This window comes from Pinus tabuliformis, chromosome J, assembly GCF_031772625.1.
Source record: "Pinus tabuliformis cultivar Carrire ecotype Pingquan chromosome J, CPIR1, whole genome shotgun sequence".
Taxonomy (NCBI): Eukaryota; Viridiplantae; Streptophyta; class Pinopsida; order Pinales; family Pinaceae; genus Pinus; species Pinus tabuliformis.
In genome coordinates this window covers 706,832,025-706,976,203 of record NC_142295.1, presented here as the reverse complement: position 1 = coordinate 706,976,203, position 144,179 = coordinate 706,832,025, and the positions used below count along the sequence as shown (strand labels likewise).

Below are 144,179 nucleotides of genomic sequence, written 5' to 3'. Positions count from 1 at the left end.
ATGTTGAGACTCAGAAAATTTACCCTTCACGGTGTCAATTTGGGCAGTCCGGTCCTCAAGGAAAAATAACCCCTTTGGGTACCGGATTACCGTCGTATGGGGGGAAATATACCCTTTCATTGTCTCCTTTAGGAGGACAACCATACGAGAGTTCACAAAAAAATTCAGGTTATGCTGGAATTACATCTAGCGGTTGGGTGCCAATACTGCCTCAATAACCAAGAGTTGTATACTCGATGCAACAATGTTTACCTATGTCTAATATACCAACTACGCTGGCTACTGTGACGGTGTTGCAAGTAAAAGCGTTGCCTGTTGTATGCCAACCTCAGGTTACTCAGGTTGTAATGCAACAGCCTCTTGTCCCTGCGACTCAACCACAATCGCCAACTAGTGGGATGACACAGGCCCAAACGGGTACAATTACCCCTCATCTTGGTCAAACAGCCAGTATTGGACAACAACACATGGCTGGTACAATATCAACAACCGCAATTCCAACAAGTTTACCAAGGATCTGAGCAACAAATATTTGCAAATAATGGGCAGCCGTATATTCAAAACGGTCAAAATCAACCATTCTACCCATCAACCTTACCAAAGTTACCAACATCAAATGCATTATGCTGGTATGCAAAGACCAACTGCTCAGCCAATTCCATCTTATCCTGGGTATGCTTCACCAAACCTGAATCAACAGTTACCCTTCGTGGCGACTTTAGAGTTACCGGATCTAAATCGGTTAACAAACGATCCAATTGCTTACGCCCCTTGGTGGCCAACGATTCCGCATAAACTTTCGTCGGATATTCCTAAATTTAATGGAAAGCCGGGTGAAGACCCGTCGAATCATGTGATGACCTTTCATCTGTGGTGTTCATCGAACACCCTAAACGATGATTCGATTAGGCTTCGCCTTTTTCAGAGAACGTTAACTGGTCCGGCAGCAAAATGGTATATCGAATTACCTAGAGCTTCATTTGATAACTTCAATACCATAGCCACAACCTTTTTAACCCATTTTAAGTTACCCATAAGGTACGAAATGGGAACAGAACTCACCAATTTCAAACAAACGACGGCCACTCACATATCCGATCATATTCATGAGTGGCGACGTCGTCGTAGAATGGTGAAAACATATGTTCCCGATCAGCTTTTAGCTGAATGGTTTATTAAGTCATTATTACCTTCCATTACAGAAGATGTGGCAAAGGGAGGAGTCGTCACTGAGGAGCAGGTTATTGCTCGTGCACAATATTTATACTTGATTTATAGTCAGTCTGGCACGCTCTACGATAAAATCCCTGACGCTCCCAGACCGGAATTTTCCATTCCTCCTCCTCCTAAATCGAACAATGACTCTCATGCCGGCGATGGCGTGATTGGTACGACATACACGAAATCAACAAAGGCTACATCTAAAAAGGCCCGTAAGATTTCTAGTCAAAATGAAAAATAAGAACTTCTCGCCTCGGAAGTAAATGCCGTCTCAACTGATAAAGGCAAAGAAACCAAGCAACCAGTAGGCAAGAAGAAAAACAAAGGGAAGAAGAAGAAACAGGAGGAATCATCACCTGAAAAATCTTCTGCAAACCCTTTTGGAGATAAGAAACCAAATCGTCCATGTCTTATATGTGATGAGGATCATTGGACAAGAGACTGTCCATATAAAGCTAAGCTTAGAAAATTCTTCAAGAATTCAAAAACCTCGGTGGTATTGACTGATCCGTTTCCAAATCCAGGAACAAATCTGGTTGCTAGTGACAATGCTTCCCCGTCCCAAGTGCTGATGTTGTCGGTTTCAAAACAACAAAATGGTACTTTGATAACGACATGGAATAAAGATTACGGGAATCCATAGCTGTCGAACAACAAGGATAAAGATCAACCTAGTAGTTCGACAACAACTTCAACAGAAGTTGTGCCGCCCATCATTCCAGAGCTAACAATAAAACTGCCAAAGGGAGTAGTACATAAGTCGACATTTAATCCTCGTGCCAGAGTAGCACGACATTATAATATAGTGGAAGATCTGGCCCAATCGCCATCCGCTATGTCAACACTTGAGGTACTGTAAAATTGCCCCTCCCAAAAGCAGTGTTTATTATCAGCAATTGGTGGGATAGACCCAAAGGATTCCAATCTTGTGTCCTTTAATCACAAAGGATATGATCCTCAGTTACCAGCTCAACTAGCTTTCCTCATTCAAGTGAAAGCCCTCAACAAAACTGTTCATCGAACAATTATTGATGAGGGGGAATCTACATGTATTATGTCAATGAGTTGCTGGAAAACTTTAGGATCTCCAACTTTGTCACGATCATTGACGACATTAAAAGCATTTGATGGACGAACATATACCCCATATGGTATTCTAAGTAACTTGCAAGTTGAACTGGGGGGAAAATAGTAGAAATAGATGTTGAAGTAATCGACGGAAACCTCGATTACAACATCCTACTGGGAAGGCCCTGGATATATGCTATGGCTGCGTTTGTGTCGACCTACTTTAGAAGATTGATTTTCCTTTCCAAGGAGGAATTACAATCGTCGACCAACAAACATTTCTCCCTAATAATTCCAAAGTTACGGGAAGCATTCTGATGATCCATGGAAGCCACCATTCGCTTCAAAATATCGGAGTAGGCCTACTAAAAGACCCTATATTAATGGGAACTTTTGCTCTCGTTGCGGAAGTGGCAATGATAGGAACCTGCAATATGATATCTTCAATACAAAAGATCTCAGAAAACGATATTAACATGGATCATCTGCAGGTATTGCCTCCAAGCCCAATAGAAATATTGTAGCAATCAATGTTTTTGGCATGGGAGGCAGACCCGAATCAGCGCTCATCAAGCGTTTGGATAGATAGGTCTAAGGAATATGGCACCCCTTGAGATCCTTGGTCACAAGTGCATTACACCGACGAAGGAATTGGTCAATCAATGACAATTGATGGGGTGCCATGGCAAAATTACCACCATCGTTCCCATTTTCCGGATTGTCAAGAAGATACTCCTGATGACCTTCATCATCCTTCAGTTTTTGATTTCCTATCAAATACTGTAAACACGGTGGATTCCGAGTGAAACTTATCCAATATTGAAGAGACTATCGCCATAAATATCTCAACCAGAACAGACGTTGTAGAGAATATTTATGTTGGCAAATGTTGTTCTCCTTCAGAACTGGAAATATATAACACTCTTTTTCACGAATTCAGAGATATCTTTGATTGGTCATGTTAGCCTCCTGCTACAGCAGGTTAATCATCTTTCATGATCGACATTTTTACATGCCAAATATGTCGTACAATGCATGCTGCAATGCTCCATATTTGCTACAGATGGCCAAAGAAGTGTCCATGAGAGTGTGCTAGTCTCACTGCCACTGCTGTGTTCCAATTTTGATAAGCAATCCATTTTTTGGTTTGAGGCAGTTTTTCAGTTGGAGGACTTCGAGCGAGGCATGTCTAATTCCTCCCTTCTTCCTCTTTCCCCAAATCACTCACTAACTTCCCCAAAAGAGGTCAAGATCTGCTTGATACCTCTTAGTTTCATCATTCTCCATATCATTTGCCTTGGTGAAGATCTGCTTCACTCAAGGAAGGTCCATACTGCTTCTATGAGTCATTTTCCCTCTTAATAGCCTAAGATTCACATACTTAGCGCTTTCTTATCACTTTTCATGTTAACTACTAACTTTACTATGTATCTCCCTATCTATTTCCCCTTCCCCTACTAAAACTATGTATATTACTCCCCTATATACTTATCCCCTCCCCCTGGTTGAAAGATAACCATATACATCCTCGGGAATTGCTAAATTTATCTGAAACTTAGCAAGAGCCCTCAATACCCCCTCTAACCATCTCCCAAATGCATAAGGACTCATTCCTTTGCATAGTTTCCCTTCATATGTATAAAAATCCATCTTTGGGCCTTGTTTTACCTTTCCCAAGGCATGAAACCCTTTTTATAGGCCTAAACCCTCCTCCAATCCGAATCCCCTCCCTCCGACGCGATATCGCTGTCGGAGGTGCTAACAGTGTTGGCCGCATATATATATATATATATATAACACCATTTCCCTCTCCTCCGATGCGATATCGCTATCGGAGGCCCCCCTTATCATATCTCCCCTTTATCACATTATACATATCGCGACCGTCCAATCAAGCCTCAGATCCAACGGCCCGTATTAAGTCGCAACCCCCATTTTGGTGATCGCAACAAAAATGAAGTCATGCCCCATGCTCTCCTCCGACGCGAAACGCCGATTTAATCTCAGCCACCCATTCAGGCCCAGAGATCAACGACCCATATTTAATCGTATCACTCCCGTATGGCTCCGACCAGCAGAGCCGAAAAGTAATATAGCGCGACATAAAGGCATTTCGGGTCTGATGGGTTTCGGCGTTTCTATGTGGCAACCCCATGACCCCGCCAATAGCGAAATGCCGACTTAATCTCCGCCGTCCATTTGGGCCCTCAGATCAACGGCCCATTTTTGATCGCATTGCCCCATATATTGCTCCGAGTGGCCGGAGCCGAAATAATAATAAGGCACGACATATATATTTTTCGGGTCTGTAAATGGCCCCTTGTACAGCGAAATGGAAAGGCTCCGACGGGCCGAAGCCGAAAAGTTATAAAGAGCAGTTTGAATGGGTTTCAGGTCCACTTATCATTTTTATTAAAATCCGCCGAGTTGGGTTCGCCGATGGGCCGGACCCGATCTCCATAAAGAAAGAGCCTATAAGCATTTCGGGTCCGCAAAGATTGGTACTGTGCGCCCCATATCTGGATGCGATAAATTATAAAGAGCAGTTGAAAGGGATTTCGGGTCCGATGACCCATTTTCATTCAAATCCACTGATAAGAGTTCGCCGATGGGCTGGACCCGATATAAATCAAAAGGGAGCCTATAATGCATTTCGGGTCCGCGGGGTTCATCGCTCATCGGAGGCATTATGGTTTGGGATCCGCCGATCCGCCGATCGCCGATTTAGCGCCAGTCGTTGGATCTGCCTTCTCGCGATCCAACGGCCATGATTTAATAGAATGCACAGTGTTGCGGCAGTGCCAATTTTCAATGAAAATTCATGTTTTTTAAGCATTCGCGCGTTATAAGGAAAGGGGCATTTGTTAAAGTTTTGTTTATACAGCGCTCCCGCCCGCCACAACTACAAAGGAACGATGCTTTCCTTGGCTATTTTGAAATCGCTTCATGCCCATAATACATCCAAACGCATGGTTTTGCCTCAACAATCTATTAGCGTGCATTTCTCCTCCGTTTCACAGCATTTTTTGAAGATTTAAGCATCATTTTTGATCGACCAAGCCCCGATAGCATCCCAAAGGCCACGAAAGCATTTGCAGCAGTTATTCTTGCATTAAATTCGCAGATAAAGGGGCGATTAGACAGTTAAAGAGTATCAGAGAGAGAAAGTGGCCTGATTCAGTGTCAAAGTGTATCAGAGGAAGCGACAAAGAGTATCATATCAAAATATCAGCAGCCCGAAGCAGTAGAACATTAAAGAGGCCCCCATCAAAGTCAATAAAGCAGCTCAGAGCCATCAAAGCCCACCAGATCACAGTTATGAGCATTAAATCCACTCTACAACAGCAGAACCGCCTAGAGGGGCAATTCAAGTGTTTAAAGCCCAGATTTTGCAGAGACAGTGTACAAAGACACATATGAGTAGCGCAGCAAGTCCCAAGGCACAATTATTGTAGAAGTGCCAGCGCATTGCTCAAAAGACCAATAATTTATTCATTCTTATGGCTGCAGTCCCTGCGCAGCTGGTAGATAGGCATTCTTTCATTTATTTGCAATAAATGTTAGGTTAGAAGCATTCATTTCTCCAGATCTGCTATCAGATCTGCTGTTGTAGATATTTTGTAGATATTTTCTCTATTTATACCACCCTCTGGATAGTGTAAAGGGTTGGTTGGTTGTATCTCTCATTCTAGACTTGTGTTGTAAGTTTAAGAACTTCTGTAATCAAAGATTGCTGGAATATTTGCATCTGAACTGGCTGGTTGTGCTTTCAATGGCTGAAGAGCTTGATATGGAATTCTCGTGCTTGCTCATGGTCCAATAAGTCTTTCCTCCCTCTGTTGTCAGCTTATATGTATTTGTATCATCTATATATCATAATCTAAGTTGCAGGAAGAAGGAATAGTTCAGAAATGGCTTTCATGCCCTCTGTGCTCAATTCTTGTAACTTTTCTATGTTTTCCTCTGAATTAGTGATGAATATGCATACTTAATTGATCATGTTTAAGCTATTTCCTTCACATATGAATGCTGTCTAGGAAACTCTTCATTGCTCCTATTTAGCCTTCATCCACTTTCCCTCTTTGGCTGGATGAGAGATCCTTAATTGCCTCTCATCCCCTGACCTCCATTTCATCCTTGTTCCAGCATTTAATCATTGTGCCATGCGTAGCTATCCTACTCCATATTCCCCTCTTCTGCCAAGGAAAACACACCCTTCAGTTCACATTCATTGACTCCATGCCCAATGGTTTGAACTTCTTACACTTTGTATACCAACTCTGCTTGAATAGATCAACCATCCCACCAAACTAAAACAAAACCCATGTGCATCATATCTAGCCTAAAATCATCCCTTAAACAAAGATAAATCCTAAAGAGAGAGCCCTCTCTGACTGCAGGTAGGCTAGGACCTGCAGTCCAAAGATTGGTTTGTGGTTACCTCGACCGTATTCCCTTAGGAGTCAAAGGGAACAACCTGAGTGATAACAGGTCATATGATGAAATGTCAGGCATTGACTCGAGTATAGTTGAACACGAAATAAATATGTATCCAGATGTCAAACCAGTATGACAACGGCTAGGGTAGGTGCACCCCAAGAAAGCCGCTGCCATCAAGGCAGAAGTTGAAAAACTTCTCCATGCTGGTTTTATTTACCCGGTTCCTCTAACCCATTGGGTATCGAACATTGTTCCTGTAATGAAAAAACAAGGAACGATTAGAGTGTGCGTCGATTATAGGGATGTAAATCAAGCTTGTCCAAAGGACAACTACCCTACACCCTTTATTGACCAGATAATTGATGAATGCGCCGGACGTGAAATCTTTTCATTTATGGATGGATTCTCGAGATATAATCAAATAAATATTCGCCCACAGGACCAGTCAAAGACTACATTTATTTATCCGTGGGGCACATTTGCATATCGCAAGTTACCCTTTGGTTTAAAGAACGCAGGGGCAACATTTCAGAGAGCAATGAATTATGCCTTCCATGACATCAAAAACATCGTTCAACCATATCTCGACGATCTTCCAGCTCATTCGCGAAAGTGGACCGATAATCCGTAGCATTTAAGAGCAATATTTCTACGTTGCCGACACTACAAGATACGACTCAATCCACACAAATGTGTGTTCTATGTCAGTTATGGTTGTTTGCTTGGCTTTGTAGTCTCAAAGGACAGAATTCGTCTCGACCCATGTAAGGTTCAGGCAATCATAAATTTGCCTCCACCTTCAAATTCGCTTGAAATTCAAAAACTCCAAGAGAAAGCAAACTTTCTGAGGAGGTTCATTCCGAATTATGCCGAACTTGCTAAAGGTTATACACGTCTATTGAAAAAAGAAGTACCCTTCGTCTGGGATCAGGTCGCGCAAGCTTCCTTTGATGCTTTAAAAGAATCCCTAATGAAAGCATCATTAATGTACGCTCCTGATTATCGAAAAGACTTTAACCTGTATTGCAATGGTTTTAGTTCAAGAAGACAACGAAATTGAACATCCTATATATTATTTGAGTAGAAACTTAAACGATACAGAAAGTAAGTATTCCTATGTTGAAAATTTGGCACTCGCAGCTGTTCAAGCGATACAAAGATTTCGACACTATGTCCTCTTTCGAAAAACTACCATTTTATCAGATTGCAACCCCATGACTTATATATTGTCGCGACAGTTTCTAGGGAGCAAATATTCAAAATGGATAGCAATTCTTCAAGAGTTTGATCTGGAATTTGTAAAATCCAAATCAAAGAAATCCTCGGTTTTCGCAGAATTACTATGCGATCTCCCATCGTCGTCCAACGATGAAACATCCGAAGAAACCATCGTGGATGAATCTTTGTTTCTGATATCTTCAAGCAATCCGTGGTATGGAGATATAATCATTTACCTCCAAACCCAAAAATATAGGTCTAATACCTCTCGCTCAGAACAAAAACGTATTCGATACCAAGCAAAAGACTACATGATCGTCGGTGATACACTTTACGGTCGTGGTGTCGATACAGTTCTGAGGAGGTGCCTCACCCATGAGGAGGCCGAAAAAGTCCTGAATGATTGCCATTCAAGCACGTGTGGGGGGCATCAATCTGGTTATGCTACAACGAAATTTTTTTTACGAGCAGGATACTTCTGGCCAACAATGTTCAAAGATTGCATAACCACAGTCAGAAGTTGCCATGCATGTCAAATTTTCGATAACAAAACCAGAAAACCACCCGCACCCCTGCAACCGATAGTTGAAGTTGGGCCGTTCGCCAAATGGGGCATTGATTTCATGACATGTAACCCCACCTCGACCAGAGGGCATGGGTATATCATAGTTGCATTAGACTATTTTACCAAATGGGCCGAGGCGATGCCTACATTAGATAACACCGGTGAAACAACTGCCCTTTTCTTTTTCAATCATGTAGTCGCCAAATTCGGCGTTCCACAGGCCATAGTCACAGATCATGGATCGCATTTTCGCAATCACATGATGGTTGAATTGGCTGCCAAATTAGGGTTGTCCCAAGACAACTCTACTCCATATTACCCGCAAGCCAACGGACAAGTTGAAGCAATCAACAAGGTAAATTCAAGTCTTTGTGGATGGGCCCCTATATCTTTAAATGTGTATTAGCAAAAGGAGCCTACCAGTTAATGGATTATGACGGGATTCCACTGGCGCAACCCCGTAACGGGTTGTACCTTAAACGTTACTACGCATGATTCAATGTAGTAACCCATTTGCTTTTGTTACATTTTTGTTTTTGCTAAGGGTAATTGTTTTGGTCAAGTAATCCACTTTTTTCATTTGTCGCAGATGTCGAACCTAATGGAATCATTTTTTGGATATGCCGACGGAGCGAGTCATAGTTCGCGGAACCTATCTTCTGCGGCCTGGGCCATTTTTGATCCAAGCGGCGAGTTAGTAAGTTTCAGAGGGGTATGTATTGGTCGGTCAACAAATAACATCACTGAATATAGCGCGTTGATAGAACTACTCTCTGATGCCATCACACATGGCATAAGCCGACTTGTCGTCAGGCTAGACTCATAGCTCATCATACTACAACTCACTGGTATCTACTCCGTCCGAAATCTAGCTATCTATCGCATGTTCCTAAGGGTCAAGATTTTGGAAAGGCAATTTGATTTTATTCAATATCAGCACATTTCCAGAAACTTAAACACATTAATAGATTCATTGGCAAATTTTGTGTTAGATAGACATTTGCAACATTTATAAAAATAAGCATTTCATCAGTATTTGCATCAGGATCATGTACCTTAACCAAAATAAAACTCCGAAAATAATATATATATATATATATATATATATATATATATATAGCTATTTATGGTTTACACATAATGTTCTGTAACCAAGACAAAATTGGTCAAATGACCCAAAACTCAAAATGCTAGGGGGCACCCTAGTCTAATGATGCTGGTGATAACAAGTCACCTCCTGTGCAATCATGCGTAAAAGCCTAGTCCATTGACTCGACACGCTAGTAGTATGTCGCTGCAACCTCAGGGGCAGCTCGTCAGTCCTCATGTCCGGAATACCAAGAGTGAGGCCTTCGACCTGATCCTACAATGCTAAAAGAGTCTCGGCCACATCAAGGTCACGAAGGATAGCCCTTCCCACGACCTCTCCTACTGGAGCAGCAGCTGGCACTCTCAGGCATACTACTGGCCGGACTGGTCCAACATCTACATGAGCACATGAGTTTTGATTAGTCCTGATAAAAGAAAGCATAAGAACATTGTAAAAGAAATGATAAACAGAGATATGGTCAGAGAATTTACCAATGACACCCCACTGTTCGCCAGCCGGCAGTACCAAATCCAGGTCACCGCAGAAATCCATACCAGCATATGGATACTCGGAAAAAACCATCTCCTAACGGTTGAACCACTCAAAAAAGGTATCAGAAAAGGAAACCTGGGACTGACCAGCATGTCTGGCCATAAGGTTGACCCATCTCTGCATCCGTGGCTCAGTCAGTGGAGGTAAACCAAGTGAAACATACTGCGGCTGCATTAGCGGAATATTTTCCAAGGCTAAAGCTGTCAAAATAGAACCGTATCCAAAGTTCTTCAATCTTTCATTTTTCACCTTGGTCAATTGTTCTTTCATCACAGAGAGTACTGCATCACACCAATTGAACACCTTTGGTTCAAGGCATTCCAAGGCGTACTGCATATAAGACCTGTTGGCCATGTGAAGAGCCGCACTACCAGCCAGTCTAGCAAAAGTAAACAGAATGGTCCTCAGGGACCTGTCAGTGACATCTCAGATAATGATCTTGCTGTCCTTACTCGGCTGAGATCCCTCTCTGCAATACCTGCTAATGTAATCTCTCACAGATTCACCCCCACTGGCCGAACCTGATAATGAGATAGGGGAACCCCACCTCGATAAGCTGGTCAAAAAATAGATGTCCACGATAGTTAAGGGGATGGACTTGCCCCTAATCTAGAACACCTGGGTGGTAGGATCCCATGCATTGAGAAAATATTGCAACAAGTTGATTTGTTGCCTCATGCAAGAGATGCAAAAAAACTTGAACAGGCCATAGTTCCGCAGTGCATTTACCGTAACCGGATCATGTAGAGAAAGCATGTCCTCTTCTTCATGCTCACGTTCTTGCCATGTAACAGGCATTTTTCTCCAAGGAATCTCTGAAAACAAACAAGAGGAGAGTCAGGATCCTGATTTAGTGAAAATAGACAAAAATTTCCATGAAAAACTATGCATAAATTTCCCTCTTTGCTCCCATTGCACCCCCAACAGTGTTTTGGGTGGGATGCATGCTGACTGGCCAATGGCCAAGCTAGCATGCATCACACCTTTCGATATAGAAGAGGTGCGATGGAGCAAGGGCGAGTTTTTAAAACCCCAGAGGCTCAGAAAAACCAGAAAACATGCTCAGAATTAAAAAAGGAAAGGATGAAACTGAAGAGCTCAGGTTTAGCTCCTACTTGGTCCAGACGACGCCGAGAATCATCCACAGAATCTCCCGAAATCAGCTAGTGAAAATCAAGTGGGAAAGCACCTCCAAAGCTCCAACAAACCAAAGTTCAAATGAAATGGTAAAATGAGAGGTAAAAAGCACTTTTAAATTACTTTTCACGTAATTCAAGTAAAATATTAGTGTTTTAACTCATTTTTCAAACATATATTGTTCGTTTCTAACTAGTTTGATGAAGCAATTGAGCAGGCAGTACAACCTTTGAAGGAACAAAGTTGTCAATGGTAAAATCAAGATAATCAATGACCATTATATAGAGCAGTTTTAACGCAGAATTCAAGCTCGTTAAAAAATAAACATAAGCAATGAGCAAATGTTTCCCCAGAGTTTAAGCTCATTAAAAAATGAACCAATTCCCGGTAAATAACCATCGTGAATGTATTATCATCAGCCTTTGAAGCCTTGGTCATGTTCTCATCATCACCTCCACTCTATTTTGGCCGATCATTCACCTCCATTTGATTGTTTACCCTTTTTGAGGAACAACTGCAAAGAGTGATCCTGTTAGCCATCCTTGTGACGCTGCCGTGATTGGAAAATTCCAAACCTTACCTGGAATTAGCTGCTACCTAAATTTATCACTCGTTCCTCAAAAAACGAGACTCCTTTAAGCTCTTTTCAACTGACTCGTAAAATATGAAAAGATTGCCGAGCGATTGGCCTCTCCAGCTCATTAAAGGGACCGGAAGTGCTATCCCTCATTTAGATTTTAATCTTTTTGGACCTGAGGGATTATTACACAAAAAGATCGAGTGCTTGTTTTGTTCGGTTCGTTAAAAATACCGAAAAATCATCCCTTTTGTATTGTTTTATATTTTTTCGGACTTAAGGGATTATATGACGAAAAAGGATTATTGGAGTTTTCTTTACGTCCCTTTTCAGACTCTCTAAAATTGAAAAGGACCGAGTTATCTTTGTCATTAAACTCGTTAAAACCGAATAGCGACAAACTTGTCCATAGAGACAAGAACGAGTTTCACTATCGCTAGGCTCGTTAAAACATAGCGATGGGTTTACCCGAAGGGTAGATTATAGAACAAGCATATGTTATCCTCCTCAAGCTTGACAAAAATAAAGAGGTACTGGTTAACAATGATTGGGAAAAAAATTGGGAAGAAAACCTGAAGAAACTTTATTGGTAGCAAGTCGCTCTTGAACATGACACTTTCACTCCACATCCGAGTCGGGTTGGGTTGTTCCGTTCACTGGTCATATCACCATTGGTCCATCACACCATCCATATTTTGGGTTAACGCTACCAATCCATCATGTCAATGTCGCCGATATGTTCAAGAGAAGTCGCTCAGAGAATTCACCTGTATCTCATCCACTGCAATATATTTATGCTCCATTCCTTCATGACCGCCACCCTGAATCTTATGTCGTCAGATCGTTTTCACCTCCATTAAAATCATTTGCTCCATTCCGTGTCATTGATGTGGGATTCACTAAGGCCCTCCTATGACGGATCGCTTCTTATCAACATCAGCTCATTATCCAAGAAGTCGATCTAGGAACAACCCTTTCAGTACTTTGAAGCTTGCATGCCTCAATGGCAAGTTTCTCACTTCCAGCGACAGGTTTACATCAGTGGCCTTCGACTGAAAGATTTTGCGTGGTGTTCGACGCCAAGTCCCTTATTCACACCACGTGAATTGTACTGTAGTACCTTGAGGGTCATCATCATTATCGGTGATTCCTCTCGCGCCTGTTAATAGCTTACATCATTGGCTGGTAATCAGGCGATGTCTTTCCATGTTCGACTCTAGAACATCTCTCACATGGATCAAATTGTACTTTGAGTGAAGATCGAACGAGATTGAAGACCCCGGATCTAGTTTCATCCATCCGGGCTGTGATATATATTCAGGAAAATAAGGACATCAAATGTACATCATTGCTGCACAGATAATCATCCAATCCAAGGGATGATGGCTCTACCAGAATCATCAGTCTGCACACAGACGATTGTCTGTCTTATGTACATGAAAATGAATTTATAAAGATGAGCATGGGAATGCCCGCCTCAGCTAGATCATGAAAATGTTATGAAGATAATGTGTTGTATTGTATCTTATTACAGGTCACCTTCCAGCTTGAAAAAACTTCAGATCCTCATGATAAAGCATTTCACCCGACATCAAAAAAGATTAACGACCTCATGCTTTAGGGGGCAACTGTTATAGAAATTTTTGGGCACTGCAACCCCAATCATAAATTTCCATAAACCAAGGGCTCTTAAGTCCCTAAAAGTGTTGTTCCAACCCCTAAAATAACAAGGTCAGCTGATTACAACATCTCCCAGAAGTTCTCCATGAAAAACTACTCAGAACTGTTCAAAATTGGACCATCTCACTTGCTCCATCATCAAAGTGCGCTACATCCCACCTAAATGCACATGGTAGGTGCGATGCATACTGAAAAGCCCTTATATGGGGTGCGATGGGTGAGAGTGGACAAATGGCAGGGTCAATCTGCAAGGTGGAGAATCATGGAATCTTCTAGAAACTTCTCCTGTGACACTTGCCTCTCTGCATTCGCCCAGGGATGAGTAAGAGATCATCAATATCCAAGTGGAATCAAGAACTATCAAAGAGAGGGCACTAATCAAATCTCAAAAGCTGACTCACCCCCTTGCAAACATCTATATATGGATCCCTCATCCCAGAGATCTGGAGGCTGAAATTTTGTATCTTGTAAGGAACTGTTGCTGGTTTCTTGGTGTGACATCATAGTGTTGGGTGATCTAAGATTTTCATGAGGTGAAAAAGGGCTTTCTTGCTAAGAGGATGACGCTGGGTCAGAACAATGGGTTGTAATCCTCTTTGCTATTCTTGATTATTAATAAAGCTATTCAAGTTTTCCTCCACATTCTTGTATGATTGATGATATATGCATTTGTGTGGTCAATATATATCTGGTCCTATATTGTTTATGATAGTAGATCTCTGTTCTCGGATAGTGTTATGCTGCTTTGATTCTACAGGTGCTCTTTGAAGCTGGGTAGACGAGGAAGCGAGTGGCAAAGATCTATCAGAAGGGAGAGGAATCAAGCAAGGAACCAAGCGCAAGATAGAGGTTGGTCTCCTTCTTTCCCCTCTCATCTATATCTCATAAAGGAAAACGAAAGTGGTTTTAGTTTGTTTGTTTCTAAGGTAGCTACCAGCCTTAGTGGGACTAGCAGCTCTGCATAGACACTAGATTTCCCGATAACATCCTTGGCACCCTTTGACAACACTTGATCTAGTTTCTCTCGCCTTCTAGGAGCACGATATTTAATCTAATGTATCTTTGTGATTTCAGATCCCCAATATGTGATCTACGGTCCTGTAGTATCGCTCCGAGTCTTCTTTCCAATGCCACATGCCTGACCCGATTTGGACTCTTCAAGACAAAGTTATGCCCAATCTCTCACAATGACCTAATTATGGACTAGTTCAGTAGAGAATAATTGTATGGTGTGCCACATGTCACTGTTTCCTCCTTCAACTCTGAAATTGATATACAAAAAACTACAGTCCATGCACTATCTGCCACTTCTTACAGAATTCCAATCCTCTTCTCAGAGAGAGAGTTATGACGATTTTCCCAAGGTCACTTCTTTGAGATGAAATTTGGGAGCCTGCAAAAACCCTAACTTCCACAGATCATATCTCCAAAAATATAGTGAACCAAGATCTGAAATTCCGTCACAACATTCATCAATATTTTGAATCAAATGGGTTTTCATTTTAGAATATAAGACTTCGCAGAAATGAATTTCTAGTGAAAATGACACGATCACTACATTTGGAGGATGTATGAGATTTCTTTTTATAGAGTTGAGAGGGACTTCTATAGAGAATGTTGAAGGGATTTTAGGAACTTAAAAAATGATTAATTATTGACTATTCAATGACCAAAACCAATTATGAGTGCCATGCCACAACCCCATAGAGTTTTAGCCCACTAATCGGGGTTACTAACTTCAAACATTAATATCTCTCGAACCATGAAGAATTACTTGGCGTGCCATATATCAACAGAAACATCTCAACGAGTAGAATCTATCTAGAAGATCCTTGAATCAAAATGTAGTAAGTTGTCAAGTCAAAATTCCTTGCAATATCACGGTAGCCCCTGGTGCTGCTTGGGTTGACATCAATGACAACCTCAGATCATCTTTAGATCAACAAATTCTCCTTTGATCATCTTGCTTTATTTGATTGACCTTGGTGTGGCCCTTCTTGCTTCACCTTAGCTTGCCTGCATATCATCCTTTTTCTTGATTCCCATGAATGGGATTCCCAATGAGACATCTGCCTTAGTCCATGAACCTTCTTTCAAAGATTCCATCATAGGATCTTAAAGATCCTTGCCTTGCAAACGTTTCCTTTATTTTGATGATGTAGGTCTTCTAAGATTCTTATCATTATCAATTTTCTTTCATCATGTATGAGGTACTATACTAGGTATTCTTTTTATACATGAATATCTTTGTAGGTGCCTTTATGTAAGGCTCTTCTTCTAGTTTTGTAGACCTCCTTGATGAATGATGGATTGTATACCCTTCTTGACATTGAAGAGATTGAGACTTTTAGGCTTGATGCTTCAACCTTATATATGCTTCTCCTTGATGAGTGTTCTTGAGTTGCCCTTTCCTTGATGTGTCACCTTAGCTTCGATACCATGTTGAGGAATCTAGGGCAAAGTAGTGTAAAGTGATTCTTCGCTACTTGATAAGAATTTGTGATGAACTTTGATAATTTATCTTCTCCTTCTTATTAGTGTGTGTGTTTCATCAAACTGCTACCAAAAAAGATAACAAGAACATAAAGTTTGGCTCTCTGTTAGGGATAAAACCTCTCCACTCTTGAGAGGAAAACCCTTGGTAAGTTTTCTCTTATTGAAGCTTCTTATTTGAACAACTGCCAAACCCTAGACCCTTGACTAGGATATCCTCCAAGCATAAGTCAAAGACTTCCTCTTTTTGCACTATAACTTTCGGCACATGGACCTCTTGCTTCCAACACTTTGATCCTTAGTACTATGTCCTTTTTCTACTTTTTGACTAAGTTAGATTTCTTTTCTTCTTAGGAGAAACCCTAGAACATTAGGGCTTCTTTACTTTGATATAGGGACAACCTTTTTCGATTTCCTTAGAGACCTTTCAGACCTAGTTATGCCTCCAAATGATGTGTCTCAATGTGTTGCCTTTATCTGCTATCAAATCTACAAAGGTTTACTTGCTATGCGTGTGGACAGAAACCCTAAAACAGTCTACTCCTTACTGTCCTTCTTCTTCACAGGTTGGGGAGGCCTTATAGTCCTTTTTTCTCAGCCCAAAATGAAGATACTTGTCACTATGATTTACTGTTGTAATGACCACATGAAGCTTCCTTTATCTTCGCACGTGTTGCCGCAGAAACCCTCGAAACTGTCTTCTCACCTTCACTGTTCTTTCTCCTTATCTCGCTACCCTTGTAGGCCTGTTCCTTGGCTTTTTGCGTCCTTCTAGTCTTCTTTCCTTTCTACGTATTTCAAAGCACAAGTGTTGTCAAATGAGGAGTGGACAACCTCTATAAATAGAGGTCTGTCCCTCCTCTTTAGGCTAACTTGATAATTCATCTTTTATTCATCATTTTGCTACTTGGAGACTTCGTTGAGGATAGGAGAGCATTTGAATATGCTTGGAGGTGTTCCCATGACCTTGTATGTTGACATATATGATGTAAAATGCCCTAAAAGGGTCTCATCATAATTACATTTTGACTTTGAATTTATAGAAGCACTTTAAAATATTCTTGACCTATTTTCAATGAGCAAGAAAGTCATTGACAAATAATATAAAAATAATTTCTCTTTTCTTGAATAAATACAAATATCAAGATTACATTTATGAAGACCGAACCTAGTTGCATTTCCTTCAAAACCTAGGAGGGGATCCTATAGAGAAACTACTAGGTCAAGGGGCAACAATGGAGTGATAGCCCACTATCATTTTAGCTAAGGCTCCCTGCTCTTTACAGACTTTCACTGATGGGCAAAAAGAAAGGGTAAATTTGGCAAGTTTATATGAGCTATAGATGAGATGCTTCTCTTCTATACTTAGTGATATCGTCCACTTATGTAGACACCTTCCTTCTTTCGACCAAACAATATCCTTCTATAGATGTAGACTTGGTGTTACTGTACAATAGCCCTAATTCTTTGCACGTGTGGAAGGCATCCTTGTGAATTAAGGTCCTTTCATCTTCGCTTGAGAGAGAGTTTTCTTTGCTTGAGTAGGAGGCCTTGTAGGCCTAAATTTCTAGGCCAAACAAAGATAAATATAGGACTGTTATGTGGCTACGGTTATGAATATAGGGATGCCTCCATTTCTCGCATGTGTGACTATTTTCCACCCTAGAATGATTCCTTTTGACTTCGGTCTAGACTCCTTTGCTGCACTAGAGGCTCCTTACACTTGTTATCTCTTCACCTTTTCTTAGCTTCCCTTCTTCACTGATTTCAGAGTTGAATGCTTGACTTTACGAGGGAATGGACAACCTCTATATATAGAGGACTGTCCCTCCTTTAGGCTGACTTGAAGGCTGACTTGCTCACTGTAGGCCGACTTGAGTTATCTGTTTTGGATGGCTTCTTTTGATGGTTCCATTGCTTGGAGGAGACTTGACTTTGCTTGGAGGAGACTTTACTTTGCTTGGAGGTGTCTTCTTTGACTCTAATACATAAGTATACCTAATGTAACATACCCTTAAAGTCTTCAACATAATTCTTTTGACTCTTTCACGCACCTATAACATTTTATCTTGTGCTAGACCTATTTCAATGAGCAAGAAACTCATTGAAATATATAATAAAAATAATATTTCTTTTCTTGAATAAATACAAATATGAAAAGTACATTTATGAAGACCGAACCTAGTTACATTTCCTTCAACATGGAGCTGTTTGGGCATGGTGAGCTAGGTGCATCATCCTCGTCTAAAAGGTGGGGAAACAAACAATCAATGAGCAGTGATAGGGATCCATGAAGTAATCTTTGCTATGGTGGAGACCCATGGCTCTCAAAGCTCACCCTATAAGTGCCAATGTGGCCCTTTGGAGGACTAGGACCTCGTATAGGGCGACCAATCCCCAAATGGACCGACTTGCAATCTTGCATAAGATCCAATGCATCCCCTTGCCTTCCAATATAAAAATTCATTACAATAATCAAGTAAAAGTGCTTACAAGTGATGGAATCAATGGGGTACTTCACGGTGGCATGCCCTTCCATAGTGGGCTTTGGCATGTACAAGTGTTTCCAAGCTCAATAAGGGGGTTAACCAAGGACCCTATTAGGTGGGTTCAACCTATAAATGGGGCGACATGTCCATGGTACATTCATTAGGTGGTAGGTGGTACGTGATATAGTGATGGAAAGAGTGGGAATCAGGGGAATGCTCCAGGCCACATGTCATGGTACAAGATTAGCTATGATGAGGGAAGCCCACACTTGGGTATATGAGTGTAGGAGGTGTTGAAGGAAATGTAACTAGGTTTTGTCTTCATAAATGTAATTTTGATATTTGTATTTATTCAAGAAAAGAGAAACTATTTTTATAGTATTTGTCAATGAGTTTATTGCTCATTGAAAATCGGTCAAGCACATTTTAAAGTGCTTCTAGAAAGTCAAAGTCAAAATGTAATTATGATAAGACCCTTTGAGGGCATGTTACATCATGTATGTCAATGTACAAGGTCATGGGAACACCTCTAAGCCCACAATGAAGTCTCAAGATGGCCTATTGGACAGTCAAATCAGTCTAAAGAGAAGGGACAAACCTCTATTTATAGAGGTTGTCCACTCCTCATTTGACATCACTTCACTCTGAAATCCATAAGCAATAAAGGGGACTAAGAAGGATGGAGTAAAGCCAAGGTAAAGGGTTACAAGGGCAACGAGATAATAAGGGTGAACAACGAAGGTAAAAAGGTCATTTCCAGATAGCAACAACCACATGTGCGAGGTTAAGGAAGGTCTGCCTGCGGTCATAGCAACAGAAAAGTAAAGGTCATCATATCTCAACGTTTTGGGTGCTAACAAGGTCTACAAGGCCTCCCTCCACAAGCAAAGGAGAAGCCCCCACAAATGAAGAAGAAGGAAAGAACAACGAGGAAAAAGGACACTGTTTTAGGGTTTCTGTCCACAAGTGCAACAAGTAAACCGTTGCAGATTTGACAATAGAAGAAGGAAGCAACATTCGATGTGTATCTAGCTCTACAAGGTATCCAAAGGAAAGTGAAGAAGACTCTTTCTATAATGAAGTAAATAAGGCCTAATGTTCTAGGGTTTCCTAACTTAGACAAGCAACGAAAGAAGGACAAAGTGTTGGGGAGAAAAGTGTCGGGAAAACAAAGGTCCATGTGCTGGAAGTTATAGCGTAGAAAGAGGAAGGAATTGACTTATGCTTGGAGGATATCCTAGTCAAGGATCGAGGGTTTGACAGCTGTTCAAATAAGAAGATTCAATAAGAGAAAACTTACCAAGGGTTTTCCTCTCAAGAGTGGAGAGGTCTTGTCCCTGGCAGAGAGCCAAACTTTGTGTTCTTGTTATTTTGTTTTGGTAGCAGTTTGATGAGGCACACACATATGCACTAATAAGAAGAAGAAGAAGAAGACGCATAAGCTAACAAGAAAAGTAAGAAGAATCCAAAAATTGTTATCAAGTAACGAAGAATCACACTACACTAGTTTGCCCTAGGTTCTTCAACATCGTATCAAAGCTAAGGTGACACATCAAAGAAAGGGCAGCTCAAGAAAACTCATCAAGAAGAAGCATCTACAAAGTTTAAGCATCAAGCCTAGAAGTCTCAACCACTTCAAGGACAAGAAGGGTCTACAAACCATCATCCATCAAGGAGGTCTACAAAGCTAGAAGAAGAGCCTTACATAAAGCACCTACAGAGAAGAGCAAATTGAAGCAGGACCTACATCAAGCTACAAGTCTTCAAGAAAACATCATCACCAAGCAAGTCCACTTGGAGAAGGAAACTTTAAGAACATCAAGATCCAGGGAAGACAAGCCATCAAGACTTCCAGGAGGAAGAAAAACCATTACATCTCAAAATCTATCAAGGACATGTCCTCTTCTGAATATGCATCAATGTCTTTTTGCAAGGAAAACAATAAATTGGTAGGTACCAATAACTTTCTTGCGTGGAAGAAGAGGACTGATCTACTAGTCAAGGAGAATGAACTCTTAGAGCATGTCAAAGGGAATATCACTATCCCTGCTAAGGAACAGACTCAAGCCTTAGCCAAGTACAATAAGGATAAGACAAGAGCTCAAAGCATTCTGATAGAATCAATCAAAGACTCTCGCATTCCCTATGTCTCCAAGTTTGAGACATTGAAAGAAATCTATGATAAGCTAGTAGAGCTATTCTTGATATCTACAACCAGAGAAGTAATATCTCTAAGGAATGAATTATACAAGATGAAGATAAGAAAGAAAGGAATAGCTCCCTACTTCATGAAAATCTCTGAAATGAGATATCAACTTCAAGAGCTTGGGGAAGTCATTTCTGACAGAGAGATGCCAACTCTAGTACTCAATGCTCTACCTGAGGAGTGGGGAAACTTCATATCTAGCATTTATGCCAAGAACGAAGAAACCACTCTTAGTGAAATGTGGTCTCTATGCAGAACAAAGGAAACCAGACTTAAGGCAAAAGAAGGCGTGGGATCAAAGGAGAAAGAATTTGCTACCATGGCCAAAAGAAAGGGTAAATTTGGCAAGTTTGTTCCACGAAGAACAAACAACAAAGACATGTCCAAGATGCAATGTTTTGGATGCCAAGAATATGGACACTACAAAAGGGATTGTCCTAAGCTTAAGAAGGACAACAATAACAAAAGGAAGAGGGAAGAAGCTCATATAACTCAAGAGATGAAAGAAGGAAAGAAGCAAAAGAAGGAAGATCCTTCGAATCTCTACTATGACTAGGTCAAACTCTTTACTTCTAGATTTCTTTCAAAGTTTTGAGCATATAGGAGCATGTAGGAATAAATTAAAATTGTATGGATAGAAACATTCTCTAGAATCCAACAACATAATTTACATAGAGTTCTATATACTCATGTGGATGTAGCATTTAATAATGAGAATAAAAATGCATGGATAGAAATATCTTCTAGAATATAGGAGCATGGTAGACATAGCTCAAGATATTTATATGGACTTAGCATACCTAGTATAGGACCTCATACATGATGAAAGAAAATTAATGATAAGAATCTTAGAAGACCTACATCATCAAAAGAAAGGAAACATTTGCAAGGCAAGGATCTTTAAGATCCTATGATGGAATCTTCGAAAGAAGGTTCATGGACCAAAGAAGATGTCTGATTGAGAATCCCATTCATGAGTTTCAAGAAAATAAGGATATGCATGCAAGCTAAGATGAAGCAAGAAGGGCCACACCAAAGGATGATCAAAGGAGAATCAAGATGAGGTTTGTATGCTTTAAAGTTTAAGTCATGTTATCATTTGTATATTATTGAGTCATGGGTATAGTTCTATAACATGATCAAGCATGAAAGAATCTCTTTCACCAAGAACATGCTCGAAATCATGTACCACAATTCAATGAAGGTCAACAAAAGAATATGCTCACATAAGGAGCATAAGATCGCTGACTAAGAAGCAAGAAGAAATGCTGACAAGTCCAGAAAGTAAGCAATGCTCTCATAAGAAGCATTAGATGGTTGACCTATCTATCTAAGAAGAAGCAAATGAAGAAAGATATCAAGCATGTGAAGAACACCATTGTTGTGGGGAAAAATGCCTATGCAGGACGATCCTATCCACCTAAGGTGTGACAGTGCCTTAGCAACAAACAGAGACAACTATTCTAGTATTCTTCCTTTATGAATTAAGAATGAAGAGAGAGATAAATGGACTAACCGGTGTCTTCCGTTTGTCCCTCGATCCGGCTTCTCTTCTCTTGGAGAGTTCCCAGCTACTTGCCTTCTTGCTCGCCCAGCTTCAAGAGGTTTATGCAAGATCACAAGAAGAGAACACTACACAAGACATGGATTCATATTCATAACTAGTTCAGGATTAGAAATAAACTAAACATACTAATGCAATCATACATCAAATATACACCAGTATATAGGAGAAACCAAGATAGCTTTATTGATGAATAACAAGGTTCAGGAAGAGATACAACCCAGAGGGCTCCAATCCAGCATCTCCTTCCCAGCAAATGGAATTCCTATCTTCACCCCCTTTCAAAGCATTAAGCACCCAATGATTCCAATCTCAAACCAACATCAATTCTTTGCAATAACAAAATTCCAGCCTCTAGACCTCATGGAGGAGAGATCCATATATATATGTTTGGAGAGAGGATGAGTCAGCTTGAGATCTGACTAGTGTCCTCTCCCTCTGTCAGTTCTTGATTCCACTTGGAGGTTCTTGCTTCCACTTGGAGATCTGGAACCTCTTATTCATCACCAGTCGAATTCCCTGAGGCAAGTGTCATTTTGGAAGCTTCCTGGGTTTTGACACCTTGAGAAATGAACTTGCCACATGTCCACTCTCGTTCAGCGCAGGTAGCCAGTGTTCCCTTTGACATTCAACGCAGGTAGCCAGTGTTGGCTTTGACATTCAGCGCAAACAGCTAGTGGAGCCACTGAAATGATCCTGAATTGACTTGTTTTTGAGCAGTTTCTGGTGGAGAACTTCTGTGAATTGCTGTGGTTTGTTAGCCTTGTTCCTCTAGGGGTAGGAACAACATGTTTAGGGACTTTGGATCCCTTAGATTATGGACATTTCATGCTCAATGCTGTAAGGCACAAAAATGTCTATAACAGTTGCCCCCTAAAGTATGAGGCTGTTTATCGGGTGAAATGATTTATCAGGGGGATCCGAAGTTCATCCAATGCTGGGAGGAGACCTGTAATAAGATATAATACAATACATTATTTTTCATACTGCTTTCATGATCTAGCTGAGGCGGGCATTCCCATGCTCAGCTTTATAAATTCATTTTTCTGTACATAGAACAGACAATCGTCTGATGGTAGACTGATAATTTTGATGAAATTATCATCCTTTGAGTAGGATGATTATCTGCTGCAATGATGTACATGTCAATGTCTTTATCTTTCCTGAATATATATCGCAGCCCAGATGGATGAAACTAGATTCGGGGTCTTCAAACTCGTTCGATCTTTACTCTAAGTACAAGTCGATCCATGTGAGAAATGTTCTGAAGTCGAACATGGAAAGACATCGCTTGATTACCGGTCAATGATGTAAACCGTTAACAAGCGCGAGAGGAATCACCGATAATGATAATGACCCTCAAGGTACTCCAGTACAATTCACGTGGTGTGAATAAAGGACTTGGCGTCGAACACCACGCAAAATCTTTCGGTCGAAGGTCATTGATGTATACCTGTCGCCGGAAGTGAGAAACTTGCCATTGAGGTATGCAAGCTTCAAAGTACTGAAGGGGGTGTTCCTAGATCAACTTCTTGGATAATGAGCTGATGTCGACAAGAAGTGATCCGTCAAAGGAGGGCCTTAATGAATCCCACATCAGTGACACGGAACGGAGCTAATGATTTTAATGGAGGTGAAAACGATCTGTGACATATGATTCAGGGTGGCGGTCATGAAAGGATGAAGGATAATGTATGGCAGTGGATGGGACACGGTTGACTTTTCTGAACGACTTCTCTTGAACATATGGCTACACTGATGCGATGGATCGGTAGCATTACCCCAAATATGGATGGTATGGCGAGACCATGGATGTGACCGGTGAATGAAAACAACCCAACCCGATTGTGGTACGGAGGAAAAGTGTCATGTTCAAGAGCGACTTGCTACCATCAAAGTTTTCTTGATTTTCTCCCAATTTTTCCCCAGTCACTGCTGACCAGTACCTCTTTATTTTTGTCAAGCTTGAGGAGGATAACATATGCTTGTTCTATAACCTGCCCTTCGGGCAAGCCCATCGCTATGTTTTAACGAGCCTAGCGATAGTGAAACTCGTTCTCGTCTAAAGACAAGTTTGTCGCTATTTAATGATTTTAACGAGTCTAACGACAAAGATAACTCGTTTCTTTTCATTTTTAGAGAGTCTGAAAAGATACATAAAGTTAACTCCAAAAGTCCTTTTTCGTCATCTAATCCCTTAAGTCCGAAAAAGTATAAAACAATACAGAAGGGATGAGTTTTCGATAGTTTTAACGAGCCGAATAAAACAAGCGCTTGATCTTTTTGTGCAATAATCCCTCAGGTCCAAAAAGATTAAAATCTAGAGGAGGGATAGCACTTCCTGTCCCTTTAACGAGCTGGAAGGCCAAGGACTTGGCAATCTTTTCATATTTTACGAGTCAGTTGAAAAGAGCTTAAAGAAGACTCGTCTTTTGAGGAACGAGTGATAAACAGGGTTAGCAGCTGATTCCAGGTACAGGTTGGAATTTTCCAATCACGGCAGTGTCACAAGGATGGCTAGGTGAAATCACTCTTCGCAGCTGTTCCTCAAAATGGGTAAACAATCATATGGAGGTGAACGATCGGCCAAATGAAAAGTGGAGGTGACGGTGCAAACACGACCAAGGCTTTAATGGCTCATGATATTACATTCATAGTGGTTATTTACTGGGATAGTTCATTTTTTAACGAGCTTAAACGCGGGTGGAAACATTTGCTCGGTCTTATGTTTATTTTTTAACGAGCATGAACTATGTGTTAAAACTGCTCGGATCTTGCGTTTATTTTTTAACGAGCATGAACTGTGTGCTAAAACTGCTCGATATATGGTCAAATTTTGATTTTTTACCATGACTAGCTTTGCCCTAGAGAAAATACCACTGATGCAGCCTCAGTATATCGCACTCGACTTGCCTTCTCCTACCGAGCCACGCATGCAGAGATGGGTTGATCACATGTCTAGGCATGCTGGTCAATCTCAAATTTCTTTCACTGATACCTTCTTCAGGTGGTTCGAGCGTCAGGAGATGGTCTATTCCGAGTATCCATATGTTGGTATGGATTTCCGAGGTGATCCGGACTTTGTACTGCTGGATGGCGAACAGTGGGGCGCTATTGGTAAAATCTTCGACCATATTACTGTTTACTGTTCTTATTTATAATGTCCTTGTGCTTTATTCTATCAAGACTTTAATCAAACTCATGTGTGCATGCAGATGTTGGTCCTGTTCGTCCAGCAGTTCGCCCGAGAGCGCCAGTCGCTGCCCCAACAGGGGAGACTGCTGGGAGGGTTATTCTCCGCGACCTTGATGTGGCTGAGACCCTTACAGCTGTGCAGGAGCAGGTTGAGAGCCTTACTCTCGGCATTCCCGATGTGAGGATTGACGAGTTACCTTTGCAGTTGCAGCGACATACTACTGGTGTGCCTAGACGATGGACTCGTCTCTTACGCATGATTGCACAGGCCGTGACGTGCTATCATGAGCATCACTAGACTAGGGTGCCCCCTAGCATTTTTGAGTTTTTGGGTCATGCGACCGATTTTTGTCTTGGTTACAGAACATTATGTATGAATGATAAACAGCTTATATATATATATTTTGATTTTCGGGGTTTATTTTGGTTGAGTTATATGATCCATATGTACAGCATTGATGATGTGTCTCTTTTTATAAATGTCGCAAATGTCTATCTAACACATAGTTTGCTAATGAGTCGGTTAATGTGTTTAAGTTTCTGGAAATATGCTGGTATTGAATTAAATCAAATTGTCTTTCCAAAATCTTAACCTTTAGGAACATGCGATAAATAGCTGGGTTGCGGACGGAATATATACCATTGAGTTGTAATATTACGAGTTGTGAGTCTAGCCTGACGATTAGTCGGCGTATACCATGGGTGATGGTATCAGAGAGTAGTTCTATCAACGCGCTATACTCAGCGATGTTATTCGTTGATTGCCCGATACATACACCTCTGAAACTTACTAACTCGCCGCTTGGATAAAAAATGGCCTAGGCTGCGGAGGACAGGTTCCGCGAACTAGAACTCGCTCCGTCGGCATATCCAACACATGTCTCCAGAAGGTTTGACATCTGCAATGAATGTAAAAAGGTGGATTACTTGACCAAAACAAACACTTTAGCAAAAACAAAATACAACAAAAGAATACAGGTTACTATTTAAGCATAGTAACACTTGAGGTACAAGCCATTACGGGGTTGCGCTAGTGGAATTCCGTCATAATCCATTAACTCATAGGCTCCTTTTGTCAACACTCGTTTAACAATATAGGGGCCCATCCATAAAGAATTAAATTTACCTGCTCCCAATTTATCGGATTCTTGGTCATAAAGCAAGACCAAGTCACCTTCTGAGAAGACACGGGGTTTGACATTTTTGTCGAACTGTGCCTTGACTCGTTTCTTATGGGCTTCGTTAGCCAAAGCGGCATCACGACAGGTTTCATCCAATTGGATTAATTCCAAGAAACGGGCCTCTTCTTCTGAAGTTCCAAGGAGGAGATCAATTGCGAGTTTAAGAGACGAGATTTCGCACTGGATTGGCAAGACTGCTTCCAGTCCATACACCAGTTGGAAAGGTGTGAACCCGGTCGCATTTCTCACTGATGTTTGGTAAGCCCATAAGGCTGAGTATAGGATTAGGTGCCACCTTCTTTTGTGAACCCCGATCATCCTTTGCAACATATGCTTCAGGACCTTGTTGATTGCTTCAACTTGTTCGTTGGCTTGCGGATAATACGGGGTAGAGCTGTCGTGAGATAGCCCTAGCTTGGTAGCTAATTCAACCATCATGTGATTTCGAAAATGCGATCCATGATCTGTAACTATAGCCTGTGGTACGCCGAACCTGGCGACTACATGATTGAAAAATAAAAGGGCAGCTGTTTCACCAGTGTTATCTAATGTAGGCATCGCCTCGGCCCATTTGGTAAAATAGTCAACGGCGACTATGATATACCCATGCCCCCCGGTCGAGGTGGGGTTACATGTCATGAAATCGATGCCCCATTTGGCGAAAGGCCCAACAGCAACTATTGGCTGTAAAGGTGCGGGTGGTCTTCTGGTTTTGCTATAAAAAATTTGACAAGCATGGCAACTTCTGACTGCGGTTATGCAATCTTTGAACATGGTTGGCCAGAAGTATCCTGCTCGTAAGATTTTTTGTGCTGTAGCATATCCAAATTGATGGCCCCCACACGTGCCTGAATGACACTCATTCAGGGCTTTTTCGGCCTCCTCATGGGTAAGGCACCTTCTCAGAACTGTATCGATACCACGACGGTAAAGCGTATCACCGACGATCATGTAGTATTTTGCTTGGTATCGTATACGTTTCTGTTCTGAGTGAGAGGTGTCAGGCCTGAACTTTTGGGTTTGGAGATAAATGATTATATCTCCATACCACTCATTGCTTGTAGATATCAGAAACAAACTTTCGTCCACGATTGATTCTTCGGATGTTTCATTGTTGGACGACGATGGGAGATCGCACAATAATTCTGCGAAGACTAAAGCTTTCTTTGATTTGGATTTTACAAATTCCAGATCAAACTCTTGAAGGATCGCTATCCATTTTGAATATTTGCCCCCCAGCAACGGTCGGGACAATATATAAGTCATGGGGTTGCAATCTGATAGAATGGTAGTTTTCCGAAAGAGGACATAATGTCGAAATCTTTGTATCGCTTGAACAGCAGTGAGTGCTAGCTTTTCAACGTAAGAATATTTGCTTTCTGTATCATTTAAGTTTTTACTTAAATAATATATAGGATGTTCAATTCCATCGACATCTTGAACTAAAACCATCGCAATGGTCGTATCTGCTGCAGCCAGATACAGGTTAAAATCTCTTTGATAGTCCGGGGCATACATTAATGATGATTTTACTAGAGAATCTTTCAGAGCATCAAAAGAAGCTTGCGCCACCTGATCCCAGACAAAAGGTACATCCTTTTTCAAAAGACGAGTATAACCTTTATCAAGTTCTGCGTAATTTGGAATGAACCTCCTCAGAAAGTTTGCTTTCCCTTGGAGTTTCTGAATCTGAAGCAAATTTGAAGGTGGAGGCAAATTAATGATTGCCTGAACCTTGCAAGGGTCGAGACGAATCCCATCCTTAGAGACCACAAAGCCAAGTAAACGACCAGAACCGACGCAAAATACACATTTGTGCGGATTGAGTCTTATCTTGTAGTGTCAGCAACGTAGAAATATCGCTCTTAAATGCTGCGGATGATCAGTCCACTTTCGCGAATGAGCCGGAAGGTCGTCGAGGTATGGTTGAACGATGTTCTTGATGTCATGGAAGGCATAATTCATTTCCCTCTGAAACGTCTCCCCTGCGTTCTTTAACCAAAGGGTAATTTTCGATAAGCGAATGTGCCCCATGGACAAATGAATGCAGTCTTTGACTGGTCCTGTGGGCGGATATTTATTTGATTATACCTGGAAAATCCATCCATGAATGAAAAGATTTCACATCCGGTGCATTCATCAATTATCTGGTCGATGAAGGGTGTAGGGTAGTTGTCTTTCGGACAAGCTTGGTTTACATCCCTATAATCGACACACACTCTGATTGTCCCTTGTTTCTTCATAACAGGGACAATATTCGATACCCAATCGGTTAGAGGAACCGGGTAGATGAAACCAGCATGGAGGAGTTTTTCAACTTCTGCTTTAATGGCAGCGGCTTTCTTGGGGTGCACCTGCCGAAGCCATTGTCTTACTGGTTTGACATCAGGATACATCTTAATTTCATGTTCAACGATACTCGAGTCAATGCATGGCATTTCATCATATGACCAAGCAAAGACATCTCTGAATTCGCGAAAAAGAGCGTTATATATTTCCAGTTCTGAAGGAGAACAACCTTTGCCGACATAAATATTCTCTACAACATTTGTTTTAGTCAAGATATTTATGGCTATAGTCTCTTCAATATTGGATAAGTTTCGCTCGGAATCCACCGTGTTTACAGTATTTGATAGGAATTCAAAAACTGAAGGGTGATAAAGGTCATGTTGAGTATCTTCTTCATATTCTGGAAGAAGGAAACGATGGTGGCAATCATTCCATGGTGCCCCCTCAATCAACATTGATTGTAGAATTCCTTCGTCAGTCCCATGTACTTTCGACCAAGGATCTAATGGGGTACCATATTCTCTAGACCTATCTACCCAAATGCTTGATGAGCGTTGATTTGGGTTCGCTTCCCATGCCCGAAACATTGATTGCTACAATATTTCTATAGGGCTTGGGGGCAAAACCATTGCATGATCCATGTTGATATCGTCTTTTGAGATCTTCGTGGAAGATATCATGTTGCAGGCCCCTACCAACGCTACTTCTCCTATATAGATTGGAGGTGGAAGTGTGAAAGTTCCCATTAATGTGGGGTCTTTCAGTAGGCCTACTCCAATGTCTTGAAGCGAATGGTTGCTTCCATGGATCATGGGAATGCTTCCTGTAACTTGTGAACCATTAGGGAGGAAGTCTTGTTGGTCGACGATCGTAATCCCTCCTTGAAAAGGGAATGCGATCTTCCTAAAATAAGTCGACACAACAGCCTCCATGGCATAGATCCACGGTCTTCCTAGTAGGATGTTGTAGTCAAGATTCCCATCGATGACTTCAACATCTATTTCTACTGTTTTTCCTCCTAGTTCAACTTTCAAGTTATTAAGGATACCACACGGGGTATAGGTCCTTCCGTCGAATACTTTCAATGTTGTCGAAGATCGCGACAAGGTCGGAGACCCTAAAGTTTTCCAACAACTCATCGACATAATACATGTAGATGCCCCCTCATCAATAATTGTTCGTTGAACAGTTTTGTTGAGGGCTTTCACTTGAATAAGGAAAGCTAGTTGAGCTGGTAACTGAGGATCGTACCCTTTGTGGTTGAAGGATACAAGATTGGAATCCTTAGGATCAACCCCACCAATAGCCGATAACAAAGCCTACCTTTGGGATGGGCAATTTTATAGTACTTCAAGAGTCAACATAGCGGATGGCGATTGGGCCAAATCTTCCACTATGTTATAATGCTGCGCCGCTCTGGCGCGAGGATTAAATGTCGACTTGTGTACTACTCCCTTTGGCGGTTTTATCGTTAATTCAGGAATGATGGGCGATACAACTTCTGTCGAAGTTGTTGTCGAACTACTTGGTTGATCTTTACCTTTGTCATTCGACAGCTGCGGATTCCCGTAATCTTTGTTCCTTGTCGAAATCAAAGCATCATTCTGCTGTTTTGAAACCGACAACATGAGCACTTGCGACGGGGAAGCATTTCCACTATCAACCAGATTTTGACCTGGATTGGGAAACAGATCAGTTAACACAGCTGAGGTTTGCGAACTTTTGAAGAACCTTTTTAGCTCAGCTTTGTATGGACAATTGCCTGTCCAATAATCCTCATCACATATTTGACATGGACTTTTTGGTTTCCCTTTCCTAGGAGGGTTTGAAGAAGTTTTTTCAGGGGATGACTCGCCCTGTTTCTTCTTCTTCCCTTTGTTTTTCTTCTTCTTGCTTCCTGGTTGATTGGTTTCTTTGCCTTTATCTGCTGATACAACATTTACTTCCGAAGCAAGAATTTCTTCTTTTGCATTTTGATCCGAATTCTTACGGGCTTTCTTAGACGAAGCCTTTGTCGATTTCGCGTTTGTCGTGCCAATCACACCATCGCCGGCATGAGAGTCACTATTTGATTTAGGAGGAGGAGGAATTGAGAATTCCGGTCTAGGGGCGTCAGGTATTTTGTCATAGAGCGTGCCAAACTGAGTATAGACTAAGTCTAGATATTGTGCACGAGTAATAACTTGCTCCTCCGTTACGACTCCCCCCTTGGCCACATCTTCCTTTATAACAGGAAGTAACGACTTGATAAACCATTCAGCTAATAGCTGATCGGGAACGTATGTTTTCACCATCCTACGACGATGACGCCACTCGTGTATATGATCGGATATATGAGTGGCCGTTGTCTGCTTGAAGTTGGTTAAGATTTCCGTTCCCGTTTCATACCTTATCGGTAATTGAAAATGGGTTAAGAAAGTCGCGGCTAGGGAGCTGAAATTGTCAAACGAGGCTCTAGGTAATTCAATATACCATTTTTCCACTGGACCCGTTAACGTCCTCTGGAAGAGGTGAAGCCTTATCGAATCATCATTTAGGGTGTTTGATGAACACCACAGATGAAAAGTCATCACATGATTCGATGGGTCTTCACCTGGATTTCCATTGAATTTAGGAATGTCAGATGGAAGTTTGTGAGGAATCGCTGGCCACCAAGGGGCGTAAGCAATCGGATCGTTGGTTAACCGGTGTAAATCGGTTAACTCTAAAGTTGCCACGAATGGTAACTGTTGATTCAGGTTAGGTGAAGCATACCCAGGGTACGATGGAATCGCTTGAGCAGTGGGCCTTTGCATACCAGCATAATGTAATTGATGTTGGTACGACTGATATGGTTGGTGGACTTGACCACTATAAAGTGGTTGGTTTTGACCGTTTTGAATGTACGGTTGTCCACTGTTCGCAAAGATCTGCTGCTCAGAACCTTGGTACACTTGCTGGAATTGTGGTTGTTCGTATTGCACCGGCCACGGTTGTGAAGCCATGTTCTGTTGTGCTATACTAACCGTTGGACCAAGGTGTGGGGTAATTGTACCCGTTTGGACCTGTGTCGCCCCACCAGTAGGCGATTGTGGTTGAGTCACCAGGTCAAGGGGCTGTTGCATTACAACCTGAGAAATCTGAGGTTGACATACAACAGGCAACGTTTGAAATTGCGACACTGTCACAATGGCCGGTGTGGTTGGGATGTTCGACATAGGTACACATTGTTGCATAGAATACACAACCCTTGGTTGTTGAGGTAGCATAGGTACCCAACCACTTGATGAAATTCCAGTATAACCTGAATACTGTTGTGAACTCCCGTATGGATACCCTCCCGGAGGGGGTAATGAAAGGGCATACTGCCCCCCATACGGTAGCAAATCCGGAACTCAAGGGGATTGTTTGTCCTTGGGGACTGGATTGCCCAAATTGACCTCTAAATGGATCAATCTGGCGAGTTTCAACATAAGAGTTGCCGGATATTATTCCGGAGGAACAAACTGGAACAAACCACACTGTCGAAATAGTCCCTGGGTGGACTCCTTCTAGCGGTTGTGAGCTAGTTGGGACAGATGGTATGCCGGCAAACATTGTCGGAGTGACGACAGGGGCTTCTGCTATCGCTGTGTCATTCGACACAGTCCTAGATGTTGTCGGTTGCTCAGACATTTTGAGTCTATCCAAGAGATTACCTAGCGATTCTACAGGAACTTCCACTTGTGGTAGACTAACCTCTGATGTAGAAGGAAATAGAGTGACCCCTACTCCAAAATGTGTTGGAGTACTTGCTTGTGGATCCTCTACAATTTCCTCTATCGCAATCAAACCAGGTGGAAGGGGAAGACCGTCAGGTCCGTAAAATATTTCTGGTGCCGAAGAAGGGGTTGAATCAACAACAACAGATGTTTGAAGAGCAATACTCTCTGGACCGGTTACAGATGGAACTGGTTCAGTAACGCAAGTATTTTCCCCCAGACTAGGATCAGTGTTACTGTCCCTCTGTGGCTGTTGAACTTCTTCTGTAGAGGCAGGGTTTCCAGAAATGTTTGGAGTAACCGGAATCTCAGATGTCGTTGGAACACTTGTTCTAACTTTGATAGGAGATTTCGAACCGGTTAAACGAGTTTGCTTTGTCCGTACTGTTTTCGATTCCGGAGACAAAGACGGTTGACTCGTAAGCCTCCGCGAACGACGGGGTTTCAATTGACTTTATTCCACGATTGCGGATTACTCGATCAACCAAAATACAAAAGGGGAAAATGTGTTTCCGAATTAAATGAATTTTTAGATGCTTTTAGACACAACTTGCTTTTTCACTTTTAAAGAGTCGAGAAAAAGCTAAAGATGCCTCTAGTCTCCTTCGATGTTTTAACGAGCCTGAAGTGACAAATGCTCGGATGGACTTTTTCTGTTATAGAGTCTGAAAAAGGCCAAAAGGAACTGCTCTGGAGTTCTAGGCAGAGGGTGTGCCAAACTTTTCGCAAAACCACAGAATACTTTTTAGGGTACTGACGGTCGATCTTCCTGTATGCTGTGTTCAGTGCATTGCGATCAGTAGGGCGGCCGACACGGCTTCCTAAGGATAAAGGTTTTATGCCTATAGGGGTCTCCCAATATATACACGACGGTACATGGGAGCACAATCCGTACTGGCGCTATCGTCCCTTAGGAGGAATCACCCACCATCCACGAGATCGACAGTCACCAGGCTTTACGACGCCAGAACACGTCTCTAGCTTAGACCTCTTTGTTGTGCGTTATGTTGCAAAGCGTTGTTAAGTTCATTCAATTTATTTTAGGTTGATCTTTTTAGAAGTTTGCCTTTCAAGGTTCACCACGAGATGTATGATACAATTCCTAAATGCAGTCTAAAGATGATAAGCAAGCTTTATATCTTTTCAACTTTGAAAATCCTAGCTACTAAGGGAAAAGAAAGACACCATCTTTTCTCAAAGAGCAATCAGCACACTCTAATGCACTTTTCCTAAATCAATCATGCAAACTATCAAAATGCAAATGCACAATGCAGGTGTTTGTTTTCCTCTTTCTTAGTATTGATGCCTACAAAAGAAATCTTTTTGTACAACTTTGAATTTGCTTTTAAATGAAAAATACAAACAAGTTTACTTTTTCGAGATTAGAGAGGGTAGAAGAGATTACAACACTTAACGATTTTCGAAATGAATACTTGTTTCGACACTTAAAAGAGACAAACTCAAACCAATAAGCAAAAGTAAATGTATAATCAACTGCAAACAGCCAATGAACTCTCTCCTAAGATCACAATCAACAGATCTGAATCAAGGGCTACAGGATGATTATTTCACTCATGCAAAGGAAGACTGTAAATGACGCCACAAACACATAAAAACACTCACAGTCTTTTTGTACAAAAGGAGTCAGAATTTAAGCAGAGAAAAGGAGTTATTAGGCTGGTACCTATGCTGGTTACAGGCTGCAAAAATAAGAGATCAAAACAAGGCAAAACAGAGCAGAGAACCCCAGCTGGCACAAGGGCAAACTGGTTCAGCGCAACCTCAACATAGGGGTTTTGAAATTCAGTGCAGGTAGCCTTCACGGGACCTGCGTTGAAATGCAGAATCCCTTCACTGGGTCTGCGCTGAAGGAGAAACTCTCGTTTCTCACTGGGTTCTGGGTCACAGATTGCTATTTAATTCACTGTTTTAGGCCAAATAAAAGCAACAAGCAAGGTACAATCAAAGGGATGCTTTGAGGGAGTACTAAGATCTATCACAAAGGATCATCAAATCATTTGTGAGTCCATTGTTAAGATCATAGACAAGTCCAGTGATTGGATCAAAGCAGCAACTGTCTACTTTGCATCCGGGAATAGTAGATGCAGTTCGATTGTTGCTGTCGAGTCTATGAAACAAACAATGATAGAAACACAAATAAAATGACTAAACAGATCTCCCCAGCGGAGTTGCCAATTTGTTGTGGGGAAAAATGCCTATGCAGGACGATCCTATCCACCTAAGGTGTGACAGTGCCTTAGCAACAAATAGAGACAGCTATTCTAGTATTCTTCCTTTATGAATTAATAATGAAGAGAGAGATAAATGGACTAACCGGTGTCTTCCGTTTGTCCCTCGATCCGGCTTCTCTTCTCTTGGAGAGTTCCCAGCTACTTGCCTTCTTGCTCGCCCAGCTTCAAGAGGTTTATGCAAGATCACAAGAAGAGAACACTACACAAGACATGGATTCATATTCATAACTAGTTCAGGATTAGAAATAAACTAAACATACTGATGCAATCATACATCAAATATACACCAGTATATAGGAGAAACCAAGATAGCTTTATTGATGAATAACAAGGTTCAGGAAGAGATACAACCCAGAGGGCTCCAATCCAGCATCTCCTTCCCAGCAAATGGAATTCCTATCTTCACCCCCTTTCAAAGCATTAAGCACCCAATGATTCCAATCTCAAACCAACAACAATTCTTTGCAATAACAAAATTCCAGCCTCTAGATCTCATGGAGGAGAGATCCATATATAGATGTTTGGAGAGAGGATGAGTCAGCTTGAGATCTGACTAGTGTCCTCTCCCTCTGTCAGTTCTTGATTCCACTTGGAGGTTCTTGCTTCCACTTGGAGATCTGGAACCTCTTACTCATCACCAGTCGAATTCCCTGAGGCAAGTGTCATTTTGGAAGCTTCCTGGGTTTTGACACCTTGAGAAATGAACTTGCCACATGTCCACTCTCGTTCAGCGCAGGTAGCCAGTGTTCCCTTTGACATTCAACGTAGGTAGCCAGTGTTGGCTTTGACATTCAGCGCAAACAGCTAGTGGAGCCACTGAAATGATCCTGAATTGACTTGTTTTTGAGCAGTTTCTGGTGGAGAACTTCTGTGAATTGTTGTGGTTTGTTAGCCTTGTTCCTCTAGGGGTAGGAACAACATGTTTAGGGACTTTGGATCCCTTAGATTATGGACATTTCATGCTCAATGCTGTAAGGCACAAAAATGTCTATAACAACCATGATCAACGAGAATCACTATCTGACAAAATGCCTTGGAAATGTCTCCCGAAAGAAGGCAGGACAACTCTGATAAAGGAAGAAAGGACCCTTGACACCTATGAAGGCCTTGGAGATACAAAAGGTGCAGATAATTGATTCTACTCTACAGAGATGTCGTGATGAAGAAGCCATCCAACAAAAGAAAAGGCAGTGTTAAAGCAATATCAAGATGAAGTCATGATGGGCTGCTAGGTCAAAGCATGTAACCTAGCAAGTACATCAAAGCACCCATGAGAAGAATATTCCGAAGCATGGATAACATGAAAAAAGAGTAGCCAAGATGACAAGAAAACCTAATGAATGACAAAAAAGTCACCTTCCACGTAGGAAGCAAGACATGACAATCAAGGAAGGAAAATGATCGATGGATGGTGCCCTACATAAAAGAAGTTCGAACAAAGACTTCATGACATCAAGAAAGGAAGGAGATCAAGCAGTTGGAGGACCCACAAAGAAGAAGCTACTGATGAAGGAAAGAGTCCCCAATTAAGAGAGAGCTTTGACAGGTTCTTGATCAAGAGGGAGTTTTGGATCACGCTTGATTACAAAGGAGTGACAATTGTGTTTTCCATTTCATGGGTCGTGCACTAGACCAGGACTAACAACCGTATGTCTAAACGAAGGCCATGAATAGAAATGTAGGACACAAGATAGACACAACATTTTTCTCTTCACTTGGAAGAAAGAATGGGAGGATTAGGTAATCATCTGGCATCCGGTACTCTTTGAGGATGTGATGGGCATCCAAGACAAGAGTAGGCAATAGGACCGATATTCTTTGAGGGTTGGGAACCCAAGATAAGAATAGTCCTAGAAGGTCATACTCAGTGAACACCTGGGTGGGTATGTACCTTGAGAGGCAATGATGAATGTGTCTATAAATCATTGGTCTCGCCAACATTGTAGCTCATGGTCTCGTAAAGAGATGGAGCTGTTAGTCAAGTTCTTGCACTATGACAACACTGATGGATATGATGCTATAACAAATCGATTGCTAGTCCGGTTTCTCTTATGTGAATTATTCAAGATTGAATATTACCAGACACCTTGTAATGTTGTATGAATACCTCCCTAGTTAAGAGGAAGTGTTGAAGGAAATGTAACTAGGTTCGGTCTTCATAAATGTAATTTTGATATTTTTATTTATTCAAGAAAAGAGAAATTATTTTTATAGTATTTGTCAATGAGTTTCTTGCTCATTGAAAATAGGTCAAGCACATTTAAAAGTTCTTCTAGAAAGTCAAAGTCAAAATGTGATTATGATAAGACCTTTTGAGGGCATGTTACATCATGTATGTCAATGTACAAGGTCATGGGAACACCTCCAAGCAAAGGCAAATCCTTTCCTAGCCACAATGAAGTCTCCAAGAAGCAAAATGATAAATAAAAGATGAATTATCAAGTCAGCCTAAATAAGAGGGACAAACCTCTATTTATAGAGGTTGTCCACTCCTCATTTGAAATCACTTCGCTCTGAAATCCGTAAGCAGTAAAGGGGACTAAGAAGGACGAAGTAAAGCCAAGGTAAAGGTAAAAAGGCAAAACAATGAAGGTAAAAAGGTCATTTCTAGAACAACGACAACTACACGTGCGAGGTTAAGGAAGGTATGCCTGTAGCCATAGCAGCAGAAAAGTTAAGGTCATAATATCTCAATGTTTTGGGTGCTAACAAGGTCTACAAGGCCTCCCTCCACAAGCAAAGGAGAAGCCCTCACAAACGAAGAAGAAGGAAAGGACAATGAGGAAAAAGGAGATTGTTTTAGGATTTCTGTCCACACGTGCAGCAAGTAAACCTTTGTAGATTTGAGAACAGAAGAAGGAAACAACATTCAATGTGTATCTAGGTCTACAAGGTATCCAAAGGAAAATGAAGAAGACTCTTTCTATAATGAAGTAAAGAATCCCTAATGTTCTAGGGTTTCCTAACTTAGACAAGCAACATAAGAAGGACAAAGTGTTGAGGAGAAAAGTGCTGGGAAAACAGAGGTCCATCTACCGGAAGTTGTAGTGCAGAAAGAGGAATGATTTGACTTATGCTTGGAGGATTTCCTAGTCAAGGGTCTAGAGTTTGACAGTTGTTCAAATAAGAAGATTCAATAAGAGAAAACTTACCAAGGGTTTTCCTCTCAAGAGTGGAGAGCTTTTGTCCCTGGCAGAGAGCCAAACTTTGTGTTCTTTTTATTTTGTTTTTGTAGCATTTTGATGAAGTACACACATATGAACTAATAAGCAGAAGAAGAAGCATAAGCTAACAAGAAAAGTAAAAAGACTCCACAAATTGTTATCAAGTAATGAAGAATCAAACTACACTAGTTTGCCCTAGATTCTTCAACAAGAGGGAGAAAATCATGGTACGTGAGTTACCTTGGCCTTTGTTTTTCCACCCTTCTTCATATGCCTTTTGCCTTTAATTAATTTTTCTTCATAACTGCTTGATGCTCTAGGGGATGAAAGCATGATGCATAGGATATAGCAGTAGGTACCCCCTTTTAAGTTGGGGCATTTCATTGCCCACCAAGGGTTGGGACTATCATGGGCTCCTTAAAGTAGAGGGGGCTCATCTAGGGCCCATAGGAACCAAGTTGATGGCCATAAATAACAGGTAGAGCTCATGTTTGGATTTTTCCCACATGCTAAATTTGTATTTCCAGGCCATCTTTTTCATTTTGTGGTACATTTGCTATTGAGAGTGGCCTAATTATGCTTTTTATTTTTTCTTTAGTTGCATCGATCTCTGGAGCATTGTTCCAGGCTTGACCCAAGATGTGGAGAAGGGGAGGGGGAGGCTAACCTTAGGTGGACCTGGATGGAAAAAGAGATGAATGGGGTTTAAATGAATGGAGGTGAGTGATATATATGGTGTCGGGAAGTGGGACCATGCAACCAAAATTGAGATTTACCATGTAGTGCCATCCCTAAAGTTAATGGCCAGTGAAGGAGATCCCACGGGACTGCGATACAAGGCTAACTACCAAATCAGGTAAAGGAGACAAGAGTACAAACCTAGCCCACTCATTCCACCAAATCCCCCACCAATCCATGCCCAAACGTGTCTATGATAAGTAAACAAAATTACTCAACTAAACCAATTGAGCTATCTGGTCACTACATGGGGCTGTTGGCTACCGGCTGAGGAGCATCTAGGAGAAAAAAAATTATCCTATGCATAACTACCCATAGGTAGTGAGTAACAATGAATTAAATAAAAGAAGGAAAAATAGCTAAATGGAGAAAAAGTCTAATAATAAAATAAAGGCTTCTAGAAGGATCCATTAGATCTATAAAAGGAGTAAGCCATTTGGGGACATCTTGGTCTGATTGTTTATTTGTTATAGTGAGGTTTGGAGAATGGAGTTCCTAGCTTTAACAAGCCCTGGAAACCCTTGGGTTTACATTGCGTGTGTTGGATAAAACCCCAACACTCCTTGAGGAGACTTCATCCAAAAGTCTCACAGAGCTTCAGTGTTATTAGCAGATTGGACTGGGATCACGCAGATCTCCAATTCGGGCGTCATTTTCAATTTCAGTTTTGAGGCCACGTCCAGTGTTGCATCAGATATTTTTGGAGGCCGCTTTTGTTATGTCTCAGCTATTTCCCAATTTGCATTGGCATGTGAAAGCTTATTCCAGTTAATATAATAAAGCTGTGTTTATTTCCATTCCTCGTGTCATTGAGTTGCAGCATTCTCATTTGTTTCTAGGTTTATTGATTTATTTGTGGCAACAATTATCATGTTTAATTCTGTAAATTTGTATGGTGCTTTGGATGGAATTCATGAAATAATTTTACCAACATAAAATACCTGGTAATTTTTGCCAAAAATACAAAAAGGGATATTATGGAAAATAGAATGCGTAGTCACTATTGCTTGGAAGTTTACAAAATATATCCAAGGAATTTCTTGTCTTATATTCTGACCCTGGCTCCCAATATTCATAGTCAACTTTCACTCAAGGTTACCAACCTATCACCAATTGAAGTTGCTACTCATCCGAGGCAGCAAAGGGGATTTGTAGGTATAGCTTCTATCAATGCAAACTCCTCCAACTTTGAAGCATTGCACTCTTGCCCTATTTGTAGGTATAGCTTCTATCAATACAAACTCCTCCAACTTGGAGGTCAACTCATCTATCTCCACCAAAGCTGCTATCTGCTCCTGCCCCTTGTCCTTCTTCCTCTTGGGACACTGGGTGACGTAGTGAACAAACTCAACATATCTGAAGCATTTGACCTTTGACATGTCCTTCTTCTTCTTTTCACCTCCCTTTGAGCTTTGTACCTTACTGGGACACTTCTTCATCTTCCATTTGATGGCAAGGGCGAAATTTTCTTTCTCCTCCTAAAATTTCGGGCCTCTACTACTATTGTTGATATAGTACCTTCGACTAGGCTAAGCCTTAGCTCGTCTTGTGTGAACTCATTTCGTAGGCATTCCCAATCTGGTAGCTGATCTCGTCCACTGAACCCTGAACAAAGGTCCTTCCATCGGTAAACCCATTTAGAGCTACTCACATAAGTTCTTTGTCTTCAGGTTTCTCTCATACAGCTGCAAGCTCATCACAAACGTTCTGAATTTTGGTGAGATAGGAGGTCACGTTCTCACCCTTCTACATTTTCATGGTCCTCAACTTCTCTTTGAGAATCATTTTACAATTCTCTGATAGATTATAGTACAATTTTACACTGACATCTCACATGTCCTCTATTGCTTTCTTGTTTGCAATATGTGGAATGATATGATCTCAGACCCCATCTAAGATCATCCTCTTCATCTTGGCCATCTCTTTCTTGAAGGTTGCCAACTCTTGTGGATTTGTTGGTTCTACCATGACATTTGTCATGAACCCCTTCGAGCCATCCTCATCCAATAGGAATTGCATTTTGGATTTCTAGATGCCAAAATTAGAGGCTCCATCACATTTGTCCCGATCCCTGAGTCCTATTGAAGCCATCTTACAAAACTCAAATAAACTGGAGACTAGATTTAGAAATATCCTTCTCCTTCTTGCTAGGCTTTCCTTTTGCTACTCGCACTCCTCCACGAAATGCGTAGATCTGCCTCTGGATGTCCTTCCTCGAATGATAGATTGCCTTCAGCTACTCAGTGAGACTACTCGCTTTGCCTTTCGGATGTCCTTTTTTGGGAATTTGCACATGAACTACAACCTTTGCAACTCAAATTGTCTATCCAAGAAAAATTCACACTGGAAAATTACTTTGCTTACTAGGATCCTTTGGAAATTATGGATTTCCTCCTAGAATATAGATCTGGAAACGCTATGAGAATTCTAGAAATCCCCTAAATGTGCTTTTCTCTTCCTGACCTGTGAAAATCTTCCGCTGTAACCCTCGTTGAAAATTTTTTGCACCCAGATATGCTCTGCGAATCAAATGAGCTACTCACCATAACTGCTTCTCGACAACCACACTATCTGCAAACTCTGCTTCTAAGCCAATTGAACTTTTCCTACACCCTGCCGCTGGAAATTGATTTATGCCCAAAAATTCACACCCCTGGATTAGCTTGTGCAAATCTAAATCTTGTGCTTTAGATCTCCATTTGAAATTGCACGATTTGTCAATCTTTAATCCTCTGAGCCTCATATTTGATCAACAATGCTCTGATATTATGTGAAAATTCCTTGAAATTGCAGCAATTGGAATTTATTCTCCTAACTAATTAGCACTTTAATTGTTTATGACAATTACTGAATAAATCACACTATAATTCTTCACAATAAAAATAAATGTTGCAGACGCAAATCAATAATTGAGAAATAGATGCACACACATAAAAATCAACACAATTGTTTTGGACTGAAAAGTCCCCGGAAAAACCTCGAAGGGAAAACCAGTGCAGTAGATGATGGTTTATTTTATTATTATGCAACAAATTTGGAGAGTACAATAATCAGATGCCCAAATAGCAATCCTCTGACAAATATTCTTGCCAAAAATATAGGAGATAATTTTCTCCCTCTGCGAATCAACTCGACCTCCATTGGCCTACTCGCACTCCTCACTTGCAACTCACACTCTTCAAGAAATGTGCACTGCTAGCTTGGAATAACACACAATGTATGAAAACTGGCTCTAAGTGCATTGCCCTCCCTCCCTCTGCCCGTGGAAAATATTTGCTTTTCCTCCTGGATGATCTCCCAGCCTCCAAAAACTGAAACAAACCCTTTCCAGCAACTCACACTGGGTTTCTTCATGCTTGCAATGCCTTCTACGACCGTCTCTGCAGATAATTCAACCTCCCATCTCTTGCCAACTTCACAATGGAGAAATGATGGAAAACCTCCAGAAATCTCTTGCTCAAATTCTTTATTGCTCCCTCTCTCTGATGCTTTCTCTCTGGCTCGAATTGCACCCCTGTTGAATCACTGCAACTAGGTAGCTCGATTTCCATTATCTAACTCAATCTCTCTGGCTCAAGCTACGACCTTGCTGAATCACTGCAACTAGGTAGCTTGTTCTGCATTAGCTAACTCACTCTCCCTCTTGTGTCTTTCTCCATCCCATTGATTTTCTCTTATAATTTCACGTTGGAGAATCAATGACCAAGATCTAATTGTGATCGATGGCTAAGATCATGTTGGACTTGATCCAAGTCATTTTCTAGGAAGTCTCTAGAGCATAAGTCGATCTCCTCAATTAATTCTTGTTAATTAATCAATTTTCCTAAGTTAGAATTGGCATTTTTAATTATTGATTAATTAACTTAATTAAGTGGTCTCTATGTAATGTCCTCATTTCTATTCTTCTTCATAGTACAACTAGGGTGGATTTCTAGGGTAAGGGATGGCTAGGTCAGTGGAGCAGGTTTATGTCATCAGGGGTTCCGATGGAGTTTTGAGGAGAATTCATGGTGTCCGATGGAATTTTCTTGGCATATTCATCATTATGAGTAGTTCGATACATCTTGTTTTTGGTTTCGTGACTTTATGATAATTCCCGTAAAATGGTGTTATTATTGATATAACTTAATTAATTATGCTCAAGGTGCATTCCGGGGAGATTAATTGATGGAACAACTCAGTGTAATAGCTTGTTGGAACTAGAACGAGAAGATCTACAAGATAGGATGATGAGAAGTAACTTCCAGTGGCCAAAGAAAGTATGGTGGATGATTTGCCATTTTCCTTAATTAAAAATGACTTTAATTAGTCATTTAATTAAGGAAAAATATTTAATTGGGGGAAAGGGGTCAAAAGTGACTTAAGTGAAATAAAATAAAATTAAAGGGTCACTTGATAAAGTCAATGGAGGAGCTTCTAGAATAATAATAACGTAATAAAATTAAGATGCTTCTATCCATCAGTTCTATAAAAGAGGAGGACGAGGACATTTGGAGACATCTTGGATTGAGCATTGTTTCTTGTATGAGAGGTTGATAATTTGGTTCTCTACCCCATTGGTAGCCCTAGGAAGAAAACCCTTGGGTGATTTAGAGAGATTGGGCGATCACCCATCTACCCTTGGTGGATTCATTCAAAATGCACATGTGTAGTGATTGATTTCTTGTTTCTGTTTGGAGGCCAGTAGCAATATTATTACATATCTTGGAGGGCCATTCCTAGCTATTGTATTGTCATATATTTCTATAATAAAGCTGGATTTGTTGTTGCATTTCTCATTGTTTCCCATGTTGTGTTCTTTTTAGTGAGATTGCCATATAATTTCTGGGTTCATTGTTTCTATCAATTTTCAGTGTTTTGGCTATATTTCTTGGTGAAATTGTGCAAAAGTGAATGGTAATTTTGTGTGGAGTGTTTGTTCCAATTTTTTCTCATTTGGGACATTACAATGGTATCAGAGCATTGATCTTGGCTCAGCCTACGGGTTTTCAGTTTTTAGTTGCCACTATTATGATTCAAGGGTTTCTGGATTTTTGTAGAAATTCTTCCATTTTACAGGAGTCATAAATATTATTTTGGCAAAAAGAAAGCGTCAAATGTTAAACTGAGACTTAGGCTGCATTTGCAATAGGAGATGGAAGTATTGAGGTCGATTTTTCTCAAGTGGAGTGCCGAAAACAATTTCCTCAACGAAATTATTGAAGTTGAGTTTGCGATTGAAAGGGGCGTGTTTTCTCTTGTTACACTGCGAACCGAGGCCCGGTTCGAGCTATCAGTTTTGCCTTTGTTGCTATTGGATAAGTCTTGACATAGAGGAGAAATTCGTGATTGAACTTCTCGTTTGGTGCGGTTGTGTGTGTGACAGAGCCGATGTGAGCCATCAAACACTAAACATATTTTTCCTTGCCTGAAGGGGTAACGCAAGGAGTGTGGCCGAGTTATTTTGCCTAAATAACCAAATGACCGACACTGCTTTAGTCATTATGACAAAGATCTATTGTGGAAACCAATCACATCCTGGGAGGACTGGACTTCAAGTGCCAGAGGGATCCAGTTATACAAAGGAGAAGATGTTGAATTAATTTATGCACTAGCAGTGAATCCATAACGTGATTTGCCGAGTTGAAATCAGAACCAAGGCTGCACATGTCACCTCTAGAATCTGAGTCAACCAACAAAGTGATTCTTTGTCCAAATTGTTCGTCTCCGGGCCGCCGTCAGATTGATGGTCTTGCCACATCTCGGGCGGAGTTTAACGAAGGGGATAGAGATCAACGAAATATGCATGAGTTGTTGTTGAACAACTAAAGAATGAATGCTAGTGGATTCGTTTGATGCTGATAATTGATCTAGTGAGCACATTGATTTGTGCATCGGAAGGGTGTAGCTGATTATAAGGTGCCGAGGGTCGAGTTCGACAATTCTATAACAAAATTGATCCACAGTGGATGGGACAAAGCTGAAATTTCCAGTGTGGATGAATGAACATACTTGAAGACCTGCATGTAGATCAAGAAGTGTTGGGAAAAAATCCTATCAATTTCCATGTTGAAGAGTCGAATTGGCATGGGACGTCAGTCGAAGATTGGGTCGCTGGGTCTCTTGCGTGGTGGGGGTCGTGTTTCACAATTATAGGCACAGAGGAATTTTGGAGATCGTCCGAGGTAGAGATCGTGGACACCATCGATTTGTGAAGACCAAGGCCATGTCCTAGCCATCGACAGTGATTAGCTCGCAGCTGGTTTATCAAGCCACTGTAAAGAGGCGTTGAGCTAGTAAAGTCGTGACTGAATTGTCCACAGAGAATAGGCCTGGTTGTACGTGGATGTGGGTGTGTTTGTAATTGGTAGAATTATCTAAAGGATCACATATGAAATAAATTTCTAAGGGGTTGAGGGTCCATATCACAGGTGCTCATCGTGGCAACTTGTTCTAGAATGACGTTGAATCCATATATATTCGAAGGTCCAAATCTTCTTAAATTTTTTTATGATCATAGCTTATTAAAAGGTGGGCCCAATCAAAGCCAAAAGGGGAGCCGACTTATATAATTTGTAAAAGTGAATTATTGTTTAAACCAAGTATATGTGTGACCACTAGACATATTCCTGTGCTTATGTGTCCGTATTCCTCTCTCCAGGGTAGATAGATAAAGTATTCATTTCTCTAGAGTAGACAGATAAACATTCATCCTAACAGTGGACATGAGCAACTCATTTGAAGGAGCTGCATTTTCCTATTTGAAGAAGTCAAACATTGAATCTAAGTGTTGGGATGTTATTTCAAGAAACCATGTTATATATCTCTGCTGGCAGTCGTCCAATATTAGGTCCTTTCATGAATTTTCAGTATATTGCAATCTTGTTCTAATGGCCATGAATCTCTTTGTTAAGTTATGATATTTTGTATACAATTCTGGGTTGCAATGCAATGAATTTGGTGCCTATGTACTAGCCAATTTGCTTATAAAAAAGTTTTTTGAGTCTAATACATAACACAATGAGTAGTATGAAGCCTAGTTTTATTTCTCCCGCCACTGTGCATCATAATTGAGATGGTGATAGCAACTTGCACTCACAGCAGTGTGTTCATGAAATATTTTTCAGAAACGCATCAAACCTAGACCTCAGTGACCCGTTTGAGGAATTTTTCACTTAGGAGTAGATCATTGATATGCTGCTAATGTATTAGTCTACTGTCTGTGAAAGTGCGTATGAAGTCAGAGTATAAATTGCTATCAATTGAATTTTCCATAATGTAACATGTTGAGTACAAGGAGTTTGGGGATAGTAAGCATTTAGGTTGTCTTATAGAGTAGTAAGAGAGTTGTATCTTCTGATTGTGTTTTGGTGTTATATTGTCAGCTTCTATGTAATGATGTCGAAGTCTCTCCTGAGTTGAGTCATAGCCTTGTTTGGGTCAAACCACTATTGAGTTGTGGTCATGAGCCACCATCATCATTCCATGACCTTGTAAATGTTGAGTTGAAAATAGTCAGTCAAAGTCATGGATGAAACATTCATAAATTCCCTTAGCAAACTAGCAGCAACAAACAACAGACCCTTCTCAAAGGGGGTCTATGCCATTCTTCAGAAAGAACAACCAAAGGTTGTGCAGGAGGGGCATGAAATAGGGCATAAAATTTTTGAACTTGGGATAGATTTGACGCACATGAGGGTCACATGGAAAATTCTTTTCAAACTTGATGAACTAGATGCACTCATTTATGAAGTAAACCAACTGGAAGGGAGAAAACTAATTTGGGCACTAAAACCAGCTATGCTTGCTCCCATACAACCCAAGTTCTTGGAAGAACCTTTTGAAGGGGTCAGACTTCCAATTGCATCTTGTCTCAGTAACATCATCAGACGAACCACCCCTATAACTCCTTACAATGACAATGTTAGGAGGATAGTTTTCATATTGATGATAGGAAATTTCTGAGACTTGAACAACAATGAAAAGTCTACCTTTGGGAAAAAGCTTGAGATTTTAGGAGTTATGGCCATGACTAGGACTTATGAAATCATGTTTGATATTGAATGTGATGGTTTGATCCTGCAGATGTTCCAATTCTTCTTTAGCATTAGGAACCATCAACCTCACACAGTCATAACACATATGCAGTCCATCTTTTCATGATGTATGAGAGGCCGTGGAGCCATTTTCCAGGAGTTGCAGTCTCGGTTGCTGTTTTTTTGGATGAGAGAACAGTTGGTCTCACCTATTGCTTATGAACTAGCTGCGAGGTTGGTTGAGCAGAACATTGGGCTGTTCAGGAGACAGTGGATCAGGGAGGAGAAATTTAGGTTTGGGGGATCATGCAGTAGGAACGAGTTGAGGAGGAAGGTACTTTGCTTCATCTACAAGGAACCTTGGGGACCTGACCACTCATGCTTGAGTGACACTGAGGAGATGAAAAAGGTAGAGCATATTGAGATTCCTTCTGACCATCAAGCTGAGGATTCTTCTTTGGACGAGTCCATGGGTTCATACGAGGATGCTTCTGAGGAGCATGAGTCATGTAGAGTCGTTTACAGAAGGCCAGATTCATATGATGAGAAATCAGTGGGTCCTAGGAGAGACATTTAAAATGATGAGTCATAAGTGGTGATTCATCATGAGCATCATATGGTGGATCTTGAGTTAGCTGAGGAGGATGATGTGAGCAGTATGCATGGTGAGACTTCTAGGGAGGGCCAGTTGGAGGTTCATATTGAACCCATGATGATGGAGGATGAGCAACCACCCTTGGGGTCATCTGTTGATGAGGAGAAAACATATGTACATACAACTGGCAAAGTGACAGTATTCACTGACACTTGTCCTCAGGAGATGCTAGAGTATGACAACATAGTTTGGTAGGAGATTGGAGGATTGGAGGAGCGTGGAGTTTCCTATCAAGCAAGGGAGCTGACAGTGCATCCATCTTTGGCTCTACCCATTGATGAGGTGCAAAAAAATGTAGTGGTAGCCAGTTGAGTTGCATCATTTTTAGGCAGCAACCCTCTCTAGGAGTACATAGTTGGGGCTTACATCACAGTTTGGCCACTTGTACCTGTTACAGGGAGAGTGGCAGGGTTCTCTTGATGTATATTGTTGTCCAACTAGGTAGAACAACATGAGTTGAATGGACCAACATCAATAGAGTAGACTTGTTCCTTACATCAGGGTCCATGATTTAGATTGGCGGGAGCTCATGAGTTGGTAACCTATTGATGGAGTATCATTTTTAGTCAAGAGAAATGTACTATGGGAGCCCTTAAAGGTGAGAGATATTACATGCTCCAATTGGTAGCAGGATATAGGATGACCACTCATCAGTGCTTCAGAGCAACATCAATATGATGAGATTGACCTTAGTTTATGCCAAGGGTTGGATTTGAGAGAGGTGATGAGTTGGTACACAGTGGATGGAGCAACATTCACAGCCAGAGCTATAACACAACAAGAGTCGTGGAGCATTGATGCTCCTTGGTGGCATTGGGATCTAGGTGGATTTACTAGTATCAGCTTGAGTCAGAGATGGACATGGGATCTAGGTATTGGGGAATCCAATCATGTTTTGATAGCTTGGAGGTGTGACATGGAGCAGTGGTTTGTATGGGATTCGAGCATTGGGTCTCAGTGATGTTGGGCCACCAGATTGGTCCACATATTTGGATTGCTTGAGGGCAAGCAATCTTGGGGCGGGAGGACCGTAATGCCCCCATTTTTATTCTTCTTCATAGTACAACCAGGGTGGATTTCTAGGGCAGGGGATGGCCAGGTTGGTGGAGTAGGTTTATGTCATCAAGGGTTCCGATGGAGTTTTGAGGAGTTTTCATGGGTCTGATGGCATTTCTTGGCATATTCATCATTATGAGCAGTTCCACACATCTTGTTTTTGGTTATATGAATTTCTGATAATTCCTGTAAATTGGGTTTATTATCAACATAACTTAATTAATTATGTTTGAGGTGGCATTCCGGGGAGATTAATTGATGGAACACCTGAATGTAATAGCTAGTTGGAACCAGAACGAGAAGATCTAGAAGATGGGATGTTGAGAAGTTACTTTCAGTGGCCAAAGAGAGTATGGTGGGGGATTTTCCATTTTCCTTATTAAAAATGACTTTAATTAGTCATTTAATTAAGGAAAAATATTTAATTGGGGGAAGGGGTCAAAAGTGACTTAAGTGAAATAAAATAAAATTAAAGGGTCACTTGATAAAGTCAATGGAGGGGCTTCTAGAATAATAATAAAATAATAAAATAAGATGCTTTTAGAGGCTTGGAGATCTATCCATCAGATCTATACAAGAGGAGGAGGAGGACATTTGGAGACATCTTGGATTATTGTTTCTTGTATGATAGGTTGAGAACCTAGTTCTCTACTCTATTGGTAGCTCCAGGACGAAAACACTCAGGTAATTTAGAGAGATTAGGCGAGCACCCATCTCCCCATGGTGGATTCATTCAGAATCCACATGTGTAGAGATTGATTTCCTGTTTCTGTTTGGAGGCCGGTAGCAGTATTATTACATATCTTGGAGGGACGTTCCCAACTATTGTATTGGCATATATTTCTATATTAAGGATGGATTTGTTGTTGCATTTTTCATTATTTCCCATGTTGTGTTATTTTTAGTGAGATTGTCATATAATTTTTGGGTTCATTGTTTCTATCAATTTCCAGTGTTTTGGTTATATTTCTTAGCAAAATTGTGTATAAGTGAATGGTAATTTTGTGTGGAGTGTTTGTTCCAATTTTTTCTCATTTGGGACATTACACTCTAGCTGTTTTATTCCGAAATATTTTCTAGGTTTTGTAGTCCATGTGTTCCTTAGCCTCTTAAATACAAATTGAGACTAGAACACTTGTCCAATGCTACCAAAAATCTAACAAATTTTCTTTTGGGGTTTTCAAAACAATCACAATCATCATGGTCAGAGTTCCATGTTGAAATGATTTAACTTCATTGAAGGAATGCATTGTCCTTCTCAATGAAATATTTGACACATTATAACTACTAAATCTAACTTTCGCCTCTTGTATATTATTTTTTGGTTAATGACACTCCTTCATTGTTGTTATCCTTTCTTGACATTTGTCTTATTTTAGTTGCAATCAACTTAGAAACTATATTGATGACATGATCATTGTTACACCGGACAAATCCCTCTTGCTGACAAGAGCGATCTCCCTATATCCTTGACAGAAACTAGAAACAAGCAAGACAATTGAATTAACCATTTCCCTAAGTTGAATTTTTTTGAATTATAAGAATTAAAGCTAATGGATGAGCCTCTTACCTATTTCATGAAATGCTCGATGAATATCCCTTGTTGTGATTTGATGCAGCTCTTCAATGCTTGATAAGACTTGCAAACATCGACCATAAAAGGATCAAAAGAACATGCGATATAATAATCCAAATAACTTAACCTAATGATCAAGGAAATTAGGAATTGAATTTGCCTTAATAAACATTATAAACAATTGTAAACCATTCATTATTCCAATAAGACAAATCAATGGGAGAAAGTGTTCATTTGTATTAATCAAAGATTAAGAGGAGCCTTACAACCTTCGCCTTGATGCCGTGAGGTCCCTCCCAAATTCCTTCAATCTTCTCCTTAGATGAGAAGCTTTCCAATCTCAAACTAACAACATAAGTTTTCCTTCTCTGAGTTTTGACCTCCTTAATCCCTCTACCCTCTAGTCATTTTATAATCTAAGAGGAAGAAGTTTCAGATCCAAAAGAGGAGGACGAGACTCCTTAATTAAGGGATTGGGTTTCCATGAGAAAAGGGATTAAGATGCATCATATGAGGGTTATAGTTCGAATAGTCATCACCTGGAAGCTTTTAGTTGGAAAATATTTGACCAACTATGTTTCTAGAATGTACTTTTAATTTTTACGTTCTTGAATTCATCTGCGCGGGTTTATAGTTACAGGCAGAGCGTAACTCTGCACTATTATCAAAGCTAATTCCAGCGAATTCGTGGGAAACTCCAGAAAAATCAGCGCAGGTGCAACTTAACAAGGCGTGACAACTATTTTCCCCAAATTTCTCATCTACTTCTAGATATTTTGGGTTGTTTGGTTTTTGAGGGAGCTGGTTCAAACATGTTCACGGATGTTAAAAAGACCCATAAAATGATCAAGTATCATGGCAACAAATTGACATGTAACAAATTTCCCCACTAAAGTGCGAAGTCTGTAAAATAAGTTTAAAATATTGAAGCAATTTATCATTCCAAGGATTAGATCAGAGGCAATGGTCAGAAACCTGTAGGGAACATTCAAGGATTACAATGCAAATATGTATCAAAAATCATCTTTGAGGTAGGCATTCCCATACTCAGAGTAAAGCGAACTCAATGAACAAGCATGGAAAAACCAAAATCATATAGATGGTAGACATAGCATGGATGCAACCATCTGTCTACATAATCATGAATATAAAATCTCCTTGCAACCTAGATTGATGAAACTAGATCCAGGGTCTTGATCTCCATCTCTCGATCCACAGTACAAATCTAACCATGCGAGTGAATGTTTTGAAGTCGAACATGGCATAAACCACTTGATTACTGGTCAATGATATGAACCGTTAACAAATGCGAGAGAAACCATCAATAATGACAATGATTCTCAAGGTACTTCCAGTACAATGTATGAAGTGTGAATAGGTGATCTGAAGTCGAACACTCATAGAATCGTTCGATCAAAGGCCAATGATGAGAACCCATCGTACTAAAGGTACTAAAGGTTTCTTGATCAACTTCCTAGATAATGAGATGAAGTCAATAGGAAGCGACGTGTCGTAGGAAAGCCTACGACATGAAACATAATGTCAAGTTTTGAAAATAGTTTGCAAGGACTGACTCAAGGTGTTAGGATATTCTGACACATAGGAAATAGTTAAGTATAACTTGGTCTAGTGTATAGTTAGGTAAAGTGTGTTTCTTTAATATGTACTTTTTGTAACTTACAATATGACGGTCACAATATGTTCTAGACATGAAGTGATCCGACGGTTCATTCTCTCCTCGGTATTACCAACACTTGATCCGTGGCTTAACACCCAATTTTTCCATGATCTCTATTTAAAAAGAATGTAGGGTCATTTTTAAGGTGACTGTTCATGAGAGAATCTTATGTAAATTTTCTTTCTTTTAGATTAATAAATTTCCTGAAGTGGCCGCGTTGGCTCAGGCCATGGACTGTTTCCCTCTTTGAGGGTTTTAACCACGTCAAGAATACTGGTGTACCGATCTGTGATCTATTTGTGAGCGGTTTCCTTTGGTGTTCTATCTAAGGAACCTACTTTGTAAATTCCTACATGGTATCAGAGCTATTCGAGGGCCACATCCGTTGGTGATCCAAATATGAAGTCGGTATAACTGCATCTGACTATCTTTTCCTAGATTTATTGTTTATGTCTGGTTTTGGGCAGAGAGGACCACTCTATTGTGTTAAGAGCATCTGTTCCAGTGAGGAAGCCCTTTCATTTCACGCGAAAAGGTTTCTGATAGCCCTTGATATGACATTTTTAAGATCTGGATGTATACAATCTTTATTTGCAGTTATAGTTATTTATCTATCTGTTTATTTTAGTTTATAGTCCTCTATAATTTTTTTTATTATCGGATCTATACATTTCGTTTTTGCATATGTTCTTTGCCCCGCGACTTTGTGCGATCTGGGCAAATCAGAAATAGAAAGGAAGGATTTTTCTCATGTGTATGTTCTTTTTTGCTACACCTTAGTGTGATTTCGAAAAATCAGAAACATTGAAGAAAATATATAGTTTCTGGCGAAAGATAACTTCAAGCCATAAGGTTGTTTTTTTGCATGTCCATGTTGGGTTGTGTGGTTTTTTGTTTTGTAGGAAAAAAGAGCCTTCTCAAGTAAGCACACACTCCAAAGCTTCAGTTGCTAAAAAAAAACCCTTCCTTTTTTCCAAAAATGACTAACCTTTTAAACTAGCTCACTTGGTCCAAAGTTACTTTATGAGTATAGAGGCCTTGGGTTCAAGTCTTTCTTTTGTTGAGTTAATTTAAAAAAAAAAAACATGTAACTTATGTTTTAAAGTTACTTTATGTAAAAGTGTTCTCACTTATTATAAAAAGTGAGTCACTTTTAATTCTAAAGTCACTTTATCTTTTATTTAAGTTACAATTTAGTGCGTAGTTTATAAAGTACCATTGTAAAAGTGACTTTCACTTATTTATAAAAGTGGGTCACATAATTTTTTTTTTAAAGTGATCTTATTAGATTAATTTTGGAAAGGGTGGGGGGATTTTTTTAAAATATAACACTATCATTCACTTCCAAAGATTCACATACTTCGTCGGCATCTTCAACACCGTTTCTTCAAAAAGCCATAACTTCTTCATCCGGAAGCCGTTTTCAGTGTTGTTTTTTTTTGAATCCGCCTAATTTTTCAAGATATTTCCATTGGAAACTTAGTTTTAGCCTCTACAGCTTCAATTTCTGTTAAAATGGAAAATCCATGCTAAGTTACTCTTGACAGCACCAACCACTTCCAATGGTTGTCCTACATTGTGGATTTACTTAGAAGTAAAGGTCTTTATAGAATAGCCTCAGGCCAAGAGTCTAAATCTAAAGATGAAGATAAGCAAGCCAAATGGGAAAATACAAAAGATCAAGCATGTGGGTTGATAAATATGTCTATTTCTCTAGACCTTAGATTCCATATCGCAGAACTTTATACCCCTGATGATGCAATGAAACAACTCAATAAAGTTTTTGGAATTAAAAATGAAATTAGAGCCCATTAACTCAAAAATGAATTGCTTACATTGGACCCCAATAATTTTTCTTCCATTGAAGATTTTTTGTCTAAGTTCAAGACCCTTAGACTTCTCTTGGAAGGTGTTAAGGTTATGAAAGAAGATGATAGCTTTATCTATTCCATTCTTACTAAGTTGGGACCAGCATACTCTATGTTTGTTTCTACCTTCCATTCTATTAGAGAAGCCTTTATTTCTCAAGGACAAGACTACAAGTCCCCCTCTTTTGATACCTTTTGTGATTCTTTAATAAGAGAACAAGAAAAACTCTTACATCTTGGTCTTCTTAATCTTGGAAACTCTTCTAAGGAAGCCTTAGCTGCTTAGCAACAACCAAGTTCAAAGAATCCTAAGAAGAAACACCCTAAAAAGAATGATCCTAAAACAACCAAGGGTCCTAAGCACTTTTAGTCTCAAAATGAAAAATCAATTCAACAAAATGAGAAGGAAAATAAAAACAAAGGGAAGAAGACTGATAGAATTTGCAACTTTTGTAATCTTGATGGCCACTTAGAATCCAAATTCTTTAAAAAGATGGAGGCCTTGGAAGAAGAAATGAAGAAGCATAACATCCATTTGGAGCACTCTTCAACTTCAACTTCATCTTCAGGAATAACACTTTCTGCATGTGGCTGTCAAGCATCTCGATCTAGTTATGCACTAAATGTATCTGCTTATCATTCTCATGAGTGGCTTATTGATTCTGGAGCTTCCTATCACATGGCCAAAAACAAAGCCATGTTTTCTTATTTAAATGATTGTAACACCAAAAATATATATGTTGGTGATGATAGATCTTTTGGTGTTGTATGGACTGGAACTATTCATCTAGACAATGGTCAATTTAATGATGTATTATGTGTTCCAACCTTATCCTGCAACCTTCTATATGTACATTAGATAACTCATTCAGGTGAAGGTTAAACCATTGAATTTTCACCTCACGATGTTGTAATTAAGGACCTAAGAGATCCTAGACAATTTTTAGCTATTGGAATTGCTGATGATTATACTAGGTTGTATAAGTTTAACAACTTTGGGTCATCAACTCTTCCCTTGGTATTTGTTACTCATAATGATGAAGTGAGCAAACTTTCGCAGGGCGATTTGGTCACTTAAACTATTGCTCCCTTCAAAATATATGCAAATAAAATATGGTGACCAGTCCTCCTATGATATCTTACAAAGATGGTATTTGTTCTGGATGTGTACTCGGAAAAGATAGTTTTGAAAAGCATGCCTCTTGGCACGCTTCAACCCCTTTACAACTTGTGCATAGTGATTTATGTGGTCCACTTCTAGTTTTTTCATTCTCTGACTACAAGTATTTCTTAGCTTTCATTGATGATTTCTCTAGACGTGCTTGGGTATACTTCTTAAAACTCAAGAGTGAATTTTTTAACATGTTCTTGGTCTTTAAGGCCTTTGTTGAGAAACAATCTGGACATCAAATTCTTAAGCTAAGATATGATAATGGTAGAGAATATGTTAACAAAAAATTCATCAACTTTTGCACTGAGCATGGAATTCAATTGCAACATACTGTTCCATGTACTCCACAAAACAATGGTGTAGCTGAAAGGAAGAATCACACCTTAAAGGAAATGACTATTTGTATGCTTCAACCTAAAGGACTTAGTCTTAATTTTTGGGTAGAAGCAATTAACTTTGCAAATTACATAGTAAATCACACTCCTACTAAGGTTTTAAAGAATATCACTCCAAAAGAAGCATGGAGCTCAATTAAACCAGATGTAAGTCACTTTCGTGTTTTTGGAAGTGAAGCATGGGCCCATATTCCAGATGAGAAACATAAAGCCTTAGAACCTAAGAGTGAAAAATGTATTTTTGTTGGATATTCTGAAGATGTCAAAGGATTTATACTTCTTCCACCTAAATCCAAAAATGTTATCATTAGAAGAGATGTAAAGTTTGCTAGAAATATATTGGCATATGAGCCTAGTTTGGGGGATGTGCCACCTCTCTCTATCCCTTCTACTTCTGAAAATATTTCTTCTTCAGATGATGAAAATCAACCCTCACCTTCTCAGGATCCTCCTTCACCTCCTCAGCTTCCAAAATGGGTCCGTGCTACTCGGGATGCAACAGGTGCTCTTGCAGGTGATCCTACAGATCAATGACATACACGTTCTCAGTTTGATAGAGCCTCTTCTTTACTGTCTCAAGCTTCAGAGAATTATGACCTTGACACCTTTGCAAAAGCTTCAAGTCTTCCAGATTAGGACACATCTATGAATGAAGAATATTGTTCATTATTGGCAAATGATACACGAGATATTGTTCCTCTTCTAAAGGGATGAAAACTTGTTAGATGTAAATGGGTTTACAGAGCCAAGTTTGGACCAGATGGAAAAGTTGATAAACATAAAGCTCGTCATGTTGTTAATGGTTTTTCACAAGTTGAAGGCATTGACTATACTGAAACCTTCTCCCCTATTTCCAAAATGAACTCTATCCGCCTTGTTTTTTCCCTTGCTGCCTCTTTCAAATGGGAAGTCCATTAGATGGATGTTAAATTTGACTTCTTGCATGGGAACTTGCATGAAGAAATCTATATGGAAAAACCTCCTGGATCTATACAAACAAACTCCAACCTTGTATGCCGGCTTAAGAAATCCGTTTATGGTCTCACGAAAGTCCCTCAGGCTTGGTATGCCAAAATGGATAGCTTTCTTTTAGATACTAGCTTTTCTAGGTGTCATTATGACAATACTGTCTACACCAAGAAAGTGGATAAGTCTCTTATCATTATCGTTCTTTATGTTGATGATATTATCCTTATTGGTGGTGACCCCAACCTTATAAACCATGTGAATTCCAATCTTGAAAGGTAGTTTGAAATGACAAACTTAGGAAACTTGCATTATTTTCTCGGTCTTCAAGCTTGCAATCCAAAGAAGGTATTTCTCTTTCCTAGTCCAAGTATGCCTGCGATCTTCTACGCTACTTTCACATGGAAGACTGTAAGCCAGCCCCTTCTCCCTTACAGTCTGGAGACAAACTTTCAGTCACTTGTAATTCCTCTGAAGTTGATTCTACCTTATATCGTCAGCTTATAGGAAAACTTTTGTATCTGACCCATACCCATCTTGACCATTCCTTTGATGTTGGCCTTATTACTCGGTTTATGCAAAACCCACATGAAAGTCATTGGAAAGCAGCTAAAATAATACTTCGTTATGTTCGAGGTACAATTCAGTTTGGGATTCATTACAGTGCAGAAGCATCTCCTCTATTGGTTGGTTTCATTGATTCCGATTGGGTTGGTGACCCTGATGATTAGAAGTATACTGTAGGTTATGTCTTCACTCTTGGCTATGGACCAATTACATGGACTTGCAAGAAACAAAGTTCCATTTCTCTTTCTTCAGTAGAAGCAGAGTATCGTGGCATGGTAGAAGCTAGTAAGGAAGCCCCGTGGCTTCATCAAATCCTGTCAGAGTTTGGCTTTCAACAGATCCGACTACACTTTGGTGTGATAATCAAAGTGCCATTCAACTATGCAAAGATCGAGTCCAACATCAGCGCAAAAAACACATTCAAATACACATGAAGCTCATCAGAAAGCTAATTCATGACAATGTTCTTGAAGTGAATATTTTTCAACCGATGATCACGTTGCAGACATATTTACAAAGGCTCTCATAGAGGCGAAGTTTACTAAAATTCGATTTATGGTTGGAGTTCAAGAAGTTGTCAATAAGGGGGGATAGGCTCGAATGCATCCTTCCTTCTCCTATTGTGTCATATTTGTACATCCAATCCTATCTTGAGTTGTTCTTAAGGAGGGATGTTAGGATATACCGACACATAGGAAATAATCAAGTATAACTTGGTCTAGTGTATAGTTAGGTAAAGTGTGTTTTTTAGTATGTAATTTTTGTAACTTACAATCTGACGGTCACAATATGTTCTAAACATGAAGTGATCTGATAGTTCACTCTCTCCTCAGTATTATCGACACTTTATCTGTGGCTTAACACCCAATTGGTCCATGATCTCTATGTAAAGAGCATGGAGGGTCATTTGTAAGGTGACCGCTCATGAGAGAATCTTATGCAAATTTTCTTTCTTTTACATTAATAAATTGGCTGAAGTGGCCACGTTGGCTCAGGCCATGGACTGTTTCCCTCTTTGAGTGTTTTAACCACGTCAAGAATACTGGTGTACCGATCTGTGATCTATGTGTGAACGGTGTCCTTTGGTGTTCTATCTAAGGAACTTACCTTGTAAATTCCTACACAAGGATGGCCGACACGATTGAAGGCTAGAATTTGCAAAGGGATATTGAACTGAGGTTGAAATTCTCTTGAGCACATAATGACACGACAATTGACTTGGCAGCATTTGACTTAATGATAATACCAAAAACCATGAAGACTTTCAAATGAGGTTTGATTAGTTGTAAGACAAATGGATTTCCCAACCCGGACGTGGGTGTGATGGAGTGTCGTGTTCAAGAGCGACTTGATACCTTTAAAAAATGATAATGTAAAATGGACACCTTTTCCCAATTTCCCACACCATTACTGGTGAGTATCTCTCTATTTTTTACAAGCTTGAGGAGGATAACATATGCTTGGATTGTAAGCTCATGCTTCAGATGAGTCCATCGAAGCATTTTTAATGAACCCTAAGAAGGAATGGTTCGGTCCCTTTATGCTTAACAAGTCCTATACTATTTAATTTTTACTAGTCTAGTAAAAGAGTAACTCGATGTCGTTTTCTTTTAAGAGTTTGAAAATGACACAAAAAGGAAACTCATTCAGTTCTTTTATTGTAAATTTTAATGAGCCCGGAGAAAGTAAAGCTTGATGCTTTTCAATTTTGGAAAGTCAGAACAAAAACATAAGTAGACTCCATCAGGTTCTTTTTCGTAAGTTTTAGTCTCTCAGGTCCGAAAAGGATAAAATAATATAAGAGAGAAATTTATTGACCATGTTCAGTCAACGTATACCTTTTTCGTAAATAGTCCTAACTCAATCTGTAAACTGGGTAAACTTGTATTGAGTGAACAGTTGTTCATTTACTTTTACGAGTTCAAAAAAGCAAGTAATCGACAATCTTTTCGTTTTGAAAGAGTCTTAAAAGGGCTTAAAAAAGGATTCCATGATTTTCGCTTTTCGTAATTTTTTAAGAGCATGAAAAGTGATTAAAGTTGCTAAATAGTCAAAATGATTCATCCTCACTCCGTAACCTATCTTGCACATTTAAACTTAGTAAATCGTCATAATTGCTCAAAAATGTCATTTCCCCTCTCAAAAGGTTTTAAATATAAAAAATAATATTTTTTAGCTTCAAAAAACCCTATAAAAGTGGGAATGGTAAATTATTTTCACCATTTGCATTTTACCATTTGAGAGCAAAGAGAGGAGTTTTTACCGCCACACTTTCAGGATTGATTCCGAGCTAACTAGTGGATGAAATCACACATCGCTTCTTCCAGGTAGAAGATCTCTCTTTAACTTAGCTTTTCATCCATTTAAAATTTCATTTTAAGCTTTCAATTATTTTTTTTGGGGAAAAAATATGTTTAAAAATACACCCTTGGCCCTGCGCTGTTTCTTTTCAGTCGGGTCCACGCAGGTCGATAAAAGTTTCCATACAGAAAATCACGGACTGCATGGAATTTTACTGGAAAAATCCACACAACAATGCACTGTTCGTAAAACGATGTTTGCGCAGGCGGTGAGGGTTTATTTTTAAACAAGGTTTGGGCCAAAAAACATGAGATGACTTTCCAAAATGATTCTAATCTGTTTAAAATGGTTATTTCAGGTCATTTGATTGCTTAAAATGGAGTGGAGGGAAAGAGAGCGTGAAGCCAATGGTTTGGCAGCTTTGGCAGATCCGACTACCATGTAGTCTCTAAGAACTTGTGGCCTCCTAAAATACTGGCTCATTCTTGGGATGAAAGCTCAGGTAGATATGATGACATGGCTGGTAAGAACCTAGAATGTATAGGAACAATGTTTTGTGATTACCAATCATCCCGTTACCATTGGCGCCAATGACATCTATTTATTGACTGGGATGTCTCATCGGGGAGCTGACATTTCATTATTCAAACATATGACATGGGGATATATTATTGATGGGTATCTATGACGCTTTTGCAAGGGTGCACCACCCAAGGATGGAAGAATTAATATTCAGACCATCGAGCTCTTGCCCCTGAGGACCATTACTTTCACTATTAGCAAACTGTGTGGCAGTACTACCCTTCATTTAACCACATGGGCATAGATGTAGACGACCGTGGAATGCCAGGAATCCATGGTGTTCAACTTGTGTGAGGAAGTGGTGGTGAACATGAAGGGTCAGCTGGCTAGATGCAAGAATGGAAAACTGAATAATTTTGGTTATGGTTCCATTCTTGTTGCTTTTGCCCTAGAGAGGTTTCCTATTCTTCTGCCACATCAGATTCTAACAGATGAGGGGGGCCTAGGGATCCACACATGATGAGGTGGGTTGCATTGATGGCACACCATGGAGGTGATGGACCAGTAGTGAGGTATACTCTAGATTTTTTTTAACCGGTTAGGCCAACAGATTGTTTCGATTGAGGAATTTCCATATGCCGGGATGGTTACAGAGATGATCTTAGTATCCCACTTCTAGCCGGAACTCAGTGGGGTGATCTAGGTGAGAGTTTCTCATTTTGATATATTTCCAAAATTTTAAAATCTTATGTATTTTTTGTCTTCAAAGGCTAATTATCCGAAATGTATGTGCATATGTGAGCCCAACCCAACTAGCAGGGCTGAGACAATTTGATAGACGAGGCGAGAAGCATATAGTAGCTACGACAGCTAACCCGGAGGCAGATGATATCTTGACAGATCTGGAACACAAACTTGAGAGGTTGAATTCAAATATCCCAGAGACTTGGACGAATGACATTCCTTGCGCCTATCAGAGACATGTAGTTGGGGTTCTAGGGCCACTTAGATGTTTGTTGTGTCAAGTTTCTCGTGCTATCGTTTGCTATCATGAGCATAATCATGCTTTATTGTTTTAGTTTCTAGGACCACATTTTGATTTTTGGTGTCAGCATATTCAGAAAATAAAAAGCCACGAGGCCTTATGTCCTCGGATGACATATTTTGTAGACACACACTTTTATACAAACTCTGTTTTAATGAAAAACTATTACTTTTGCCTATTATTTATCTTGATCAATGTATGAATATTGTTTTTAATTTACAAATATTGCAAATGTCTATTTAACACATGATTCGTCAATGCATCTGTAAATGTGTTTAAATATCTCATAATGTGTTAATATTCGATATAATCAAATTGCCTTTCCAAAAGAAGGACCTGTAAAAACACTCGTAACATTGTTGGACTCCTTACTGTATAGACACTGTTTAAATGTAATACCACGAGCTTCAAATCTAACTTAATGATCAAACACTGGATATCAAATGTGATGGAATCAACTAATAGCTCAATGACTGCACTATATTTCGTTATGTTGTTTGAACGAGACATATTCCATGGGTAGAGACTACCTCATCACTGGGTGAATAGATAACCCAGGCTGCGGAAGATAAATTCTAAGTACTATGACTAGTGCCATTAGAAAAGCCAATGTAAGTATGAGAGAATGTCGACATCTAAAAATCAAGTGTAAAACGAGATAAGCAGAAGTAGTAAAAAATGTGAAAAACATTAAGTATCACACATACTTAAAAAAATGGTAAATAATTTACAAATCACCACCAAAATTTTATGCATAATATTTCTTTAGGTAAAGACCATTTCTGGGCTTTCCCAAAGGAACACCATTGTAATCAACCAGATCATAGGCTCCTTTAGCTAATACACGTTTTATGATGTAAGGGCCATGCCACATGGGTTTGAACTTTCCTGCGCCTAACTTGTCATGAGCTTGATCATAAACCAAGACTAGGTCATCCTCTGAATATGAATAAGGATTAATGTTTTGATCAAACTGAGATTTGAGACGTTTTTTGTGAGCCTCGCTAACCAGTGCAGCATCACGACAATTTTCATATAAATGTGCCAAATATACAAAGAGTTCTTCATCCGTAGAGGTAGCAGGTAATAATTCGATAGCTAGTTTTAGAGATTGGATTTCACATTCAATGGGTAATACTGCTTCAAACCATAAACAAGTTGGAAAGGAGTAAAACCGATCGATGTTTTTGTAGTAGTACGGTAAACCGACAGTGCTGAAAAGAGCATAGAATGCCAATTTCCTTTATGAATACCAACTATTTGTTTAATCATATTGGTTAAAACTTTATTGATAGCTTCGACCTGACCATTAGCTTGTGGATGGTACGGAGTAGAGATATCATGGCATAGGATGAGTTTTGCGGATAGTTCGATCATCATAAAGTTATGAAAATGAATACCATGGTCTGTAACAATGGCTTGTGGGACACCAAACCGAGCAATCACATGATTGAAAATGAAAATTGTTATAGTTTCGCTTTTGTCTCTATATGTAGGCATCACCTCGACCCATTTTGTAAAGTAATCGACTGCAAGGTTAATATACCCATGCCCCCCGGCTGAGTGAGGGTTATTGGTGACAAAATTGATGTTCCATTTGGAAAATGGATCGACAACTATGATAGGGTGAAGAGGAGTTGGAGGTGCTTGCATTTTTCGATCGTAGATTTGGCAAGTATGGCATTTTCAAACTATAGTAATGAAATATTTAAACATTGACAACCAAAAATAACCAACACGTAATATCTTTTGGGTAGTAGCATACCCAGACACATGACCACCACATGCTCTAGAGTGGCAATCATTTAATGTTTTTTCGGTCTCGAAGATTCAAACAACGTCAGAATATAGAATCGATACCGCAACGGTAAAGAGTGTCACCAATAATATTGTATTGTTGGGATTGGTATCAGATTCGACGACGATCAATTTTAGATAACTCAGGCCTAAAAGTTTGTGTTTGGAGATATATAATGATATCTCCATACCACGAATCTGATGTAATAATAAGAAGGAGAGATTCATCAACAAAATAATCTTCTGCTACAGTTTCTATATCAGTATGAGGAAAGTCACACAATAGTTCGGCGAAAATCAAAGATTTCTTTGATTTGGAATTTTCATTTCCAAATCAAATTCTTGTAAGATAACTATCCACTTAGAGTATTTTCCCCTTAACAATTTTTTAGTGAGAATATACATCATAGGCTTGCAATTTGAAATGACAGTTGTTTTTCGGAGAAGTATATAGTGACGAAATTGTTGAACAACTTGTACAGCTACCAAGGCTATCTTCTCCATATGTGTGTATTTAATCTCGATTTTAGTGAGACTTCTACTCAAATAATAAATCACATGTTCGCTGCTAGAATCATCCCCTTGGAATAACACCATGCCAATAGTGGCATCAGACATGGCTAAGGATATAAATTAAGCACGATGATATTCGGGTGGATGCAGTAATGGCGCATTATTCAGTGCATGTTTTAATGCATCAAAAGCTTTATCAGCAAGCTCATCTTAGAAACACGAAATGCCCTTTTTCAATAGTCGAGTAAAACTATGGGTTAGTTCTGCATAATTGTGGATGGATCTACGTAAAAGGTTTGTATTACCTCGCAAACTTTGGAGTTGATTAAGGCTAGAAGGAGCAGGCAAATTCAAAATCACCTCTACCTTGAGGGGATCAATACGAATGCCTTCTTTCAAAATGATGAAACCTAGAAGCTGATCTGATTGCACACAAAAGACACATTTGTGCAGATTCAAGCGAATATTGTAGTGCCTGCACATAATGAAAATTTCTTTTAAGTGCGATGGGTGATACTTCCTTTTCATTGAATGAGCTGGCAGGTAATCTAAATAAGGTTGAACAATATGCTTGATATCATGGAATGCATAAGACATTTCTCGCTGAAAAGTCGTGCCAACATTTTTAAGCCCAAATGGGAGTTTGCGATAAGCAAAACGTTCCCCATGGGCATATAAATGTGGTTTTGTATTGATCAACAGGGAGTATGTTTATTTGATTGTAGTTAGAAAATCCATCCATGAATGAAAAGATTTCTTTCCCGACAGAGTGATTGACAATTTGGTCGATATACAGAGTTGGATAATTGTCTTTAGGACAAGCTTTATTAATATCTCTGTAATCAACACATACTCGAATAGTTCCTTGTTTTTTATTAACGGGTACAATATTTGATACCCAATCAGTCAAAGGAATGGGGTAAATGAATCTTGCTTTCAACAATTTTTCAACCTCAATTTTGATAGCAGCAACTTTTCGTGGATGTATAGGACATAATCGTTATCTAACGAGCTTATCATCCTAATAAGTTTTTATTTAATGTACAACTATGCTAGGGTCGATTCCTAGAATTTCTTCGTATGACCAGGCAAAGATGTTGCGAAATTCCTAAAATAGGGCTTTGTAAGTTTGAATCTCTTCTAAAGAACAAGGAGCTCCTATATGAATAGTATCCGTTATCCCAGGTTTCATTAAGATATCTATGGGTAATGTTGCCGATATGTTCCCTAAATTCTGTTTAGAACTGGAAGAAAGGGTAGATATTTGACATTGAAGATCACTAAGAGTCTTAGATGAAAACATAGATGAGAAATTATTCTCAATTTTGTCAAACGATGACAATAAGGTTGAATGACAATGAGTATCATTCCATGACATTTTTTCCAAGGTCATAACTTCCATAATCCCTTCATCAGTTAAAAAATCTGTGTTAAAAGGATTAGGCATAGGGATTGGTTCCAAGCATGACAAATGAGAATATTCATCAATGATCGTATTCATTCGATTGTCTTCAGATGTTGATAAGTTGGAAAAGGAATGAATTTCCTCATAGGATAACTCAAAATGGCTATGAGGCATCTCATTTCCATATAAGATCATTTTTGATTCTGAAGGTACTTTCCACAGATCTCCCGATTCGAACGTACTTGATGTAATCATGTTAATCTTGGCATCATTATGAGGGAAATTGTGTTGGGTCCCTATAATACTAGTGATTACCCCATTACTATTGTAGTTATACCCCTTATTAATATTGTTGTGCCCCTATTTCCCCCATATTGTTATTATTGTGCCCCATAGAATCCCTTTATTGTTATTTTTGTGGCTTGATATTATTATTGTTAGGTCGGCTGGATTATATTGTGACTCCTTAGACTCCTATATATAGAAAGGAGGTTTTGTCATTTGTATCATCCAAGAATTGTTCATTTATGTAATGTAAAGGAGGTTGCCCCCTCGAAGAGGCTGAATTCTAAGTCGTTGATCTATCTTTTCTATCTTCTCTTGAGCTGGTTTCATAACATTTGGTATCAGAGCTTTGGATTCTAGGGTTTCGCTGCTCCAAACAGGTCATCGTGGCATTTTCGCTATAACTTTTTTATGTGACGTTTCAGAAGTCGCAAAAAAAACCAATTTTAGAAGAAATCGCGCTAAACCTTGGGTCCGAATTTCAGAGATTTTCGCGCGATATTTGCGGAGATATGATCTGAGGAAGTTGGTCTTTTTGCAAACTCCTGAATTACATTCAAAACAGGTGACCTGGGGAAAATTGTCATAACATTCTCTCTGGGGATCAGATTGAAATTTCGTAAGAAGGTACAGAAAGAGGACGGACTATAGTTTCTTGCGTACATGTTTCAGATCCAAAGGTCGAAACAGTGACTCGTGGCACGTCGTACAAGTTTGCTCTACTGAACTAGTCTATAAGCAAGTCACTATGGGAGATTTCACATAACTCTTCCTTGGAGAATCCAATTTGGGTCAGAATTGTGGCATTGGAAAGAGGACACAAAGGGCTACTATAGCTCACAAATTTAGAACTAGATGATTGGAAAGTACAGAGATACATCAGAGGCAATATCGAGCTCCTACAAAGTGAAAAAAGGTGTGTAGATTTTCTTAAATTTTTGCTTAAGCTTGGTTTGAAAATTTATTTTGAAGGAATATAAAGGGCATAGTAAAGAATTATTATCAGTAACTGATGCCCCGAGGAAAGAAAATGCAAACACCTAGTAAGGAACCTGAAATCTCTAGCATGCCTCATGAAGAAGAGGAAGAAATGCAACATGATATATCAAAATTACAAGACCAAGTGCAACAACTATCCCTTGCACAAAAAGGAACAGAATCTAAGATGGATGGTTTAAAGAAAGATGTAGAAGCTAAGATGGATGGTTTAAAGAAAGGTGTAGAAGCTAAGATGGACTGTTTAAAGAAAGGCATAGAAGCTAAGATGATTGACGTGGAAGCTAAGATGGATGATTTGAAGATAGATTTGAAGACAGACATGGACGAATTGAAGATAAATATGAATAAGTTGCTACAAGAAATGGTCCCTAAGGGTGAAAGGGTACTAAAGGAAACTCATGATGAGAACAAAAGAAATGTTAATCATGATTCCATAGATGCTAATGTTGGATCGAAGACTCACCATATTCCAAAAATCGATATGAGGAAGTTTGATGGCAAGGATCCTGCCACATGGATATTACAGATGGAGCAATTATTCGATCTCAATAATGTGAAAAACACACAAAAGGTACGTATGGCAACTTTATATTTGGAACCAATCAGTTTGTATGGTATCAATGGTTTTTCTCTCGTAAACCATTTATCACTTGGGCAATTTTTACGGAAGAATTGATAGCACATTATGAGGATACAAAAAGCAACACTTTTTTTAGCCAATTGATAAGTCTCAAACAAAAGGGTTCAATAATGGAGCACATTGAGGAGTTCCAAAAATTGAACATAAGGGTAAAAGATATTCCAGAGGAGCATAAGATTTATGTGTTCATAGGGTCTTTAAAGGATAATATCCAACATGATGTTCGCCTTTGGGAACCTGATTCATTAGAGAAGGCATTCAGGTTAGCAAGAAAAATGGAAAGCAAAATTATGGCAACCAGGAAGCATACCACTCACAACTATAAAGACGGAAGTGTTGTTGCCCCTAGTCTTCCATAACCTATAAGGTTGAAATCACAGCAATTGGAAGAAAAAAGAGAAAAAGGGCTTTGTTACAGTTGTGATAGCAAATACACTAAAGGTCATAAGTGTGCTGAGAAGAAATTATTCTACATAGATTGTGAAGAGGAAGAAGAAAAGGAGCAAGAAAGGTCAAAAGAAGAGGATATACTCTAGGAACAAAGCCTAGATGAAGAACAAATAAATCTGACCATATCTTGTAATGCATTGGCGGGAATTACCACTCCTCAAACCATCAAGATAGAAGGACAAATCAAGAAGAAAAAGGTAATAGTGTTGATTGATTCAGGAAGCACCCACAATTTTATTCATTGTAAGGTAGCAAAAGAATTGAATTGCTTCCTATATCCAGCACCAGAGTGTCAAGTGATGATTGCAAATGGAGGAACAATAAATTGCTTTGGAAAGTGCCATAATATCAAGCTATCCATGGGAGAATATGTATTGACTAGCCCAATGCTTTCCATTCCAATGGGAGGTGCTGATGTTGTACTAGGAGTCTAATGGCTACAATCCCTGGGTACAATAGCTTTTAATTTTCAAGAACTTTTCATCAAATTTTCTACGGAAGGAAAGGAAGTTGAATTAAGGAGTATTGCAGGGAAACCAGGAAATATAATCAACTCTAATAGTATGACAAAGCTTCTAAAAAAGGAGCAAAGAGGTGTAATTGCACAATTATGCTCGCTAGATGTGTCCACATCGGAATCATCTATTTCTCCAGATCTCCAAAAAGTCTTGGACAATCATTCCAAGGTATTTGAGACTCCCAAAGGTCTCCCACCTATGCGTGATCATGATCATTCTATTCATCTGATTCCAGGAAGTGTTCCTCCAAACATCAGGCCGTACAGATATCCCTATGTCCAAAAGAGTGAAATTGAACGTATGGTTGTAGAAATGCTAGAGGCTGGTATAATTCAACCGAGTCAAAGTTCTTTCTCTGCTCCAGTAGTATTGGTGCACAAGAAGGATGGATCATGGCGCATGTGTCTGGATTATAGGGAGCTCAACAAGCTCACTATTAAAGATAAGTTCCCCATTCCTGTCTTTGATGAATCACTGGATGAATTGCATGGATCAATTTACTTCACCAAGTTTGATCTTCGTTCAGGATATCATCAAATCAGAATGAAGACTGAAGACATTCCGAAAACAACATTTAGAACTCATGAGGGTCATTATGAATTTTTGGTCATGCCTTTTGGCCTTACCAATGCACCTTCAACATTTCAAGGTTTGATGAATTCAATTTTCAAACCATTCCTTAGAAAATTTGTGTTAGTATTTTTTGATGATATACTAATCTACAACAAGTCTTGGAAGGATCATGTTGAACATGTTGACAAGGTGCTACAACTATTGAAGGAGAAACAATTATATGCAAAAAGATCCAAATGTTTCTTTGGAGTCTAGGAGGTGGAATATTTGGGTCATATTGTATCTCATGAAGGAGTTAAGGTAGACCCTAGAAAAATTAAAGCCATTAAGGAATGGAAAATCCCCACATCCATAAAGCATTTGCGAGGATTTCTTGGGTTGACAGGGTATTATCGCAAGTTTGTTAAGAATTATGGGAGAATAGCAGCACCTCTAACAACATTATTGAAGAAAGATGCATTTTCATGCACTCCGGAAGCAACAAAGGCCTTTGAAAATCTTAAAGAGGCAATGTGCCAAGCACTGGTCTTAGCTACACTGGACTTCACAAAAACCTTTATTGTGGAATGTGATGCTTCAGGAAATGGAATTGGTGCTATTCTAATGCAAGATGAAAGACCAATTGCTTTTGAAAGTCTTCCAATCAAGGGAAAGTTTTTAAGCAAAGCTATTTATGAGAAGGAAATGATGGAAATTCTCCATGCACTTAAGAAATGGCGACCCTACCTAATGGGTAGACACTTCAAGGTAAAAACGGATCATGATAGCCTTAAATACTTTTTACAACAAAGATTATCCTCTGATGAGCAACAAAAGTGGGTCACAAAGATGTTGGGTTATGACTTTGAAATCATCTACAAAAAAGGGAAGCAAAATGTGGTGGCAGATGCATTCTCAAGAAAGGATGAGGATGTGGAAGCATTGTTGTGTGCCATTTATATTATCCAACCAGATTGGATAAATGAAGCAAGGGAGGAATGGAAGAATGACGAAGAAGTGTGGGCACTTATTTGAAAGTTACAACAAGATTCCAGTACGTCTGGTACATTTAGCTGGAAAAATGATTCGTTATGGTACAAAGATCGCTTATACCTCTGTAAGAATTCCCAACTAAAACAAAATATTCTTATGGAATTGCACACTTCTCCCTTAGGAGGGCACTCAGGATTTTTAAAAACGTATCACAGGGTTAAGAAGGAATTTTTTTGGGATGGCCTTAAATCAAATATTCAAAAGTTTGTGGTTGAATGTTTGGTTTGCCAACAAAATAAAGTTGAAACAATTAAGACACCGGGTCTATTACAACCTTTATCCATTCCAAGCCAATGTTGGGAGGAGGTTTCAATGGATTTTATCACAGGTTTACCCAAGTTTGAGGGAAAGAGTGTCATCATGGTGGTAGTTGACAGACTTACTAAGTATGCACACTTTTGTGCATTATCACATCCATTTAAAGCCAATACAGTTTCTACTGCATTTATGGAAACAATTCAAAAGCTACATGGAAACCCAAAGATTATTGTAAGTGACAGAGATCCCATTTTCACTGGAAATTTTTGGACAGAATTATTTTCTTGTCTTGGTACTCAGTTAGCTCATAGCTCATCTTATCATCCTCAATCTGATGGGCAAACTGAGATAGTAAACAAATGTTTGGAAGGATATCTTCGTTGCTTTGTATCTGATAAACAGACACAATGGGTCAAATGGTTACCTCTGGCTGAATGGTGGTATAACACTTCCTTCCATATAGCAACAAAAATGACCCCATTTACGACACTTTATGGGTATCAACCACCATCCATCACATCATATTTAAGAGAAAATTCTAAGGTTCAGGAAGTGGAACATCACATCGAACATCAACAACAAGTCCTCCAACTCTTAAAGGATAACCTCGTGTTGGCACATAATAGAATGAAACAACAGGCAAATCAACATCGCAGCGAAAGAAGTTTTGATGTAGGTGATTGGGTATTCCTACGACTACAACCATATAAGCAAATGTCCCTCAAGCAAGCTAAGAAGGATAATAAATTATCACTAAAGTATTATGGTCCGTACAAGGTGTTGCAAAAGATTGGTACTATGGCATACAAATTGGAGCTTCCTGCAGCTTCTTGATTGCACCCAGTTTTCCATGTTTCATGTTTAAAGAAGGTTATAAGTGACAAGCTCCCAGTTTAAACAATATTGCCAAAACTTGACGAGGAAGGAAAAATTATATTGGAACCGGAAGCAGTCACAGAAACAAGAACTCGACAGCTACGAAATCGTTCAATTTCAAAATATCTTATCAAGTGGAAGAACTTATCCGCTGAAGATTCCACATGGGAGGATGAGAATTTTATGCAGAAGTATCCAAAACTACTCAAGCGTTGAGGACAACACTTTTTTGAAGAAGAGGGTCATGTTGGGTCCCTATAATACTAGTTATTACCCCTTTACTATTGTAGTTATACCCCTTATTAATATTGTTGTGCCCCTATTGCCACCATATTGTTATTATTGTGCCCCATAGAATCCCTCTATTGTTATTTTTGTGGCTTGATATTATTATTGTTAGGTTGGATGGATTATATTGTGACTCCTTAGACTCCTATATATAGAAAGGAGGTTTTGTCATTTGTATCATCCAAGAATTGTTCATTTATGTAATGTAAAGGAGGTTGCCCCCTCGAAGAGGCTGAATTCTAAGGCGTTGATCTATCTTTTCTATCTTCTCTTGAGCTGGTTTCATAACAAATTAGGTGGAGGGAATGCAAAAGTTCCCATCAAAGGTGAGTCTTTGAGAGGACCAACACCAATTTCTTCATATGGAGTCATTGATTTTCCAACAAAAGGCACACTACCAGTGGAATTAGGGTCTGAGGTGTAGTAGGATAATTGGTCTACCTTCATAATTCTTCCTTTGTGAAGAAACATTATCATTTTAAAATATGACGAGACTATTGCTGCCATGGCATAACTGCATAATTTTGGATGAATCTACGTAAAAGGTTTGCTTTACCTTGCAAAATTTGGAGTTGAGTAAGGCTAGAAGGAGCATGAAAATTCATAATCGCCTCTACCTTGAGGGGGTCGACATGAATACCTTATTTCGAAATGATGAAACCTAGAAGCCGATATTGTAGTGCCTGCACGTAATGAAAATTTCTTTTAAGTGTGATGGGTGATCCTGCCTTTTCATTGAATGAGTCGGTAGGTCATCTAAATAAGGTTGAACAATATGACTAATATCATGGAATGCATAAGACACTGCTCGCTGAAAAGTTGTACCAACATTTTTTAGGAAAAATGGGAGTTTGCGATAAGCAAAATTTCCCCATGGGCATATAAATGTGGTTTTGTAATGATCGAGAGGGAGTATGTTTATCTGATTGTAGCCAGAAAATCCATCCATGAATGAAAAAATTTCATTCCCGGTATAGTGATTGTCAATTTGGTCGATACACGGAGTTGGATAATTGTCTTTAGGACAAGCTTTATTAATATATCTGTAATCAATACATAGTCGAATAATTCCTTGTTTTCTATTAACAGGTACAATATTTGATACCCAATAAGTCAAAGGAACAGGGTCAATGAATCCTGCTTTCAACAAATTTTCAACCTCAGTTTTGATAGAGGCAGCTTTTCATGGAAGTATAGGATGTAATCGTTGTCTAACGAGCTTAGCATCCGGATAAGTTTTTATTTCATGTGCAACTATGCTAGGGTCGATTCCTATAATTTCTTTGTATGACCAGGCAAAGATGTGAAATTCCTGAAATAGGGCTTTGTAAGTTTGAATCTCTCCTAAAGAAAAAGAAGCTCCTATATGAATATTTTCAGTTATCCCGGGTTTCACTAAGATATCTATGGGTATCGTTGCTGATATGTTCCCTAAATTCAATTTAGAACTGGAAGAACGGGTAGATATTTGACATTGAGTATCACTAAGAGTCTCAGATGAAAACATAGATGAGAAATTATTCTCAATTTTTTCAAAGGATGACAAGAAGTTTGAACGATGATGAGTATCGTTCCACGGCATTTTGTCCAAGGTCATAACTTCCATAATCCCTTCATCAGTTAAAAAATCCATGTTAAAAGGATTAGGCATAGAGATTGGTTCCAAGCGTGACAAATGCAAATATTCATCAATAATCGTATTCATTCAATTGTCTTCAGATGTTGATGAGTTGGAAAAGGACTGAATTTCCTCAGAGGCTAACTCAAAATGGCTACAAGGCATCTCATTACCGTATAATATCATTTCTGATTCTGAAGGTACTTTCCTTGAATCTACAAATTCGAAAGTACTTGATGTAATCATGTTAATCTGGGCATCATTATGAGGGAAATTGGATGGAGGGAGCGTGAAAGTTCCCATCAAAGATGAGTCTTTGAGAGGAAAAACACCAACTTCTTCATATGGAGTCGTTGATTTTCCAACAAAAGGCACACTACCAATGGAATTAGGGTCTGAGGTATAGTAGGATAATTGGTCTACTTTCACAATTCTTCCTTTGTGAAGAAACATGATCATCCTAAAATATGATGAGACTACTGCCGCCATGGCATAGGTGCAGCTCCGACCAAGCAAAAGGTTATATTCAAGTTGAGCATCAACAACCTCAATGTCTTTTGAAACCATTTTACCCTCTAATTCGATCAGAAAATCATTTAAAAGACCATAAGGACGAAAACCTGTTCCAGCAAAGGCTTTCAAAGTTCATGGGATATTGGTTGATCATTGGAGAAATTAGAGCTTTCTAATAGGAAATGGACATAATACATGTCTATGCTCCTTCGCCAATCACTGTTTGAAAAACTCGTTGAGTTTTGACATGAACTGGTATCTGAAAATCCAGTTGGTGCGAGAGATGCAGGACATGATTTTCGAGACTAAAAATAATTAAATTGGAGTCATGAGGATCTATTTCTCCTATGGTTGATAATAATAACTTTCTTTGTGCTAGAAAAGTCTGAAACACTTCAAGAGCCGACATTGCCGAAGGTGACATAGCCAAATCTTCGACGATGTTATAGTTATGAGCATCCCTAGCATGAGGGTTAGAGGCTGACTTTCGAAGCATACCCTTATGAGGCAGGCAAATTATCATATCAGGGTTTGGTTTTTCAATATGCAATGGTTCGGAAGAAGGAGGAGTAGATGTGGAAGTTTGATTAGCTGGACTAGAGTCATATCCATCTTCAACAAGACTCTTTGATGTGTAATCTTTAGATCTCTTTGCTACCATAACTTTGGAAGACATCAACATGATATCCACCGATGCAGATGCGGAGGAATGGTCATGTGAAACCATTTTACTATCTTGGGGAGGAAAGGGATCCTTCAAAATGATAGGAGTGGGTGAACTTTTGACAAATTTGGAAACTTCGGCACAATGTGGGCATTCCTTGGTGTAATGATATTCATCACAAATTAGGTAAGGATAATGAGGTTTCTTCTTTTCATCAGACGGTTCATTCTTGTTTGATTTCTCCTTAGAACGAGTGTCTTGTTTATCTTTCCCTTTTCCCTTTTTATTATTTTTGGATTACTTACCCTTGTTGGTAGACGATTCTATGACGTTAATTTTCGAAGTAATTTCGGGAGAAGGATCTTCTTTAGGCGAATCAGATAGAGCTGAAACCTGATTTTTCATAGAATTTTTCTTTTTGTTCTTAGATTTTTGGCTCACAGAACCAATCATGCCATCTGGGCATGCGATCCTATAAGGGCTGGATTAGTTTGACCAGGTCAGGGTAAATTTGAGATCTTTTAATATCAAGTACTAGACTGAGTATAAGCAAGATCAAGGTATTGAGCATGAAAAATTACTTTCTCCTTAGTTACAACACCTCCTTTGGCCACATCTTCAGTTATTACCGGTAAAAGAGATTTTATGAACCATTCAGCCAAAATATGGTCTGGAATGTAAAATTTAACGAGGCGACGTCTTTGTCTCCGTTCATGAATGTGATCTAAAATATGGGTTGAGGTTTACTGCCTCAAAGAAGTTAAAAGTTCGGTTGCATTAACATATCAAATGGGCAGCTGAAAATGGGTCAAAAAGGTTGTAGCAAGGGCATTAAATGTGCTGAAGGAAGCGTGCGGCAATTCTACATACCATTTGGCTTCCGAACCGGTTAAGGTTCATTGAAAAAGTCGTAATCTAATAGAATCGTCGATTAATGAGTTGGAAGTGCACCAAAGATGATAGGCCATAAAATGGTTTGATGGATCTTCACCCAAATTACCTTCAAACATAGGAATATCACTGGGCAACTTAGTAGGAATGGCTGGCCAAAATGGTAAATAAAGAAGTGGATCATTAGTTAACCGAGAGAGGTTAGGAAAATCCAAAGTTTCAATGAAGGGAAACTAGTGGTTATGATCCTGAGATAGATACTGATAACCCTGACGGACAAGTCCTGTATCGGGAGGAGGATATTATTAGAAAATCATATATTACAAAGCAATGGAACACATAAAATATTGCAGAAATATAAACACAGAAAATGCATAAAACAAGAGAGACACAGATATACGTGGTTCACCTAGTTTGGGATACGTCCACGGAGAAGCAACCAATCCTTCCTTTTATATTATCCAGCAAACTAAAGAAATACAACCTACAACAGATTTGCTGTAATTCCATCTTCACTCTCAATCTCCTCTCTCTTCCTCACTCAGAATACAGATATGCATAGATGCAATACAATTTCCTCATATATAGCGAGGGGTTGCCTTCCAGGGAAAAAAAACCCTAAATTAAACATAACTTCTACAGTCAGATCTTTGCCTAATGAATGGCCCAGATTGACTATGAAATTACAACATTTTACAAGGCAATTTTACATCTATTCTTAGCTTTGGGGGCACTGCCCCTGATCCCCCCGCTAGGGAGAGGCTCCCAATGGTCATAGCCGCCCCCACCCTGGACCCCCCCTGCAGGGAATATTTTATGGGCGGCATTGCCGCCCCATTATTTATTGGGGTCCAATGTGACGATACCTTTGAATACAAAAGATAATCAGGGTCCACACCCAACAGATACCTAAGATATCCTGGAATAGCGTGAGTAGTTGGAATCTGCATACCTCCTAGATATCCAAGATGATCCATACTGTATTGTGGCTGTATAGGTACTTGAAACGTATGACCTGGGTATGGCTAATTCTAAAAAGGGAGACTCTGACCCATTTTACCTTGAACGAACTGTCCTTGAAAGGGTTGATTTTTCAAAGGTTAACCTTGGAGAAATTGAGCTTGAAAATGTGGACCTTGAACAAACTGACTCTGGGGTAGACCTTGGAAAGGTTTCCCTTGAAATGAAACTTGCATATATGGGACGTTAGGCTGTACAATAGGTATTTGGGGCATTGACGGAATTGTAGGAATATAATTAACACTAGATACCTGAGGTAAATATTGAGCAAAGGGTTGCACCGTTACTTGTGATATAAGTGGGATAGTTACCTGTGATACTCCTAGAATGGGAGTTTGAGGCGAACCTAAACCTAGGTTTTGAACAATCGTTGGTATAGCAGACTGTACCAAGGTTTGAGGAGTACTCAAGATAGAATGGTGAAGTGGTTGCTGGGTAGGTGTCGATGGATTAACCTGGGCAGTTGGTTGGACTTGAAAAGGCATACCTTGAAAAGGTAATTGTTGTATAGGTTGTCTAATAGGTTGAACATGTTGATGGATAGGCACTTGAGAAGCAATTAGAATTGACTGTTTATTTAACAAAGGGTTCCATATTGTGTTCATTCTAGGGTAAGGTATTCCAACAACAGGTTTAGGCATAACAAGTTGACCAAAACCGGTTTGAGGCATTTGAGTATAATTGAGATAATTTCCGGCAGGGGGTTACCCCCCAAGTATAGGGTAAGATCCACCTAATGGTTGTCCTCCAGGTGGAGGATATGATAGTTCCCCCCCAGGTGGGTAATAACCACTTGTTGGGTTGGTTTGAGGATTACCAACATTGCCAGAAATCATATTAATAAATTCTTAAGATGTCAAACCTTCATTGGTAGGATTAATTAGACTAGTTGACATGTTCGAAGATGATTTTGAGGAAGAAGCTCCTAAATAAGCTTCAACAAGAGAGTGATATCCAGACGGTAGAAAACCACCATACAATGTTGACTACCGAGAAGTAGAAAACATAGATGTGTCTGACGAGGTACTTCTAGAAGCCATCGTAGACCAATCAAAACCTGGTATGATAGAATAAGGAGTCATGTATCGAAGATTCCATTGTCCTAAAAAGTTCAATGGTGTGAAATTCCAAGGGTAAGGGTGAAGAGATATAAAGAAAATCTTTGAGATATTTGAAGGTTCACTGGTATAAACTATTGTTTCTTCCTCTTCGTCTAAAACAAGTTCTTCAATCTTAATGAGACCAGGAGGGAGACTATTAATAATAACAAGTTTCACACGTGGTGATTGTCTTGGTAATTCCATCACAATGAAAAATTTTCAATTGATAAATTACACAATATCTAAATTACGTCTAAAGTCTCTAAAAAGTAAAAAAAAACAACACAGAAAGTAACACGCCTAAAACTCTAGGAGTTCAAAACATACAAACTAACTCTTCACAGGGATCAATAATTACTAGTTGGTGATGAAATCCAACGTCGCAGTGATCAAGGTGAAAATATTTATAGAAATGAGCATTTGGAACCAGTTACCCTGACAACCTGCTTAATGAAACAGTCTGGTGCAAGTAACTCTTCTATAAACCATCTCGAGCAAAGATTACCCTCCAAAAAGTCCAAGTGAGTCTAGTCAATGTCTATTCCAGGTACAATAGGACCTTCCCTCTGCCATCACATTAGGTAGAGCCCTAGGATTATAGTCACTAAGTTTACCAAATACAATAATTGTACTTGGGGGGAGAGTCGCAGTTCGAACGTACACACAAGGGCAGAGTAACAAGCTTAATCCCCTTGAAGGCTCCTCCACATGATCAATTGGAGGTTTACTTTCAAGTGACCCCAAGTACATTTCGGTACCGTTGTAATATGTGCAAATCAGTATATATAGGCTGATGAATTGGGTATTATCACTTCACCAGATTCGACACGATATCGTTCTTAACTCATGTACAAGAAGAGCTTCCCAGAGCAAAACGAAGATAATTGTTTTTTCTCTCCCTAACTCAAGATTCTATTGTTCGTTTGTTGCTTTGGAAAGTTTACTTCCTTCCTTATTCGAAAGCCCTACATTTAAGTTACTATAGGTGGCAAGAGCCCTAAAAGATGTAAAATTCTAGATGAATTTTAATTAATGTTGTATTATTAAGCTGTTCTTTACTCAATAGGTGATAAGGTGAAACTTATGATGTTATGACGTGACTCGAACTCTTAATTCACTCAAAAATGCAATAACAAATTTCAAATTCGATGAAATCCTATATATAGAAAAGAAAGATTTTCTCTGATTTTTCGAAATGAAATGCAAAAACTCACAAATTTTCCAATTTTTCTAAAGAAACCAATTTCACTTTAACGTAATGAAAATTCAAGAAACAAACCAAATTCCAGATTTCCCTAAATGTCAAATAAGCCAAAATACTCTTTATCTCTTATCACTCAAAACTTTCAAACACACAGAAATCAATCAAGAGAGTTGGAGAAAATGCATTTTCCTTATGAATTCTTTGATTTGATGATAATAACAGTATAATTGTGAGAAATTTACAAGATCAAAGCAACAATTTCCTTTATCAAGCAAAAATGACCACAATTCCTTCACAAAAACATTAGGTCTCAAGAAATCCTAATTTGCAATTCGAAATGAGTTCAACCATAAACAAGAAAAAAACTAAGGCTAACTGGTGTATTTCATAGAACAAAATAAGAATATCATAAACAAAAGGACAACCTATCTTTTTTTGATCAATCAGAAAATCAACCAGGAAAAACCCTAAGTAATTTCTTCAAAAAGATCTAATTCTCAAAAAATATTAACAAAGCACTCAAATGAGTTCAAAAGAGACACAACACAGTCTAAACAAAGATAATGACACTTCCAAAAAAAAAAGACTCAGGTCTGGGTTAAAGAAAAAGCTATATTTTAAAAAATTCTCAAGGCATGCGCAGGTAAATAGTGCAAAATAGAGCGTATGCACCTTGGTACTAAGGATAAACTAGTGAAGAACTGCGCTCTGTCAGCAAACGAGAATAGCGCAGGGATAAAAAATTCAAGTAAAAAAATTCAAAGAATCAACCACACAAATATGAAAGGTCATTAATTTATAAAGACTCAATTCGGGATAGATCAGAAGAATCAGAAAGAAAAACTAAGGAAAAAGACGAGAATAGAGACGTTCCCAAGTATGGTCGCCAATTTGTCACACCGGATAAATCCCTCTTTTGGATAAGATCGATCTCCCTAGATCTTTGACGGAAGCTAGAAACAAGCAAAACAATTAAACTAACCCTTTCCCTAAGTTGAACTTGTTTGAATTATAAGAATTAAAGCTAATGGATGAACCTATTACCTATTTCATGAAATGATCGATGAAGATCCCTTGTTGTGATTCGATAAAACTCTTCAATGCTTGATAAACCTACAAACATTGACCATAAAAGGATCAAAAGCACATGTGATATAATAATCCAAACAACTTAACGTAATGATCAAGGAAATTAAGAATTGAATTTGCCTTAATAAACATTATAAACAATTGTAAACCATTCATTATTCCAATAAGACAAATCAATGGGAGAAAGTGTTCATTTGTATTAATCAAACATTAAGAGGGGCCTTACAACCTTCACCTTGATGCTGTGAGGTCTGTTAGTTTCAGTCTTCGTGGCCTGTCACCAGGGATCAACATGAGCTCTTACTATGTCTGGTTTTGTTAGATGTTTTGTACATGATGTTCAGCACAAAACATGTCACAAGTGTGTCCATCAGAAGAAGCTTAGAAAAATATTTCCAATGGTATATCACACTCTCGTAACTAGTTCCTGGATTAGAAGAAATTAATGAGTGATTCTTGGTTATGCATGTTTTGAGGTCAGTTGCTGCACACAATGACAAGTTTAGTACAAAATCAGTTTCTGAAATAATGGTAAGGATTTTTTCAAACGTGAAAGAGGTTTTTGTTCATCACATACTAGTTAACAAAAACCTCCTTCAGTTTATGCACAGGTGCTACTATGTGGGAGATATATAGTGATATTTGGATCCTACATTAAAACAGAACAAATTTTTCATATTTTTTTATTGTTTTAGTCATTTTAGTGCGGGGCCATTTTACAACAGATGGAAAGTAATTTTTCAAAACCCAAGGACCTTTTTGTTAATAATGAGCCATATAACAAAAACCTCTTTTAGTTTATTCACAGGTGTCATAGATTGGGATATGTGACTAGATCTTTACAACTCATTTTCACAGATTTAAATTTTTAATGATTTTCTGTTTTAGAGATGATTTTGTGGAGAATATTGTGAGCTACTGGAAATGAATTTCCAAAATTTGAGAGAGATTTTTCTCCAAAATGACCTTATATAAGAAAACCTCTTTCATTTTTGTAACAGGTGCTATGGTTTAGTATATACAAGTTCATCTTCAACACCTATTTTCAAAAATTCGGCCCAAGTTTAATGTAACTGATTCTATTTTGAAGAAAATGGTCGAGCTCAATCCATTAGTACAAGGATGAGAAAAAGTATATATTTTATGAATTTCATAGTGTAGGGGTTGGATTTTGGTAGAAGGTTGGACTCTTCAGAAAGAAAAGAACTTCATTGTACACTCATATTTTCATTTTGGCTAAGGAATTGAGACCAGGATTTGCAGCACTCTTTGGGATTCATGTGGCAATTTGTCTTGGTACAGTGCTTCTCTTTGTAATTGTGAATTTGTTTATGTAATTGTATGCCATTATCTATCTTGTTTCTTCTGAACTAAACAAACAAGAGTGTAAGTAGAATCCATTGAAATTGCAGTGCTCTACTTGAAGTTTGCTTTAGTTATTTGATGTTTTCAGCCGTTTGGGGAGGATCCATGATTCCTCTTGCCCTCTTCAACTCCTCACCTATCTAATCCCTCAATCTCATTCAATTTTAAGTGCCAAAATGATTTCCTACCTTGCCCCATTGAGATCTGTGCAGGACTGAGCCTCAATCCCCACAACCAAAATCTATCTTTCCATATAAGCCAACAAAACTCCATTTTATCAAATCAAACTCTCTTGCACATATACCTAGCCTAAGATCAGAAGATATTTTAGTCATCTGAAGCCCTCATCGATCATTATTTACTGAGATTGACCCAGAGAGAGCCCTCTCTTGACCTGGTAGGGCTAGCTACCGGGCTGAGCGTGGTTTGATGTTGGCCCTGGATTCTACCTTTTCAGCCTGAGGTAGATTTAGGCTCTAACATAGTGGCGACCATACTAGGGAAGAAAAGTTTATTTGTTTGTGAGCGTTCTTCATTTTAGACTACAGATGGAGCCTGAAGTTAGCCAGGTAGCCTTCGAAATGCTTTTGCTTTGCATTAGCGAAAGTAGATAAAAGCGGCTTCAGTCAATCTCTGATCTAGTCTTATAAACGGAACATCTGAATTGCAAATTGCCCCAGTAACATGTATCAAGTTCAGATTTGATTGTTGATGGTGGACAGAGTCAGAAACATATGAAGGTTGAAATCATCTACCTGGTGACTCCACTGTTCGAAGTCCCGAGTTTCAAAGTATTGATGGTGGCTCCACTGGCTAAATGAAGGACTCAGATGTTGCTTCTATTTGTTCAAGGTATTCATGTATTGATTTTTCTAATCTTCCTGGTTTTCCTAATCAATTACCAAAGGATGCATACATTTGAGTAATGGACCTAAATTCAGTGGGGAAGATCTAACTTTGACTGTAGAACATATAGAAAATTTTAAAACATTTGTGGACATTCTTAGAGTTAAAAAGGAAGATGTTTTCATCAGATTGTTCTTTGATTCGTTTCAAGGCAAATGTAGAAAATGGATTGAAGGTTTTCCTATCAGATCTATTAAGTCCTTTGCAGATTTTTGGCATATCTTTCTTGAAACATGGATGGAGAAAGAGGAAGAATTCAAAATAGAGGTGCCCTATATTCAAGGTTTTAGAGAATGGGAAGATATGTGCATGGATGATGAGGTAGATGAGAACTTTGCTTCATCTCTTTCTTCTTATCTGAAATCCTGTCAATGCAGCCATGAAGTTAAGCTCAATTTTTTTCAAGAGTTTGCCATCAAAATTGAAGGAGATCTAGCTGAATTGGAGACCCAAAACAATCCCAGGATCTGGATTTTAGAGTCCCATTCTTTGGGGACCTTTTTCAGTAGAAGGAATAGAAGGTAAGGCTGCCCGTGGATATTTTCATTCATAGTTTGCAGTTTGAAGCATGTATTGAGGAGTTGGGGCAACAAATAGAGTTTGGTTTCTTCGATCCTATTGCAGTGTACATGGAAATTGTTTTCAGTTTGAATGATAGATCAGATTGCCTTTTACACAACCAAATTCATTATGTGCATGTATGGTTACCAGCCTTTTCAGTTGTGTCTTGGTTCGAGCACTTCCAAGAAGCATCCTTGTAACAATTACTTGATTGGTTGATTTGGCATTACAACGTTACTTGATCTATCAATTTTGCAGCAAAGTGGGTTAGATTTGTACATAAATAAGTTGTCCAAGGCAGCATTTCAATTTGCAGTATTTGTTTATGTACATGTTGCAGTATGTATATGTTTTTGGATTGGTATGAGTCATTTTGGGTTTGCAGTTGTTTGACCATCCATGCCCAATGGAAAGGCACTGTCTACTTTCCAGAGATATGTAGTTCTTGGCACCTCCAAGGAGCTACCATCCCCATTGGATCCAATGTTAGTTTCAGTCTTCGCAGCCTGTCACCAGGGATCAACATGAGCTCTTACTATGTCTGGTTTTGTTAGATGTTTTGTACATGATGTTTAGCACAAAACATGTCACAAGTGTGTCCATCAGAAGAATCTCAGAAAAAATATTTCCAATGGTATATCACACTCCCGTACGGTTCCTAGATTAGAAGAAATGAATGAGTGATTCTTGGTTATGCATGTTTTGAGGTCAGTTGCTGCACACAATGACAAGTTTAGTACAAAATCAGTTTCTGAAATAATGGTAAGGATTTTTTCAAAGTGAAAGAGGTTTCTATTCATCACATACTAGATAACAAAAACCTCCTTCATTTTATGCACAGGTGCTACTATGTGGGAGATATACAACGATATTTGGAGCCTACATTAAAACAAAGCAATTTTTTCATATTTTTTACTGTTTTAGTCGTGTTAGTGCAGGGCCATTTTACAACAGATGGAAAGTAATTTTTCAAAACCCAAGGAGGTTTTTGTTAATATTGCGCCATATAAAAAACACCTCTTTCATTTTATTCACAGGTGTCGTGGATTGGGATATGTGACTAGGTCTTTACAGCTCATTTTCATAGATTTAAATTTTTAATGATTTTCTGTTTTAGAGATGATTTTGTGGAACATATTGCGAGCTACTGGAAACGAATTTCCACAATTTGAGAAAGGTTTGTATCCAAAATGACCTTATCTACAAAAACCTCTTTCATTTTTGTAACAGGTGCTATGGTTTAGGATATACGAGTTCATATTCAACACCTATTTTCAAAAATTTGGCCCAAGTTTAATGTAACTGATTCTATTTTGAAGAAAATGGTTGAGCTCAATCCTTTAGTACAAGGATGAGAAAATGTATATATTTTATGAATTTCATAGTGTAGGGGTTCAATTTTGGTAGAAGGTTGGAATCTTGAGAAAGAAAAGAACTTCATTGTACACTCATATTTTCATTTTGGCTAAGGAATTGAGACCAGGATTTGCAACACTCTTTGGGATTCATGTGGCAATTTGTCTTGGTACAATGCTTCTCTTTGTAATTGCGAATTTTTTAATGTGATTTTATGCCATTATTTATCTTGTTTCTTCTAAACTAAACAAACAAGAGTGTAAGTAGAATCTATTGAAATTGCAGTGCTCTACTTGAAGTTTGCTTTAGTTATTTGATGTTTTCAGCTGTTTGGGGAGGATCCATGATTGCTCTTTCCCTCTTCAACTCCTCACCTGTCTAATCCCTCCATCTCATTCAATTTTAAGTGCCAAAATGATTTCCTACCTTGCCCCATTGAGATCTCTAAAGGACTGAGCCTCAATCCCCACAACCAAAATCTATATTTCCATCTGAGCCAACAAAACTCCATTTTATCAAATCAAACTCTCTTGCACATATACCTAGCCTAAGATCAGAAGATATTTCAGTCATCTCAAGCCCTCATTGATCATTATTTGCTGAGATTGACCCGGAGAGAGCCCTCTCCTGACCTGGTAGGGCTAGCAACTAGGCTGAGCATGGTTTGATGTTGGCCCTGGATCCTACCTTTTCAGCCTGAGGTAGATTTAGGCTCTAACAAGGTCCCTCCAAAATGCCTTCAATCTCCTCCTTAGATGACAAGATTTCCAATCTCAAACTAACACCATAAATTTGCCTTCTCTGAGTTCTGACCTCCTCAATCCCTCTATCCTCTAGTCATTTTATAGGTTAAGAGGAAGAAGTTTCAGATCCAAAAGCGGAGGATGTGAATCCTTAATTGAGGGATTAGGTTTCCATGATAAAATGGATTAAGATGCATCATCTGAGGGTTATAGTTCGAATAGTCATCACCTGGAAGCTTTTAGTTGGAAAATATTCGACCAACTATGTTTCTAGAATGTACTTTTTATTTTTAATTTCTTGAATTCACCTGCGAGGGTTTATAGTGGAAGACAAAGCACAACTCTGCAATGTTCTTAGAGTTAATTCCAATGAATGCATGGGAAACTCTATAAAAATCAGCGCAGGTGGAACTTAACAAGGTGTGACAACTATTTTCACCAAATTTCTCCTATACTTCAAGATATTTTGGGTTGTTTGACTTCTGAGGGAGATGGTTCAAACATGTTCACGGATGGTAAAAAGACCCATAAACTAATCAAGTGTCATGGCAAAAAATTGATGTGTAACAGTAATTAACTAACCCTATAACAATCCCTCGACTATTTGAAAGTTTTCTACATATTCATCATTTCAACTGTAACAAGGTTGTCCTTATTGAACAAAGCTACATTACGGCCAGTTCTCATTGTGATGTAAATGCATTTATCTCTATGATTGTGTTCTTATCAGTTTGGATTGGATCCTCCATTTACAAGATTGCAAAAGGAAGAAAACTAAGCAAAATATTTCATCCTATATATCTCTAGGATCCTATAAGTAATCAATTGGTATTTGGTCAAACATGGCCATGTAAGTTTTGATCCTATGCTAATAACAAGACAAATCCTTAGTGCATAAAACCTTCTAGATCTATTTAGTGTAACATTTAGGGCTAACTTTGGATCTTTACTTGTACCAATGGAATGCCAAGAATGTTTTGAAATTCCTCTATCTACTTTGATGATTGTTTGAATACAATCATCTACATGACTTGAGTTCATCAAACCTTCTCGTATAATTTGAATCAACTTCTATTGGACCTACATAATTCTAATTTGAAAAACCATTTCTTTGAATGCCTTGATGCCCCTCCCCACATTATAGGTGAAAATGATAAAGCATGCCTACCACGACAATGAATGTTGTCAATGGCCTTGGGAAAGTCACTTTTAATCTTTCCAACTACGTTATGTTTTTTTCAATGCAACATAAGTCAAAGTTTTACCTAGTTGCTCAATTAATGTTCTCTTATAGTTATACAACCAATATTTTGCAGGTGATTTGTATAACAACAATTTTCTATATATCCATATAGTATGTTGGAGATCCAACTTTCCTAGGGATCAATGAATTGATCTGATAGGTTATGGCGCACTAGTTTAGCCTCTAAGAGGAATATTTGTTTTATAGATTGTGATAGAGGTGCATGCATGTGCCAAACTTGGACGCTGATTTCACTTTCTATTTCTATTTTTGGATGCATTTCCCATTCTTAAATGAGGGCATAGATCTCTTGGTTAGAAAATTTAAGTTTTGAACTATGACAATGGGAAATCTACCATGGCCTAGCTACCAAGAGATCTATGCCCTCATTTGACAATGTAACATTTATTCTTTCACTAAATTGAGATTTCCACATTATGTGATTATTATTCATAATTTCCAACATTATGCATTTGTAGATTAGTGCTTTAGAGATTTTTATTTTGATTCAGGTTTTAGTTTTTAAGCTACTGAGCTTTAGCCTAATTTATATGAGTGTAAAATATGCTTACCATGGCATAGAACAAATTCATGGGAATCCTCTAATTAATGCATGTCATGGGATGCTTGAGAGGAGCTTATTAGAGACTTTAATGTGTATGATGTTTGAGCTTCATTGTTGAAGAATATCTATACATGTTATAGGTTGTTGGATGAGATTCCCATCATCTTCTAGTCATGGGAAGGTTGTTATGGGCTTGAGATAAGCGATATACACTTGATATAGGTTGCAAATTTAATTTGTTTTGAGTATGTTTTGTTTGTTCAAGTGTGCTTCTAGGATTTGTAGTGACGTTCAGTTTTTATCTTTATAAGTATCACAAGTTGATTTTGTGTTGTAGAAGTGCAGCATATAGAATCTCTTGGAGGAAGTTGAATGTGGTATATTGTGGATTCAAAGGTCACACTTCTCACTGATCTCAAGGACTTAGTAGAGTATGTTACAAAATTGGCCAATGTGAAGCAAATTATCCTTGATTTGGCAAAGGATCATTTGATCCCTCACATTGTGAAGATGAATATGCTTGATTAATAATTATATTGAGAGGTGGAGACATGGTGAATCAGTATAATAAATTTTAACTTAATTAAATAATTCAAACACAATAAAACATCAATCAAATGAGAGCATTGAACATATGATATACATGGTAACCCATTTAGGATAAAACCACAAAATTTATTTTAATTAATTGTTCTTATGCAAGCACCAACCTACTATTACAATCTTTGTAGGTACCCACCTATGGGAGACACCAATCCCCACATATTTGTAAGCACCAACTTGCAAGAGACACCAATCCCCTTAGATCTGCAAGTAACAACTTGCAAGAGACACTAATATCCTCATATTTTCATGCACCAACTTGCAAGAGACACCAAATCACCTCATATTTACAAGCACCAACTTGTAGGAGACACCAATCTCCTCATATGTTTGATCCAATCTATTTTGAAACAATTATTTTGAGTCACATTCTTTCTCTCTTATTGTCAATATTTTTTTGATTCATTGTGCTCTTTTGTAATTCTTTTAGTCACCTCCATTCCCCATTGGCCTTTAATCTTACATCGGTAGCTATTAAATCTGTCTCCTAACCAACATGCCTGTTCGCACACTTAACTAAACAAATCCCTTTTTTCATCACATTTTTAAACTATATCTTTATCCACAGACACTCTTGTTAATTCTAATTATTCAAAATCCATGACCTTTGATCTTCTTCTTTTACTCTTTTCTTTAGTAGCTATTTGTTCTTTCTTGGTTGGCTAGCAAACCTCTTAGAGACTGCACAACACAAATATTTTCTCTCTTGACTGACCCATATCACACTTTGCTCACACACCATAATTCACTTTACCAATGAGATTTATATTTATAATGGTACCACCTTTAATTTTCTTTTGTCTCTTACATTGTGCTTTTTTGAGCAAACCGCTTTCACATTTATAGTGCTCTTTTTATGTTTAGCTCCCTTCTGTCCAACCTCTTTGAAACATAGGTGCTTGAGAACCTACATATTCCCATATATATGACTAGGCCCTTTATCACATGTCCACATGTTGTATCTGTTCTAGATCCACTACATGTCCATTTATACAATTGAAAACCCGTAGCGTTCAGGGGTTGAGTTACCGCAACATTTCCTTGGATTGTTGATAGATATAGCCCTACTGATTGAGTCCTTTACCTCTTTGTGACCATACCATGTGACCACATCCTCTATGCAGAATTATGACAACTAGAATCTTAACCATCCATATCAAATATTGGAGACTTGATATTATCCAATGTCAAACATCATGGTATTGGTGTCATTAAGGAACCTAGTAGACAAATCGTCAGCCGATGTAATTTTCACACTTTACAATTGACAACATTTTCCTCATCATACCAGACCATTGCATACCAAAGAACTCAATATTTTTGTCCATTCCGATACCTTGGTTCCTTAGTATAGGGCCCATAAGGGCTGAGCCCTTAGCTCTTTGTGACTATTGACTATGACCATGATCTTTTTCCCTTTAGTAAAAGAACAATAACATGGGAAAAACCTTGTCAAACCCAATTCTGGAATGAGTTGGGTAGCCTCTAGGTCTGTGATGTCAAATCACCATGGGCCAATAAATTTCTTCCACATGGTCCACCTGTCACATGTCACCCTCTAACGTTGCCATGTGTCAATGTCCAAATCCCTATTGGTTGGCCAAAAAATTCATTTTTTTTCTGCCATGTATCATTCGCTACTATAGCCATGTCATCCGGCCCAAATGTTGTCCAGTGGTGCCATATCATATCTTTGGTATGTCATACCTCTGCCATGCCATACCATATATTAGCCTTATCCTTTTCAACATTTATATAACATGTCGTTTGATACCCAGCATATCAGTATCATCCCATCCAACATCGATATGGTTTAACATTCTTAAATGCAGAAGGTACCATCTAATCATGATATAATAATGGATTAGTGGGAAAGATTAAGAAAGATGATTTTGCGAAAAATTCATTTGATTGTAGTTTTATATTTTTTCCCATATTTTTATATACCAGCATCATGCCCTTATTTTTATGTATCAACGTTGTGCCATTATTTTTATATACTAGCACTGCTTGGGCTTATATATTGGCATCATGTCATTATGTTTATATATCGACACTACTTGGGAAGCATATCAAACTTTTCATAGAAACCTCACCTTGGCCCCTAAAATAAATAAGGGCCTTCGATCCCTCTATGTGCATCAAGCATGTTCATACTTCTTCACATCATGTATCTATGGAGGACTCCCCTTAACCTTGACATCAATGATAACAAAAGAATTAAAAATCTCCCCATTTGTCATTGATGGAAACCCTTGATCTGTTAGCATTGCTGTCAATCTATAATCTCTCAACCAATCTGCAATTTCTCAACCAATTTACAATTTCTCCCCCTTTGACATGAATTGCAAAGGGCTATGTTTGCAATTTCTGGTGAATGTCCCCTGTGATATCAATTCACTACACCCCTTGACTTTGCACGTCTTTTCATTTTCACCTTAGATTCTCAAATCCTCCCTGAATTGATGCTTATTGTTATTATAAACTCTCCCCATTTTTAAGATAACATGATTAAGAAACAACTCCCTCAGAGCTACTAATTCTCTCATCTACTGACATATATTTAGGAAGCTTTCAATTTTTCCATTCTTCTCCTGCAACTCACTTTCTAAAGTTTTCATATTCTTGACGTGGTCTAAAGAGCTGCCATATGTCATGCTTACAATACTTATGAGATGAGAGAGATATCATTCCCACCCTTTGTATTAGATATTCAAATGCCTCTCTAAGAAGAGGTTTGGTAAATATATTTGCAATTTATTCTGTAGTAGCAATATATTTTAATCTAACGATGTGATTAACTTCTTTTATATAAGGAAATCATATTTGATAGGAATATTCTTTGTTTTGGAATCATAACTAGATTCTTGGAAATTTTAATTACACTTGTATTATCACACATAATTGAAATAGGGTGATCATATTATACCTTGATGTGTTTTAGAGTTTTTCATCGAGAGGACTTGAGTGAAACATGTTGCTGCTACAATATACTCTGCTTCAGTTGTATATAGGGAGATGGAGGTTTGTTTCTTACTCAACCATGATACTAAACAATTTCCCAGGAAGAACGCTTCTCCACTTGTGCTTTAACTGCTTGCCCAATTTGCAGTTGCATATGCTCTTAGAGTGAAATATTTTTTCCTTGAGTACCATAAGCCAAAATCAATAGTTCCTTTCGGATATCGAAAGATACTTTTTATTGAATTCACGTAAGTCTCCTTTGCGGTAGATTGAAATCTTGCGAGAAATCTTATGACTTGCATAATATCAGGTCTTGAGCCTGTTAAATATAGTCAACTTCCAATCATTAACCTATACATACTTTCATTTGCATCAGTGGATTCATCTTATTTTCTCAACTTGCATCCTATGACCATAATAGTGCTAACAGGTGCACAAATTTCGATGCTATTTTTTTTTAACATTTCCTTTAGATATTTAGTTTGAGAAATGAATATATCTTTGTCTGATTGAGCCACTTGCAATCCTAGGAAGAATGACAGTTCTCCTAGCATAAACATCTCAAATTTCTTCTAGATTTCCATACAAACTTTTGACCCATTTGATCAAACATCATTTCCAAAAATGATATCATCCACATATACAACAAAGATCAATAAATTTCCATTATAAATTTTAATATAAAGATTACTATTTGTTGTACCCCTTTTGAATCCTTGTTATTGTAGATATTTATCAAGCCTTTAATACCAAGCCTTGGGAACTTTCTTTAACCCACAAAGAGTTTTCTTTAGTTTGCATACTTGTTCTATGCCTTCTTACAACTAACATCCCTCTGGATGTTCAATGTACACCCCTTCTAAGTCTCCATGTAGGAAGGATGAGTTTACATCCATATGATTTACTTTAAATTTTCTAAGGTATGTAAATTGATTAAAGTATGGCTACAGAAGAAAAAGTTTTTTCAAATTCAACACCCTCTACTTGTGCATACCCTTTGTAGATTAGTCTAGCTTTATTCATCACTACCTATCCATTTTCGTTTAATTTTGTTTATGAAGACCCACTTAGTGCCAATTACATTTTTTCCTTTTGGTCTAGGCACAGGTTCCAGTGTTTCATTTTTCTCTATCTAGTTTAGTTTTTCTTCCATATCATTGACCCAATGCTTATATTCACTATCTTGGGAAAAAATTTGGGTTCTATTTGTTGTAAATACTGGGGGGGGTGAATCAATATTCATTTTCAATTGTTATTTTTACCAGGTAGATCACTTATATTTAGAACACAAAACGAACAACAATAAGAATAAATGATTTTATTAATTTCTTTAATAAATCAAGTACAATATATGTAGGGCTCCAACCCTAGATGAAGACACTGATCTTCAATATCCTAAGCTCCAACCTATATTTTCCAAGCACCAAATTGGACTTCCAAGGCTCCAACCTTGTAAATTCCGCGGCACCAACCCCAAGGGCTCCAAGCCTATATTTGGTTCAGGCTCCGACTTGGTTTCTTAAGGACTTCAATTCTCTAAGGCTCCAAACCTATCATCCAAGGCACCAACCTTGTCTTTTCGAGGCTCCCAACTCTTGGGATCCAACCCTCAACTTCACTTCCTCAAGATGTGTTTGGTTATACTTCAAGGCTCCCTATGTCTTCTTCAACGAGCCCTGTCAATATTTTCTTAGCCTTCGCTTTAGTATTCATGTCACGTCATTAATGAAAAACTTGATTTATTTACATGAAGGTGTCTCTGCTGTCCTTCATGGTACCAAATAAAATTATTCAAGTTACTCATGATGACATCAATGATGCATCATGGTCTTCAATGTTATCTCCAAGATCTCTTAAGGCTTCTCAAAATATCTTCAATCTTCTTCAAGGTCACTGCAAAAAATACTTCAATCAAAGTCTCCAAAACCCTTCACTAGCTTTACTTAGTGATGCACTTACTTGTATGTCCTTTATAAAATTATTCTTTGTTCTTTGTTCCAAGCTCTATTCATAGTTCAGGGTTCAAAATAGTTTCTTCAATATTGAACCTTTTAAATGCCAATCTGAGATCTGCCCAAACCTTTAGCAAGTTTGCCCCTTGGGATCACAGTCTATCACTATACACTGAGAAAATTTGAGCTTGAAGGAGGTCTAAGACTTAGGTTGGCTGCCACAGGAGTTTATATATAATCCGAGCTAAGTTTTTTAATTATTCACAAGAAAAAGTCCTTCACACAAGACTATGCCTTATATTTACTACAGTTCAAACTTACAAAATAACAAGAAGTCCAACACTATGTTTTGCAACTCCGAGGTCATAAAAGCATGAGGATTCAACACCGAGGGTGATATTCAACAAGTGTTCTCAAACTGATTGTCCTTCAATCCTTGTCTATACAATCTAGTCTTTATGTGATGATGTCCTACAAAATAGAAGGCTTGTCCCACAGAAATAACCCAGGTCTGAGTTGTTTGAGCACTGTAGGTCCGTATTACTGTGATACATCATAAAAATGAGGTCCTGAAGTATTGTTGTGAGCCATCAAAACAATCCAAGCTGTTGTGATAGAAGTATATAGGTCTGAGTTTGATCACAACATTATTCTAGCTACCTGGAGGTTTTAATCTTGTTTTGTAAACCTAGAAACATCAAATGAATTATGCTCCTTCTCTTTGGGTTCACGAATTGTGAACAATAGCCCTCTTTTCTGTGCTTGTTGACCGAAGTAATAATCTGAAAATGAATCTCATCTTGTGTATAAATATGCTTCTTTACAAGGAAAAACGAAGGGACATGTCACTGTATAGAGGCCGACTTTTGTGCTAAAGTGTAGGTCAGCTCACTATTAGGGTAATTTTCTTAATCTTAAAAAATTCTATATTTCACAAACTACAAGGAGTTTCGGGAAAAATACGAGCTCATTGGAAAGAGAAAAAACCCCTTTTAAGATGTTCTAGGTCACATGTTGAAAGGTTGCCTCAAATATGTGCAATTTTATTTTTCTTTGAAATTGTCCTCAAATTTTTATGTGAAAAATGTGATTAGGACAATAAGGGCTTCTTCATTGTCATATGTCACCAAGTGTTTTTAAGTGAGGTATCCACTTTTTATGTCCTTAATCATCACATGTCATCAAGTGATCTCCAATTCTTTCATTGTCCATGTCATCAAATTTAATGTCAGCATATATGTCATCATGTGTGCCGTTGATATCACCATGTCATCAAGATAGTGAGGTGATATGTCATTAACCATATGCAACATTCATCAATTTGTTAGAGCAACGACTAGATCATCACAAGGAGAGCTTCTTCATCAAGAGTCACTAAGAGCACAATAAGGAAGAATCCTTCATCAAGATTAAGGACATCATCATGTTTCTAGGGCTTCTCCATCAAGAGCAATGATATAAGAGTTATAGTGTCTTCATGGTTAGTTCAAGGACATCTAGGACATTATGAAAAATAGGAATCTAGGATAAGACTTCTTCTTAGTGGCTTGACATCATAATGACATCATTAATAGCTTGACATCTTCATTAATGGTATCCTTATCAAACAAGAGGGACTTGTCATCATGATCAAGGACATCATCATAATATGCTCATCATAATATGCATGAGGTTATGATATCACAAGAATATTTTGAAATATGCATGAGGTTATGATATCACAAGAATATTTTGCATCCCAATAGTACCATATTGACATGAATGAAAACCTTGATTAATAATCTCCCCCTTTGTCATTGATGGCAAAATTCTCGCCCTTCAACATTCTCTCCCCCTTTAACGGGGTGCCCAAGTAGTCCCCCCGTCAAGCTGCTTATTTTCATGAATAATAGTTTTTCATAGGTATGTTACTCCCCTTTTCATGGTGCTCTTCCTTCTAGAAATGTGGTCCAAGATAGACGTGTCTACATTTCATCATGTGATGAACCAACTCCTGTCTGCATGAACTCCTCTACCTCAAGAAATATTACTTTCTTAGTGATCAAATGGAAGAGATCCTCAACAATAGTCCATCGGATGAGTAAGGGATCATGTTCTTCAATGGAGTTTCTTCTGAGAGATGATCTATCAAAAAAATGATTGTCCATGTGTGACTCATCAAGGATTTCATAGGGCCCTTTCACAGATAAATTCTGCAAGAATGCTCAAGAATCACAAACTCCCCCTAACTATATGGTCTCCTTTTGGCAGAGTCTCACCATCAAATATTTGAAATATCAAGGATGCCTCCATCAAATCAACAACATGTGTTGTTGGCTAGCGTGTTTAAGAGTCTTCCTGATTCAATTTCCTTCCTTCTCCATACTTGTGTAACTTTCTTCTCTCACATGGTTCTAGCTTGTGTAGGGGCTCAAGTTAATTTACAATCATGTGCATATGACCAATATTATGGAAATTGAAGCACCATCAATGAGAAATCATGACTTCTTCTTGCAACAAAAAATAACGACAAGAAATGATAAAAATAGAATCTAGAAATTCCAGTTTAATTTGTCCTTGAATTAAACTAAGAATTAAAATTGAATTTTATTCTCATGCAACTTGTAATAGTTAACTAGAGTGAGTTGACTTAGTTAACTTAGGAATTTCGAGTTGAAAGTCTTTCTAAAGTCATGTATATGTTCTCCCTATATTATAGGGGTCCAAGATGAGTTAAGTATGGATGGTAATTAGATAACTCAGTTTATTGAGTTAAGTCCAGTTAAATTAGTTCCAAACTGTTTGAGGAACTAATAGTGAGTTAACAGTCAGTTGATGCATTAGTGCACTCAACTAGTTCTACTCTATTTAACTGAATATTACCTCATCAGAAACTCATGCATGTCGATTCTGAGAAAGACCCAGTTGAGACTATAGTGCATGGACATTGTACTATTTGTTTTAGATTTTTCTGAGTTTCACTGATAGTGCATGCATTCAGGAACTGAGGAATTTCCCTTTAAATACATGCTAATTCTCTCAGGAATTTTGCAAAGAATTAGAATCTTGGTGGCTTGGAAATTTGGCTAAGTATTGGCCAAAGGAAGTCATCAATCGGAGGATAGGAAATACTTGTGCAGGTTAAGCTCAAGGTTGACCAGAGTATATTGTATTCATCCGAATTCTTTGACCATGGGTTCAAGGAAATAGGGAGCTTGGAGAGAAAATAAGAGGCCTGTATTTGGCTTGAGATTTCTTGTGAGCCAGGAGACTGATTTTAATGAGTGTTGGGATTTTTCTTGTGAGAACAAGCATTGTAATCTCATCTTGATTTTCCAGATTAATGCAATACAAATAGTGGGGTTTTGAGCTGTGGCTTTCCTCGCAGATTTATTGTGTTATGTGCCATTGATGTTCTTCCTCTTGCCGATTATTGTTTTTCTCGATATTTATGTGCTTTCACTGTAAAGAGAAGAAGTAGATTCTTGTCTCCCGTTTTAGTAGATTACATGAGCTTGTGAATCTACAGGATTTTCTACATGGTATCAAAGCAAGATTGAGTTTTTGGCCAAGATTTTGTAGAGTAGATATGAAAATGTTTGTGCAAAATGTTTAGAAACAAATTGTAGATATGGATTCCTTGGGAAAATATACCCAAATTCAAAAAACAAATCGACTGAATCGGAGTTCAGATGAGGGAGATATTGCTGATTTAAAATTAGCTCTCTAGAGGAGTTTTCAAAATTTTGAGTTTCTAGGTTACAAGTGAAATTCGAATTTGCAATACATACTTCAGGATTGACAGATGGCATTCTATGATTTACGGCTTGAGTATGCCTTAGATGGAAGCTCAAATTATATATCCTAGAAGGACAAGATGGAGCTTGTATTGGAGGATAATGGCTGGAGGGAATTCATTGATCAGGACATTCCAAAGCCACCAACATCAGATGCTTAGAATCTGGATGAATGGAAGAAGTGTGTGGCAAGGGCGAGGCAGATAATCCTTGAGGGAGTTCGAGACCACATTACCTCGAGTCTCCATGGGAAGGAAACTCTGCATGCTATGTGGAAAGAATCGAAGGACCTTTTCCAAAATAATAGTGACCAAAGGAAGTTGGCACTAAAAGATAAACTTCAAAAAATCAAGCTGGAGGCGGATGAGTCAATTCCAAATTACTTGACCAAGTTCACTCAATGTCGTGATGAACTTGGAAGTGTTGGAATCATGGTTTTTGAGGGAGATATGTTGAGCCTTTCTCTTCTTACACTCCCAAAGAGTTGGCATAGTTATCAGGACTCTGTCAATGGTCGAGAGAAGCTACCAGATTGGGAACGACTATGTTCGGATTTGATGTAGGATGAGATCAAGAGGAACACCAAATATGGGACCTCTTCCAACAAAGTGGAAGATTATTTTTCCATAGCAAGTAAGGAAAAGTGGGCCAAAGGAAAGAAGTCCCAAGGCGAGGAGGGTGGAAAGAAGATGGACTTGAAGAAATTCAAGTGTTTTCACTATCACGAGCACGTGCACTATGCCAAGAACTGTGCACAGAAGAAAGCAAGCAAGAAGGAGCCGACAATAGCGGCAGTAGGTGAAGCTCTAGCTTCACAATTAGAACTTGATTTCACTCTCATTGCATGCATGGCCAACATTGCCATGGGAGGCATGTGGTATCTTGACAACGATGCCTCATTCCATATGACGGGGAATAGAGATCTCTTTAGTGATTTTGAAGAGAAATACCTCAAGCATAGCATAGAGTTTGGAGATGATGAGAGGTATAGAGCTACCGGGATCAGTACGGTTATCTTTTAGAGGAAGTCTGGCTCCCCTCTTAGGATCACAGATGTGATGTATGTTCTAGGACTAAAGAGGAATCTTGTTTCAGTCACGATATTGGAAGACCGTGGCTATGATGTGGTTGTTAGTAAGGGAAAGTTTTTCCTTAGACACATCACCGCGGGACAGGTGAAACAAATCGGTGCACGGGTCAAGAACCTGTATTCTCTTGAGGTTCAAGATGCATGCAAATCCTTGAGGAGCAAGGCAAAGGCTAGAGACTTGGTGGTTGAGAGGGAGAGTAAATTACCTCTCAACATGCATCCCTTGGAGAAGCCTCAAAAGTAACTTCAGGAAGTTGTGGAGCAACCCCAACTAGAGAAACTTAGAGGAGACTTAGTGGAGAGATCCGCTCAATCAGAGGAGTCTTAGAAGTATTCTTAGACAATTATGGAGCAACCACAATCGGAGAAGCTAGGAGAAGACCGAGTGTAGGCATCCAATCATGCATAGACCTCCAATAGGGGGAAATTTCAAGCCAAGTGGGCAAAGGGATCACATGCAACCATACCTCTAGGTGTGAGGTGGGGCGATTTGAAGTGATAGTCCCAAGAGGGCTGAAATTGGACAGGGTCCATTGAGTGATTTTATCTCAAGGATCGTTCCTTGCTACGGGAGCCCAAAGTAAATAGTATTGGGAGGAATCATTGGAATGATGCATTCAGAGATAAAAATTATAGAGGCTAGAGTAGTCAGAAAATGAAGAAGTGTAGAGAGGGTTGACAATAGTGCAAAAAGGAAGATTCAACAAAAGAGCAAAGTTTTCAGTTGATAGAGGCAATAGTAGTTAGAGACTTTGATGATAGAGGCATCATTCTAATTCAGGTTGGATGTTTTTTGTTTCTGAAGTTGGTGGAGCAACAACAATATAGAGAAGTGTTGCATGCAAAACATTCCAAAGGTTTAGGATCGAGATCGAGTTGAATTCCTTTCTTGTGGAGAGAGAGTGTTGAAAATAGCAACAAGAAATGATACAAATAGAATCCAGAAATTCCATTTTAATTTGTCCTTGAATTAAACTGAGAATTAAAATCAAATTTTATTCTTGTAGCAACTTGTAATAGATAAATAGAGTGAGTTGACTTAGTTAACTTAGGAATTTTGAGTTGGAAGTATTTCTGAAGTCATGTATATGCTCTCCCTATATTATAGGGGTCTAGGATGAGTTAAGTACGAGTGGTAATTAGTTAACTCAGTTTATTGAGTTAAGTCTAGTTAAATTAGTTCCAAACTGTTTGAGGAACTAATAGTGAGTTAACAGTCAGTTGATGCATTAGTGCACTCAACTAGTGCTACTCCAGTTAACTGAATATTCCCTCATCAGAAAATCATGCATGTCGATTATGAGAAAGACCCAGTTGAGACTAGAGTGTAGGGACAATGTACTATTTGTTTTATATTTTTTTGAGTTGCACTGATAGTGCATGCATTCAGGAACTAAGGAATTTCCCTTTAAATATGGGCTAATTCTCTCAGGAATTGTGCAAAGAATTAGAATCTTGGTGGCTTGGAAATTTGGCTAAGTATTGGCCAAAGGAAGTCATCAAGCGGAGGATAGGAAATAATTGTGAAGGTTAAGCTCAAGGTTGAGCATAGCATCTTGTATTCATCTGAATTCTTTGACCAAGGGTGAAAGAAAATAGGGAGCTTGGAGTGCAGAGAAGAGGCCTGGATTTGGATTGAGCTTGCTTGTGAGCTGGGAGATTGATTTTACTAAGTGTTGGGATTGTTCTTGTGAGAACAAACATTGTAATCTCATCTTAATTTTCCGGATTAATGCAATAAAAATAGTGGGGTTTTGAGCTGTGGCTTTCCCTAGATATTTATTGTGTTATGTTCCATTTATGTTATTCCTCTTGTCGATTATTGTTTTGCTCGAATTTTATGTTCTTACATTGTAAAGAGTAGAAGTAGATTCTTGTCTCTTGTTTTAGTAGATTACATGAACTTGTGAATATACAGGAGTTTCTACACCTTTCACGAATAACTTCTGCAAGAATGCTCAAGAATCACAAACTCCCCCTAATTGTATGGTCTCCTTTTGGTAGAGTATCACCATCAAATATTTGAAATATCAAGGATGAATTCATCAAATCAACAACATGTGTTGTTGGCTGGAGTGTTTAAAAGACTTCCATATTCAATTTGCTTCCTTCTCCATACTTGTGTAACTTTCTTCTCTGGCATGGTTCTAGCTTGTGTAGGGGCCCAAGTTAAGTTACAATCATGTGCCATATGACCAATGTTATGGCAATTGAAGCACTCCATCTTGTTCATGAATGAGAAATCATGACTTCTTCTTGCAAAATTGTTTCTAGGAGATTGATGGGGACCATTATACATGTCTTTGTGATATTCCCTACAATCTTTTTCCATGTGCCCAAAGTTTGTACAAGAATATAAATAACTAAGAAATATACTTTGGTACCTGGGAGATGAAAATTTCCTTGATGTACTTTTGAAGACTTTATTTCATTGGGATTCTTTGATGATATTCATTGCCTTTTGTATTCTTGACACCATATGCAAGCTTTCTTGGAGTAGGATTTCTTCCATAGTTGTCTTGACTCTTCTCCTTGCCTTTGCTGGAACTGGGAGCTCTAACATTTCTTTTTGGCTTCCTCACATCCTTGTTGTTTGAAGCATTATCATTCTTGATTGAGGATTCACTTGCATAGAAAAGGCCTAATTTATCAAGGGGATACCTTTGATGACTTAGGATGTCATCTTGGGTTTGAGAGATTTTCAAGTTCTTATTCAACAAGTCAACTTCCTTTTTAAGAAAGATGATTTCTTCCTTCATTTGCGTGCATTCTTCATATTTCTTTGATAGTATGATCTCCATTTCTTCCTTCATCTTGGTTTCTTCACATGATTGGGCCTTAAGAGAAGTGATTTCTGATCTTAACTTGGTGATGCCATCATCCTTTTCTTCTAGTTGGCATGTCATGGTGTTTCCCTCCTTTTATGCTTCATCAACTTGTCCTTCTACGAATGCCAAAGATTCCATAACCTTATCAACTCCTTGTGCTTGTTTCCTTGCTTCTTCTAGTTGAGATCGAAGGGAGGAGACCTCTTCCTTATATTGACCAATCTCTGCTTCAAGTTTTTTTAAACTCTTGAGTCTTTGTTCAAGGTGGCTTGACAAAATTTCTTCCCTTTTCTTTTCCCTATCCAATTGATTTGTCATGGACATGATTTTTTCATGATTCTTTCTTTTGTTTTGATGAGATTCCTCCTTAAGCGTGGTGAGCTCCTCATCTCTTTCTTGAAGCTTGAAAAGAGGTCAACTTCCTTCCTTGTCTTGTCTTGGTCACGTTTGAGAGCTTTTCAAGTTCTTATTCAACAAGTCAACTTCCTTTTTAAGAAAGATGATTTCTTCCTTCATTTGCGTGCATTCTTCATCTTTCTTTGATAGTATGATCTCCATTTCTTCCTTCATCTTGGTTTCTTCACATGATTGGGCCTTAAGAGAAGTGATTTCTGATCTTAACTTGGTGATGCCATCATCCTTTTCTTCTAGTTGGCATGTCATGGTGTTTCCCTCCTTTTATGCTTCATCAACTTGTCCTTCTACGAATGCCAAAGATTCCATAACCTTATCAACTCCTTGTGCTTGTTTCCTTGCTTCTTCTAGTTGAGATCGAAGGGAGGAGACCTCTTCCTTATATTGACCAATCTCTGCTTCAAGTTTTTTTAAACTCTTGAGTCTTTGTTCAAGGTGGCTTGACAAACTTTCTTCCCTTTTCTTTGCCCTATCCAATTGATTTGTCATGGATATGATTTTTTCATGATTCTTTCTTTTGTTTTGATGAGATTCCTCCTTAAGCGTGGTGAGCTCCTCATCTCTTTCTTGAAGCTTGAAAAGAGGTCAACTTCCTTCCTTGTCTTGTCTTGGTCACCATCTTGCGCTTTCTTCTTAAGTTCCTCATTTTCACTTTTTAAACTGTTAATCTCTTCCACAGCAGTTATAAGTTTAGTTAGGAGATCTTCTTCAAATTCTTCTTTGCTTTCTTCTTCTTCTAGGTCTTCTTTGGCCTTGATGTCATCATTCTTATTTTCAACTTCCTTGATGGGTTCTAGATTTCCTTCTTTCTTTCCATCACCTTCTTGAGTAGTGGTCATGGTGAATGCTCCTTTTGAGTGAAGGTCATGAACTTTGTCCCATATACCCTTTGCTGACAAACATTTTTTGAAATTGGCCTTTATAGACTTTGGTAGCTCATTCAAGATTTCCTTCATCTCTTTTTCATTGTACTCCTTGGATTCTCCGTTCATCATGTTATCAGTAATCAATGATTCCCATACTCCAATGCCTTGATCCATTAATAAATTTCTCATTCTTACATTACATACATCAAAGTTTCCATTGAACACTGGAACTTTCTCAACTTGATTGTCCTTAGTTTTCATGGTTGAGGAAGAGACATATTTAGGAGGATTGGAGGCTTTCTTCCTTGGCTTTTCCATTTGTGTTCTAAGGATCAACCTTAAATTTGCTAGGATTTGAGTGAAGGTACTGGCTCTAATACCAATTATTGAAAATAATGAGAGGGGGGGTGAATCAATATTCCTTTTCAATTGTTACTTTTACCAGTTAGATCACTTATATTTAGAACACAAAATGAACAACAATAAGAATAAATGCTTTTATTAATTTCTTCAATAAATCAAGTACAATATATGTAGGGATCCAACCCTAGATGAAGACATCGATCTTAAATCTCCCATGCTCCAACCTGTATTTTCCAAGCACCAACTTGGATTTCCAAGGCTCCAACCTTGTCAATTTTGAGGCACCAACCCCAAGGGCGCCAACCCTATATTTGGTTTAGGCTCTGACTTGGTTTCTTGAGGACTCTGATACTCTAGGGCTCCAACCCTATCATCCAAGGTACCAACTTTGTATTTTCGAGGCTCCAACCTCTTGGGCTTCCACCCTCAGCTTCAATTCATCAAGATGTATTTGGCTATACTTGAAGGCTCCCTATTCCTTGTTCAACAAGCCCTATAAATCTTTTCTTAGTCTTCTCTTTAGTCTTCACATGATCCAGGTGGATCTTCAGACACCAGTGGCATGGAAAAGGATCAAACTTCATAGTGGCGTAAAGATGATGAACTTGACATCAGATCGAAGTGCTCGTTGCCCTGATTCCAACGGTGTGAGCGACACTCCAATCCAAGTCCGGATGAAGGAGATAGAGGCAGTCAAAGTTGGGTTGACTTGATGACTGGGCAGGATTAATGAAGGCACAATTTAGACTTTTTCCGATGGACGGAATCTAGCCAACTTTGACTAGATTCTAGGCTAAATTGTCGCCTGGATAAAATGACTCCTTCGATCAAAATCTAAATTTTCAAAAACCTGCAATTTGTTTTATTTAAACAAAAAAATAAAAAAAGGGGGTGGCGGGCCACCAACCCTACCACCCAAACTTGTACCATAACAAAAATATACATTGGTGGAGGGGCGGGCCATGAATCTCGACCCCTTCCATGGAACCAACAATAAACATAACGGGGTGGGCGACCATGACCCCGCCACCCTACAACCATCCCATGGAACCCTCGAGACTGTTGAAACAAAGCAACGAAGTTGGGTATGGCCAACCCTTGGGGCACGACCCAACCCAAAATGAGGCAAACACTACCATTAAAACAATGCATGGAGCCAGTGGAGGTGGGGTGGGCGGGCCCAGCCTAAACGTATTTAAATTTAAAAGGTTCGATGTATAAAAAAGGAGGAGGCGGGGTTTGACCGCGCGACCTCCTCCATATTAACTGGATGTTCCACCAATGTGCCACAACTAGATTATTGAGGAATCCACCCACATTTATTATTTAAATGCAGTTTATCAGTGTGCTCAGGGAGAGGAGGCAATGCATGCAGTTCGAGGCAGAATTTTGCAGGAGGGCTGAATTTCCACTTTGTCAAATTTTGACAAATTTTATATGGTTTTAGCATTTCTCGATGCCACGAACGCAATGGCGCTATCCATTTCTCCATCAGAGTTCTGCATTTTTTGGCCATTTTTTAGTATGGAGGTATAAAACTCCTTTGTTGTAACTGATGCTTGTACTCTTCTTTCTCATGCCACTTAATGAATGAAGGCCTCCCCATTGATCGAGCAGGGCCTGTAGACATAGTCCAAGTTAGACAAACTCCATTATCAAGTCTTGTTGTCTTCTTTCATGCTTTATGTGTTTCTCCTCTTCTCTTATGTGCACATTAAATTTCTATGTCAAGCTACAATTTATGCATGTAATTCTTTAATGCATCTATAGGAAAAATATTTTGGACCAAGTGGTATAAGAGCAGGTCTTTTTAGATGTGAATTGCATGTTTGTATGCTAACAAGAAACATTCTCCAAAGAGGTGAAGGGAAACTAAAGTCTTTCGATCCCGAAGAGGGGCATGCACATTGAAGGAGAAACATGGTAGATGAAGAGGCTTGTCATGAAGAGGAGCTCAATTTCTGCAAAACCTTCTATGTAATGGCAGAAAATGTAGGTCAATTGCTTTCAAGACTGGAGAAAGTAGAAAGGAAAAAGGCAGAAGAACAAGGTTCAGTGCATGGAAATGGTGAAGAATAACCCCCTCCTTCTCCTTCCATGAGTGAAAGCTCTTCTTCCTCTCATCATCATCATCGTAGAAATTCAAGGGGTGCATCTAAGAAACCTTTCTTTAAATTAGATGTCAAATTTTATCTTCACATGTATAATAGTGAAAGTAATGCAAAAAAGCTTAATAATTGGATTAGGTAGGTTGAGATCTATTGCAGGATTTAGCAGATCGAAGAGGATGAGGAAAATATTTAGTTGGCCTCCCTTCGACTGAGTGGCACCACGCTCGTCTGGATTGAGAGCAAATTGCAAAGCAATAAAAGTGTGGGTAATCTTCTTTCCTCATGGCCTAGTTTCATTTCTGCATTAAAGGAACAATTTTATCCCTTGGGTTATAAGAGAAAGCCTTAATGGATTGGCAATACTTAAGGCAAGGCAGAGGTCAGGATGTTCAAAGCTTTACCGAGGAGTTTAGAAAATAAGCACTTAATTTGGTAATTGCACTTGATTCACTTGAAGTAGTAACTAAGTATATTGGATCATTACATAGTTACATTAGCCATTCATTATTATTGTTTGAACCTACTACCGTTGACTCGGCTAGTGTAAAGGCCATTCATCTAGAAAACAAGGGAACACCCGAACGAGATGACCACCCAAAGAGAGTCACAGCAGCCAAGAGAAGGGGAGCAAAGCCCTCTTATACACATTGTGAGAAAGAGGGTCATGATGAAGAAAATTTTTGGAAGTTGCACCCTGAGCTGAGACCTAAAAGGAATGATAGAAAAGGGAAGCAGAAGGTCGTCACCACCATGCAACAAAACCAAGATTCTGAGTTAGAGGAAGATGAGAAGGTCGCAGTTGCAGGATTTTCATGAGGTAGGCCCATTGACTTGGGGTCCGATTTTGGCGATGAAACAAAGTTTACAACCCTTGGGATCGCAGCAGGAGGACCCATAGATTTTGGGTCTAATTCTGGCCATGAATCAAGGATTTCAACAGACCTAACGAAATGGGCACTCCCTGTAGCAGAACTCCAAGAACTTGTGGAGATCAACCACTGCATCTGAGCAGAGAATGCTGAGCTAAGGATGCTTCTACAGGAGGCAAGGGAAGAAAAACAAAGATTACTACGCTAGTTGCAAGCCAAGGATGAGGCCTTGGAAAAGCTGCAACATTGCTATCCGGAGGTAAAAAGTGACTCCTCGATTTCATATGATTTTCATGATGATGAATTCGCTGCTTTTGAAAAACATACTACAGGGATTGGATCCAAACTATTGAAGAAGATGGGGTATCAGGGAAAGGGCCTTGGCATCAAAGGCCAAGGCATCATAAACCCCATCGAAGTCGAGGAATTGCCACGTCGTGCAGGACTCAGATACACCAGAAAGGAAATGGGAGAAAGCTCCAATACAACTAGTAACCAGCCAATGACAGACGATGAAATTCCCTCCTCACAGTCCAATGATAGTGGGGGCCCCATAAACACTTATCGGAGGAACACTAGGGGAAAGCGCCCCAAGGCAACCTCGAAAGTTTGGAGGAAAAAGAATCGTTGTAGCCATTGCAATAAAGAGGGACACCAACAAACCGCATGTGCGATGCTCCATGCTTTGGAAACATCGCTAGAGGAGCCGAAAGGTGAACATGTTCAACAAATGAAACCACCCCATTCACTGTGGTCTACTTTGTTAAGTTCATTTTTCTAAAGTAGTAGCTTGTTATGGCCACCATTGAAAATCATATGTTGCAAGTAAATGTAAAAGTGATGGTGTGTTTCCTATCACTTCAAAACGCAACGATGATATTTTGGTCTTTCTTTACTAGTAGTTGAGGTATTGATTAATTTTTATGTAATCCTTGGCCAACGAGTGTGTTCTATAAACTATTGGCAAGGAAGGGTTGTTAAGTTATGTGTGGTGTGCATGATTGCAAAAAAATGTACTAGTTTTGCGTGCAGGTGATCAAAAGTGTGGGCTGAAAGGACACAAACAAAGTGCTAAGTGTAAATGCTTTTGGGGTCCAAAAGCTCCTCAGTGGGGAGGATTGATCCAAGTGGATCTTTAGATACTAGTGGCATGGAAAAGGCTCAAAATTCAAAGTGGTAGAAAGATGATGAACTTGAAATCATATCGAAGTGCTCGTCACCCTGATTCCAACAGTGTGAACGACGCTCCAATCCGAGTCCAGATGAAGAAGATAGAGGCAGTCAAAGTTGGTTTGACTTTTTGATGACTGGGCAGGATTAATGAAGGCACAATTTAGAAATTTTTCCAGGGATGGAATCCAGACAACTCCAGCTAGATTCCGAGTGAAATTGTCACCTGGATAAAATGACTCCTTTGGTCAAAATCTAACTTTTCAAAAATCTGTAATTTGTTTTATTTAAAATAAAAATAAAAAAAGGGGTGGTGGGCCACCAACCCCGCCACCCCAACCCATGTCGTAACAACAATATACATTGGTGGAGGGGCGGGCCATGATCCCTGGCCCCTCCCACAAAACCAACAACAAACATAACGGGGTGGGCGACCATGACCTTGCCACCCCACAACCATCCCACGGAACCCACGAGACTGTTAAAACAAAGCAATGGAGTTGGGTAGGGCCAGCTCTTGGGGCATGGACCCTACCCGAAATGATCCAACCACCGCCATTAAAATAATGCATGGAGCCAGTGGAGGTGGGGTAGGTAGGCCCAACCCGAACTTATTTAAATTTAAAAGATTCGATGTATAAAAAAGGATGAGGCGAGGTTTGACTGACTGACATCCTCCATATTAATTGCATCTTCCACCAACGCACCACAACTAACTTATTGAGAAATCTGCCCATGTTTATTATTTAAATGTAGTTTATCAGTGCACCCAGGGAGAGGAGGCAGTGCACATAGTTCGAGGCAGAATTTTGCAGGAGGGCCGAATTTCCACTTTGTCAGATTTTAACAAATTTTATATGGTTTCAGCATTTCTCGATGCCACGAACGCAATGGCACTATCCGTTTCTCCATCAGAGTTCTTCATTCTTTGGCAATTTTTCAGTATGGAGGTATAAAACTCCTTTGTTGTAACTGATGCTTGTACTCTTATTTCTCATGCCACTTAATGAATGAAGGCCTCCCCATTGATCAAGTAGGGATCGAAGATGTAGTCTAAGTCAGAAGAACTCCATTATCAAGTTCTGTGATGCAGGAAACCCCTACATGGTGGAATCTGATCACAAAGGTAGTTTCCCCTTCATATATTCAACTATTGGGTCTAGACTTAGTGGATATACCCACATAAACATATCAGAAGTGTTTTCTTTCTTTAAACCTTTAAAAAAACTCGCTTATACAAACTTTATCAAAATACAAAGGAATCACGGAAAAAACAAAGAAATCCCCACTCCGAAACCATAGGTCAGAACTCAAAATATGTAAACCTGCTTTTATAAATCTTTCGGGTCCGCCTCCTCCATATGCCTTATCGTCTTTTCTCTGATCTCCACTTTACAAAGAAATACAAAGAAAATTTCCCACAAACGTATAAGCCGGATATCAAATGGATTTAAATCCACTTTATAAATTCCATCAGGTTCGGATTGGGAATTAAACCTTGCATATGTTCGCGCCCGATATCCGTTCGATCGTCCATTCGATGGATGGTCCCAATCACCACATATTTCAAATCAATATAAACCACGGCTCATTACCTCATCGGGTATGGATTGTAAAAATCTCTTACGGCATCTAAGGCCGCTCAATAACCGCTTACCACCGTTTGGAAACCATCGTCTGGTCAATCCAGTGCCTTATCTCCGCCATTGATCAAATAAATGATCCAATGGTCCACATTATATTTCAATGTCACAATCGGAGTTTAGAAAGGATTAGGGCCCGGTCCTTCCACAATGACTTTTGTCGATGCGATATATCGACACAATCGCAATTGCAACTCTTTAAACCTTAAGGCGCCCCTTTGTAAAACAAGTTTTCTGATGCAATAAAGTGCTTGGCTTTCTCCAATTAGAGGTGGTCTATTGATCTTACAGATCTAATGACCACTGTGCATCGATCCTTCTACTCCCTCTTAGACTTGATCTCGCTTGTTTTTAATGGATTCTACGTTATAAACGATTCTCCTCTATACTCTGTTTCCACGCAAGAATTTAATACATAACAATAAGTTATAATATATTTGAAATGCTTCACCATGGTTATAACAATAAATACCCATCTATGCTTTAACGCTGTGCTTTATGACTTAAGACATGAAAACAAAACATAATGCTTTAGTTGTTCCGCAAGCAACCATCTATAGATACCAGCGAAGGATTTCAATAGAAACGGTCCATTAACACATAGGGAATCATTTATTCATATATATAATAAAGTTCTACAAAGTGTCGACCCTCTGGCTCAATTACATCAATAAAAGGCCCTGTTTCAATCTTGAAATCCTCGCTCTCTCCTCTTTGCTTCTCTCAAACCTCTAACTAACCTATCTAACCTCTCTATCTTCTCCCTTGCTAACCTATCCAACCTCCCAATTATACAAAAAGATCCTCATTTAAACAAAAGTGGATTCATGAACCAAAATTGGTTCAGATCTAGAAATCTCTTACTCTCTCCTAAAGAATCTCTTCAACTCCACTCTTTTCTAAAACAAACACTAATTCAAGCTTTCAAACTCCTTATATCCTATTCAAAACTAGATAAATCTAACTAAATCTTGTCTTCCAACGCCTTGCTAGTCACAACATGTGATCATGCCATCACATTGCTGACTAGGCCTGAATGCTCCTGCATCATTTTGTTGTCTTCTTTCATGCTTTATGTGTTTCTCCTCTTCTCTCATGTGCACATTAAATTTCTATTTTAAGCTACAATTTATGCACGTAATTCTTTAATGCACTATAAGCAAAAGATTTTGGATCATCACGTCACGTCATTAATGACAAACTTGATTTTTTTACATGGAGGTGTCTCCATTGTCCTTCATTATACCCAATCAAATTCTCCAAGTTACCTCATGATAACATCATTGATGCATCATGGTCTTCAATGTTATCTCCAATATCTCTTAAGGCTTCTCAAAATATCTTCAATCTTATTCAAGGTCACTGCATAAATACTTCAATCAAAGTCTCCAAAACCCTTCACTAGTTTTGATTAGTGATGCACTTACTTGTATGTCCTTGACCAAATTCATTGCTATTCTTTGTTCCAAGGTCTATTCATTGTCCATGGTTTAAAAGAGTTTCTTCAATATTGAACCTTTTACATGCCAATCTGAGATCTGCCTAAACATTTACCAAGTCTTTCCCTCAGGATCACAATCTATCACTATACACTGAGAAAATATGAGCTTGAAGGAGGTTTGAAATTGAGGTTGGATGCTACAGGAGTTTATATATATATATAATCCGAGCTGAGTTTGCTCATTATTCAAAAGCAGAAGTCCTTCACACAAAAATGTGCCTTATATTACCCACAGTCTGAACTTACAAAACAACAACAAGTCCAAGATTATGTTTTGCAGCTCCGAGGTCATAAAAGAATGAGGGTTCAACATTGAGGGTGATCTTAAACAAATGTTCTCAAACTAACTGTCCTTCAATCCTTGGCTATCCAATTTGGTCTTTATTTGATGATGTCCTACAAAATATAAGGTTTTTCCAACAGAAATAACCTAGGTCCGAGTTGTTTGAGCATTGTAGATCCGTATCACTGTGACACGTCATAAAAACGAGGTCCTAAAGTATTGTTGTGAGCCATCAACACAATTCCAGCTGCTATGATAGAAGTATACAGGTATGAGTTTGATCACAATATTATTCTAGCTTCCTGGAGGTGTTAATCTTGTTTTATAAACCCAGAAACATGAATTGTATTATGCTCCTTCTCTTTATGTTCACGAGTTGTGAACAATAACCCTCTTTTTTGTGCCTGTTGAAAGAAGTAATAATCTAAAAATGAATCTCAGCCTGTGTATAATTAGGATTCTTTGCAATGACAAATGAAGGGACACGTCACTGTATAGAGGCCAACTCATGTGCCAAAGTGTAGGTCGACTCACTGTTAGGGTAATTTTCTTAATCTTAAAAATTCAATATTTCACAAACTAGTAGGAGTTTCGGGACAAATAAGGGCTCATTGGAAAGAAGAAAAAATCCTCTTTAAGATGGTCTAGGTCCCATGTTGAAAGGTTGCCTCCAAGATGCCCAATTTTATTTTTCTTTGAAACTGTCCTCAAATTTTTATGTGCAAAATGTGATTAGGACAACAAGGGCTTCTTCATTGTCATATGTCACCAAGTGTTTTTAAGTGAGGTTTCCACTTGTTATGTCTTTAATCATCACATGTCATTAAGTGATATCCAATTCCTTCATTTTCCATGTCATCAAATGTAATTTCACCATATATGCCATCATGTGTGCCATTGATGTTACCATGTTAGCAAGATAGTGCAATGATATGTCATTAACCATATGCAACATTCATCAATTTGTTAGAGCAAGGACTAGATCATCACAAGGAGAGATTCTTCATCAAGAGTCACTAAGAGCATCAATAAGAAAGACTCCTTCATCAAGAGTAAGGACATCATCATGATTTCTAGGGCTTCTCCATCAAGAGCAAGGATATAAGAGGTTATAGTGTCTTCATGGTTAGTTCAAGGACATATGACATTATGAACAATAAGCATCTAGGACAAGACTTCTCCTTAGTGGCATGACATCATAATGGCATCATTAATAGCTTGACACCTTCATTAATGGTATCATTATCAAACAAGAGGGATTTGTCATCAAGATTAAGGACATCATCATAATATGCATGAGGTCATGATATCACAAGAATATTTTCCATCCCAATAGTACCATAGTGCCAAATTTACATGCCACGGTGTGCTGATAAATCTTGTTTTGGTTTGAACTCTTGATTGTTTATAACCAATAATTTGATATTTAGGATGACATTTTTGTACATACCTGAATGGAATTTTGTGTTGTTGAGGTGCCATCTCCTTTTCTTCTTCATCTTGCACTTTTTGTTCATTCATTTTCTAGTTCCGTGCTTACTTTCTCATATGATTTTTCATTACTTTGTTTCTTTATTTTTTGTGGAAATGCTTCATCTATCTTTACATCAATTCTTTCCACTATCTTACATAGTCTTTTGTTGTAGCACTTGTAGCCTTTTCTCCTAGAGTAACCTAAGAACATTTCTTCATAAATCTTTGGAGTCAAAAGTTACAAGTTGTCTTCATTTATTTTCATATAGAACTTGCTTCCAAAAACTTTGAAATGTTTGATTGAGGTAAGTCTACCTTTGCACAATTCATAAAGACTCTTATCACTATTTACTTTGAGTTGATCTCTATTTAATATGTAAAGTGTTGTTTGAACAACTTCTCCCAAAAAATTGTATGGAGGCTTTCCTTCATTTAGCATAGCTCTTGCCATTTCTTTCACCATTCCATTCTTTCTTTCAATAGCTCCATTCAGTTGATAATTCCTTTCTATTGAAACTTATCTTCTAATTCCATGCTTTTCACATAATTCATCAAATTCATCCAAGTAAACTCTCCTCCTTGATCATATCTCAAGCACTTGAACTTTAGATCCATTTCATTTGTGACTCGATCTTTGAATATTTTGAACTTGCTAAAATATTATGAATTTTCTTTAAGAAAGGTGACCCATGTTGTCCTTATATAATCATCAATAAAGGGGATAAAGTATCTTTCATCTCTTAAAGTTTGGGTTCTTGTATGGCCATAAACATTTGTACGAACTAGGTCTAGTGGACTAGTTGATGAATATTCCTTTGACCAAAAGTGGACCCTTGTTTACTTCTCATGCTGGCATGGCTTGCAAATGGAATCACTTAGATTTGATATTTTAGGCAAGCCTCTTAATAATTCAGTTTTTCTTACTTTTACCAAATTTTCAAAGTTGATATGCCCCATTCTTCTATGCCATAAATAGATTTCATCCATTTTTCCCATGCAACTTTTTATCTGGCTCCATTAAGAAAATACACATTTGTAGGTGTCTTAAATTTTTTTGCTATTACTTTCCTAGATTCAACTTTCCTTCTTTCTCACATCCCTTAGAATGAAATGTGAGGTCATATTTTCAATTACACATTTGACCAACATTTAACAAATTATGTTTTAGACCATCAACATATAGGAAATTTTCACACATTTTGATTCTTAGCCTTTCCATTGTCAAGTCTAACAATCCCTTTATCCATTATTTTGGTTGGTGGATTACTGATAGAGGTGACACTTCCTCCTTTATCTTCCTTTAATGAGAGAAATATAATCTTTTCCCCTATCATATGTTTTGATCACCCACTGTCAATATACCATTGTCCTTCTTGGTTGTGATCATATAACACAAATCCACATTCTTGAGATTTTTCTTGCTTCTTTTTCTAGCTCTTAGTGTTTTCTTCTTGTTTGATTTTCTTGGGAAAATGTTTACTAGGAATATTTATCAAGCTGCTTCTACAATAATTTTCCTTGTGTCCAAAATTATTGCATTTGTCACATTCAATGTGATTCAACAAAGGTGCAACATAGTTGTGTCCTCCAGCATCACTTTCACAGGATATTTTTGATATGTTGTTTACATGGCCATTCATAGGACTCTAATAAGATCCTCTTCTTCTACTTCTAACAAAGTTATTTATTCTGTAATTCATTTTCTTATGACCAAAATTGTTACAAGAAAAACAATAACCATAAAATAAGTTTACATATTTGGATATGTAGGTCCTTCCTGGAGGAATGGTTATGTTGAATCTTTTCTACCTGTCTTGTTGATTCTTTATTTTTCTTCTGGTATCACTTACGCAACTGATGACATCATGTCTTTGATAGTTCTTGTTTTTGTCAGTTCCTCTACTTATATTGTTGGACTGACATTTGAGCACATTTGCATAAATGTTAGGTTCTCCTTTTTCTGAGGACTTTGTGCTTGATTCTTCTTTGAATATATCATGTTTTTCATTGTACCCTAGGATGATTTGATAAAGGGATTTCTCTACTAGTTGAGAATGTTGTTGAATGTTTTAGTCCATTTTATGTTTTGATTCAACTAATTTGTTATTTTCTCTAGATCCTTTCTCAAGGATATAATTTCTTCTTCTAGTTTTTCATAAATTTTCTCCCATTCTATCAGTTGGTTTGTGAGGATTTCTTCCTTTATTTTTTCCTCTTCAAGTTGGGTCTTCAGGAGGACAATTGCTTCTTTATTTGAATTTGGGTTTCTGGTGTAGCTATCAAATACTAAATCCAATAAAATATTTATTTCATTAAATCACACTCCAAAAGCTTGGCTTTACAAATAATTACATGGCTATGTATTTAGGATGTCTCTCGAATCTCTTCAAGAGAAAATTATTCCTAGATAATTGGAGGAAGTTGAGAGTTCTATTGTCAACTTTAGGAACCTATCCTAACTTCCTAATCTTCTAATTAATTCTAGAATTATTCCAAAATCTAGAAAATTCCAGATTTTCCAATTTAAATAATTACATAGAATTAAAATATGAGATGCTCCTACATCATAATACCCAAGTAGAAAAAATGCATGGCCTCTTGACCATGAGTCTTGTTTCCATGTCTTCTTGGATCCCATATATAATTTTTTTCATGTTCTTGTCCTTCTACGTCCGCTTCTCGAACTTTATTGTAATTCCACTGTTGCTTTTCTCGCTGCAAAGCATTTGTATTCACCATGTTTCCGCTCAACATTTCAAGTGGAATTTTCCTGATCACAATAACCATGAAAATAAGGGTATATGACCAAACCGATATACCTTCACTCTTATCCCATGCTTGTAAACATGTTTCCTGAACTCTGCTCTACTTCAATGTGTTGATTGCAATTTGTCTTGATGTTACCAATGAATTTTTTTACCTGATCTTTTAGAAGTTTTGCATCCCCACATTCTGTCTTTGGTTCATCATCTCGGACGAGTATTCCATTCAAGTATTGTTATTCATCTATTTTAAGAAAAAAATTTGGATTTTGTTCTCTTTATTCATCTCTCTCAATCTTCACAACAGTTTCAAAAGATTGTTCATCACCTGTATCAAAACCTTTGTGAGCTCCTTCCTCATACTCAACTGCTTTGAGTTCTTCCTTCAACTTGTATCTCACCTTCTATCTCTATTTCTTTCAAGTTTGTATGATGACATAGAATTCTTTATCATAAGAAGAGTATTTTTGCTTGGCTTCATTAAGTTTTTCACTGTAGTAGGAAAGTCTTGACTTAGAACAACTCCTATTGTAGTTCTACTGGCATCAGTCTCAACCTGAAACAACTTATTGAAATATAGAAATGATAAAATAGGTTGTTCTGTAATATGTTTCTTTAATAATTTGAAGCTTTTATTAGTTGCTTCTATCCAATGGAATAGTTGGCTTTTCTCTTTAATTGGAGCATATATGCCACTGAAATTTTTGATAAATTTTCTGTAGAAGCTTGCCAATCCATGAAAAATTCTTACCTCTGGAATGATTTTTGGAATTGGCCAGTTGATTATGGCTTTTACCTTCTCCCTGTCCATCTTTACGCCTTCCCTTGAAATCACAAAACCCAAGTACAATAGTTTTGTATTCATGAAACTATACTTCTTTAGATTGATTAACAATTTATCCTGTTGTAGCTTCATTAAAACCATGTTAAGATGTCTTAGGTGTTGTTATTTTGATTGAATGTAGATTAAGATATCATCAAGGTAAACTATAAAACTTTTTCCAATAAATTCTTTTAAAAATTCATTCATTAGCCTCATAAAATTACTGGGAGAATTGTTAAGTCCGAAGGGAATTGCCAACCATTCATATAAACCATTATTAGTTTTAAATGATGTTTTCCATTCATCACCTTCTCTGATTCTGATTTGATGATATCCACTTTTAAAATCTATTTTAGAAAAATATGCAACACCACTTAGACAATCTATAAGATCATCAATACGGGGTAATGTAAACTTGTACTTGATTGTGATTTTGTTGATTTCTCGAAAATCTGTGCACATTCTCCATCCACCATCCTTCCTTGGAGTTAACACTATTATAACAACACACGATCTTAGACTTTATCTGATGAGAGATTTATCCAACAAATCTCGCACTTGGTTTTTAATTTCTTCATTCTCTTTTGGAGTCATTCTGTAAGATGCTTTGTTCGGAAGGCTAGCACCTGGAATGAGATCAATATGATGGCTAATACCTCTAATGGGAGGCAATTCATCAGGAAAGTCATCTACTACAATATCAATAAATTTATTCAACATGTTTTTAATTTCTTCTTGAAGATCATTCAAATTTGTACTTGTGAGGACTACCTTTAGCTTACTGATCAAGGAAAAATTTATCTCGTCATGCTTGGTTTCTTGAAGAATTACTTCCCACTAAGTAACATTACCTTGGATTGGTCTTCTTCTGGTGCTTTGTTATTCTTCAAAAGAAAAAGTACATGCTTTTCACCATCCTTTTCGAAAGTGTAGGTATTGCTTCTTCCATCGTGCATTGCTTTCTTGTCATATTGCCATGGCCTTCCAAGCAAGATATGACATACATCCATAGACATAACATCACAAAGAAATTTATCCTTATAACTTCCTATTTGAAACTCCACTTCACATTGTTCATTAACTAATATTTGATGTTCTTTTTGAAACCATGAAACTTTGTAGGGAGTAGGATGTTTAGTTTTCCTTAAATTTAACTTTTCTACCATTTCAGTAGATACTAAATTGAGAAAAATTTTCCGGCATAAATCACATGATAAAATATTTGTTGGTTTGAAACACGTCGACAAATATTCTATCATGTGATTTACGCTGAATTTTTTTTCTCAATCTAGATACTAAATTATCAGTACTCCCACCATCAATGATAATTTTACAACATTTTCCTCCTGACTTACAGATAGTTCTGAACAATGTTTTTCTTTGTGTGGTTTCCTTTACTTCTTCAACAAACTTTAATAATGTTCTTTTCATCATCAAATATTCACCAGTTTCAGGTGCATTTTCATGTGTGGAGGATTGCAAACTTTCTATATTAGTTTGTGTTATATGTGTGATTACTTGATTAGAAAATATTTTTGGACTTTCATTAGCCTTATGACCAACTTTGTTACTTATATAACATCTTACCAAAAAAGATCGACCTATGCCTCGATATGGTCTTCTTCCTCTGAAGTCTCCTCTTGATGATTCTTCTTGTTATGAACTGCTACCTTCTTCTCTTTGAAATCTTCCACTAAAACTTCCTCTACTTGATTGTCCTTGACTTAATGATCCTCTACTTCGTATTGTGCTTCGTCCTCTTTCTCTTTGCCTCTACTTCCTTGCCAATTTTTCTTCAATTTTATGGGCTATCTGATAAGATTCTTCAACAAGTTTTAGAGACAAAACATCCAATTCATCTTGTATTTCAAATCTCAGGCCATTAATGTACCTAGCTAGTTTTTCTTCATCTGCTTCCATATGACCAGATCTTATACTCAATCTATAAAACTTCCTTGTATATTATTTTACAGAGAAAAAATTCAGCTTAAGATTTTGCATTCGATGAAAAAGATTTAACTGATAATATCGAGGAAGAAATTTACCTTTGAGCTTGGCCACCATTTGAATCCAATTTGTAATCTTACCTTTGTTCTATTTCTCCTTTCAGATTGCACACTATCCCACCATAGTGCAACATGTCCCTTTAGTCTGGTCACCACGAACTTTATTTTCTTCTCGTCAACTACATTTTCATAGTCAAAATATTTATCCATGGCGCTGATCCAATCAATCAATTCTTTATGATTTAAATTTCCTTCATATATAGGCACATCCAATCTTGGCTTGTTACTTATTGTTGGAAATAATACTGAGAGGGGGGGGGGGGGGGGGGTGAATCAGTATTAGCAAGTCAATAATATTTCATATATACGCTACTTCTGTTAATTAAACTTGCATGTATACGCAGTTGTATGTAAGGAAACTAGCGTATACTCTTCAAACTTATAACTTAGTTAATTCATCATATGTTGATCTTTAATCTGTGCATTAGAACCATATAAATAGTAGCCAAGTGTAGTACAACAGAACAGACAATCACACACATGAACACAAGATATAAGGTGGAAACCCAATGTGGGTGAAAACCACCTGTTGCAATCATCTCTATCTTATTTTAATAAGAAACTTCTTTTTACAATTTTTGTATTGGTGTAGACTTATACCAGTATGCATGCTTCTGCCCGTAGAAGGCTACAACCTTCTCTCTTTCTCCAGCTTCTGCTGGAAGGGAGCTACAACCCCCTAGCTCTTGTACTAGTTGTTGTGTTTACTAGTACGTAGGTGTAGGCCTATAGAAGGCTACAACCTTCTCTTTTCTTCCAGGGACCACGTTTCATAAATTTTCAGACTGGATCCATCAATAACATCAATCAACCATCAATTATATCTGCATCAACCAATCTCCTTTTCACCAACCAAAACTAAACCAATCAATCACTTCTCAAAATGATGTAACCCGAATACAGTAACAGTAACCAGAACCCAAGCCTGAACCTAGAACACTGCAAAGCAAACAGAAGTAGCTAAAGCATCTTTTATTAGGTATACGCTACTTCAATGTGTCGAACCTACTTAGATACGCTGTTATCTCAAGGCTAACCTACGTATACGCCATTTTGATATGCAGAACCAGTGTGTGTACATGCCTTTTCTAAAGTGAACCTGCGTATAGATCTGTAAATGATGATTTAAACTTTACAACAATTCCAGACATCAGTTATACCTAGATCATCATATTTACAGATTACAACATGCACCAGTTATTCAGATAAAATATCAAAACCACACAAAGATACTTCTCTTCAATCCTTAAGATCTTGACCCATCAATAGAACTTATCCTTCATCAAGCGCTCAGGTTCATCCTTGATTCAGATCCAGCTGAGCACCATAACCCAATAACATGTATTCTAGATCTTTCTCTTTATTACATATTCAATTCATGAGTGCCTTTGCCTAATGATCTTCTCCTCCTTTTATTGTCTTAGGCATTATTCAATACCATGGTCCAAAACCACTTATAATCAATACCTTGGACCACATACCTGGGGTCAACACTTCGGAGAAGATACCTTGGACCAATACCATGGAAAAAATACCACGGACCAAAACTAAGTTTTCCAACATGTATGCGCCTTTCATTCCGTGAAAGTGCGTGTGTAAGCTATACATGCCTTTTGGTCTGCGAACCCACGTGTACATGCGGCTTGGTCAATGGGGAACCTGCGTATACCTTTCTTTCTTCATTCCGTGAGTCTGAATTGCGATTTGTCATCTGAGTGAGTTGCCATCAAGGACAACACCTATGTCATAGTGCCAAATCTGTATCATAATGCCAACAATCTCCCCCTTTGGACTTGATGGCAACCCCAAGTCACTCTCCCCCTTTGTCATCAAGGGCAAAGGGTTATGCTCCCCCTGAGTACATGCTGAATTCTCTGATATGTTGAATGCTCCCCCTGAATATAAGCAAGGTCTGCAAAAAGATGTTCTAAAAAACGAACATGACTCTAAACATCATAAATGACCTTCCTATCACCAATGACTCATATATACATCCATCTCCCAACCAAGTGGGGATATACCAAGATTGACTCATCCACCCAACCAAGTGGGGATATACCAAATGTTTATACATGTCAAAACAAGAACATTACATCATCCATCCCATGCATAGTGGGGAAACAAAATAGGTCGTTTCATGACCTTGAAATTAAAATATATACATGACATAGAGACCAAATATCTAAAACAAGACCATGATAATTATCAACAACTATCATCAGTAGCATCTGTCAATCACCATCCAGACCAACAACCATGATCTCCCCTTGAACCTATTCCACCTGAATAAAAAAACATTGTGAATTTGTACCAATATCTTCTAAGATAATGCCAACAATGCATTATTAGAAGTATATGCTCTCCCTGAACCTGTGCCAGATGATCACTGTCAGACCCATATCAGACTCCTTTCATCCTATACCAGTCTAGCCCACTATTTTTCTTCAAACCAAAATATATGCGACTGTATCCATAACAACCAGTGTATGTATGCGAATACTCTTCATGAGACTCGTGTATAACCACTTTTCTATAAAATAGATAAGTTTCAACAGCAAGATGATGCATCAACTACTCCTAGCTTCTATCTGAGATATTCAAATGTCTCTCTGGGCAGTGGTTTGGTGAATATATCAACAACTTGTTCTTTGGAGGGAACATACTCCAATTTGACCTTTTGTTCAAGCACTTGTTCATGTAGAAAATGATATTTGATGGGTATGTGCTTGGTCTTGGAATGCATGACTGGATTATTTGAAATATTGATTGCACTTGTATTATCACGTCGGATGGAGATGGGTGGAGTACATGTGATCTGAATGTCTTGCAATGTTTGCATCATCCAAAGGAGTTGTGTGCAACAAGATGCAACAACCACATATTTTGCTCCAGCTGTAGATAAAGTAATTGAAATTTGTTTCTTGCTGAACCAAGACACTAATATGGAACCCATATAGAATGCACCACCACTAGTGATTTTTCTGTCATCAATGCTTCCTACCCAATCTGTATCTGTATATGCATGAAGTGTAAGATCTGTATCTCTAAGATACCATAAACCAAAGTTCTGTGTTCCTTGAAGATATTTGAAAATCCTTTTGATTGCATGAAGGTGTGATTCCTTTGGATTGGCTTGGAATCTTCCAACTATTCCCACTACATGCATGATGTTTGGTCGGGTACCTATTTGATAAAGCAGAATGCCAGTCATGGATCTATAGGTTGGTTGATGTACTGCTGCTGATTCATCATTTGAGCTGAGACTGCATCCTGTTAACATAGGGGTACATGCTAGTTTAGAATCTTCCATGTCGTATTTTTTCAAGATCTTCTTGAGATACTTGGTTTGTGATAGAAAATACCATCTTTATTTTGTTGAACTTGTAGGCCAAGAAAATATGTGAGCTCACCAAGTAGGGACATTTCAAATTCTCGTTGTATTACCAAAGAAAAGTTTTGACTCATGGCTTCTTCATTGCTACCAAAAATGATATCATCAACATACACAACAAGTATTAGCAATTTATCATTATCAATCTTTGTATATAGATTGCTATCAGCTGATCCTTTTGAAAAACCTTGTTGATGGAGGTATTTGTCAAGACGGTAATACCGGGCCCTTGGAGCTTGTTTTAGACCATAGAGAGTCTTTCTGAGTCGGCATACAAGTTTTGGATCATTTCCAAGGATGAATCTTTCTGGTTGCTCAATATATACTTCTTCTTCTAAGTCTCCATTAAGAAAGGCAGATTTTACATCCATTTGGTATACTTTGAATTTATGAAAGCTAGGAAGAGCAAGGAACATTCTTATGGCTTCAATTCTAGCAACAGGTGCAAAAGTTTCTTCAAAATCTATACCTTCTTGTTGAGCATATCCTTTATAAACAAGTTTGGCTTTGTTCCTGATAACTTCACCATTTTCATTCAGCTTGTTTTTAAATATCCATTTGGTTCCTATGATATTCTTATCATGAGGTCTAGGAACTAATTCCCAAGTATTATTCTTTCAATTTGCTCAAGTTCTTCATTCATGGCCTTGACCCAACATTCATCTTTGCATGCTTCATTTACATTTTGAGGTTCGATGGATTAAATCAATGCTAGATAGCTTGAAGCTTCTGTAATAGTTCTTCTTGTCTTCACACCTGCCTCTTTCTGTCCCAAAATTTGAGTCTTTGGATGATTTTTTTGAACATACCTGGATGGAGTCTTTTCTTCTGCCGTTATCTGTTCTTCTAGTGCTTCATTGGTTTCTTCTTATTTAGAATGAGTTTGATTTGATGTGGAAGGATAATCCTCATCTTCTTCATAATCTTCGGCTTTTACCTGCTTTGGATTTTTTCCTGTTTCATCAACCACAACAGCAATACTTTCAATAATTTTCCCAAGTCTTTTATTATAACGCTTATATCCTTTACTTCGGGAAGAGTAACCAAGGAGAATGACTTCATCTACTCTAGGTTCAAACTTTCCAAGTTTTTCATTAGTCCTTTTGATGTAACATTTTATTCCAAAAACTTTGAAGTATTTTACAGTAGGAGTCTTACCATGCCAAAGTTCATGTGGAATTTGAGTGCTGTTTACCCGAACGTTTGCTTTGTTGAGGATCGGTAACAAATGTAGCTTCACCCCAGAAGGTTGCAGGAGTTCCAAACTCATCTAGCATGGCACGAGCCATTTGTTGAACAGTTCTGTTCATCCTTTCTACCACTCCATTTTGTTGAGGAGTCCTTGTGGTGGATAATTCTATTTTTATTCCATGTTCTTCACAAAAGTCGAAGAATTCATCTGAGGTAAATTCCCCTCCTCGATTAGATCTGAGGCATTTGATTTTGCGATCTGATTCATTTTCAACCAAAGATTTGAAGGCTTTGAACTTTTCAAATGCTTCATCTCCATGATTTAGAAGTCCTATCCAAAAAATTCTGGAAAAATTGTCAATGAACAATATAAAGTATTCTTCTCCACGAGGTGATTTTTTCCTTGATGGACCACATAAATCAGTATGAACAAGTTCAATAGGCTTACTAGCTGATCCTTCCTTCTCAAGGAAATGTGCTCTGGTTTGCTTACCAAATTGACATGATTTGCATATCGTATTTTCTGGAATGCTGATATTAGGAAGATCACAAATAGCTTGGAATTTGCATGCTTTCCTTATTTGGGGGAAGCTTAGATCCCCCAATCTTCTGTGCCATAGCCAGTGTTCATCATTTTTTCTTAGATAGCACTGTTGTTGTCCTCCCTTGAGCATGTATACATTATTTGGAGTTCTTATGCCTTTGATCATGGTTTCTCCTGTATCAAGCTCACGAACAACACATCCATTTGATCGAAATACTACTTCATTTCCTTGATCACACATTTGAATGACACTCAATAGGTTATGCTTTAGACCATCAACATACATAACATTCCCAGCTTTAACTTTTTCTTTTAAGAGAATAGAACCTTTACCTTTTATGACAATAGGAGTGCCATTTCCAAATGAGACCTTCTTTTCCTTTTCTAAGGCATTGTATGGCTGAAGTTTTTCTTTATCACTTGTCATGTGTTTCGAGCATCCATTGTTGATGTACCACTGATTTTCTTGTCCTTTTGCATACAAGGCTATACCACATATTTCTGTTTGCAGTTCTTTCCTTCTCCATATTTTGTGACTCAATGAAGTTTGCTCCTTCTGAGATGTTTGCCAAAATTTACTCCTGCATTCAAAATCTTCATGACCGAAGTTGTTACAGATAGAGCATTCTATTTCATTTTCAAGAAGAGAAAAGTTATTGTAGGTCCTTTTCATGATCCCTGTCACATTCCTTTGATTTCGTGCTTCTCTAGTCATGATGGTCTTGTAAGCAACACATTGAGCAATTTTGTGTCCAAAGTTATGACATGAAAAACATTGGCCATTAAAGAAGTTCCTACGATTATCGAATCTACTGACATGGTGATTCATTCTTGAAGAAAATTGAGTATGATTTACCTGAGGTTGGTTGTAAATTTTGTTCATCCTTGAAGTAGATTGAACCCGATTTACTTGGTGAACTGCTTTATGCCTTTGCTGACGATTGTCAAACCGTTCACTGCTCTTTGCTGCATCAAGATAGCTTTTAGTGGAGGTTGACGGCTTCTGTGCTTGAGATGCTTCTTCAATATATCCAAGGCCTGTCTTTATCAGAGGAGAACACTGCACTTTGATAATTTCATCTAAAGTTTCTGATCTTTTAGCAAATTTGAGATTGAGAGCTTTTGTTTTCTCAATATCTTTTCTTAGACCCACAATTTCACATTCTAGTTTTTCATTGTGTTTTCTTTCAGCAAGTTGGAATGTTAGAGTATCTATAATCACATTCTTTTCTTCTACACAAATTTTGAGTTTAGAGATTTCTTCATAAAGATAATCTTCATCTAAAGCATCCAAGAAATCATCATCTTCAAAAGCCATCAGAAGTCTATAATCATTATTATCTTCATCACTATTTGATAAACCATTGCTATCTTCATGCATATAGTAGCTCTTCTTACTTAAACTTTGTTTTCTATTCCATTTTGTTGATTCCTTACCTTTATTGAGCTTATCTTTATGCCGACATTTGGTAGCATATTGACCGACTCTTCCACAAGGAAAACATTTGAAAGGTAGTTTACCTCTGAATCTTCTAGAACCCCATTGAAGGTTTTTGACAAAGTTTGCTTCTTCCTCTTCTTCTGAAATATGTCCTGTTTCATTGAGTTCTTCCCTTCCTGAAGCTTTGAATTCAGCTTCTCTCAAATCTGATGGACCTCCTTTTCTCATTTTGAAAGTATTTAAGATTCCGTGCAGCTGTGTCATAGTGATACTCTGAAGATCCTACTTTTCTTCTATGGCAGAAACTTTTGATTCAAACTTAGTAGACAAGGATCTTAAAACCTTTTCAACTAAAGTAACTTCTTTTATCTCTTCACCCAAGTTCTTCATGCAATTAAAAATCTCATCTATACGTAGGAAGTAATTAGCTATACTTTCATCATTGTGCATTTTGAGAGTTTCATATTGAATTATGAGAGATTGCAGTTTTGCACGTTTTACCTAATTGTCTCCTTCATAGCTTAGAACGATCTTGTCCCATATTTCTTTGGCAGTTTTGAGCTGCATAACTTTGACAAATTATGATTGTGATAGACTCCCCAATAATGTATTGACAACCTTGGCATTGGTTTCATATTGCTTTTTACTTGCCGTATCTGTAGGAATTGCTTATGGAAATGTATATCCTCCTTCCATGATTTCCCAGACATCTGTTCCAAGAGATTGAAGATAGGCTGTAGTTCTTACCTTCCAATAAACAAAGTTTCTCCCATCAAATATTGGTGGTCTAATGGATCCCTCTCTTTCGTAGTTACTCATGGTGATAGATCTTCCTTTAAGCAATCAAGCTTCTTCTGAAGGACTTGCTCCGATACAAATTTTTGGAAATAATACTGAGAGGGGGGGTTTGAATTAGTATTAGCAAGTCAATAATATTTCATATATATGCTACTTATGTTAATTAAACTTGCGTGTATATGCAACTGTATGTAAGGCAACTAGCGTATACTCTTCAAACCTATAACTTAGTTAATTCATCATATGTTGATCTTTAATCTGTGCATCAGAACCATATAAACAGTAACCAGGTGTAGTAAAATAGAATAGACAATCACACACATGAACACAAGATATAAGGTGGAAACTCAATGTGGGTGAAAACCACCTGCTGTAATTGTCTCTATCTTCTTTTAATAAGAAACTTCTTACTACATTTTTTGTACTGGTGCAGGCTTATACCAGTGCGCAGGCTTCTACTTGCAGAAGGCTACAACCTTCTCTCATTCTCCAGCTTCTCCTGGAAGGGAGTTACAACACCCTAGCTCTTATAATAGCTGTTGTGTTTACTAGTACATAGGTGCAGGCCTACAGAAGGCTACAACCTTCTCTTTTCTTCTAGGGACCATGTTTCATAAATTTTCAGACTGGATCCATCAATAACATCAATCAACCATCAATTATATCTGCATCAACTAATCTCCTTTGCACCAACCAAAACTGAATCAATCAATCACTTATCAGAATGCTGTAACCAGAATACAGTAACAGTAACTAGATCCCAAGCAAGAACCCAGAACACCGCAACAACAAACAGAAGTAGCTAAAGCATATTTTATTAGGTATACGCTACTTCAATGTGTCGAACCTACATAGATACACCATTATCTTAAGGCAAACCTGCGTATATGCCGTTTTGATATGTAGAACCAGTGTGTATACACGCCTTTGCTAAAGTGAACCTACGTACGGATCTGTAAATGATGATTTAAACTTTACAACAATTCCAGACATCAGTTATACCCAGATCATCATATTTACAGATTACAACATGCGCCAGTTATTCAGATAAAAGATCAAAACCACACAAAGATACTTCTATTTGATCCTTAAGATCTTGACCCATCAACAAAACTTATCCTTCATCAATCGCTCAGGTTCATCCTTGATTCAGATCCAGTTGTGCACCATAACCCAATAAACTATATTCTAGATCCTGCTTTTCATTAGATATTTAGTTCATGAGTGCCTTTAGCTAATGATCTTCTCCTCCTTTTATAGTCTTAGGCCTTACTCAATACCATGGTCCGAAACCACTTAGAATCAATACCTTGGACCACATACCTGGGGTCAACACTTCGGACAAGATACCTTGGACCAATACCATGGATCAAAATACCATGGACCAAATACCACGAACCAAAAATAAGTTTTCCAACATGTACGCACCTTTCATTCTGTGAAAGTGTGTGTGTATGCTAGACGCGCCTTTTGGTTTGAGAACCTGCGTGTACACGCGAATTGGTCAATGGGGAACTTGCATATACCTTTCTTTCTTCATTCTGTGAGTCTGAATTGTGATCTGTCATCTGAGTGAGTTTCCATCAAGGAAAACACCTATGTCATAGTGCCAAACCTATATCATAATGCCAACACTTATTCCTGCGATTGTCTTGAGCATCTTCTCTTCTAGAGTTTCTTCTTCAACTTCTTCTTTTGAGCTTTCTTCCGCCTCACTGATATCACTGATATTGACATCTCTTTGACATGTTGTCTCCAATACATCCAATCTGGTTCTAATATGTCTTACTTCATCAAGTAGAACTTGATTTGCAGCGGTTCTTCCTCAACCAATTCCATCTCCTCTGGCTCCTCTAACTCCTCTAACTCTATGTGCCATCTTTACTGATAACTGATCTTAATTATTAAAACCTTTAATTAGTGACAACAATATTATGCATCCACTTACACTTACATATGAATTATTTAACATATGTACTCAATAAAAACTATTTTCTTTCACCTTATATTAATTATTTCATAACATGAATATACTCATTCTCTCTCATGGAAACACTCATACGTATGAAGTGTATGACTTCACATAAAATATAAGATTTTAGCCACCAAACATTACACACTTTATGGCATTCACTATGCACAATTACTTGCCAACGAACATCCAAATTAAAATTTATTTTCGCTCCTTATGACTGCATCACACAGTCACTACAAACCATTAGTAAAAAGAAGGAAAATGTGCACAAAAACTACTCGCAACTCACCATAGAGAGTTCCATGTTTATTTCATCAGTTCCATTCCTTGACATATGTTGGACAGGCTAAAATTTCATGTTACCACGATTTCGCACTAATCCTTGCAACATGCCTTGACGTTGATCTCTTGATCATATAGTCCCCACACATATATCCACACTCTTTCAATTCGGCTCTATCACGTCTTTTGTCGACTACCTCCTGGTTTCTACTCAATGCAGGCTCGACAAGTTAGCCAACACAGGCTCAATATGGATTTTAAAGTAGGTTTCCAATGAAATTTCAACGTAGGTTTGTTCTCCAATGTAGACTCCAACGCAGATGCGCTCACAACAGGCACACTCAACTCACATAGTCCAAACCTTGCTCTGGTACCAAAAACTAGTGCAACACTCAAATACTGAACCCAATAAAATATTTGTTTCATTAAATCACACTCCAAAGGCTTGGCTTTAGAAACAATTACATGACTATTTTTTTAGGATGGAAGAAATCTCTCAAATCTCTTCAAGAAAAACTTCTTCCTAGATAATTGGAGGAAGTTGCGAGTTATATTGTCAACTTTAGGAACCTATCCTAACTTCCTAATCTTCTAATTAATTCTAGAATTATTCCAAAATTTATAAAGTCTAGATTTTCCAAATTAAATAATTACATAGAATTAAAATATGAGATGCTCCTACATCAATTTCTCTATTAATATTTCCGAGGTAGTTCTTTTCTCAAGGATGCATTCTCATTTTATAGTCATTCACAACTTCTTTGTTTGTCCTTTCATTGATTTATGATAGTTTCTTCAATTATTACGCCGTAAGGTGTTTCCCTTTGAAATGAACTCCCCCAAATGCCTTTCTGTCCTAATCGTAGCCGTTAGATCTTTTGTTAGACGATTGAACAAAAATCAGCCGTCTGATTTAATAAAAAATATTTTAAAACATTAAAAAACGTTTCACTTTCCAATTGACATCTGGAGTTTATGACTGTTTCCGTTTACGGTTTCGTGGAGTTTATGGCTATTTTGGCATTTGTCTCATGAATTGAAGGCCGACGTGAAGTGGATCACTGAGACGGCCAGTTCAATTACTGCAAAGGTTTTGTCGGTTCGTAGCACTCCGAGTGGAACCCTGAGGGCTTCGTCTGCGACGATCGGTGGTAAGCTGTCTAGACAGAAATCTGTAGAGCATAATGCTTTGAAGGGTTTAAGGTTTATTAGTAAAACGACGGAAGATTCGAACGCGGATTTTCAAGCGTTTTGGAAAGCCGTCGAAGCGTGTTTCAGTCAGCTGGCTTCTCCGGATGGATTACGGCTTTCTCGTGCTGACTTTGGCCTTTGCATCGGTAAGGTTCTTGAGTCTTTGGATGTTGATTCCAATTTTACACAGAATACCTCGGTTCAAATCTCCGCATTTGTGAAATGTGCTATTTGTTTGGCAGGTATGATGGATTCAAATGAATTTGCACTGGAGCTCTTTGATGCTCTCGCTTGAAGACGAGGATGGCATGATGTGGAGTTCATTAACAAGGAGCAGCTTCGTGATTTCTGCCTGCAGATCTCCGCTCAAAGCTTTGATTCTTGCCTGCAAATTTTCTTTGACATGTAAGATATTTCTGTCCTTTTTAGCAGCGTGGATGTAGATTCAGGAATTAAAGATATTTTTCTTCAGAGGCTAAAATTTGGACGATTCGTGCTGGCCTTGCAAAATTTTCAAATTTTTTTCAATTAAGGCTTTGACATTGTCACTAAGCTTGCAATTTTAAATGCTCGGGGCGAGAGTTCCTTTTACTGTTTGTGGCTTGCGTGTCGTGAGTTGTTTAAGCTTTTTCAGAGTCCTGAACTCGTACATGCGCAGGTGTGACAAAAATGCAGACGGGCAGATTTCAGAGGACGAAATAAAAGAGGTAATGAGTTTCCTTAATTTGTAATTTTCTCTGAATTGCATTGAAGGTATATAATTTTATGGAAAGCATGCGGAAAATCTTTGAATCACTAATTTAATAGAAAATGATCTCCTAGGTTATTATGCTCAGTGCATTGACTAACAAGCTTATGGAGCTCAACGAAAAGCTGAAGAGTACGCAAATTTAATCATGGAAGAGTTGGATCCAGACCATATGAGCTATATTGAGGTAATCTTTGTTTCCTGCAGATCTGATTTTCAAACAAATTTATCTAATTTCTTGTATCTCGCAGATGACCTAGTTTCTATAATTTCTACTCAATTTGATAAAGAAATTGAAAATCTTGCTTATGAAACTCTGGTGAATCTGATCGACGTTTTAAATTTCATATTACCTTTCAGCTAAGTCAGCTGAAAGCTCTGCTGCAAGGCTTGACTTATGGAAAGGAAGGGCATGCAAACTATAGTCAAAATTTGAGTTAGCAGATCTTACCGGTTCCAATAAGGAGGAATCCCATACAGAGAGCAATGCAAAACACGAGATATCTATTGGACGAAAATTGGCAGAGGGCCTGGGTTTTTGTCATATGGCTGGCGACTATGCTGGGGCTTTTCATGTGGAAATTCATAGAGTACAGGAACAGAGGCATCTTCAAATTAGCGGGACACTGTCTATGTGTGTCCAAAGGAAGTGCTGAAACCCTCAAACTTAACATGGCACTCATACTGTTGCCCTTCTGCAGGAACATGATAACATGGATTCGCTCCACGATCTTAGGATCCATTGTGCCATTTGACGACAACATCAATTTCCACAAGGTATTTTAATTCTTGTAAAGTTAACAGGAAATGGATTTCGAAGTTCTTTATTAACATTTTTTTATTTTAATATTCATGCAGTCCATCGTCGGGGCCATTGTTATAGGCGTCATGCTTCACGGCCTGGATCATATAAGCTGCGATTTCATTAGAATTGCAAATTGCGACGAGGAATCGTATAATCTTTATCTTAAAGCATATTTTGGTAGTTAAAAGCCGAATTACAAAGATATCTTAGGAAGCACAGTAGGCATCACGGGGGTTTGTATGGTTGTACTCATGGCCATTGCCTTCATTCTCACGACCTCTTGGTTTAGAAGAAGTTTAGTGAAACTTCCTCAGAAACTTGATAAACTGACCAGGTTCAACGCTTTCTGGTATTCGCATCATGCATTTATCGTGATTTACTTGCTTCTGATTGTTCATTCCATTCACCTTTTCTTCGTGCGAGATTGGAGGGAGAAAATTGTAAGGACATTTCATCTTGTTTTCTGTTAATTCTAAACTACATCCCTAACTTTGAAGTAAAATGGTTCAAAATTTATTCGTTGAAAGATTGAAAGTGAAAAATGAATATCTAATTTCGTTATAAAATGCATGAGAATTTAGCTTAAATTAAAAGAAACGTAGACGATTTGCTCTGGAATTTGATAACTTTCTACATGTAGGAATCCATTCTCGATCACCTCTGCTCCAGATGATGAACACATTAGCGTGCATATTAGAACAGTTGGAGACTGGACGCAGGAGATGAAAAGAGTTTTCTCACAGGTGATTACTAATTTAGTACTTTTAGCTTTAAGATGAAGTTTCTTTGTCAACTGTAAGTTCTAATCACAGATCTTTATAGACAATGGAGCCCCCTACAGCTGGAAAAAGCGGACTTCTGAGAGTGGAGCGTGGACTCTATGGAGACGACGAAAACAAATCCAAGTATGTTGAACATTAATGAAAAAAATAAAAAACTCAGAAATCCAAGATTCAAAGTATTTAACAAAAAGATGAACCATGTGCAGGTTTCCCAAGCTTCGGATCGACGGGCCATATGGAGCTCTCGCACAAAATTACAAGAAATATGATGTGCTGCTGTTGATAGGGCTCGGAATTGGCGCTACTCCCTTCATAAGCATTCTCAAAGACATGTTAAATCACATGAAAATCGCAGATTCTGCTTCCAAAAGGAAAAGGAAGGACCGGGGTCCGACAAACGCTTATTTCTACTGGGTCACAAGGGAGCAAGGCTCCTTCGACTGGTTCAAGGGGGTCATGAACGAAATAGCAGAGATGGACAGCAGGGTAAAATTCATCTAGTTGCGTAGCTTGCAAATACCAAATTTTGTCAAATTTAAAAAGATAAACAAATGTTGGATGTTTGTGAATCCAGGCTGCTATTGAAATGCACAACTATCTGACGAGCGTTTATGAAGAAGGCGATGTCAGGTTGGCTTTAATTACAATGGTGCAAGCTCTGAATCATGCCAAGAATGGAGTCGATATTCTCTCAGGAACTAGGGTACATATATTTTTTTTTCCATTATCATTGTAGTATTGGATTACCTGGGGGCTGTAGAAAGCCATTGTTTGAAACATCCGCTGGTCTGCAGGTCAATACTCACTTTTCCAGGCCAAATTGGAAAAAAGTTTTCTCAAAAGTTGCTTCCGCTAATAAAGACGCTAAAATTGGTAAGTCCAGCTTTCACAATTTTGGACAAACGTAGGGAATTATGGCTCATCTGAGAATCACTTTCTTATATTAACTTTGATTGAATGAAGGTGTCTTTTATTGCGGGCCTCTAATTTTGGCCAAAGAGCTGAGAGCCATAGCCAAAGATTACAACCACAGAAAGAATACTAAATTCGAGTTCCATAATGAAAACTTCTAACACAGGCAAGCTGTTTACAGTTTTACAACTTATAGGGAGGGATATTATATCCTATTTTTTTAGTAAAAGAAAAGGATTAATTTCATAGGCAGCCATTTGATAGCTCGACATGAAAAAAAGCATGCATCTCACACCTTCATAGCTTTTTCATCAGGATAGTAAGACAAACTGTGATGTAAACACATCCTTATTTCCACCGTTAACCATTGTCTGTAACCGGAAATAATAGATACGCATTGTGGATAACTGGAAATTGTATTGTAAAATATATTACTGTATAAGCAGGGGAAAATTCCATCTGATCTGAACTGTTTCCTGGTCCTTTTATTTGCAGAAATAAGGCCTCGAGTTCGAATTCTAAGAGTTCATCTTCGTCAACGAATCTAGCTGTGTGTGCACTTTGCAAGCGTAGGCGACATAGGAAATCGTTGAAAATAAAGGATCTATATATATTTACGCCGTAAGGCGTTTCCCTCTGAAATGAACTCCCCCAAATGCCTTTCTGTCCTAATCATAGCCATTAGATCTTTTGTTAGATGATTGAACAAAAATCAGCCATCTGATTTAATAAAAAATGTTTTAAAACCTTAAAAAACGTTTCACTTTCCACTTGACATTTGTGCGCTGAGCTTCCGGGAGAGTTCGTGGATTTTATGACTGTTTCCGTTTACGGTTTCGTGGAGTTTATGGCTATTTCAGTTTACGGGCTCCAATTTCTGTTTGTATAGTCGAATCGGCATTGGCAATTGCATCCCCTGTATCCTCATGCCCCCAAAACCCTTCTGAAACTGAAATCGGGATAGAAATTGAAAGTTCGCCTCCTCGTTCTCGCAATCTTCGTCCTGCAGTTTCAGTGATTGACGCCTCGTCCTCTGCGGCTGCAACAACAGCCTCCACCTCATGTAATTCCCACAACAATCGCAACTTCTATTGTGATGTATTTATCAATCACAGAGGGCCGGATGGTAAAGGCGATCTGGTGGAGCGATTTTTGAGGAGGGTGCGATTACCTAACCTTATATGGCTTCGCTGGAATAAATGCCCATGGTTTTCTCTACCTTCTTGGATACCTATGAAGAACCTTAGGGTTTTAGAAGTGCGGGGGAAGAAATTGAAATCATTGTGGCAATACCGATATCGGGTAAATAAAATTTTGGCGATTTAAGGTATGTGTTTATTCGTTATTGATTTCGCACAGTACGGTCTACAATGAATTTAAATGGTTTTGCAAAAGCTAATCCTCGAATTCTTTCTTACGATTAAAACCCTGGAACATTTTGCAGGCACCTTTGCTGTTGCGACAGTTAGTTATTTATTCTCCCCTTTCAGAGTTACCAAAATCAATAGGGCACCTTAAGCACCTCGAACTGACTGTCCTCCATAATATTAATCTTAAAACTTTGCTAGATGAATTTTGTCATTTGGTGTCGTTGAAAAGATTGGAGTTAACAAGTTTCCCAAATATAAAGTCACTGCCAGATTCCTTTGGGTACTTCATAAACCTGGATTACATCGATCTGTCTCACTCTTCTCATTTGCAAGTGCTTCCAAAGTCTTTCAGTAATTTAATAAACCTAAAAGACATAGGTCTATCTCACTCCCTACAGTTGCAGATGCTTCCAGGTTCTTTTGGTAATTTAATTCGTCTTGAATATCTTGATTTGAGTTGGTGCTATAATTTAACCGTCTCTAGCGAAACATGGGAAACATCAAAAAACTTGAATGTTTAGATGTTTCCTATTGTAATTTAGATCCATCTTAAACCTTGATCTTTTTAACAACTAGAAGTTTCTGCTTGGATTGTTTTGACTCCTCAAAAGGCTTAGTCGATCTTGGGGTTAAGATGGATGTTTCATTAGTGTTACACACTCAGAGACATACACACATGGACATCTCCTCCACCAGGACCGTGGAGAACTCATCTTTCTTTGGGTGCAATTAATTTTTCTTGGTGATGAAATGTCTATTACTGCTTTGGTTGCAGGGTCAAACGCCTCTCTTTCCCCGCATCTTTGGACATGAAGCAACTGGGTATTCACTCTGTTTTTTCCTATGACAATAATTATTAGGTCATAATTATTCAATCATAGCATTTCACGGGAAAATTTTCCTGTGATTGATTTCCTGCTAATTCTGGAAATTGTTGACACAGAGTTGTTGAATGTGTTGGAGAAGGGGTAACTGACCTCAAGCTGGGTGACAGTGTGCTTCCTGTATTTACTGGAGAATACAAGGAATGTAGACATTACAAGTCAGAAGAGAGCAACATGTGTGATCTGCTAAGAATTAATACTGAGAGAGGGGTCATGATAAGTGATGGAAAGTCAAGGTTTTCCATCAATGGAAAGCCAATTTACCACTTCCTTGGTACATCGACTTTCAGCGAGTACACTGTTGTGCATGTTGGTTGTGTTGCCAAAATTAATCCGAAGGCTCCTCTTAGCAAAGTCTGTATTCTAAGCTGTGGTGTCTCTACAGGTAAAGTACTTTCTGATATTTTTGTACCAGATTTTTTTTAATATTTTATTTTATTTCAATTTTTCTTAGAGAAAACGCCCTCCGAATTTTTAATATCAGCAATATTTAGGACTATAGTTGCCCATATACACTAAGCAGTTACATAGATTGTCTAAAAAGCCCAGATGATAGGACTTCAGGACCTCACTTTTAAGTTGGATAGCACAACTTTTTGTTACCCTTGTACATTGGTAAAAGGATTCTTGAGAATGATAACGGAAGGACTTAGTTAAGATTCTCTGGTTGGTTAATCAATCCGTGATCTTATTTGGAGGCCTTTATACATGTCTGAACTCCCATCCATCGAGATTCAAAACACTTTTTTCGCTTCTTGTATTGAAGAGACCTTGTTGCCCACCTCCCACCAGCAGTTAAATATTTTCCCATTGCTATTGGTTATAATAAGTCTCTATTCCCGATAGAAAATCACCATTTTGAGTTTTGCATCCTTTCCTTGCTATGCCCAAATACGATGCCTTCCATCTTTGCCTGATTTTGAAAAACTTGGCTTACAGTCTTCCAATGTAACCATGCACATCTCTAAACCCCATGTCCAGCTTCCTCAGTGTTGCCCTGAGCAATATGGCCTGCCCTTGTATATCGTTCACTCTGGTTGATTGTTTTAGATTTGTTATCCAAAAACTTGCCTAACATAAGTGGAATGTGACCATGTTTATCTCTAAACACTCCCCTGCCCTTGCAAGGCTTGGGTTACCCTTTGGATGCTCCATTAATATTGAATTTAAAGCATGCCTAACATTCCTCCATTGTGACCATGTTCATCTTTGAACCTCCAATGTCCCTTCCCCAGGGCTGGTCTGTGGAAGGCATGGCTTGCCCTTGAATGCCCTCCATCTCTTCTTGGTTGTTAGATAAGGATTCCAAAATCTTGGCTAAAATCTGCATAATGTGATCAAGCTCGTTTCTCGACATTCCCCTCCCTATGCATTGCCTGGTTTGCTCCTGGATGCTCCATCAAAGATGGATTTAACCCATGATGACTGACTTCGAGTTTGCAATATGCCTTTCTTAGCCCCATGTCTGGTCATGAAAAAATTACTTACTGGACTTTTTGAAGGTATAAGTAATTTCAAGATGATAATGAAGAAATACTTGACATAGTTGAAATTTTATAATGTTCTACAAAGTGGATAATTCAATTCTCAGGAAGTGTTGTTAGTTGGACTGAATAAAATTAACCATGATGGTTTCCTTGATTGGGATTGTTGTAAAAAAAAACATTTTTGTTCTGTGTTTGAATGGATGGTCTCAGATTGACTCATCCTTTTTGGATAGGGACAAAGCATATATAATAAGCTTCACATTTAGCGATTATTATGGAAGAAATGTAAACACACAGTTTGAGACAAATAGATTCCAAAATATTAGTATCTTAAAAAAGAAAGCCATTTACGTTTATGTTTTTTAAATAAGGTTTTTAAATATACTCTCTATCATTCATATTCCCATGTACTACCTACCCATGTACTGCTATATTTTCTTTTTTTTAATGTGTGTTGTGTATATGTGTGGATGTTTATGTCATGTGTCTGTGAATCTGTGCTAACTGAGATTGTGAATCTATGATAACTAAGATTGAAAGAGAGAGCTGAGAGCTTTGGCAGAGGAGAAGATGGAGAATTGATGAGCTAACTTAAATTTACCAAAATCAATAGGGAACCTTAAGCACCTCGAACTGATTGTCCTCCATAAGATTAATCTTAAAACTTTGCTGGATGAATTTTGTCATTTGGTGTCGTTGAAACGATTGGAGTTAACAAGTTGCCCAAATCTAAAGTCACTGCCAGATTCCTTTGGGTACTTAATAAACTTGGATTACATCGATCTGTCTCACTCTTCTCATTTGCAGGTGCTTCCAAAGTCTTTCGGTAATTTAATAAACCTGAAATACATAGGTCTGTCTCACTCCCTACAGTTGCAGATGCTTCCAGGTTCTTTTGGTAATTTAATTTGTCTTATATCTTGATTTGAGTTGCTGGTATAATTTGACCGTCTCTAGTGAAACACTGGGAAACATTAACACACTTGAATGTTTAGATGTTCCCTATTGTAAGAACATTGAAATATTACCTCCGCAAATAGCATATCAAAAGTACCTAAAAAAATTAGATCTTAGGGCTACAAACATAAAAGAATTTCCAAATGAAATTGGAGACTTTGGCGATTTAGAAGTTCTGGAAATAGGGAGCCCTTCACTAGGCAGTCTACCACTTTCACTTGGTCACTTGAAGATCTTAAAGGAATTGAGGCTCGAGAATTGCAGTGAATTGAAACATTTGCCGATGACTATTTGACTGTTGACTCAGTTGAGAGTATTGAATTTTCGGTTGCAAACATTGAATAATTTATAATCTCCCAATGACAACTGCATGCCTCGGCTACAAGTCTTAGAATTTTATAACACAAAATTATCAGAGGTATCATTTGCCACAGGTGTCTCCCCCATCCTTAAATATGTCTCCCTCAGGTTTTGTAATCATTTGGTGGAGGTCGGAACATTGCCAAAGACTCTCATAAAACTAGAATTGACTAATTGCTCTAACTTGAGGAAAATAGCAGGGCTTTCTGGTCTTCCAAAACTTCAAGTGCTGGACATTAGTTGGTGCAAAAATGTAGAGGAGCTTCCAGGTATTGAAACGTTGGTATCTTTGAAAGAGTTGCAGGCATATGATTGTGCGAAGCTGAAGAGCATACGGGGATTGGTCGAACTGACAAAGCTTCGGGTATTAAATGTTCATGGGTCTCTAGCGAAACACTGGGAAACATCAGCACACTTGAATGTTTATATGTTTCCTATTGTAAGAACATTGAAATATTACCTCCGCAAATAGCATATCAAAAGTACCTAAAAAAATTAGATCTTAGGGGTACAAACATAAAAGAATTTCCAAATGAAATTTGAGACTTGGGCGATTTAGAAGTTCTGGAAATAGGGAGCCCTTCACTGGATAGTATACCACTTTCACTTGGTCACTTAAAGATCTTACAGGAATTGAGGCTCGAGAATTGCAGTGAATTGAAACATTTGCCAGTGACTATTTGACTGTTGACTCAGTTGACTGAGTTGAGAGTATTGAATTTCCGGTTGCAAACATTGAATAATTTAGAATCTCCTAATGACAACTGCATGCCTCAGATGAAAGTCTTAGAAGTTTATAACACGAAATTATCATAGGTATCATTTACCACAGGTGTCTGCCCCATCCTTAAATATGTCTCCCTCAGGTTTTGTAATCATCTGGTGGAGGTCGGAACATTGCCAAAGACTCTGATAAAACTAGAATTGACTAATTGCTCTAACTTGAGGAAGATAGTAGGGCTTTCTGGTCTTCCGAAACTTCAAGTGCTGGACATTAGTCAGTGCAAAAATGTAGAGGAGCTGGCAGGTATTGAAACGTTGGTATCTTTGAAAGAGTTGCAGGCATATGATTGTGCGAAGCTAAAGAGCATACGGGGATTGGCCGAACTGACAAAGCTTTGGGTATTAAATGTTCATGGGTGCTCCAAGTTAGAAGGGCTGCCAGGTATCCAACATTGTATGTCGTTGGAGTACACTGATGCTAAGGGTTGTCCTAAGCAGTGGGCTGAGGTGGGATTACTGGAGCAGTTGCAGCAACAAGTGAAGGTGCTTGAAATGTGAAAAGCAAAGAAATAAATTTGAAATGAATGCACAATTTAAGTCTTAGCAAAAGGTTATATGTCAGGCAAAGTTTGTATTCTAAGATGTTAGATTGTTGAGGGAGGTTGTGTAGTTGCCTTTCGACAATCCAAATTAAAACATTATGGAGAAAGTGCAAGGTCTGCCTAGCATATAGCCTTGGTAGATTCTCTGATGAATGTTACCCATATAGCTCACGATAGGACGCATATTTGCCTTGCTGTTCTGTGTTTGAATGGATGGTCTCAGATTGACTCATCCTTTTTGGATAGGGACAAAGCATATATAATAAGCTTCACATTTAGCGATTATTATGGAAGAAATGTAAACACATAGTTTGAGACAAATAGATTCCAAAATATTAGTATCTTAAAAAATAAAGCCATTTACATTTATGTTTTTTAAATAAGGTTTTTAAATATACTCTCTATCATTCATATTCCCATGTACTACCTACCCATGTACTGCTATATTTGCTTTTTTGTAATGTGTGTTGTGTATATGTGTGGATGTTTATGTCATGTGTCTGTGAATCTGTGCTAACTGAGATTGTGAATCTATGATAACTGAGATTGAAAGAGAGAGTTGAGAGCTTTGGCAGAGGAGAATATGGAGAATTGATGAGCCAACTTAAATTTACCAAAATCAATAGGTCACCTTAAGCACCTCGAACTGATTTTCCTCCATAAGATTAATCTTAAAACTTTGTTGGATGAATTTTGTCATCTGGTGTCGTTGAAACGATTGGAGTTAACAAGAAGGAACTTGCAAAAGAAGAATGGAGATCAAGATGGGAAGACCGACTCTACAATATAAAGCAGAGAGCTAATGTTAGAGATGTGGGTCAAGCATCATCTTGGGGTGCCAAGATGCGCCAGCAGAACTATTCGACTTCCAATTGATAAATTTTCTAGCTTTTCTAGATGTACTTATCATACAACGGACAAAGTGAAGAGAGGCTATGTAACCAGGAGAAGCTACATCAGCTTCAGGCCTTTTCTGCTGTGGCCTTCCCTATTTATACTTACCCTGTTGCACTGTATGCATGTAGATATGCAAGTTAATAACTGAGAATACTTTGAAATTTGTTTCAAAGTACGAGTTTAGTGAATGCCATGTTCTAGAGCTTATTGTGTCCATTCTATTTAGAGATATTTGAGGCTAAGGATGTGTTGACACTTTAGCCTTTACCTGAAGGATTATCATCCAAAGATCATATTGTATCTACACTTTCTTTGTATCATAAATATGCGGTTTCACTAAGATCAATAATTTTCATAGTGGAGCAATGCCAACGGATTTGGGCCTTTATAACCTGAATTTTAGTAATTACCTTTTCTGATTTGATATGTCGGGTCTTAGGCCATCCAAACCAACTTACAATTTTAGTTATAACTTTACAATTTTCCTTGGAATGTAAATGAATGGAATGTCAATTAAAGCAGGAGGCTTACGGGACTGTACTGAAGTTTTCTTGGTTGCTTCCTTAAAGACTATATGTTATATAAGAATCACAAATTGACAGAATGAGTTCAACCAAACCAGGATGCTTGCAGTACTGCATTGAACTTTTATGCTTGCGTCATTTTAGACAATATATGTCATATAAGCATCACAAATTGATAGAATGAACTACTAGTAATGGATTTGAATTAGACATGCGGGTTACATTTGTTGCTTTACTTACACAATGACTCATAATACAACATGATGTGAAATGCCAAATAATACCTAACAAATGTGTATTCTCCATGATGAAGTAGCTAATTTATAGATAAAAACTAACACTTTAAAATTGTTTTATAGTTTTTTGGAAGCATCATGAAATTGACATTGAAACAGTGAGAAAACATCATCAAGAATGCAACAATTTAGGGCCCATGAACTTGAAAGCTTGTAGGTGATTCTGTCAGATTGAGAAAGCTTGTATTGGAAACTTGATTTAAAATGTTACCAAATTCCATTCATGGGTCTCGAAGCTCGCAAGTTCTCTATTCTTCATGATGGAGTAGCAATAATCTCTGTTCTTCATGATGGAGTAGCTATTTTATAGATAGAAATTAAAACTTATAAAATTGTTTTGTAATTTTTTTTGGAAGCATCATGAAATTGACATTGAAATAGTGAGAAAACATTATCAAGAATGCAAAATTTTAGGGGCCATGAACTTGAAAGCTTGTGGGTGATTCCCATCAGTTTTTATTGGAAACTACATTTAAAAATGTTACCAAATTCCCTTCCTGGGTCTTGAAGCTCCCAAGTTCTGTGCTGTGGTTTTTAAGGACATTTAATATCCTCATGGTTTATATCGAAAGAGGTCACAATTTTGTCTGGGCAGCAAATTCCGAAATTTGACTGTGGGAGTGTTTAAATTGTTTTTGGATGGCGGAAATGGATTTAGCATCCATCATGAATTCTTGGGTGCCCAAAATACTGAAGCTTGACCCCTGTAATTGACATTTTCAAAAAAATTAGCTGGATTTTTCCAAAATCATGCTGTAATTTCTATCATTTTCTGTGCAAAATTAAGGCACTCAAAATTCTAAAACTTGACAACTATAATCCACTTTTTCAAAAAATTTAGCTAAATTTTTTCAAAATCATGCTGGAATTTTTATTATTATCATGATCGCTCCAACAATTTTTCATGCATTTTCAAATATGGAACGACGAGCATGATGTTGTTCACAATGTCGTATCATTTCTTTCACCTCTTCCATTACAATCTAATAGTATTTTCTAATAACTCCATAAATAGGTGGCATATGGAAAAATTACATCTCAGGGATTTGAAAAAAAAAAAAAACAACAGCAACAACAACAACAATAACAACAACATTAAAATAAATCCATTTTACGAATACACATAACTAACTATTGCAATTGTAACTCATTATCATCCACCCTTGCTTTCAACAATGTCCATCCACATGTCCCTATCCTTCCCCACTCTATACATGTCCCTATTCTTCCCCACTCTATGCCATTCTTCACCACTCTATGCCTTACGACGTTCCCTTTGCAACATAAGGTGCAAATGCTAGTTTTAATTCTACTGATTGAATGTTAGAAGATTGTTTGATTCTTCATTAGAACTATGATATTCCTTTTCTACAGTTTGCAATTGTTCCTTTAAAATTTTGGTCTTTCTTCTAAGCCTCTTTATTTCATTTAGAGCACTAACAAGTTCACCTTCAAGTTATATCTATGTTTCAACAAATTCTTCTCAACAATCTAAATTATTTTTATTATTATACTTAGTCTCTATGGAAATGAGTAGACATTCTTTTTTCTCTTCATCAAATGTATGTTCATTTATTTCTTTTGATGAACAATTGTTTTATTTGGAATATAAGATTTTCTTCTTGAGAAGATTTCCCTTCTTATATTTGTGAGATATGCTCCTATCCTTATATTCTCTTTCTTTTTGGTGATATTCTACTTTAGTACATGGACATTAAGATAAAAAATGACCAAATCTACCACAATCAAATAATTCAAAGGGTAATTTACCTTTATACATTCCATATCCCCTTTTCAGCTTCCTTACGAATTGAACCTCCTCTATATCTGATTCATAGGTAGAGAAGTCTTGGGCATGATGTTCATTTGTTTTCTTTGACACTCCGAAGGTAGTTTCCTTTTACCTTGAACTCTCTTTTCTGATCCTCATTTCATACACAATGAGAATTCCATGCAGTTTATCCATCTTTAAAGTTTATAGATATTTCATCTCATCAATGGCTAAAATTTTAGCATTGAATCTCATGGAAAGAGAGCTTGACACTTTTTGAACAATTACTACTTCATCAAACTTTTCATCAAGTCCTTTAATAATGTTTACAACTTCGTCCACTTGAAGAAATACAATATCTTCATATTCTTTCATTCTTAAAATTTCAAACTACATTTTATGTGTTTGAAATTTGACTCTCTTTAGTTTTTAATCTCCTTCATAGCTAATCTGAAGCTCATCCTATATTTCCTTGTAAGATTTACACTGCATCACTTTAATGAACTCAAATTCAACAAAACCACATATAATTGCATTCATTTCTTTTGCATTGTTTGTAAATTCCCTTTTCCGATCTTGATTTGTTGGAGGAGTTATTGGAACTTTGTATCCATCCACAATAGATAGCCAAATGTTAATGCCAAGAGACATCAAATCGGATACCATTCTTACTTTCCATAAATCATAATTGGTTCCATCAAAGAGTGGTGCTTTGTTTGAAAAGGATCCATTCTGACTGGCCATTGGTCCCTCTAAGATCTACCTTCCAATGGTTAAACTGTCTATGAAGGAAGTGAATTTGGTTGTAGTTGTTGGATTCACAATTATATTGAGACAGGGGGGAGCTCAATCAATATAATAAAAGTTTACTTAATTCATTCATTCAAACACAATAAAATATAAATCACATCAGAACATGGAACACAAGATATACGTGGAAACCCATATGGTAGAAAACCACAAAACTTTTAATTGAGTGTTCTTATGCAGGAACCAACATATTGTTGCAATGTTTGTAGGCACCCACCTACACGAGACACTAACCCCCTTTGATTTTCAAGCACGAACTTATAGGAGACACCAATCCCATTAGATTTGTAGGCATCAACTTGCAGGAAACACCAATCCCCTTAGATTTATGATCCAATGTATTTTACAAAAATTCTTTTGTGTCACATTTTTCTTTGATCTTCATTTTTTTTTTTTTTTGATTCACTATTCTCTTCTACAATATTTTAGTCACCTTCATTCCCATCTAACCTTTAATATTACATAAATAGAAAACATATATTTCTCTCCTAACTAGCATGCATGTTCTTATACTTGACTGCACAAATTCCCTTTTTCATTAAATTTCCAAACTAGATATTTATTCATAGGAACTATTGTTAATTATGTTCGTTCAAACCCCTTTATCTCTGATCTTCTTCTTTTACTATTTTCCTCAACAAATATATATTCTTATTGGTTAACTATTATACCTCTCGGATACTGCACAACACAACTCTTTTCTCTATTGATTGTCACATATCACATAGACTACTCATGCATCGTAATTCATTTTTAACAACACAATTAATATTTATAATGGTTCCACCTTTTTTGAAATGTGTAACTAGGTTCGATCTTCATAATGTCTAATCATGATTTTATGTATTTGATGTAAAGAGAAAACAAATTTTATTATTTTTATTCTTATTATTTTGTAGCATGGGTTTCATGCTCAAGGTCATTTTATTCGTAGGTCAAACACCAATTGAGTGCTTCTAGGGCTTTGTCATAAAGTCTAGGAGTCAAAGAAGTAATTTTCATATGTAAAGGCCCTATTGGAAATCTTGTATTATGTAAAATAAATTTATTTGAGTCATAAAGTATGTCAAATATCCGTCTAAGACAAGTTGGCCTATAAGCAGTGAGAAGTCAACATATTAAGGTTCACAAGAAGATTATAAATAAGAATCACTCAACCTCATTTGAGATGCATCCAAGAAGTTTGATCAAGGAAGAAAGGAAGACCTTGGACAAGAGAAGAAGAAGGAGAAACGAGGAGAAAAAAGGTGGAACTGAAAAATCTGAGTTTTGGGTTATGATCCCTCACACGTGAAAAAATGTTAGGGCATCATTTATTGCAACATAGATCAAAATATTGTAGTCATATTAGGAGAGTGAAATTAGATGAAGTGATGATTATTTTGCAAGTCAAATTACTAGAGAATAAGCAATTGTCCAAGTGAAGGAGAAAAGAGAAGAGATTCACCATCTTTATCTCACATGTGCTAGTTAGGATTTATGCAACAAAAGTTGAAATTGCAGTCCTGAAGAAGCAAGCTAAAATTCTACAAAAGAGGTTGAAAATCTGAATTTTGGAGCAGGTTGAGTTCGGTTGAATTTATGGAAGACAAGCTCATCAAAAGGAGAAAATAACTTGGTCTTGGAGGGGTATTTGTTAAAGTTCATAGGTCTTCGAATTTGTCATTTGAACATTCTACAAGAAGAGAAGAATTCTCGTGGGTTTTCCTCTCAAGAGGATATGTTTTTGCCCTAGCTAGTAGCCTACATCTTGTGTCCTCTTGTATCATTGATCTTCATTGTTTGGTAGATGTTTGATGATTAAAGAAGATTGTGATAACCAAAGATAAGATACATCAACTTGTAAAATTACATCACAAGAAGTTATCAAAGTAAGAGAAATCACTTCATCTAGCTACCCCTAGATTTATCAACATGGTATCAGAGTGAAGGTGAAAACATTGAGAAGAAGAAGCAACTTGAATATCTCTCCATTGAAGAAGAATACATAAGGGTTGAGCACAAGGACATCATCAAGACGAAACAAAAGCCATCAAGGAGGACTATCCATCACATCACAAGGATAAATAAGGGCACAACGAATCCTCATAGAGTTAATAAAGTGTTCTCTTATCCCTTATGTTGCAAATTTGAAGACAACAAAGGATATCTATGAAAAAATAGTGGAGTTTTTTCCCATGAGCATTGCAGGAGAAATCATATCTTTCAGAACTAAAATATACAAAAAGAAAATATCAAGGGAAGAAGGGATAGATTCGTATTTCATGAAGGTATCTAAAATTAGATACCAACTACAAGAACTTGGAGAAGTAATGTATGGTCTATAGATGGCCACTATTGTGCTCAATGCACTACATGATGAATGAGGGAATTTTGTATCAAGTATCTATAGGAAGAAGGAAACCACTCCATTCAGAGATATGTGGTCATTATGAAAGGTTGAGGAATCTAGATCAAAGAAAAAAGAATGATGTTGGGTCAAATAAACAAACTCAAGCATATGCAACTTCAACAAGGAAGAAAGGGAAATTTGGTAAGTTTGGGCCTCGAAAGAAGTTTTAAAAGAAAATTGATATGTCTAATATCCAATGCTATGAATGTAATGAATATGAGAATTTCAAAAGGAATTGTCCTAAACTCAAGAAGGGCAACAAGAAGATAAAGGAAATAAATGAAGTCCATGTCACCAAAGAGGTAGAAGGACTTGAAAAGAAGAAGACAAAGAAGGATGAAGTGAAATACCTTTATTATGAATAAGAAAACATCCTTCACTTATAAAATATAATTGTCATAATGGAAATCATCACAAGTAAGATAGAATGAATTGTAGCAAAAACTGAGATGAAAGCATCATAGAGGTATGGAAAGATAACTAAAGTAGAAATATATATAGTTGAAGCAGTCATCATGATAGAAAGGAAGTAGCTCATGACATCTTCATTGGAAGCATAAAATGATAACCACAGTAGCAATATATATGGTTAGAAAAACTAATCTAGAAAGATAGAAAATAAAGAGATCATCATACATCATCATCAATAGAAAGGATCATTTGTAGAATAAGGATCATCAAGATCCTGCATTGAAATATTCATTAGAAGGTTCACCTCTACTTAGAAGAAGCAAGTGTCTCGAAAAATGTCTACCTTCCACCTTGTGTAAGATCCATTGTTTGGAAGGATGAAGGTATGGTGGCAAAGGAGTGCAACATGTCAAGTTGGTTGAATTACTTTCATCTTCAAGCAAGGAAAAGGAAGTCAAGATGAAAAAAAGAAGGAAAAGGTATGTATATAATTAATAGATATATAAAGTCATGTAATCATATGGTTTCATATAGTATGGGTTAAAATTCTCTCATGAGCATGATGGAAGAAGAATAAACTCTTCCATTAGAATAATGCATGAAGGCATGTAGACAATGTGCCTTGAAGTCTTATATGTATTGAAAAGATGAAATAAACATAGTATGACCTCATGAAGAATATAAGGAGGTTAGCAACTATCGTTCCTATGATGAAGGAGCTATGTGAAGAAAGGTGAAAGAAGAGTTCATGAAAAGATGCATCTATAGTCACGTAAAATTAGTGATCAACATATGATAATAAGATGGATTAGCTATGAAGTCTCCATAAATCAGGTATGAAAACCCTAACATGAATGTTGGATAAGGAGAATAATGTATGTCTTAGAGATAGATTCATAAATGAGTAGGATGTTGATATTTCAAGAAGCTGATGCCATGATGAAAGGCCATCACAAAAAAGTAACTTTGATTTATTGTTGATTTTGATTTTGAAAAACATATGGTTAGGTTGAAGCACAACTACTAGAAGAAGGTTTTAAAAAGTTACCTACAACTAGTACTGATGCAATTGAATGGGAGATTCAAAAATTAACATGACTTGGAAGAGGTAGATGTATAAAGAATAGCCATATCTGGACTAGAAGGTGACTCCTTGATGAATATAAGGATGGAATGAAAATTGGTTCTACATGATGTTTTGTTGTAGGGAAGTGATGAAGAAGATGGCCGATGCCCTACAAAAAAGGAGAAACAAGGACACAAAAGGTGAAACCAAAAATCTGATTTTTGGGCTTTAATCCCTCTCACATGTGAAAACATTAGTGTATCACTTATTGCAACAAAGATCAAAATATTGTATTCATATTAAGAGACCGAAATTAGATGAAGGAATGATTATTCTGCAAGCCGAATTGCTAGAGAAGAAGCAACTGTCCAAGTGAAGGATAAAATAGAAGAAATTCACCATCTTTATCTTAGATGCATTAGCTAGGGATTATGCAGCAGAAGCCAGAATTGCAATCTTGAAGAAGCAAGTCAAAATTCTGAACAAGAGCCTGAAAATCTGAAGTTTGGAGCAAGTTGACTTGGGTTTACTTTATGGAAGACAAGCTCATCAAAAGGAGAAAATGACTTGGCCTTGGAGGGGTATTTTTCTAGGGTCATAGGTCTTGGAATTCATCATCTGAACATTCTAAAAGAAGAGAATAATTCTTGTGGGTTTTCCTCTCAAGAGGAGAGTTTTTGGCCCTAGCTAGTAGCCTACATCTTATGTCCTCTTGTCTCATTGATATTCATTGTTTGGTAGCTGTTTGATGATTAAATAACACTGTAATAATCAAAGATAAGTAGATACATCAATTAAGTAAAATTACATCAAAAGAAGTTATCGAAGTAAGAGAAATCACCTCATCTAGCTACCCCTATATTTCT

The 144,179-nt window shown here is 38.1% G+C and overlaps 2 pseudogenes; both read left to right on the top strand.

Moving 5' to 3' along the window:
• Nucleotides 1-47,490: 47,490 nt before the first annotated feature.
• LOC149228745 (respiratory burst oxidase homolog protein A-like) lies at nucleotides 47,491-128,924 on the top strand (annotated as a pseudogene).
• Nucleotides 128,925-134,586: 5,662 nt separating this feature from the next.
• Nucleotides 134,587-135,102, top strand: LOC149228744 (uncharacterized; annotated as a pseudogene).
• Nucleotides 135,103-144,179: the final 9,077 nt, after the last annotated feature.